Genomic DNA, 144,179 nt, shown 5'->3' with positions numbered 1-144,179 from the left:
ACCGTTGGACAATGATCAGATGGACAATTATTTAATTTTTGTATCTTTACAATGACACCACTGCACACATCATGTCCTCTAACAGAAAGCAAAGAAGAAGGATTTTAAGTGAAATATCGACAAAATCCTTCCACAGATCAAATCTAGTCTTATGAACTCGGGCAAGAAATTCTTTTTTTTTTTTTACAAAGTATTAGAGAAACCAATCCTCCATGTCCTATTAGTCTTAGTCTGTCTGCCTCTCCCTCCCGTTAATTCAAATATCTATTATTGAAACCACAGTAATTGATAAAAAATGAATCTCACTCTCTCTCTCCCTCTAATTAATAAATGCTTCATTGAAAAGAGCATGAATATAGAATAGACCTCTCCCTCTTTTTTTTTGTATGAATATTTATGAATTTTCAGCAACAGACGGTTACCATGGGAGACAACCCACTGAGCATGTGCTCATCCTCTCATCCCTCTATTCTGTCTTTCATCTCCTCTGTCCTCGGTCACCATCCCACCACTGATCTCTCCACATTGGCACGATCCGCCATTGGTCACACAGTCCTGTTTTCTCTCCTGTTGCTGCAGGAAAGTCGAATATTTTGGTTTTATAGAATGCTGTGATATGTTTTTATTTTATTTATTTTTTGGGTGGTGCTAAGGCTGGGGGGGGGGGGTACAAAATGTGTGAATAAAAACATGTGGATGTGACGCAGACCTGTTCCCTGAGCGGCAGCAGATATCATCTTATTCATGCAAACTGATGGGCAAGTTGGCGGCCGAATAATGCAATTCTAAGCCTCCGTTTATGTCTCAGTGTGCATCCCAGTTTGTGCGCAAGTGTAGTGTGTAATTGTGTTCGGCGGCGGCCTGTAAACCGTCTAATTGACCTTTCCACACTCCACAAAGGACAGCCCGTCTCCTTCCACCCGCCATTCCCTCTCTTCTACTCTTTCCTCCATCCTTCTTTCCCATTCTACCCTGATGCTTATCTTGTCTTCCAGTTATTCTCACCAGTTGTTACCCGTCATCGTCATTTATGTATTTACACTTTTGCCCAAATATCTTTGAAGGCTAGGCCTATAGCATTGCGTTTTAAAGCCGAAATTGCCTAAATTTGGAAATCTCAAATATGCGTTGCGGACAGTGCTTCTCTTTTTCCACGTTTCGTAATGGAAAATGTTATGTTGTCTTTAAATGCATCTTATCCTGAAAATGATAATGATGAAAAAGAAATCTTTCCAATTAGGACCCAATAAAAAAAAGAAAAACTGAGAGGGCTGCATGGTGACGCAGTTGGTAACACCATCCTGGGTTCTAATCCCTGCGTGGGTTCTCTCCCGGTACTCCAGCTTCCTCTCTCAGTCCAAAAATATGACCATTTTAAATGAATTGGTTTCTGAACATCCCTTCAGTCTGACTGTGTGCATTCATGATATTTGTCCTCTGTGTTTTCCTGTGATGGACTGGTGACTGGTTCAGGGTGTGCCCCTCCTTTTGCTCCATTACAGCTGGAAATAGGCAACATCCCCTCCATGACCTTGAAATGACAAGCATGTGTAGACCATGGATTTATAGATGGATGTTTGGCGCCCTGTGATGGGCTGGCAACCTGCCCAGGGTATACCCAGCTTCTTGCCCAATGACCGCCAAAGATAGGCTCTAGCTCCCCCGCAACACTGCAAAGATAAGCAGATATAGGTAATGGATGGATAGATGTTTGATGAGGATGTAAATACCTTGAATGCTTTTTTAAGCCTTCTAAAGTCGGCTATAGGCATATGATGAAATATTGCCTTTGGCATTACAGAGTATTAAGTTGTTGTGAAATATTAGTTGTTCTCTGGTGCTAAATCTGCTACCCGGAAGAAAGCCTTCATTGCGATGACGCCTCTCCCCGTGTGGGTGCTGCACATTTCATAACGTCGTCTAAGAGCAGCTGCAGCATGGTACCACCACGCTGCAGAAATTAGGCTTTCTGGAAGGCTGAGCAAAGTCTGGTATAGGCCCATCAAAGCAAATCAGTAAAGTTAGTGCTTAGGTATGCTTTAGGAACAGCTAATGGTCATGAAGCTCTCATTTCTTGGATGCATAATATTATAATCTGTGCAGATTTTGTTTACCCGCATGCCACTGATTGCAATAACCAAGGGCTGCATTCCGGTTTATTAAGGTTTTACATTAAAATGATTGCAAAGTGTTTCAGTATTTGTATGTTAATATGTGTTTGCTGCTGTCCTTTGTTTTGGAATTTTATCAGCTGTAACAACCACTGTTTTCCCTACATGCAGTTTTGTGTTTGTCTCCAGAATTGAATAACCAGCAGAATATATTGTGGGGATTTCTGCCAGATTTTGGAAAAGCATGAACTTTCAACTGAATTCACTAAAAGTGTGATTAAGGAATAGTTTCACTGTACTGTGGGGAATTTGTACCAAAGAAGAAGTATTTTACTTACTGAATTGGAAACTTAACCATATATTAATAATAACTGACTATTAACTTAGCATTAGCAATAACTGCCAGTAAGTCTTTACTAACTTTGCAGGTCCTGAAGCATGATAGCAATCCAACATCTCCACATAATCACCACCACTATGTCTGATCATCATTATCATGTTCCTTTTCTGAAATGCAGTCATATTTTGCGTACCATCAGTTCACAGAATATTTGCCTAAAAAATCTTGGATAGATGTCAAACAGGTTATTTTTGGCAGTAGTTTTCCCCATTTTTCCCCCAGTTTTTGTCCATTGTTGAGTCATGAACACTGATATCAGCTGATGAAAGCAAAAAACGCAGTTCTGTGGTTGTTGTTCTGGGGTCTTTTGTAAATTAAGGTGCATTCACATGTTCACGTAAATCTTTCAAGTTGATCGCCTGCCATTGGTCACTTGACATTTCACCCCTCTCTCTCTCTCTTTCTGTCTCGCAAACAATTTGCTCTGAGAATGAAGTAAATTTAAGCCCAGCTTGCTTCACCACATAATCAAATAGGAGGGTAAACATCTATCCACTTGCTGGTTCCTTCTGCCTGTTCAACTCATTGTGATGGCCATGAATTTTAATGAGCGAGTCATCGTGCTGTATATAATATGGAAAGCTGAAAAACTGTGTTGTGCCCCTGGGTCCACCAGATCTTCCAGCGACGCACCCTGTTTGGTGAGTACCACCTCCTGTAGCTGTAACTGGATGAAGGTCGCTTCCAGCGGTACTTCCGTCTGCCCAGAACCCAGCATGAGGACCTGCTGCTCATCGAGAGGGACGGATCACCCTCTAGGACACGAACTACAGGTGTCTTCAGTCAGTAAATCCCTCAATGCTCAATAGAAAAGTAACCTAATTGTACTGTCCAAATTTGCAACATATAAAAACAATACATAAGACGTCTGGGCCTCCCTAGTAAACCTGCTACTCCCGCCCGACCCGACCCCGGATAAGCGGAAGACAATGGATGGATAAAAACAATTTTGACATTGAAATAAATAGGAAAAGGAGGAACCTTAACGTGATGCAAAATGACAGAAAAGTTCTGATTGTTGAACTCAAGCAAAATGTCTAGACGCGTGTCCACTGTGCCTATTCGCTTTGCTCTAATCATGACGTTCCCATCACAGACTGAATTCATGAATTTAAAAAAGGAGCCGTTTGCATTTTAACATCAGGCTAGATTGGTATGGATACCTTTATATGTTTGAAAAGAAAATTATTATTTTCAATTGGTTAATTAAAATAAATAAAATCAGGTTATGTTTGTCTGATACTAAAATTACTTTAATGATCAGGAACGTTTAAAGGGGACATGTTGTGCTTTTTAACGCCTTCCTTTTGACATTTACTGTAAATCATTTAGTTGTGGTCCATGAAAAGTGAAACTGCAATGCTTTTGTCTGAACGGCTTGAATAGTAAGGCCCAATACAAAAAATAATAAGGATATCCATGCAGCATCTTGACAGACTACATTCACATTCTCTGCACACCTAGAGACTCACAAGAAGATGTATTTAGCACTAAAAAGTGAAAAAGTGGACAATATGTCTCCTTTAAGTGTGACAAAAAGCATTGACAGAATAAATCTACATGTGGTATTTATATGTTCACAGCACTGTATAAGTTAAACAGGGTGGGTTTTATAGACAGAGATTTGTAATTCTTACTCATCTCTTTCATAACATCATACTGTCTTTACTCGACATCCCTTCATTTTACTTGCATTTTCTCTATTTTCTGTGTGACAAAGAGGGTTTGAGCAAGACAGAGAGAATAACCATCCTGGCAAACAATTAGCTGGGTAGCAAATTGTACACACTTGACTCCTCAACTTGGTGCTTGTGTGTCATTAGGGTTGTGGAACGATCAGTATATCACTGCCTTTCTAAACTTTTCCTGCTGTTTTCATTTTCATTTTGAACATGAGGCTGGCCTTCAGCAGTTCAATTCAATTAAATTTAATTGAATTTACAAAGTCAAATTCAATCAAATCATACAGATTGGTCAAAACGTTTCCTATCTAAGGAAACTCAGCAGATTGCATCAAATCTTAACAAGCAGCATTCACTCCTGGAGAAGCGTAGAGCCACAGGAAGAGTCGTCTGCATTGTTGATGGCTTTGCAGCAATCCCTCATACTGAGCAAGCATCAAGCGACATCCATCCATCTATCCATTCATTTTCCAACACGCTTATCCCTACTGGGGTCTAAAGCTGTCAATGGGTGAGAGGTGGGGTACACCCTGGACAGGTCGGCAGTCTATCGCAGAGCAACAGCATGAAGCGACAGTGGAGAGGAAAACTCCCCTTTAACAGGGAGGAATATTTCCAGCAGAACCAGGCTCAGTATGAACAGTCATCTGCCTCTAACGACTGGGGGTTAGAGAAAGAGCAGAGACAAAAAAAGCACAGAAGCACACATTGATCCAGGAATCCTTTCTATGTTAGAGGGCAATGGCAGATGATCTGCCTCCCCTAGACGATGTCACAGCTAACAGAACACCAGACCAGGTGTACCTACTAAGAGAAAAAAGACAGAGAACAAAAACTTAAAAGTTGAAATAAGAACAAACAATGCAAATTGGAGAACAGTTGGAGAATTCACTCAGCAGAGTGAGAAAAATAGACCCTGATGTCCTCCAGTAGCCTAAGCCTATAGCAGCATAACTATAGAGATAGCTCAGGGTAACATGAGCCACTCTAACTATAAGCTTTGTCAAAAAGGAAAGTTTTAAGATTAGTCTTAAAAGTAGACAGGGTGTCTGCCTCAAGGACCAAAACTGGGAGTTGGTTCCACAGGAGAGGAGCCTGATAGCTAAAGGATCTGCCTCCCATTCTACTTTTAGAGACTCTAGGAACCACCAGCAGACCTGCAGTCTGAGAGCGAAGTGCTCTGTTAGGAACATACGGGGTAATCAGAGCTCTGATATATGGTGGAGTTTGATTATTAAGGGCTTTATACGTTAGAAGGAGAATTTTAAATTCTATTCTTGATTTAACAGAAAGCCAATGAAGGGAAGCTAAAATTGGAGAAATATAATCCCTATTGTTGATTTTCATCAGAATTCTTACTGCAGCATTTTGGATCAGCTGAAGGCTTTGAACTGCATTTTGTGGACTTCCTGATAGTAAAGAATTACAATAGTCCAGCTATGAAGTAACAAATGCATGGACTAGTTTTTCAGCAGCATTCCTGGACAAAATATTTATAATTTTGGCAATATTCCTGAGTTGAAAAAAGGAAAGCTTGGAAACCTTTTTAATCTGGGATTTAAATGATATAACTTGGTCAAAAATAACACCAAGGTTCTTTATTTTATTACCAGAGGACAATTTAATGCCATCCAGATTAAGTGGTTGATTAAGAAGTTTCTTTTTTGAGGACTCGGGTCCAAAGATTACAATTTCTGTCTTGTCAGAATTTAAAAGCAGGAAATTTAAAGTCATCCAGGTTTTGATGTCATTAAGACATGACTGCAGTCAAAGTAATTGATTGAATTCATCAGGATATATGGATAAATATAGCTGAGTGTCATCAGCATAACAGTGGAAATTAATCCCATGCTGTCTGATAATTTTGCCAATCAGAAGCCTATATATAGTAAATAGAATTGGTCCAAGGACTGAACCCTGTGGTACTCCACAGGTGACCCTAGAGTTTGAAGAAGATTCATTATAAACGTGAACAAACTGGAATCTGTCAGACAGACAGGTTCCTCAAACACCTAAAAGAACAGTTTTCACTATTCTCAAAAGCTATTATTTTGACTCATTCCTGTCATTTTTCCCCTTAACCATGTGCAAGTTCATTATAAATTGAATTTGAATATCTTGGAAAAACTTCAATAATTTATATCACTCATTTCAGAAAGTGAAACTCACACAGTATCTTATATGGATCAATTACACCTAGGGTGAAATATTTTAAGCCTTTACTTCTTGTAATTTTGATGATTACGCCTTAATTATCAAAATTCTAAATTCAGTTTCTAATATTGAGAAAATGTTACAGCATATTTTTAGAAAGTTGAGAGGAAGGAAAAAGTGTGGCAGGGAAAGAGGCTTCAGCAACAAGGAAAGCCGTAGACAGTAGAGCTGAATAACCTAAACAATTTAGGTTTGTAGTCGTTTTTTGTTTGTTTGTTTTTGAAGGGGGAGGGGTGCCTCTACTAGCTTTACACATCTGAATTCCCAATTGGATATAGGCCAAGACTTTGACTAGGCCATTCTAACACATAAATATGCCTTGATTTATACCATGACACTGTGGCTTTGGCTAAGTGTTTTGTTTTTAGTTGTTGTTGTTGTTGTTTTGGCTGTGTGTTTAGCATCATTGTCTTGCTGGAAGGTGAACCTTCACCCCAGTCTACTTCCTGACAGGCGTTCTAGTTTTGACATGTATTTAATCAGCTTCCTGTGCCTGCTTAAGAAAGCATGATCAAGGCAGCATGATGCTGCCACCAATCCTGTTGAACGGGCAGAGTGTGGTTTGGGTGTTTTGCAGTGTTTTTTTTCTGTCATATATAAAGCATGCAGGCTAACAGTTTGATTTTGCGTCTCATCTGATCAGAGCACCTTCTTCTACATAATTACAGTGTCCACTTTCAACCTAATCTGTCTAATTTGGTCAATACGATGCTGTTTGTTCACTAACATGGTCTAAATAAAATTTCTCAGACTTTCGTAGACCCACTGGATTAATGCCGTTATTAAGTGACACACCGATGGACTCTGATTAGGTGATTGTAGTACACTGGATTTTATTTAGGGGTATCAGAGCAAAGTTGGCTGTATAGCAATGGACAAATGCACCAGATTCTTATTTTGCCTTCTACTTGCCAATTATGCACTACATTGTGTTGGTCTATAACAAAATCCCGATAAAAATTCACTAAAGTTTGTATTTGTAACATGACAAAATCAAAACGTTCTGATTGGCTGCTTTTGCCTTTTTTTCTTTTGAACACAAGTTGTCTTCACCCTTTACCGTCATTCGCAAAAGAATTATCTTGAAAGTCTCCTGCAATTGGTTTTGTTTCCTGCCGGACATGAACGTAAACAATCGCTTGTGTTTTAAAGACGTCACCACAGTCCAGGACACACGCGGCACACCTGTGACACAGGTCACCGGGTTTCACTCTCACAGCTCCAACCTCAGTTCCAAACACACACACACACGCAAGCACACACCTGTCGCAGGTGAACACTGTTTGCTGCCACAGCCAGCGTTAAGCCGGCCCAGTTTCCATAGCGACAGAGAGTAGCCTTGTTGCCGTCTGCCAATCCCCAGGATGCACTCGTGTCTCCTCTGACAGGCTGAGGAGGTAAGGGCACATGCAGCGAGCAGGTAGAGAGCAGAAGCTGGGAGGGAAAAGACTACATCATTTTAGGCAGGAAGAAATGAAGAAGGAAATGCAAATAAGGAAGTAACATTAACGGATTGTGTCTGCTGAAGGTTAGAAAATGAACTCTCATCACTGCAGAACTCCTTACTCGTGTAGTTTCGTTCTGTATATCACAGCATGTTCTGCTCCAGTCTTTTCCCCCTCCTGTGATCCGCTCTGACCCACATGTTGGTTCAGCCCCTGTCCACGGGACAATACCCGCAATTTGTGTCTCACAGCACAATGACTCCCTTTTGCTTCCCTTATTTACCCAAAACGAGGCACCTTACATCTCCCTGTGTTGCTTGAGAAAAACGTTCTGCATCTCCTTTTGAAACAACATCTACGCCTTGTTAAATTATAGTGCTCCAAACTGATGTGGGCACATGCACACTTTGACCCAATCCATTTCTTTATATCTCTGGCTGTATGTGGAAGGTCGTTGTCCTGCAGGTAGGTCAGCATCCTCCCCGGTCTGAAAGACTTTTCCAGCCTCTTGCAAGTTCTTTAAACATGGAATTATCCCATATTTAACTCTATTCAACTTTGATGGTAAAGAACCCCACATTCACACACACACACACACACACACACACACACACACACACACACACACACACACACACACACACAGCACAGTGCTGCCCCTTTCATGTTTAACCATGAGGATGGTGTTTTTCAGGCGGATGTTTTCCACCAAACATAGCACTTTTCTTCGGCCCCGGTATGACGGATCTGGCTGCCTTATAAGGTTGCGGGCAGATTTGCTCTAAAAAGGGGGGGGGGGACATTAGACATCCCTCTTGTTGCACAATTGATTAAATGAAATAAATGGCATGACAGGCCACATCTGGTTCAGGCAGCAGACTGGACAGGCCAGGTTAAACACAACATGACAACTGGGAAACAGCAAAACTGGAACCAAGGAGACAACAGCAGTGGTAACAAACAAAACGGAAAGTAATACCTGACTATGATAACTGCAGGAAACAAGGTAGAAGGGGAAAAAAACACGGCACCATGAACCTAATGTGTTTCCTGCACGTACAACTGCTGTAAGCGCTTTGTTTGGGTTTGTAAAGTGCTTGTGTGATTACACCAGGATCCGTGCATCCATGCTGTGTGTGTGTGTGTCTGTAAATGTGCACAGAAAGCACGGACAAAGTTGTCTGGATTGAGTTTGAGGCACAAGCCGCAGGGGCCAGAGAAATCACCAGTTTCTTCGACCTGGACCCTGCATCTCTGCAGCTCCTCCCGAGTGTCCTTGGGCCTCCTGGCTGCTTCCTTGATAGACACTGTGTTCTGTCTGATTTTGGGGGATGAGTTTGAGATCAGTCTTGCGTGTTTTGTAACGTCATTTCACAGTTTTGTTAACTTGCAGTTAGTTGTAGGAGTTAAAACACATTGTTTTTGGTTGTGGCTGGACAGATTAATGTTGCTGACATTCTCAAGAATGTATAAGTTAAAAAAAAATAAAAACATTGCAGGTCAGATGATTTGCACATCTTACTGGAACTTGTGGGTGCTGGTAGAGAGTCTTCCTTGCCTGATTAAGAGATTAAGAGCACCACTTCTAAAAAAGTGCATTTTTTTTGAAAATTCTGTTTCTCTCATTACCTGTGCAGTCATCCTAGAAAACTCTGTGGACATCATCCACACAATGTATTGTCTGGAAAAAACAATCTGACAGAGTCAACCCCGTAGCTTTTCACCCAAACAGTCGCATCTTTTATCTTCTGGATACGAAACCACTCATGCGGCCGACTAAAGTTGGACATCTGTTTCTATTTTTGGAGATATAAATGTTTCAGAGCAGACAGAGGGTGATATATGTTGCAAAGGCTCCGGTTACGCTGCTGGGATAAATTTAGGCCCAGCTTTCCCCCCCGGCACCATTAAATAGAACGGAGTATATGGATGAGGATGGCTCTGAGATGAGCTGAATTTACTACAGTAAAGAAAACAGGTGGTCACTACTGTTCGTGTTCGTGTGTGTGTGTGTGTGTGTGTGTGTGTGTGTGTGTGTGTGTGTGTGTGTGTGTGTGTGTGTGTGTGTGTGTGTGTGTTGTGAGTTATTGAGATGGAGAGGCGAAGGTGACATGGATTTTCACTTCAAAGGTGGGCTGGAGCAGAGCACAGATTAAAGCACACCAGGAATCAAAGAGCTGCAGGCCGTAGGCAGCACACAGGTGTCTCCTGTATGCCCGTGTGTGTTTGTGCTCGCTCCCGCTTCTTCTTGTTGTGTTGTATAAGAGAGGCCCCACGTCTATTTTTACCTGCCAGCTCTCACGGGACCTCTCCGGGTTTTTGCAGCTCTCTTCGGTCCGTCTGTGCGGCTCAGGTCCGGCGGTGAGAAGGGGCTGCTGGCAGAGATGAAGGAGACAGAAGATGACTGCTACATTCAGTCTCATGCGCTCGCACATCAAGGCTGATTGACGTGAGCCAAAGCAAAGATGAAAGCAACATACAGAGTCATAAAGTGATAAAAGTGATGAGGTAATCCCCCACTGAGATATGGGGAGTCTGCAGTTATGGTTCAGCGGTTGGGGAGACTGACACACACCTCCTGTAGACTCGATCAGAAATGCTGTCTAACGTTGACGTCAGCTCAGCTTAAAGGTCCTCTCCCTCACCTCCTTGATGTAACCCAGAGGACAGGGGAGGAAACAACATCTCTGACAGAGCAAACGTAACGTCATGGCCCTTGGGTAACACTGAGGATTCATGGAACAGTGCCATAAAGATGCCACGGGACAGTGTAGCCACTGGCTCATACTTGAAGCTCAAGACATTTTCACATATGTTTTGGACAGATTTTATTCTTTAGTAAATGCAATCATCATTTGTAAGCTGAATTTCATATTCATTAGGAATGATGTGTTGCTTTTAAGATAAGTTATCCTACTAGTTCTGTTTAATTTTTCATTGCACATCTCTGGCAGGGATCCGACCTGTGTGTGGCTACTGAAATTGAAGTAAGCTTTCCAACAACTGCGGTTAGTTATATCTAATTCTTTATTTTGAAGTGCTGGGACACAGCCATGGATGGAGAACAGCATGGACTGAACTGCACAGAGAACAAAAGAGACTGGTAAAAACTCTAAATCCCAGGATGCACAGTATTGAACTATTTCCATGACAGATTTTATTGAAGGGGGAGTTTTACTGGAATCCCACCTCATCATGAGGTACAAAACGTCAGTGCAAAGCAACATTCGAAGATATAATGCATCTTCCTTGGATGCAGAATCAGTACGGTCTGTTGGCTGAGTAGCAATTTGTTTCTACTTAATAAATAAGGATCGTGATTTTAAAAAGGCATTTTATATTTTGTATTTATTTTTGTGTGATGTTAAATGTTGTTTGCTGTTGTGAAACATAAGTCCAATGAAAAGGAAAGCAGAAAAAAATATTTTTCTGTTGTCTTTCAGTGTTTATTATGAATCTTAGATGTCTGCATTTTTTCTATCCAAGAATTATAAAAAAATAAGTTCTGAAATTTGCAACGACAAGTCTCAGTAACAAGTCGGACTGACTTTGGTTAAAAATCAGCGGACATACCAATCACTCACACCAGTAGGAAATGTGTTAGTATTCTAATTTGCTAAACAATCAAAGTAACCATTATCCTGACTGGCTGTTAACCTCATGCTGCTCTCCATCTGGAGTTAAAACGTAGGGTTTCCCAGATCTATTGATATGCTACAGCTCATGACATAGTGTTCCGGAAATAAACATTTGCCACAAATGATGACTCCCCTCTAAAAGCTAATTCGACACATGTATGGCTGTCTACCATTGATTCAGAGAATAGAGGTAGCCACTTTGCAGTGCTGACATTTTGCTCGTGTTTTAACCTTGAAAGTGAAGTGTGTCAAAGCAGGATGATGGAGAGGGGGGAAATCGGGTGCACAATTGTGCACACACACTGTTTGAAGTATCCTCACCACCACCCCCGTTCCAGTGCAGAGGCCTGAGCATGCAGACAGCCACTAAAAAATCAAGCCTCCGTCCCATCGTGGGCCGCAGAGCTGAACCTCTCTGTCTCACCTCGCCACCGGCCATGGCTCTCCAGACACCCACTCACCACTCCACAGTGAGGGGAAGGAGGAGAGTGTTTGAACTTTCTCATTTACCGCCCTATCTCCTAAAATAGCATCACGTAATACTGGAACGGTGCTTCTCACTGCTTTGCAGCATCCCTCTCTTGCAAATGTGTCAGTTTTCCTCCAAACTGGCGCCGACACACGTGGCTAAACGCACATACAAGCAAAACACGTAAACTGGTACTCCATTGTTTGTTACCATGGCAACACCATCAGCAGCGTTCATGCTCTTTTGGCTACGGCGAGCATCGCGGTGGAGCTGGGTGCTATTTGAAGTGCGCTCTTGCACACAGAGCTCAGCACACACACACAGCAGCCACACAAACTAAAGCAAACATGACCAAACCCTGCGATGTTTTCACTGTGTTACTCTAACTCGTTCAAATATTCCTAACAGGCAAAAGAAGGACAGTGAGAGAGCTGAGGTGAAAAAAGAGCTTGATAAAGTGTGCCATCTAAAGGACAAACCACGTAAGTTCACCAAAAAACAAACTTTTTATTTTGTTACAACATCACATAGAACTGCTTGATCCTTGGTAAGGCTTTACGGTCGTTTGAAAAAATATCCCTCCCACTCGAGATTTTTCACATTTTATTACAGTGCAGCCACAAACTTGAATGTGTTTTATTTCCAGTGTATAGGCCAGACCAATGTAAAGTAGTGGAGTGACCAGGCTTTTTCAACGGTCGCACTCTGGAACCAGCTTCCTTCAATCTTCAGACCATTGCTGAACCGGGTTTTTTTAAAAGCAAATTAAAGATGCATTTTTTCAAAAAGGATTTAAATATTCTATTTAACTATTTTTTTGTTTGTTTGTTTGTTTTTTGTTTTGTTTTCTGTGATCTGAGTGTTTTATTTTTTATGTGCTTTGGTCTCATTATTTATCTCTTTATCTGGGGATTTACAACATAATGGTTGACTTTCCCTTTTTACCAAATAATTATAACTGCATACGTTATAACTAAACTCGTTTCTTACAACATAAAACTTAAACTATATCGTATTTAACATTCATAGACTCATGTACACAAGCCCAAGAAAGCAGATTTCAGCACCATGGTCAGTGACAAGCATGTAGTGACGGATACGACCACTAGAGGGAGAGCTTGTGCTTCAAAGTCTCTCGAGCGCTTTCTCGTCTTCCTGACTCCAACCCCTCGGCCAAGGCTTTCTATTGCTTACATACTATACTGTATTTCACCATATGCTGAATATTTTGTTTTTAAATCCCTCAGTACTCATCCAGATATATAACACTGTCTAATCAAGCGATTTGGTTATACTCCAACCAGAAAGATATTTTTCCAGGTCCAAGTGTAACTTGTTTGATAATTTATTGCTTTATCACCTTGTTTTCTTCATTTTAGCTGGTTTAACTGTTTTTTTTTTTTTTTTTTTTTTTTTTTTTTTGCTTTTTAGTGTTTATTGCATAATCACTAAAAACAGAGGAATTACATAATTATCAACACCTTACATTGGACCAGATTCTCACCACTATAAACACGGAGTCAGCCTCACAGTTTTTACAGATCAACACACACAGTGATTTGCGAAACACTAAATAATCTTATCTATGTTAGACACTGAAGTATATCATGATGTCTCTTCCTTTATTGTAGACACACCAATCAGGTTTGAGCACTACACAAAGGCAGCAGGTGAGTTCACCCGCTTTCAACCTAAATGGAAGAAGTCAGTGGAAGAAGAGTGAGCGTGAGAGGGAGAATCAGTCTCCACTGAGGTAAAGGAAGACCTGAAACGGGAGGAGAACGTCCTCCTGTTTCCAAATTTGTCAAACATCAGCTGTGCAAGGATGGGTCCCTCATTAAAGACAGTTCTTCCCACGCTGTCTTGCCAATGAGGATATTGTATTGCCTGTGATGATGAAATTCTCTGGCCAGATCCAGCTATAGGTGAAAAGATGTGTAGTATTTACTGTACACATTTGTTTTTGTTTTGTTCTTTTACTTTGCAGAACATTTACAGTACTGCAAAGTTGGGACATGTGTTAGCGTTATTGTCTATGTTGACTGATTTTGGTTATACAAAGATAAATAAATCATATTTTCAATAGTCTCCAGCATTTATCTTGTGTTGTGTTTGGTGATTTAACCATGTCATATATTTTCACTTTCTCTGTGTACTTTGCTTGCAGTAATCTAATCACTGAGAGGTAGAATTGTTTAAAAGTGTTTTAAATTAAATACAGCAGTGCGTAACTGGTTCACACGCTGTACTGGTCTGTTGTGAACAGAGAGCTGAGTCAAAAGCTTTGGGTCGTGAACGAAAGAACCAGATCCAGGATACAAGCGGCTGAAATGAGTTTTCTCCGTAGTGTGTCTGGGCTCTCCCTTAGAGATAGGGTGAGGAGCTCAGTCATCCGGGGAGGACTCAGAGTAGAGCCACTGCTCCTCCACGTCGAGAGGAGCCAGTTGAGGTGACTTGTGCATCTGGTCAGGATGCCTCCTGGACGCCTTCCTGGTGAGGTGTTCCGGGCACGTCCCACCGGGAGGAGGCCCAGGGGAAGACCCAGGACACGCTGGAGGGACTATGTCTCCCGGCTGGCCTGGGAATGCCTTGGGATTCCTCCTGAGGAGCTGGCCCAAGTGGCTGGGGAGAGGGACGTCTGGACCTCCCTACTGAAGCTGCTGCCCCCGCGACCCGACCCCGGATAAGCGGAAGATGGATGGATGGATATGACATTCATGAAGACATGGCGATGTCTTTTTCTCTCCTTGACTCCAAACAAAACCATCTACCCAAACCGGTGGTGCAAGGAAGCATTATTTTGAGAAGCAGCAGGGAGGCCCATGATAACTTTAGAGGAGCTGCTGAGATCCACAGCTAAAGAGGGAGAATCAGTTGAGAGGACAACCGCTAAAAAAAAAAATAAAAAAATCTATAGCTGGTAATCCTGTTTAGAAACACTTTTTATTATATTGGGTAAAATTGTCCTTCCATCTTAAAATTAATCAATACATTATGTATTCGGAAAAGGTTTAAAAATAAAAATAAAATCGATCTCTGTGGGAACTGCAGGCATGTAAAAACTCTAACCAATCACTGCACTTCGCACCGAAGAGCAGTGATTGGTTAGAGTTTTGTTTCTGCTCTCACTCCCCTCTGGCACATAACGCCAGTGTGCGTGCACGTTCCTTGTTAGACCTAAATCCAATTGGGAATCTGTGGCCCCAGAACAAAAATGCTCTACAATGATATTAACAGTGGAAAACAGCAAAAAGCTCTGTTTCTGGATGGCTACACCTGGTAGGGACACACTCCACAACACATGAAGCTGGAATGGAAGCAAAAGGTGATCCTACAAAGTATTGACAAAACTGGGTATTTCTTAAAAAAAAATTAAGCCATCTAGGTGTTTCCTACAATTTTTCAAACAGAAAATGCTCCTGAGGTATTAATACTTTAGCAGAAACCTGAATAAAACAACAGATCTTTTCAAGATTGCTGGGTTCCTACATATGTGTCATGTAAAACTGATATTATTATAAAGTATTATACCCAAAGGTTCACTGTGAATTGATTTCACATTTTCACCAGTGTTCAGGTGTCAAAAATGGAGCAAGGGCAAAGGCATTATGAAGGAAAAAGGAAGGACACGAAAGGTAAATGGACTGAATTTATAAAGAGCTTTTCCAGTCATACCGACCACTAAAGGACAAAGACAGGAAGGACATTTGGAAAAGTAGGATGGAGGAAGAGAGGAAGGACACAAGGACAAGGAGAATAGGAAAGAAGCAATGAAATTCAAACAACCAGACTGTGAATAAAGCCTGGAAATTATTTTTCATACCATTTTCTTTTCCCATACTTATCACGACTTGAAACAATACTTTTCCAGAGTACACAGAAACGTGGAAACTGAGACATGACATGATGTCAGGAAGAGATTTAACAAGTGGGTGGAGCAACGTTTAGATCTTGATGATTATGGTAGTAAAGAATTTTAGGATTTTAATGGATTTATGTTGTTGTGACAACTGCATTCACCAACTGGGGCTAATTTGAAGCAGTTGAGGTTGTAAGAGTGGAAACACTGGCAACAGAAACCCTGCCTGGTCAACACTAAGCATAGAACAGTGGGGATTAAACGACGTAGCCACATTTTAATTCAATCAACATTCTAGACTCACAGAAAGTGTCATATAAACTTTATTACACAGAGCAAAATAGGGAAATATACTGTACAGTACATTTAATATATACTCAAATACATAACATAAGCGCTGTTTTATGAAGGCCCATTTAAAGCAGGACTGATACAGAGCACCGGGGTGGTATATATTCACCTGAGGTTGGATTAAATGGACTGAAGCTGATACGTTTAACTTCATCTGAGTATGTAGGTGCAGCTTAAACAGTGGAACAACATACTGTTGGAGGTGCTCTGTCAGCTCAAACCAAACTTTACCTATCTGTCCTACAACCAAACACTGTGTACAGTGAAAAACAAACACCGTCCCCACAGTGACACATGGTGCTGGTAACTTCATTCTGCTGGAATGCTTTTCTTTGGCAGGGATATGGAAGCTGGCAGAGTTGAATGGAAGAAGGCTGAAGTTGGACACAGGGCAACCTGGAGGAGGAGCTGAGGGTGGAGGTTCACCTTCCAGGAGAACACGGAGCCGGATGTCCAATAAGAAAAAGGTTTAGATCAAAGCATGTCCGTGCAGTCCAATGGCCCAGTCAACCTCGGCCTAAACCCAATTACTTCAGTGAAAAAGCTTCAGTGAGCTTAAAGTGAAGCCACAAAGACCACTGAGGTGTCAGATTATGGCGGCCCAATTCCGCGGTCACTGTTTGCTGGACTGATCCTCCATACCGGCTTGCGTCATGAGCTCGGTTACGTTCTTCTCCAGCTCGTCAATGCGAGTTCCCATCTGATCAGGTGTACAAGTTAAAGAAATCCGCATACGGCTAATAAACACAAAAACCGAGGGTGCAAAATAAGAAAAACCACAGGACTGCTTCCTGTGGTTTTTCTTATTTTGCAGCCTCGGTTTTTGTATCAGCAGTTCACGTTGTACGGTGGTCCGTACAAAATGATATTTCATTGCCAAGACCTTCGTTAGCTTCATATATAAATAGGGCTGTCACCTTTCATTGAATGATTTGAGGACCTCGATTACTAGAACTCATCAAGAAAAATTGTCTCGAAGGTTTGTTAAATGATGTTTATCTATTCAGCGCACTGTTTTACGTCGGGTGGCTACCGCTAACGATAGCCTACCCTGCTGATGCAAAGATGCCAAGTGCGGGTATCAGGCAGTGGAGGGAGACGGCGACTGGCAAAAAGAAGCGCAGAGAAAGAGAGAAAGTTTTAAAGGTGCAGGGTCACTTTAAACTTAAAAGAAAACTGCGCAGGGAGCCGGCTCGCATCGACCGTGCTGCACTGCTGCTCACTGCTCAGCCCTCACCTTTGCTCTCTGCAGAACTTAGTTTTGATTGGTCAGCATGGCGGCCATGCCGTAGACATTATATAGGTAGACGCCTTCTACTTCTGGGAGTTTAGGATTACTTTTGTTGGACATACAGCTTCCTCTGTGCAAATACACTGAGCCGTGTGATAGACCCATCCAAGATGGCGGCAGCGCCGATACGTCCGCTACAATAGGCAGCGCCAGTCCTTGAGCTGTCTACGCATGCGGCCGATCACTTGAGGATTTAAATGAAAACAGAGAGAGGCGCAGGCGAGTGCAGCTTTGAGCAGAGTGGGAGTTTGTCTCGTTGTCCTGCAGTCTAAGTATGAGGGACACGTGAAAACAAACAACTTTAAGAGCCGGTTCCACTGCAGAGACACATCAGAACTGTCCGTTTAGAGGAGTCTGCTTCTGTTCTGTGGATTTTTGCGCTGTTTTTTTAACCTACGCAACAAAAACATTTGACTAAAATATTTAGGAAAACAATGTTTTTGTTTTTTTTTGTTTTTTTAGAGAAAGGCACTATTTATTATTAGGTGTAAATGAGCTTTTTACCTTTCTGATGAATGTGTAAGTATTTTTACTGTCTGTTTTTTGACCAAAAAGAAGAAGAGCGTAACTTGGCTCTTAAGTACACACCAGAAGGGTTCTATTTTATTTGAATAGAATTATGCTTTGAAACGTAAAGAAAAAAAATCTTGAATGCAGTATGCAAGCAAAACGTTAAGCATTCATTGGTTCGTGACCAGTTTCAGTCCAGAGGCAGCTCACACTATATTGACGTCAGGTCAACCAGAAAGGGCTGAGCTTTTAACAATGTTAGAACTTTTATTTTTTTCAATTAAATCAGCTATTGGCATTTTTCATGTATTTCTATTATAGTCAGGATATAGCCATTAACTTAATTTCAACCCAGAGGAAATGAAAAAAGAGAGAGATGGGTTACCATTGTAAATATGAATCCTTCTCAGTGCTTTAGACACATCTTACTCTTTACCTTCCTGTGAGATATAAAAGTGAAAAAAGACACTGCTAATTAACAAACTTAACAGTATATTTCCTTTGTCTTCATATTTCCCACTGCTCCTTTATAGGTTGTTAGTTCAGTAATAAAAGGCACCGGCCTTTAATTAGTGACAGGGATTTTAGCTTCAACACAAATTTTAAGTACAGTAGCTGATGCATCAGCCGCATTACTTTGCATAAATCACCGTAAAACAAAGTAGTTTATGTTCCGGCAGTTATTTCTTTATTGAAGCCAAGCTTCTTGCCAATAAAACTCAAAACTTTGACATTGGCCAGACCCCCCCCCTCTGCAAATATCCAACATCTTGTTCTGCTAGCGGCTCTTGTTTGGTGTCGTTTATTCGACAGGGTGACGGACGACTGAGGAAGCGAGCTCGGCAAACATACTGGCGAGTGTGGAGGTGAGCAGCGATGCCTTGATATAGTTCAGTCGCCAAGATATGCAGGAGCTCCTCTCAATGCCTCGCTGATTAGATTGTCTTTAATGACGACAAGTTGTTTCCCCTTCACCCACCCCACCACATCACATCCCTCTACCTCCACCAATAGCTGTTTTGCATGAGCAGGAAAGAAACAAGGAGGCATTTTCCTTACAGTTGCTGCACCATCTAAGAGGAAATTAACAGGTTATTATATTAGAACATGTACTGCCAACAACCATTGTTAGAACAAACATTTTCTCAACAACACATGCTTTAAAATAACATCCCCTGCTCATAATGGCAAAAAAAAAAAACCCAAAAAAACAGACTTCTGGGTTCCTTTTTGAGTGTGAGCGCCCTCTAGTGGCCGTGTGCTTTCCTTCAGGAAGCGTCCTTCAACAGTGACTGCTTCCATGTGGTTCAGTTAGTGAAAGCTAGAACAAAATCAACCTAGAGCTGCTGCATCACTCGAACCTTTGACAATGACAATGGAGGAGGGAAAAGGATATTTCTTGACTCCAGCTGTTCAGACATGGCCAGGAACCTCTCCTGAAGTCTCTGCATAGTCGTTTCCATCTGGAGAGACATTAGAAACAACGGCAGTCCTTTAAAATGCAGTAGCAATAAAACTTCTAAGTAAGGAGGGAGGGGGTTATCTCCTGGTGGACAAGCTTACCGCTTCTGTTAATTCTTGCGCAGCTTTACAGTCTGTTTTTGACATTTTTCTTTCTCTCTGTCTCTGAGCAGAACACACGCAGCTTCGGTACAACTGAGAAGTGTCCCAAAAGGGCGAACAGACGACTGTTTGGTTAGCGTGACGTTATAAACGAGTTTCCCTCCTCTGTCACGTTGGCAGTGACTCCCTTAACTTTGCTGCACGTCAGCTGAGGCGGCGAAAACCCGCACTTCCGCTTTTTGCCGTCGCCGCTTCAAAATAAAGGTCGCTCTCACATTAAAAGCGTTTCATTTCTTCAGCCGAACTCAGGTTTGACTTGAGCTCAAGATTAATTTGGTGATTGGGCTCAACTGACTGGCATTACAAGACAACGGGAAGCAGAAGTGCTATACACTCTACTGGCCGCTTTATTAGGCAAGGCAAGGCAAATTTATTTATATGGCACAATTCAGTACAGAGACAATGCAAAGTGCTTTACATGATTAAAATACAGGAATAAAAGCAAGAAGGGATAGAATGTAGAAACAAAAAAAGAACATTAAAAACAGTAAAACAGTTTAACTGAAACATTCAAAGGCAATTTTAAACAAATGTGTTTTTAATGTCGATTTAAAGGAACTCAGGCTTTCAGCATATTTACAGTTTTCTGGAAGTTTGTTCCAGATCAGTGGAGCATAGGAACTAAATGCTGCTTCTCCTTGTTTAGTTCTGGTTCTAGGTATGCAGAGTAGGCTGGAGCCAGAAGACCTTAGTGGTCTGGAGGGTTGATGCACTGATAACAAGTCTGTGATAGGTGCTAAGCCATTCAGGGATTTATAAACTAACAGAAGTATTTTAAAGTCTATTCTCTGAGATACAGGGAGCCAGTGTAAGGACTTTAGAACTGGGGTTATGTGCTCTACTTTCTTAGTCTTAGTGAGGACGCAGGCAGCAGCGTTCTGGATCAGCTGCAGCTGTCTGATCCACTTTTTAGGCAGGCCTGTGAAAACACCGTTACAGTAATCAATTCAACTAAAAATAAACACATGGATTAGTTGTTCCAGATCCTGCTGAGACATCAATCCTTTAATCCTAGAAATGTTCCTCAGGTGATAGAAAGCCGACCTTGTAATTGTCTTTAGGTGCTTTTGAAGGTTCAGGTCTGAGTCCATCACTACACCCAGGTTTTGGGCCTGATCAGTGGTTCCTAGCTAAAGTAGCTGAAGCTGTGTGCTAACTTTTAAACTTTCCTCTATTGGTCCAAATATTATTACTTCAGTTTTGTTTTTAGGTACACCAGTTCGAACCTTGCCTGCAGTGCTGAATTCCCACCATATTTGTGCGTTCACAAAAACCCAATTTGCTCCGCTCCCATCTCAGTGGTTTGGGCCTGAACCAAAAAAACGGTTCGGGCCAATCGCGTTGCAGTATTATGATTTATAGCAGGATATACGATCTGTGAAAGCGAGCTGACGAGCCCACAGCCGAACTAATATATAAACACGGCAGCGCTGGATGACGCACACATATGCTGCTGTCACATCTGTTTTGTCAGAATCCACAATTTCGTCAGAACAGCAAGAAGCGCCTTGACCAGCGTAACTTGTGTTTTTTTTTTCATGACGCCTGCTGTTTACAGTTTCATTTGATGCCGTGATTGGCTAAAACCAACTTTTGGTAGGCAGGCACTGCCCAATCAGCTCGGAAAGTTCTGTTGAACGTCTCTCCTTTCCAGGTTCTGTGAGAGCAGACCCAGACTGGTAATGTCCGGAACGTAGAGTGCTACACATTATCAATCAGGTTACACCGGTTTGAGTGCTTACACAAATATCAAATGAGCCAATCATGGACAGTTTTGTCAACATGACAGCAACTCAGTAGGCTGATCTGAGTATTACGGAAACTGGTGATCTGCTGGGATTTGAACACACAACCTCTCTCGGGTTTACAGAGAAAGATCCCACTTATTGGACGTAGCCCTGTCCAATAAGTGCCAGTTAGTAGAAAACAACTTGAACAAATGGGTCGATTCTGCCTTGTATCAATGGTTCAGGCTGGTGATAGTGGTGCAGAAGATAAGTTCTTAGTGCACCTTTGGTCTCTTAGTTCCAACTAAATGCAACAGTTTGTTTATTGTTGTGAATCACGTCCATGCCTTCATGACAACAGTGTACCCGTCCTCTGATGGCTACTTACAGCAGGAGAATGAACCATTTCAAAAAGTTGAAACCATCTCAAACCGGTATCTCGACCATAACAATGAGTTCCCTGTACGCCACTGGCCTCAACAGTGACAATATCTCAATCCAATGGAGCATCTTTGGGATGTGATGGAACAGGAGATCAGCTTCCTGGATGATCGGCCGGCATGTCACCAACGGAGTAATCCTGACTTTTCAACATGGACCAATAGAAGGTTTCTGACACCATGGGGAATCTATGCCAAAGCCTTTTAAGCGCTTTTGAAAGCAAAAGGGACCCAATTCGGTTTTTGGCATGCTGTGTCTGATAAAGAGGCCAGAGTGTGTAAAACACAGTAAGGCTGGAATAAAAAAGAAACGTCAAAAATGGTGGAACAGATGAGGAAAAAGTCTTCACTCTCATAGTATAGACAGAGGAAAGTTGGGATTTTAGGGACAAGTAGAAATAAATCAGGATTAAAAGTAGAAGGACAAATTTTGGTCACACAGGATTAAATAGCACACTTACATCTAGCTGTGATAGATGATGATAGATGAGGACTTTTTTCAGACTGATATATATCAATAATAAAGGCAGGCACCTAAACTAAGAGAGTTGTCTTATAATTCAGGAAGATCAGGGTTTAATGCTTTTTGTAGCTTTTAGAGGAAAAACATAGATCAAAAAACAAAACTCAAAGAAAAGAAGAACTGGCTTAAGTGAATTTGTGATGGTGATCTTTTATTTATTTATTTATTTATCTATAAACTCATTTCAAGACAATTTTACTGACTTTTAGTTCCCTCTTTGCAGTGAGCTCCTTGCAAGAACAGGAAGAGGGTTTTGTTGGGTGTGACTTCATTTGTAGACGTGAGATCCAACTTGAGGCAAATGCAGCTTGCAGCAGGGGCCTGGTCACAGAGAACAATGGTAAATGGCCTGTACTTGTATAGCGCTTTAACTAGTCCAACAATCCCAAAGCACTTTACACTACATTAACCCATAATCAACAGGTCCCACAAGGCCCGGAACATGACCGAGCTGGATCTGATGTGATTTAGAAGACCAAGTCTTGAATGACGACACAAAGAAGCGCAGGCAGACATGAATCTACTGTCTCATTATATCATCTGAATATGTGCTCCAGTAACTAAATAGCTGTGGCAGCCTTTAAAAAGTTTACTGTTAAAGCAAATGTTTAATCTTTGCTTCATCAAAACCTAGTAAAAAGAAAAGGAGGGGGAGTTAAACTTTTCAGAGCCTTAAAGTAAAACCGGTACTACAGCATTTCTGTCATGCTCAGTAAGACCCTTGTTCGGGCACAACTACCAACAACTGAGGAAGGTTCAAATGGTCCGTTGACAACTGGTAAGAAAATGTTTCTTTGGGAAAGAGATCCAGGAAGCCACCGAGGAAAAGAGGTAAATGTCAAGAGAGATTTGGCGCGATTGGGAACTAAAGTTCTTGAAGAGAAGAAGAATGAATCTTAATGTTGGTGGAGAGGATGAAGAGGGAGGTGAATATGTCCACAACGGCTGAGGTTGGCCACTGGTGTAGGTCAGTAATGATCCCTTTGTTTGTTTCCAGATGGAGGTGGTGACGACGGCGGAGTGTTGGAGGGTGGACAGACAGGTGAGGGGTGTGTTGGTGGAGTTTGGAGGATTCCCAACAGCGCGTCCAGGAGAGCAGGAAGAGGAGCAATGAGGAGATTTTTCAGAAAGAGTTCTTCAAGAACTCTGAAATCCTGAACAGAACCAGGGACTGGAGACAAGGTTATCTGAAAGGGAAGACTCAGGAAGACTATGCGAGAGGAGGAAGATAACGAGCAGAGATGGAACGCCTGATTACCACTCTGTGAGTAGGAACGATCTGGCATCTGCTGCAGGGGAATTGAAGGGACGATGATGTAAAAGCTAGCAAAGAATTATTGTTCTGTTAGTTCAGCACATAGACCTTTCCAGAAGTGGCGTTTGGAAATGTTTGTATATCTTGCCAAGGTTCTGCAAAGTTGATTGTGTGCTTCCTTTTGGGTCGTTCTGACTGTTGGAGAGAACCCTATTTTGATTCCTGGGAAATATATCTGTAGAGTGCCAGATAGATAACTAGTTGAGGCCAGGCACGGACTGGTCTATGATTTGTCAAAACCTTTTACATACACCATATTTCTTTCTAATCCCTCATATATGCCCCATGTTGGTATTCCAATCTTTGAGAGATCTCGATGTGAGACAATGTTTCTGTAGCGTAGGATTTTTTTCTTTGATCATACATTTTTCAGAAGGGATTTTTGTGGGACTCTAGCTCTTCTCCTACACACTGCCTCTGAGGAACCCGCTCCTCTTCAGCTCTCACTGTTGCCTTTTTGTCCCACCAAACACTGCAGCAACTATTTCACTAATAGTGTTTGGGAGTTTTTTTTATATACAAATTATTAAAAGGGAAAACAAAATGTTTTTATTACAATTATCGAATTTTATTTGCATGGTATCTATGTTTGATTTAAGGATGGGGTTTACAAACCTGACTGTTTCCCACTTAGAATCCCTACTTCTGTGGATCTGTGTCAGTTTTGCAACATGAAACCTAGACCTCCCCATTTTTGATTAAAAAGTGAACAACTAATTACATCATATCCTCCAATCAGTCGTGCAGAGAAAACATACGTTTTTTTGGTATTTATATTTGGTGACGTAAGCTGGAAAAGCCAAATCCCTGTTTCGCATCTATTGAACGTCTGCAAAGTTGGCAATACTTGGTTCATTTGGTATGTGATGGATTGGTACTTGATCTGAAAACTTTTAAAATCACTATCATTTAAAATAATATCAAAATTAGCTTTAAGAATGCAACCCAATAATGATTTACTTTTTAGTTCGATGTTAATGCTGTAAATTCTAAAAATGAAACAAATGATTTTAGCGCTTTTATTTTGAAGTTAAGGATTCTCCTATGTCCTGTTTCTTGTGGTTTGACTTTTCCTGGTTTGACTTTGACTTCCTCAATGATTTGTGTGCAGAAATGCACATGGGAAAGCATTCCATTAACCCTTTATGAACTTAACCATCCAGTCAGGTAGGTCAGGTCAGAGTGGCAGGTTGTTGTTGTTTTTTGTGCTTTTTTTTGATTCAGCAGAGCAGAAAATAACTGCTCCCCACTGACACTTGAATTTTATATAAGATTCTATCCTTTCTTGCTGTAACAGCTCAAATATGGTGAGCAGACTGCAAACAGGGTTACATAATTTTCATTAAACCCTGCAAAGCTTTATAATCCGGATTTTGCGTGTCTTTCATCTCCCTTGCTCGATGGGATGAATTTATAATGAGAAACTAAAATAGAAAGAGCAGCAGAAGTGTACTGCAGCACTGAGTCTGAATCAAAAGGACAAGTGTGGTAGGGGGTAGGAATAAAAAGTTAACTAAAATAACTCAGAAAGATAAAATATTTAAGTTGGAGAAAATTACTTCTACGCTCCCTGCTTTTAAATTAAATATTTGCTGTTTCTGCTGCAGGGCTGCGTAAAACATTTCAAGGGGCCCGGGATGGGTCTGTGGCCTACCTGAATATTTGCCTTTATTTGCAATAAAACATTAGCCTAATATTTATGTGCCCTAGGAATTATTGAACTGTGCTACAATTACCCTCCATGCAATAATCTGGTTACCAAGCAGATGTCTTTTCAGTTATCCATGGGGAAAACGTGCTTTATTTAACCACTAACTTTTTTTTAAACTCTTTAACCAAAGGATTTAGGCAGAAATTTGTTTACCAGAAAAGTTACACTCTACCTTAAATACCTTATCTCCATTAACTGAAATAACTTTAGTGAGAAGCTTCTTGTAGCAATCTAGCCTTTCTGATATGGGTCTGGGAAATGTTTGCCCCATTTCTGATTTTCGCCTGTGAGATCTTTGAACCCCCCCCCCCCCCTCACCCATCGTATTCATATTTGATCATTTTACAGATAGATTCACCGTTTCATCTGTTTCCTTTCATACATGGTAGAGTTCATAGAGAGTTCTAAAATTGTGAGCTCGCTAGGTCCTACTTTGGTAAACCCTCTCCAAACCATGACACTTCCCAGTTTTCTGCTTCATGTTGGTAGGAAGTTCCATTCCATGGAAAGTTTGGCTTGTACCAAACATCATCTCTGTTCTGACGTAAATAATAAAATTTTAGGCTCCTCTGCGCAAATATATATATATATATATATATATATATATATATATATATATATATATATATATATATATATATATATATATAACTGCTCTCACACTCACTCCTCATACTCCTGAGCAGGCGGGTGGCTCTCCATTTTTCAAGCTTAGGTCCTCTACCAGAGGCCTGGGAGCCAGAAGGTCCTTCTTAGGATCTTAGCTGTTCCTAGGATCATGCTCTTCTAGACTGAGATGTCTGATGTTTCTCCAGGAGCCACTTCTCCAGAGTGGGGGTTACTGCTCCGAGTGCTCCAATGACCACGGGCATTACTGTTGTCTTCACCTTCCAGGCTCTTTCTAGTTCTTCCCTATTAAGTAACCCAAAAAAGAGTCTTGAGGAACCCCACAATTAATTTCTACTCGCCCAAATGTATGATTAATATACATTAAGGAATGTATATTCATTTTTTTAGTCATTTTCTAAAAAAAAAATTCTATTACAATTTTTTTATTTTTTTATTCCCTGTCCATACTCCAGTCCAGTTGGTGGCGGTAATGTACCTTTACAGCTGGTGTGGAAACCGCCATGAACCTTAAGACTTGGGTAAGGTGAAATTTAAAGATAGGCAAATAATTATTATTGTGATTTGTTACAAAGTGGCGGCGTCTTATAATTATAAAATAGCTAAGTTGTTATTATTATACAAGTGATACATTATTATAAGTCATTATAATGGGATACAAATTCCCTTTTTTTCAGTCAAAGTGGCAAAAACGCGCTTCCATAGCTTTGGTGAGTGAACCATCTTGACTGAATTGAACATCTTTGAGTTTGTGACGCGTGACGTTTGAGGAAGTCCAGAAAGAAGACGTAACAACAGACTGACCGGTTGGGCTGCACAGCTACGAAATGCTCCTTATGTTAGTATCGTTGTCTCCTGTCATTTCTAAAATCGTTTTTTAGGGTTATTGGAGATTTGTCTGGATGACGGGAATGCTGCCGCGGCTCAGACAGATCTCCTGCTAGCGTCAACACAACAAACCAGCTGCTCTCCGTCTCATCCGCGGTCCTCAGACCATCGGTGATTGTTGTCTCGTGCCGCAACGTAACTTTCCGGTTTGTCAGCGATGATGTCGTGCCAGTAAAGGCTTCGCTGTTCGTACATCCCGTGGGAAGACCAAACAAAAAACACGGATGTTACTCCTCCCGCACCTTTTCAAAGGCACCATCCCCAGCGATCGCCCCCCTATAGGAGCTCTGCCGAGCGGCTGGCTTCACTCCCGGACAGCAGGTGAACATGGAGGATGAGGTCTTCGAGCACATTGTGTCCGTGTTCAGCACGCTGGTGTCTTGGATCGCCGCCGGTGCCATCATGTTCGGCGGGGTGGTGCCCTACATCCCGCAGTACAGAGACATCCGCCGGACTCAGAACGCGGAAGGATTCTCTGCCTACGTGTGCCTCGTCCTGCTGGTGGCCAACATCCTGAGGATACTCTTCAGGTACGCCCGAGTCCATCAGAGGGGGGAAATGGGGCTTTCTGGCTAACAAGCAACTTTGTGTGTGGGACAAAAACAAAAACAAAAACATAATAATTTTCAATTAAATGTTGTTTATATTACGCAAATTCACAAGACATCATCTCAAGGCACTTTACAAAGTCAAATTGAATCAAATCATACAGATTGGTCAACACGTTTCCGATCTAAGGAAACCCAGCAGATTGCATCAAGTCTTGACAAGCAGCATTCACTCCTCATGAAAAAGTTCAACTCTCCACTTCACCCTGAACAAACCATCCACACAGTTAAAAAAAAATGGTAGTAACATCATCATGCTTTGGCAGATAGGGAAGCTGGTCAGAGTTCATTTGAAGCATGACGGAGCTAAATACTGGAGAATCTTAGCCTATTAGATTACAAAGCTCTTAAGACCAGGACGAAGAGGACAAAATACCACCAGCCCCACAAAAACATAGTTTATTAAATAAATTAAAGCAAACATGTGTGCTCAAATGGCCCAGTCAAAGTCTAGAACTAAATTTCTTCATCATCATTGTTTGATCATGGTCATTTAATATCCTAAAACAATACACTGAACACTGTGGATGTAATGTCACAAAATGTAAAAAATAAATAAAAATAATCAACATTCTTTTCATTTAGATTCGGCCGATACTACGAGATGCCGCTGCTGTGGCAGAGCATCATCATGATCGCTACCATGTTCGTCATGCTGGATCTGTGCACCAACGTCCGGATGGCCACCGAACTCAACACCAAGAGACGATCCTTCATAGGTCAGAGACACTTGGATAACTCAAACACTGAGTGTTTGTCAGTGAGTGAGTGAGTGAGTGAGAGAGAGAGAGAGGCCGACCATGGTGCCTGTGACCCGACGAGAAGGCTTGTCAAATATGTCAGAAATCAGTATTCAGAGGAGACACATACCTTTATAACAGACCTCTATGCCAAGCATAAACTTAATAAAAAGTATGGTAAAGATCTTCAACTACCACAACGATCTGAAATGAATCAGTCTGCACTTCAGGCCCCATGTTGCCTTTAAAGGTGTTTGAAAGGTACTTGTGACAAATACCAAAAAAATAGTGCTGTGTGCTGAAGTAGGAGTGACTTGGTTATAGAATAACTACAGTTAATCTGTCTTCATCCTTATAAAGAGAGATAAAAGCCTTTACATCTTCCAGTTACTGAGTAAGTAGCGTGTTGCAACAGCAGATCCAAGGAGCCGCTTTGAATTGTTTGATAAGTCCTGTGTTTGAAGGCAGCCCTGCTCTTGATCTGCATCCCTCAGGTGACAGTGTTGCAGTAATTGTAAGCAGAGTGACTGTCCAGATACAGCAACTCCCACCCCACCCCCGCATGTGTGAGTGTCATAGAAACTCAGATGTGATGGGAAAACTTAACCAAAGCGGTCCAGTTTAGAATATTGTTTTAGATAACTCTTCACAGCGAGGATACAGAAATGTTCTAGGCTCATTGTAACTTTTTCAGAACTCTTGATAAAAGCAAATGCATGGAAACAATCAGATAGTAAAGGTAGCAGAAAAGGAAAAATATCAAGGATCTATCATTTTTGTTTTTATTTTTCAGCTTGTTGAAACAATGAGCTACCTTTATGTTTAAACATGCACTTTTTTTTATCATATTTTATCTAATAGGGTATGATCCCAAACAAAGTTCAAGTCCACAGAGACAGACTGGACATCCTGGTGATGTTTTCCTATAAACAGATGCTGGTGAGGCTACCTGCTCTTATGCTGTTTACCTCAAAAGATCTCTGGGTTTTGATGTCACACACAACTTAATGCTCCTCTTGCAAGATGGAAACCAGTAAGATTTGCCGGTTGCTGTGCGTAATGCAGTTCTGGGTTTTGTGTTGTAGATTTATAGTTAGAAATCTGACCTTTTTCCAGACGTATCACACTCTGACCAAGACTGCAAAGGCCTTCATCATGACATTTTTAACATGCATCCACAGTTAAATAAGGCTCTTAAAAGGGATGGCGTTATCTATGTGTGCATCCTTAAACACCAGTAGGTGTGCCGCAGGGTTCCGTTTTAGGACCAGCTCTGTTTTCAATTAATGGAAGCAGTGTCAGTGAGAATGTTACTGATGGCTGTATACATTTTTATGCTGATGACTGTGCAGTTTAGGGCCATGCAAAAACTGTTGCTGCTGTGGTTTGGTATCTGCAGACAACTTTTGACTTTATTCAGTGTGACTTGCTTCGCCTGAGACTGGTCCTAAATGCTGATAAGAGAACGGTCACGCTGTATGCTAACGAAGATAAAGTTCCACAAACTCTCTCTTCCACAAAAACGACGACAAGACAAGCGATAGTTTGTCGAGACTTACGAGTACCTTGGCCTAGAAATTAACAATAAGCTTTAATTTAAGTTGCATATTGAACATATTGTTAGAAAGTTAAAGATCAAAGTACAGTTTTTCTTTCGAAAAAAGATCTTGCCTTTCTTTCAGTGCAAGGAAGCATCTTGTCTCAATGACCTTCCTGCCTCCGTTAGGTTATATTGATTGTTATTTATAGGCACGCATCTGCCATCTGATCATTATTAATCCATACAGTCAAGCATTGGTTTATTTTCATTTAATATAGCTGTCCTTCGACTGTGGCTGCCTTATTTATCCTTTTACAGGTCACTTAGACAGTCTAGCAACAGACTTCACTCTCAGGACTTTATCTCCTTTAGTTCTCCATTAGTATGATGAGAACTAAAGAATTTTTTTACTCTGAGTTATTTCATAATTCATATCAGTTATAAAATGTTATATAGCATTCACATGCATCTACATGTATGGTTTATCAGAAGAGCTTCATAAATATGAAAATTGCATTTAGGTATGATTCACAATAGTAGGATTTTTATTTGGTGAACAAAAGAGTATTGTAGCTCAATGTAATGTCACAATGAAGGGCTTTTCAGTAGTCTTGGTCATTGTATATGTCTGCTAAAAGGTCAATTTTTTTTAGCTAACAGAAATGCTGCATTTGAACACTTCATTACTGCTAACCACGCATTTTACACATGTGGCAGGCATATTGGGGGTTTTTTTGGGTCCAAAGGTACGGAGAAGCCTCCAAATCTCCATATTCATCCAAGCTCAGTGTGCTTTCCTGTTGGCTTCTCCAAATTACAACCTGTAGGTTCCAATACAGCAACATGCAAATGATTCCCATTGTTCCACATGGGTCAGATGAGTCAGCACTTTACTGCTTTCCCTAAGCAAGTGAAATACCATACATTAACTAAAGTACTAACTTTTTAAGCTTTAGATAAATGTATTTTCAGAAAAAAACAAGGTATAAATTAAATAAAAAAAAATTTCATACAGAGTTTAGGGAAAAAAATGTAAATGTACTTTGAGAACCATTAGCTAAAGCTAGCAGCTAGCCTTCATTAGCCTAACACGTTTTTTTCTCTTTGTAGATTTATTTTTAAACTACATTGCTTTGTTTCAACCAATTTGGTTGTAGCACCAAAGAAATAGGATTTTTTCTCCTCTTTTTACATAATGATACTAGCTTCATAAGGGATAGGCTAAATGGTGTATGAGTAAAGATATTCTTAGAATATAATTTTTGCAGGAAATGTGGCTTGAAAATACATGATTACTTTGCTTATTTTAGGTTCTTTAAAAAAACGTCTTCATGTTAAAATGGTCAATATTACTTTTTTTGGTATCAACATTCAGGAGATTCTTTCCAATGTTTTTTTTTTTTTTTAATTACTATAAAGGAACAAAAATGTAATTTCAATTATAACTATTAAATTAAACCCACAGTTACTGGTTTCAAAATCTTATGCTTTATGTCTGAGAGTATAGACAAAAACAAATAGCTTTTTACTGTTTTAAGCAACATTTGTGGCCATATAAGTTTGTTTTGTAGTTTAGACTGGCAAAGTTCACCATCAATTCTCAATGACTTCTTTACCTGCTAGTAGCCTAGTTGTTTTCTGCTAATCCTGGTTGTTACGTGTAATGTTTGCCTGGGCGGGGCTGCATTCATTGTTAAGAATTTTTCTTTTAAACCTGTAACCTAGTTTATCAGGCTCTAAAATTACTTTTGCGGTTTTTTTTCTCTCTCGAGTTTGACCTCAAGTGGATAAAAACCAATTAAAAGTCCAAACCATCACCCTTACACTACCGGCTGGTTTAAAGTGTTAATGCTGATGGGCTGGCATTTCTACTATGGTCTCATCAGTCCAAAGGACAGTGTTCCAAATGTCTTGTTCATTCAGATGCAGCTTTGGAAACCTGTATTGTGTGTCTGCTAAATTCTTTTGTTTTGTCTTTAGAGAGAATAGGCTTTCTGCTGGCAAACCGTCCAACAAGTCCTATACTCATTTTCATCTACCATCTTGAACCTTAATATCTAAAATGCCTTTTGAGGCCTGCTGAGATGGAGCCCTTGGGAATTTGGTAGTTTCTCTGGGCATTGCTTAGGCTGACCGTGGGGGTGAATTCTCTGGGACGTCCATCCCTGGAGAGATTGGCTGCTGTCTTAAATGTTTTCCACTTGTAAATAAATCTTCTCGCTGGGAAATGGTGGACGTCAAATGATTTGGAAATAGCCTTATAATGTTTGGTGGGCAGAAACTGTTGCTTGTCTAAGTTTGTTGCGGAGGTCTTCTGCTTTATCAAACTGCCAAAACTCTTGCTTATATATATATATAGGTGGTCACAACTGATAAGCAATTAATAAAGCCCTGTAAGTAGCCACACATGGTGGCTTTACTTTATTGTATTTGACCAGAAATATTAAACAAATATTAAACCATTGAGAAAATTTCACCTTAATTGTAAAGATGATGCTAGTGTATAAATAGTTGTATCATCTGCGTAGAAATAGACTATGGCTTAATCTAGATGGTTTCAAACACTATTTCTATAAATGGATAAAAGAACTGTTCCCAAAATTCACACCGGTTTTCACCTCTAATCCCGCGATTGTTTAGAGACACAGGGTTCTCCTAGTTACATACTTAGAGAAAAAATTCAGCACAGCCTTACTAAAGCCATAATGTGGCAGACGTTGCAAGGCTTTCTTTCCTTCTTAAATCCAATGACAGCAGCAAAGGTTTATTCTGCGTTCACACCTTCCTTTCTCTTTGGGTCTCATCTTCTCTTTACAAATAATGAAAACCTGGAATGTATTGTGTGGCTTTAAACATGTTAGGTTAAGTTTCATTTGCTTTAGAACCTGGAAAAGAACAGAGCTGATTTAAATATGCCCTGATAGATAAAACCTTGAAAAGAAAAGAGGGAGTTCTTGCAGTTCCTCCTTAAAACATGCATGGGTTTCCAATGAAAGGCAAAGTAATGTTGCCTTACTTTCTCTAAAACATCACTACAATTAATGCTAAATGCTTTTTTCCCCCTTTCTTTTATTTCTTGAAGGCTCACAGGAAGGCTATGTTACACCTAATGTGCTTGAAAAGTCTAAACCCAAATTTGTGTACAGCACACTTAATATCTTAGCAAACTGCCATGTACTTATTCTCTGCCTCCTTCTGTGTCTGTGAGAAGTAATTAAGTGAATGAGGACAAAATAAGGAAAAGCTGGCCTGATTGCTTGGGCTGCACAGAATTAATAATACAACCAAAAGAATTTTGCATTCATTAAAATTCACTTAATACAACATTAAACCATATACATTATTACTTTTTTAATTTTAGACATGACATTGGGATTCGTATCGAAAAAATAAAACATGCGTTTGCTTCTGAGAAAGTTCCTGCAGTTTTTTGCCCCTTTGCAGCAGGTGTTCAGGTGATCAGTGAGGCACAGTAACCGGGTCAGACTCCAGCTCGTTACCGGGTCACTCACTAAGGGCTGGAGTGTATAGCTCATCCGCCGGGAAAACACTGCAGCTCCTCTGTTAGTGTTGGTGAAAGAGATGCAGAAAACCAAGCTGTTTCTTCTTCTTGTCCCTTTCTCTCTGTTTTGCCCGTAGCGACAGACAGTAAGGACGATGAGGTCAGAATCCCTAAGAGGCACTTTCTGGGTACGTACCGTGAAACATCAGTTGTAGTTCATCCATTCTCTCTCTCTCACGCACGCACGCACCCCACCCCCTCATTGTTTCGCATGCATGATGACAACCCAGCTAACAGCCGCTGGCCCCAGACTAACAACTGCTAACATCTTTTCGGTGAAGCATGAGCCTGTCTCACCTGCATGGAATTCCATCTCTGTCCAGCTTTGAGCCGTGGAACATGTTCACTGACATGTTTACCGACATGTTCACTGCATCGTTGCATGTTACAGTGCGGGTCCTCTCCTCGTTGCGGTGACTGATGAGCTGTACTTGAACGAGCTGTGTGGGTTTGGCACGTTCTGTTTATGTCCCTGTTTTGACGCATTGAGCTTAATCAGCACAGAACCACAATTTCACAGACCTGTTATGCTTTGTATTAACTCTTGGGCGCATGAACACTTGCAGCTTTTTATTTGCTGTGATCTGACCTTAGCTCTAACGTAAAAGCGGACAGCATCTGTTGTTTGCCGCATGTTTATCTTGTCATGATCCATTCAGTAAAATGTGATGCACGTTCTCTGTAAAAGCTGATTGTTTGTATTTTCCTAAGCCCTGTGCAACCAAAAAGAGTTGTCGCATGTCCTGCTCAGGTTCTGCCAGAAGCTCATAAATGGCTACAAAAGGGATGAGCCTTCTCTGCAACTATACATTTAGGCTTGTATGTACACTTTTGAACCTGTGTGGATTAGAGGGAGGGGGGGGGGGGAGATCCACAAAGTCAAAAATGTGCACCCGTTTCTTGCTTTTAAAAAGAATTGGAGTTATATGTTGTATGGCCATTGCACCTACAACAAACAGGCTGAATACATCATCATCTTCATCATCATCATCATCATCATCAAAGAGCCAAACTACATATGGCATTCATGACTGTAGGTAAATGCAGATCTCCTGAACCCTAAAACTAAGTCCTTCTTTTCTTTTTATTTATTCACTAATTGTCTTGTAACTTCATTGTAAACCCAAAGGCAAATTGAGGAAACTGGTGCATGTCAGGGAAAGCAAAGTGTTATGAGGCAGAAAATGCATCCCAGAAATGCGTAGGACGCATGCTGGGTTTTAAGAAAGCTACTGCTGGGAGCAGAAACTTGAGATGTTTGGCCTGAAGTGGCCCCCCCGGCCCTAAACCTTCGCTCTGTAGTGTGGTGGTTCCTCATTTCTGTAGAAGCACGAAGCATTTTAAAAGGTGTGACGGTAGTGCAGCGTCCGAGTTGTGATTCTGGATATGGACGCTAGATGGCAGTAGGAAACAATAAATAGATGGATTCAATACCCGGAGAAGATCGGGGTGCACAATATGTAAAACTGAGGTGGCTTGATATCAGAGGGATTTTTTTTTTTAAACTCCTTTCAAAGAATTTTCAACCTCAGAAATAATAATAATAAAAAAAGAGTGGAGCAGTATAACATGTTTTTTTTTTTCTGCACAATAATTCATTGACTTCAGGACCCAGGTTTGGCCTTGCTTGCTCAGTCTCCCTTCATGTCTAAGGCCAGAGGGATCAGCCCCTACGAAGAGCCATTGATTAGTTCGCTCTTCCAAGCATCATTAGAGCAACGGGACATTTTGTACTTAGAGAGCAGCTCTGCGCTTGCCCATCGATCCACTCTCACATGTCACGCAGAGAAATCAACCTTTAGAGACCTTGAATTGCTGAAGTAAAGTTCAAAACTAAGGCCTGCACCTCGTACGTCTTCTAGACGAGCCGGCTCTGAGCACCCCACAGTCGCGTTCGGGCAGCAGCGTGGTCTCCAAACGTCTCTTGTTTGTTCTCATAAGTTTCACTGTCACACTGGGCAGCTCCATCTAACAGCTGGACATTTGTACTTGGAGACAAAACAACCCAGCACGTTTCCAATGCGCCGTTGGATGGCCAAATAAGGCCATGCAACAGATACGGCCGGCTGGGAACGTTTTCTGCACAGATCACATCCTGCAGGTCAGAGAGCCCGCGGCGCCTCGGCTTTAATCAAACAAACGTCCCCTGTGCGCTGTGCTGGTGCGGCGTTGGGGCGAGGGGAAACCGTACGACAGCCGCTCGGTTCGCTTGGATCTAAATGGAAAAGCTGCCTGACCCAATCCCTTTTTTTATAAGGAGATTAAAAGATCTGATCATTCAGCGGTGTCAGAATCGGCTACACCGGTGATCAGTCACGTGCAGGTAAAAGGATTTGGAAGAAAAAGATGAGATGAAATATTTCTCGGGGAAGAAAAAAGACGTTATAAAATTGTCACGGGCAAACTTTCCAATTGTTCGAGAGGAGAAAAGTTGGGACCTTAAGGCAAAAAGTGATTGGATTTTTATTTTGTTTTTTTCAGGATCCCCAGCTGTATAAAAGATGAATTAGTGTCAGCAAGCGAACCATGAGGCAAGAAGACTGCATTGTGAAAACCTCAGTGGCTGTTTGTCTTCAGGCTCTGGATTGTTTGCCCATACTGTCCCACTGAGCTGCAACTCCATTCTCTCTAAACCACTTTCCTCTTGTCTTTCCTCTTTCTTTATGTCGCAGCTCAAACTTTAGCCTCGGTAAGACACCATTGGATTAGCTCACCCAGGTCGTGGGGATGGAAGTTATCTGTATTTTGTGGACTTTCAGTAAGTCAATTCAAAAGGCAAAACTGAAATTTTGATTAATTATACACATCGATACATTTCAGGTATCTTGATTATGTTGATGATTATAGCAATAAAAATCCAATATTCAATTTCTCTGATGATTACACTGTAAAAAGGGAAACAAAAGTGCACTTGAAATAAGACGGTGTATAAATATTCTTCTATTGGCAAATCATTTAAACTTACCTGCTTTAATTAAGAATAAATACACTCATTTCAAGAAAAAAACTTATTTAGTTCTCTTTTTGCAGTGTAGAATTTTACTAAAATACATGATTACTTCTACTAAACAGCTAGCAAAACATAAAAATAAAAACTTTCTAATAAGGAAATTTCTAATATGAGTTGTATCAAGCCACTTGATCCAACTCAGCTGGATCAATTGGCTGAATTACCTCCTCGGTATGCAGTCAGGTAAACCAGAGTCCTGCTAATGACCTGATTATTTGACTCAGGCGTGTTGAAGCAGAGATACGTAATATTTGAAGAATACCAGACCTCAAGGACTGGAGTTGAAGACCCCCGCTCTAGGGCAACTGTGTCATTGGGACCATTAACTCTCTTGGTCTGACCCCCCAACGTCAGTTTGCCATGAAGCTCTGGGCAACATAGCTTTCAGGATCATAGGGTACATAAACCCTTCCACCATGTTTAGGGGGTGATTAAGCAGAGGCGAATATTATGTTATGGAATAAACAATGAGAAAGAAGGGTGCTCACTAGACAGTTGTTCAGCCGACAGTTATTAACACCCTCTACAAGGAGGTAAAGCCACAAAATGTAATTGCTCGGGAAGCTTGCTGTTTAGAGTGCGCTATTAGAAAAACAATGAAAAGTTGAGTGAAATGTAAAGTTGTGGTGGAGAAAGATGAACAAGTAACACAATTAACCAAAGCCTTGAGGGGTTTGTGAAGCAAGGGCGATGTGAAACTTTGACAGACCCAAAAGCCTTGGACTAGAGGTAGAATCAGAGCTTCAGAAGCCGCCACCCACAGAAGTATCCTGGACAAGAGCTACAACTGGTGCATTTCTTGTGCTTACCCTCTCCTGAACCAGAGATAATGTCTCCACCATTCTGCATTTTACCTAACGAGATAAAGGACTGGACTCTTGCTCAGTGGTCCAAAACCGCCTTTTCAGATACAAGTAAAGTTTGCAATTCATTTGGAAATGAAGGTCACCAAATCTAGAGGAAGGATGGAGAGGCACAGAATTCAGTTTGCTTGGGGTCCGGTGTGAAGTTTCCACAGTCGGTGATGGTTTATGGGTAACCTATAGAGCTGTCTATCCACCTGGAACCCTTTAGAACACCTAATCTTTCCCTTTACTTACAAGATATGGCCCATATTCCCAAAACTGCCAATGCCTGTTACTGGCCATGGATCACCATGGTTGAATGGCCAACCAGCCAATCTGGCTTTTACCCCATAAAGGAGCTATGTAGTATTGTCAAGAGGAAGACAAGACCCCGGAGCCAATAATGCAGGCGAGCTGAGAGCACCTGTCAAAGAAGCCTGGGCTTCCTTTACACCTCACAAGGGCCACGGACTCCATGAGGAGCATAGATATGAGTCCCTAGCAAGTATTGCTTGCATATACTCTACTGTGAATAGATAAGCTCTCAGTCTTTGACCTTTTATGTGTAAATAATTTCATTGGCTTTAATGTAATGTTTTTATTTTCAGGGGGAACCTAATTTGAGTTTTCAACAGCTTCTAATCAATATTAACAAAGTTAAAAAGGTGCAATTAGTCTTAGAGAAAATCTTTTTACTGAATTAGTAGAATAAATACAGATTTTTAATAATATTCTAACTCCATGTTTTACTGGTTTTCCCTTACAATGCTTGGTCAGATCTTTCCCATTTACCATTGTGTTAACACACCTGAGATCAAATCAAAGAAGCAGTGGTAGTTACATTTGCTCAATATCATTTGGTTTCACACTCTGGTTTTGTTTTTTTTGTTTTTTAAACCTCAGAGAATCCTGTTGAATAATGATGTAAAGAAATGGCACTTAGATTTTTACAAGGATTCACCACAAAAAGTGTCAACCTAATGACATGACAGCAGAGCGGGACAAGAGTAGATGGGTTAATTTATTTTTCTGGTTCAAATATGCCTCTGCTGTAGTTTCAGCAGCCTTAGCAGCTGAGAATGGGTCACCCTACTCTGCGGGTGCAGTTATTCTGTCATTAAGGACAGCTGGGGACCTAAGTCCACCATAGACCCGAGGAATATAACACATGGGAGTTGCACTCATCGGAGCTGTTCTAGCAGTCTCTCATAATAATCTCCTGGCTCCTCTCGAGTTGAGTGACGGAAGGCCATTATTTCAACCACCCAGAGACCGTCTGAGAACAGTTCAGAAACCAGTAATTTGAATCCCAAACTCCGACCCGTTTTTCTTCCTATAGATGTCCCACAGCTGTGTGGGATGTAAAGCCCTGAAGCCAGCCAGACACGGGGAGTCCACTGTTCCGCTCCAGTCTCTTCCCCACAGAAGCCAGCCGTAGCTGGCAAGCAGCATTCGGGCTAAAGGGGAAAAGGAGTGCTGCTCTGGACACTCTGGTGCACAGCAAGAGAGGGTTTATGGCGAGTTGAACCGCTGTGATAAACATCACTTAGTGGTCAGTGGGAAATAATGACACTGTTTTACTCAAAAGCTTTCAGTGCAGCTTGTGCCCAGTTCCCAAAGCTGGTATGTTGTCCAATATCTCAAGGATTTCCTATGTCTCCTTTTTTTTTTTCTTACAGAGTGGGGTGCTTTTCAGAACCGCCAGCTAAAGTTACAGTATGGGACAAAATAACAGGCTCTTTCCAAGCACCGTAGTCACAGTTAGGAAGTAGAAAAGAAAGCCCTACAGATGAACTTGTGTGGTCTGCAATTAGTTCTCACATACATACAATTATCAGAAAGTGTTATAAAAATGATTTAAAGTTTTGGTTGACGGATATCCCTGCATAATTAAAAACTTCTGTCTGGTAGGAATGTAACGATGCATGAGGTGATAAACAATAGTGAGTTCACTTTAATGAGGTGGGATGAGGTTTTACAAATCTCAAACCATGCTTTATAGAATCTTTCATAGGTAATGTATATCCTGGTCTAAATATTGTGGCATTTCTGCCTGTCTAATACAAAGGTTGCTCTAGTGCCAAAAAGCATTGAAATTCTCTCATTTTGTGTTTTCACAAATAAAATGTACATTGTACGTTTGTACATTTCAATCTGTTTTAAGGATGTTCTGTTCAGTGTAGGACCATCCAGTTTGTGTTTCAAGTGCTAATTTAGCACTACTGGCAGTATTCTCACAGCTACTCCAAATTGTTTGTATTTTTCCTGACTCACTGTCAGTTGTTTTTTTTTTGTGTGCGTGCTACAGTATACATAAATGCTAAATCCAGAATTTTTATTTTAAGTGACACAGGCTTCCTTAAAACCAAAATGTGTCCCTGTTAACTGGCTGTCAAAAAAGGTAACTGAAGAACTATTTTCCTTTGTACTTCAGAATAAGAGTCTAAAAAAATAGATATAGGGTGTCATGCATAGAACATGGACATTCACATCTCTATTAGGTTAGACTTATTATGCCACAAAATTGCATAATGACAGCTATTGAATAATGCAAAGACTTACATTTTCAGAGAAATATTGTGGCGTTTTAAAAATAACCAGGCATTGGCAGGTTACCGGTGTCAAGGTATATGAAGCCTTTACAAAGTTACAGTGTCTACCTGCTAAGAATTTCTATCAAGCCGTTCCAACTGTTTAAAGTCCTTTTAGAGAGATGCCCAACAGAATAGCAGAATGAGTGGCGTTTTCTCTGGCTGTATGAAGCATAATAATACAGCTATGCCCCTCCTCCACATATTGCTGCCTGTCGCCAGTCAGCCGGTTGAAAAAAGGCTCGAAAATATTTCTGTCTGGTTGCAAAAAACACAAATTGTCATGGTGTGGAAACAAAAACAGTTTTTGCACCCCATTTTTTGTACTTCGCTGAATTGCTGACTCTCATCCAAACACGTTTTAAGCCATTTTTGTGGTAAAGTATTTATCGTATAGTAGCAGTTTGAAGTCAATGTTTTGACCGTTTCTGGCGAAATACATTCAAAAGTACTCATTCCTATTTTATGGCACAATATACTATGCTTTACTCCTGCTAGTGTTTAGTACAGTTGTTAGCTGTAGCTTTTAAAACATCCTCCAAACTATATGGCTAGCTTGTTAGCGATGTGTAAGGAATTTTTTTTTTTTATAGAACTGGTCACCTCAATTGACTGTATTATATTGAAATGTTACTAAGCTTTTACTAAATCTTAATTTAATTCTCTAGAACCAGTTTTGTGTTGTTTAGTTTACCGTTTTTATTCGAAGGAATTACTTACTGTTCAACTGCTGCTAGCGTACTCATTAGCAAGCTAGCAAAGGAAAACAATACGAACATCTCAATGTTTTTTTGCCCACTATAACGAATTGTACTCACATCAGTTATATGCCACAATATGGTTCCACTGGGCAGCCCTAGATGATGTATATCATTTACTCTTTTATTAGTTTGATTTCCAGAATGCCTTTAGCGTCCAGATTGGCACTAAACCCGACTCACTGATGGCCTCCCACTGTGTTGAAGCGTTATCAGACTGCACCAGCATGGCGATAAGCTGGCTTACGTTGCTGTTCTTTGGCTCCACAGCAAACATCAAGCATCTGTACCTTCAGGATAAACATTGGTTAACAGTAGATATTCAGCAGCTCATAGAGGATTTTGATGGCGTTTCAAACACTTACTGTCCCCAGTGTGCCTACTACAAAAACTGCCTTTTGTCTCCTGTGTTTGCCTTATGTTGCATTTTTGATTTACTGTTAAGATTTTGCCCTGTGAATAGCATGTGGCAGCTTGACAGAAGGCTGTGACCTGGTTTGGATGGCTCCTTGAGATTTATTCAGTTACATTTATGGGATTTGTTGAACTTGTCTTTCATAAAGGAACAATTGCATTGTCTCCGTTATGGAAAGCCACTTAAGCTTCCACGCATGCATGGCAGCCATGCGTAATCATTTAGAAATGCCATCTAAATGTCAGAACCACTCACCAATAATTCTCTAAATATTTCATCCAGTCATGTCCTCAAATGTCATAAACATTTGTGGGTTTTTTGCTTTATTTGATTTTCTTATGTTTTGATTAATAGGTGTGTTCTCTTGAAGCGCTTTATTTTAGTGGATAAGTTAGGCCAAAACAACAGCTGCTGTTCTGGTGTATTATTTATTGCATTTTATTGGTTGGATTTCTCTAGAGACGCATACAGTCAGCCCACATGGAATGGTTTCTGTATGTTTCTTTAACTGGATAAGGTAAATTTAATTTAAACTGTATTAAGCACTTCTTCTCTACCATGTTTGTGGGTCATACATATGCCTTAAAATACATCAGTGCAGCAGTGCTGTTCTGCTTACAGCTCTTAACCAGATTTTAAGGGTTAAGCTTATTGGCTCTTTTTTTTTTAATAAGGGTCGTCTTTGCAGTCCTCAGACCTGCTTTCATGTGAATAGAGTGCACATAAGAAGTGATGAATCAGACAACAGGTCATATAACGAGCCCCCTCAAAGCTTTTTACCCCCCTTCAAACTGTATATAAGACCTATAAGAAAAATTGTAGTATATTAAACACACATTAATGGGAACTTTATCCAAATGGAGACCATCAACGATTTGCGCCAGTGACACATTATATGTGTGTGTATAGATGTAGTTGCAGCTGAGTGAGAATATTTTTTGTGCATTTTACTAGTAAAGTGAGGACATCGATGTAAAGTTGGGGGGAGGGGGGAGGGTCTGAATATAAATAGAAGATTGTGGGAGTGGTGTGAAAATTCACAGCTCACATGTGAACTTGGGTAACAACCTAGCAGGAAAATGGGAAACAGGAAGGAGCATTCATCTGGTTCAATGGTGCTTGCTTTTACACTAATTTGTAGGATCAAATACTCCAACTGCAAAGCTTTACTACTATTCTTCCTTAGGAACATGCTACATGTGTCAGAATGTGTGCAACACACAGCAACGATATCTGATATTAATACATTTGGAGAGTGGGGTGAAACTTTGGAGAGAGTACGTGAGAACATGCAAAGAGTACGACAAATACTACAACAGCGGGGCAAGAAACATGGCGCTTATTAAGGAAGAAAGTAGTCAGGTTTAACAGCAACATTCTTTACTCAGACAATGACACTGTAATCTGTAGAAAAACAAAGCAGCGATGAAGAAATACAAACCCCCAAAACTCAGACAGTGACGAGCTCTAATGAGCAAACTGCAAACAGGTCCACGGTGGAAACGGAGACATCCCTCTCCAGAGAGAGCAAGCTCATTTCAGCCGCTTGTATCTGGGCTCTCGTCCTTTTGGTCATGATGCATGTCTCACGACCATAGGCAGGGCCTGGAACGTAGACCAACCAGGAAATCTAGCTCTTTCTTCACTACAACAGACCAGAACAGGGCTCACGTTATGATGGACGCGGCATCCATCTGTTGATCTCTGTCCCGTTTCTTATACTTCATCCTTCTTTGCTCTACTAAATATTACTTTTTCCCGCCTTTCTGCCTACCTTTCGCCTGTAGATAACTCACCTTTACAGATCAAGTAACAGCAATTATCATTTTAAAGTTTTCTTTCTAATGTCATAAAACCATGACAGCTCATTAATCAAAGATTTTTTTTTAACCTTGCTCAACGCTGCTGATACCATGCCATCAGCACCAAATGGACCTTTTCTAGAAAACCAGAGTTAGTTTGATCTCTCTCTCCCTCTCTGTTCTGACTCTGTGCCTGTTTTAGACTTTGACTGGACCTACTTCTGGTCATGGAGTCGCTTCATGGACTACGTTCAGTGTGTCGTGGCCTTCACTCTGGTGGCAGCCTACATCACCTACCTCCTCCTGGACTCGGCGCTGTTCGTGGAGACCCTAGGCTTCCTGGCGGTGTTCACCGAGGCGATGCTGGGAACGCCGCAGCTCTACTGCAACTATCAGAACAAGTCCACAGAAGGAATGAGGTAGGGAAGAAATCAATACACAACTCAGGTTTGATCCAGCAGATAAGAAATAAGAGCTTTGTGCCTGGACGTGGGAAAAAAAATGGGAAGGAGGGTTTTGCCAAACAACTAATTACATTGCCATGCGCAGTATTGTGCAGTATTGTGTGTTTGTGGCCGCTAGACAGAAATAAACGGAGGGCTAGAGACGTAGAAGATGGTATGTTGCAGACAGAGAGATGTGAAGATGGGGAATACAGCCTGTCTGTAAACCCCATAGGGATGTTTATTTTAAATAAAAGCTTTAAGAACCACTTTTCTTTACTAAATAAAAGCTGTACATACTGTGAGCTGTTGTTTTAGACTTGATTAACGCTGCAAGTGATGGAAACAGAAATCAAAATCCTTGCTTGCACCCATAAAGCTGGCTAAGAAATTCACCCCTGAAAGTATACCAGTAATTTGTGTTTTAAGTCAGAGAATAAACACAGCATTAAGCAAAATTGTGCCGCTTGACTCCTCGGCCATTTGATGTCAGTATAAGCACTTTTTGAATGAGGTTTACGCACGCTGCAAGTTACGAAAACTCAGAGGTGCAGGACCTCACACCAAGGCAGACCGTTTGGGGGGGTGGGGACACACCGTGATTGCATTAAGGCACGTGCATCCTTGCGCCCTGTTGAATGCGGGGAGTATAGACCTAGCTTAAAATGCATTGTTAGATTTAAGAAACTGAAAATGTTTTTTCTTCTCCCGTTTCTGTCATTGTTTTTACAATGAGCTGAAACTGGACATATGGCAATGTTTCAGTATATAGAGTAAATGTCCTTGAGCAAGAAAGAAATATATGGAGTGAGAGTCTTTCGGTGGTAAAACAGAGAGCCCATTCACATCTAAGAATCAGAATCAGAATCAAGTTTAATCGCCTAGTAGGTTTGCACTTACAAGGAATTTGACTTGGTGATGATGGTGCAGACAAAAAATAAGAATACAGTAAAATAAGAAGTAAAAAGGATATATACACGGAAGCTGTATACACTCAGCAGACTGTGCATCAATGTAACGCAGAAGCTTGTAAGTCCTGAACGGGGGAGAGAGACAGTGTCCAGATTCATGGGCGGCTCTTGGCCTTGTTTATAAGGCTGGTAGCGGATGGAGAAAAACTGTTCTTGTGGCGTGAGGTTTTGGTCCTGATGGACCGCAGCCTCCTGCCAGAGGGAGGCATAGTGATTCCTGGTGAAGGTATTTGTATCAGCATTTAGTTTGAGGCATGTCAGACTGTTGGATGGTGAGTTGCTGTTCTTGTTCAAAAGATGTACTTCATCAAAATCCCGACCCGCACACTGGGAACTCAGAGAAACGCTTGTGTTGTGTGGACTGAATCCTCCTCAGTCTTGCCTAATCTTTGGAGAGATGGAAGCATGGACGGACGAAGAGATGCTTCAGGTTTTAAAGCTGCCCTTTTGCTGAAGGTGTTCTGCTGATACTCAGTTCTTTTTAAAGCTTCCCTAAGGTGGTTAGTAGAGTACAGTCAGGCAACATGTGGGCAGCTTTGACTCCTCTTCTTTTGAAAATATTTATTTCTATAAACTTGTATATGAATTCTTAACGTGAAAGAAAGTTTCTTATAAGCTTGACGCCTAAACAAGTCTTTTTTTCTTCTTTTCTTTCCCAAAGCAATTCTCAATTCTCTGAAAGGGTGCAGTGGAAAAACTCTGACCTATATTTGTAACCCTTCGTAACCATTTCCAGACAGAGTCCTTTAGCTTCAAATCTTTCCTGTAGTTACTGTAGATCAGGGCATGATATGATGCTTTTTGAGATCTTCCAGCCTACTTCATATTGCAGGACAGGTTCTGTTTAAACATTTATGTTGAGTTTACAGTTATGTAACTGGGTTTGTTCTGCGATGAACCAAAGTTCTTTACAGAATTCAGATTTTAAAGGTACATATTTGCACTATTTGACATTTTTTAAATTTATATGGCAGTGACTCACTCTGGTTACATACCTTTTTCTGAAAAATTATCATGTCCTGCAGCTGTAGTATTTGTTATTTTTGTCTTTAAAGCTTTATTTGTTAGTAAATATAGCCATTCTGTATATATTTACCATTACAATATCGTGTGACCGAGGTTATTTATTTAGCAGCTGCATCAATGGTGACCATCTGGCTTTCTAATAGTTCTGCGGTGCTGCCAGTAGATGGCGCCACATCTGTTTATGTCAGCTCATTGCGACAGTTGCTGGAGTTCTATTTAGGCTCAAAAAGGGCCATCAAAACACTATCTGGACGGACACTTGCTGTGTTTAGCCTTATTTCATCATGATCAGCTGGATTTTGGTCTTTTTTGTATAGGCATATAAGGTGGCTAAATCCATTTAATGAAACTGCATGAGCAGGTTTTGAGAAATGAACATTTCCCTGAAACAAAGCTGAAATCCTTCTTTGTCTCGTTCTCATGAAGCCAATGTTGAGTTCTCGTGAGCTGACTGTCTCGTCCCAGACCTAAAGTATCTAAAGTACGACTATTCTTGACAGGTAGCAGATAGAGGAATATTTGACTGTCATCCCGTCTTTCTTCCAGTGTTCACACTTAATAGTCATTCTGATGCAACACTAAACATCAGCTCTATCTGTGATTAATGACTAACTCTTTCTCCTGATGAGGAAATGTTTTATTTATGAGTGCAACTTCCAACACTGGCAGCTCCTTGGGGTTTTCGCGCTGCCACTCCCACTGAGCGGTGCCTTGTAATTATCGTGTTGTCTTTTGTACGATCATTAACACAGACCCATGCATCTGAGTTTTGTGGAGGCCGGCGAGCTAGAAGTAGGCGAGGGAACCCTGAACACTATTTAGTTGGTATACATGTAAACTTGCCTTCTGCAATTCCACCTTGAAATTCATGCTGTTAATGGCCTCCTGTTAGACTAATGCTTCATTTAGGCTCATTAATGCATCCATTCTCAGGCTGTAATTAGCTGCTGTGAAGCAACACTGATTCATTTCTGATATTTGAGAGCATGTGGGCATATTTGTACGCTCTTCGATGAGGGCTCCTGGAGAGGTTTGAAACTTTGAAATTGAAGCACTTTTAAATCATCGTCAGTGAAAACTAATGGATCGTCAGTGGATTCAAAGAGAACTCTAATTGTGGTAATGTAATTAAACATGATCTCATGTAAATGTCGAAGTCATTAAATTTAAATTGGGGTTGATCAAAGAGATGGAGTTTGAACTCGTCTCTGGGGTCACGGACCTGATGAAAAGCTCCTTCCGCACGCCGTGCCTTGCCTTGTAGCAGCGCGCCCCACCCTTCCCCGCCTCTCTGCTGGTCGTCTTTCAGGATCAGGCGGGTAACTGAGCTCCGACAGGGCTGCCTGTCCCCTTAACCGGCCACAACAGCTCCCACGCTGGGCCTACCCACATCGTCTCTGTCCTCAGCCTGATTCTTATTCTTTGTCTAGCATCTACAATGCTCAGCTAAGCACTTAAATTCAATCATCTTGGTCGCAGGTCATCCTTGGGTTTTCTTACTCTGCAAGCTGTAGCTTCTCCTGTGTAAATGATGTCTCCAGAGAGCAGCCATCCCCACTGCATCAGTCAGAAAGATTCTCAACACACCTACAGATGTATGGAGATGGAACAGTGACGGGTCACTTTGATGGCAAATCTAACTGCATTTGGTTCAGCGCTATAATCAGAGATGTAACCCATTAAGTGCGTTTCTACAGCTGCAAAGATACAGCGCCGTGCAAAAGTATTTTTTTTTTCTTAAATGTCACATTCAGTAAGCATTCTATAAAAGAATGAGATGGGCAATATTCTTAGAGAAATGAGAACTCAGTTGATTGGTGGGTCACTGGCTATGCCATAGACATACACTGCTTACTGCACATTGCATTCCAGTCACACATTAGAGCACAGTTTGCTTTTTCTACTCGTAATCGCTTTTGAAACTCCAGTCTAACATAGTTGGACTGTAACAGCATTACCTTCAGGACTAATACGATTGCCTTACCAATCCCCCTTTACCACCATCCATAAACCCGATTGACTGCGTATCAGAAGCCTGGACGTGATTGAGCAAAGACAGCAAATTACTATTTGATTTGTTGAGCATTCCAACCCTGAAAAGTCAATCCGAAAAAACATCACTGCTATTAATTTTACCATTTAAGGACTATTTTAAATAAAACATTTTTTCTTATTACAGCAATCAGACAAAAGGATTATGTCCAATACATCGCTACATTGTAATTACTGAAGTCATTGTTTTGTTGAAATGGTATACATACCGTATTTTTTGGACTATAAGTCACTCCGGAGTATAAGTCGCACCAGTCAAAAAATTTTGTCCTAAAGAGGAAAAAAACATACATAAGTAGCACCTAGGTCGCAGGAGTGGTCAAACTATAAAAACAAAGTGCGACTTATAGTCCGAATAATACGGTACCTGGCCTGGCCAACCAGACCGACTTATGCTATGTGTATTCAATGCACATCTTATCACATCGTATCAGTCTGGGTGGGCTTAGACCCTCTCAGGTCTAAAACTTACCGGACCAATCACAGCATGGGGAGCGGAAGTTGTGTTGCCAGAATTACCCAAATGCAGCTGCACGTTTCTGTAACTATAACAGTCAAGGTTTCTTGATGACCTGAATGTGCTAGATGTATCTTTAAAACCTGTGTGTCACTTGGTGTTTGCGTCACATCAGTAGTCATCTGATTGGTTCTAACCTGTTTCCGCTGACCCTGTTAGTCCCGCCCTAGTCCCGCCCTTGAAATCGGGCTCTACGCGCTGCTTTCCAGACTGTTATGCTGTCTTTAAGGCATAAGTCAGTCTGGCTCTCCAGGCTTATATATCCTACACGTTTTTTTTAAATGTTATCTTTTCATCTGTGTTCTTGTTTGTTGTTTACAAAAGTTATGTTCATTTATATATCTTAAATATCAAAGAAATGTGTTAAAATAAATTAGGAGACACAAATGATGTGCAACTAAGAACAAAGTTACATGTTGAACACCTAACCCAGATATCCATTCATAGCACTAAGCCACACAAAAACATAAGCAATGGTAGCCTATCAATCTGATTTTGTTAGGGGAAGATTTGTAAGCATTTGTTTATTGAGGAGGAAGTCAGGTGAAAGGTGGTCTGAGAGTAATGGCTTGTAGACCTACTAGACACCATATTGAAGCATCTAAAAACACTGTGGTGCGCCCATTGTGTCGCCAAATTGGTGAGTGATCATGTGTGACAAAAAGTATTCCTAACACTAAGATATTTGCAGCATTCATAGAAAAATAATTTCTGCTCTGGTTCTGACAAGGATTTTAACTCCATCAGCAACCTCTTTGTAACCAGAATAGTCAACCTTTTATAGCGTAAACATCACTGGCAGTGAATGGAAGCAGCCAAAAGTCTCACTTTTCTACACATAATCAGTACATCTATTAAGTCTCTAGGGTTTATCACAGTAATGTAGCTGTCAAAATATGATTCTGGGCACAGGCTCTCACAAATTTAACTGTTAATACGCCCACAGGTTTCTCAACAAAGAAAAAATCCATTTTAAGTCAATGATACATATGCGATGAATGGAAAGGAAGTCAAGGTAATTATGTGCAATCTGTCAATAATTTAGCTCTCTCTGTCTCTCCCCACACACACACACACACACACACACACACACACACACACACACACACACACACACACACACACACACACACACACACACACACACACACACACACACACTTTTGCAGCTGATTATTGGCAGGAAAGATGCTGGAGGAAAGTTTGGCAGCAGTTACTGATTTAACATTGAAGACTTTAGCAGACTTCGCTTTGGGTCGTTGCTTCCCATGAAGTCAAGTTTCCATTCGTTTCAAAATCCTGTCGGAAAAACACGTTTTTAAAAATAGAAACTGTTTTGGGGTGGAACAATGTATTGTCTTTACCTAATCACTGCATAGAGGATCTTTGTGGAAGGTTAGGACCGCTTACTTTCTCTTTCAGCTACCAATATATGACCACATATCCATTTGACGTTTTTCTCTTAGAAAATCTATTTTTCTCTTAGAAAATCTATTTTTCTCCCAAGAAAAGAATCAATTTTCTCTTCACACAACCTCTACTATTGCTATGTCACATCCATATATGGTAGTACCTTTGTGTTTCAAAGAGACTTAAAGTTTTTCAATCAGAAATCTGCCTGTTTAAAATTACTTCTCTTCTCTTTTTTTATCTTTTATTCTTCCTTTTTTTTCTTTTTGTTTTTTCTTTTTTTCCCTTTTTTTCCTTTTTTTCTTTCTTTTTTTCTCTTCTCTTCAAGAAACAGTTGGAAAGCAGGTTATGTTTTTTTTTTCATATCTCCTGTATTTTTAGGTTTTCTTAATCTGCAATAGGATGATATTTACTCTTTAAGCATCCATGTGTTTGTATTTGCTTCCTTAATATATTATTATTTACTCCATCAACACATTTATTCAACCTTATTTTTGCACAAATTCAAAAAAAAATTCTAAAATCTTGTAAGACCCAGCCAGTTTGAGGCATGAAGTTGATTGCTTGTTATGCCGCGTTCCCTGCAGTTCTTTCCTTCCAGGCATCAGTTGCTGCAGCTACAGCAGCCACACAAGGCGTACTGTAGGACACTGTCATTTCCACTTCTGTTTGTTTGTGTCCTCTCCTCGCCGTGTGCACAACCTGTTGAGTCTGACAGGCTGTTGCTAGGTTACTTTAGCTCACAGCTCTGTTCCAAGAGTCAGGGTCCGTGTGTGTCTGTCTGTGTGAGAGGAACGCGGAAAACCTACAAAGTGAGGATGTTTCGCCTTCATATCACATTTTTAACGGTTAGAGATTTAGTTTGCAGATAAGATTAGGTTTGCTTTGTGTTCCACCAAACTCATTTAATGTAGATTAAGTTTAATGTAAAATTCTGTTTAAGTCAAGAGGTGAGTTTAACAGAAGTATTGAGCAGGATGAGCTTTCGGGGGGAAATGCAGATGCGATTTGCAGGGGCAAAACAAAAATGTGAAGCAAGCAAAAAGATAATCTGATTAAGTGGAGCCTTTTATTGGGGAATGGCATCCATATGTGGAAAATAAAGGGTGTAAATAATAAGTTATGTGAGTAAAACCAGAATAACTGTTATAAAGCCAGCTAGAGAAGATATTCCATTGGCTCGGTTGAGGCATCTAAATCAAGGTTCACTAACATGTAATCCCTCGATATAGGAATGGACAATAGGGCATTCATTGCAAAAACTTGCAGAAAAATATCATTAGCTACTTTAGAGAGTCTTATTTGACAAAATCGGCGTGCATCTACAGTTTTTAAACCATGACTTCTGCATGGTTTTTAGGACCTCGGGAACAAACTCTGTGGAAGAAGAGATTATTTCAGCTCAGCCCAATGTCAAGATGGAGGTTTTGTTCAAGGGCCTTGCTTTTGAGCAAGGGCCTTGCTCAAGAGTCAGGAAAGTGATTATTTGCGCGTCCGTGTATGCTAAAGTCAGACGTGGGAGGTTTTATATCACTACGCTTACTTCCTGCCAGGAGAACACATTTCGAGATTTGGATAACGTAGGAAGCTCTGTAGGAAGCTTTTCCACCTTCCTGGCAGGGAAGAGAGTTAGAATGGCTTACACCGGATGTCCCCAGTATGTGCACGGTGCGGTGCTTCGCCATAACATCTTGTCAGACAGGCGGCAGCAGAGCCATTTTTAATGATGAAATATGAATGCTGAATGCGGTGGGGTCCTGCAGTGTCCCTAGCGGACGGCGCTGAAGGCGTTCAGTATTTGATATTAGTTGCCGCAGGTTCTCTTTTCTCCTCACTGATGCCGTCTGACAACAGTTACCTCCATGTTACCTTAATGGGTCCTTAGAGGTTTGCAAAAGGGCCACTCATACATTGTGTATGCGTTGACAGCGCTGTTCTGGCCCGTCCAATTCTCCAGTAACCCCCAGGGTCATTTCCCCGGTCTCCTTTCGTTGTTTTGATTGTGCCAGTTTGTCTCTTACTCAGCATTTGGCAGGAAATGACTGTGGTAGGCCACAGCTCCAGCCTGTGCATTTCTAACTGTGCAATTCATTTTTAGTAGTTTAGTAGTCTAATTTCTGGCTTTTCTGGCCGTGTCGAACTAACTGGAGAAATTGGATAAAAAAAAAACGATCAAAACATGAGTTTAGAAATGTGGTGGAGTTGACTGAAAGTACCTGTAGTCATGATGACAACTCAGTTCCTGATAGTGATAGTGAAGTTAGATGTAAGTTCAGGTCAAAGTGATTCTTCTTATGAGTCGTAATCAAGTTTCTAGTCTTTTGTCCCTAGTGTAAGTCAGCTCATAAAGAGACTTTCCAGAGTGTATGTTCAAAGGAACGAGCGGGAATAGGTTTCTACTTGTTAGTGTCAAATCCTTAAATACATCTAAGTAGAAAGGCTTTTATTTTGCAAAGCTAGGAGTGTCTTTCTTATGATACTGATTTGGTTGTGAAAGAATACAATTTTGGAGGCAAGCTCAGCTTGTTTTGGAATCATTTATTACAGAAGTCTGTTTGAGAGACATCCATATCATCATTATTATTGAGATGCAGCCCTTAATAATCAAAGGTCCCTTTTTACATACGCAGTACTCCTTTCCTGTCACAGCTCTGATCTGTGGTCTACATTCTGGCTTATTTTCCCTATTTATGTGAGGAGAAAGATTGTGCCAGAGACTGGAGTCCCAGGCTTGAAGTCCATTTTTTAAAGTATTTTAATGTATGAACCCACTAAGCCTGTGCCCTTATCCCCTGTTAGTCAATTAAAAGAAGAACAAAAAAGAAAGGCTTTCCGACTGAGTTAGAAAACCAATTCAATGATCATACATTATTTAATTATGCAAAAATAATGTAAAAGGCAATATTAGAGACCAGTGGTGCCCCCTGGGTGTCTTTTCATACTGCGTCTTCGCTTACTACAATTAGCAACTTCTAAATTGCCAATTCACTGTTAGTTCCTAATGAGTTTCCTTAAGGCAGGGCCCTGACACCAGCTTTTTCTCATGATGAACCAGCAGCATTCAGAAGTTGCCATCGGTCTGCGAAGCGACTCAGAAGTAGATAGAAAACCAAGCGAGCCTATCTCAGCCGGTGTTAGAGTAAATATTTGTGAAGGCCGATGTTTGATGAGGGACATCAGGTCAGGTGGAAGGTGTTTGTATGGGTCTGTGCGTGCCTGCGTGTTGTCACGCCGCCGCTGCTGCTATAATTACCTGGTCCTGACACCACGAGACGGGCCAACCCGCCATAAATAAAACGCAACAACACGCTCACACGCGCACACAAACCCAAGGCAGCGATCTGGGACATCCAGCGAGCCAACTGCAGCCTTATAAGTCTTGTGGTCTTGAGCTGCATCCCAGTTTACTAGATAACAGTGCCAGAGCCTTATTTAGCCCGCAGGCTGCTTTCTCCAAACACAGCCATGTGCTACAGTAGCCGTAGCACATGGCTGCATCAGTATACCCCCCAACTCCCCCCCCCCCATGACCTGGTCTGCGGCAATGCCTTCAGAGCTCTGCGGCGTCGTGCTTCGGATCACGGCCACGGATCAGGACAGTGGGAGAATCTTCAGATCATCTGTCCAAGCCATCATCTCTCCATCTGCTCTGATCACTCACGGCTCTGCAATCTTCTTCATGTGACGGATGAAAGGGAAATTGGCCTCCATTCCTTCGGGGCGAACGTCCCCAGCTGGGGATGCAGCAACAAAGTTGAAGTCATGTGCGAGGAAAGGTTTCAGCTTGTAACGTGGCATGCAGCTCTTCCCCTAAACAAAGAAAACACGGCATTATAACAAACCGGGGGGGGGGGAAAATGCCTCCTCTCACATGATTAAAGGGTCAGGGAGACATATTTCTGTAAAATATGTCAATTTCTAAACGCTTGACTAAAAGCTACAAGACAAAGCACACCCTATGTTAATATTAGAATTCTATGCATTAGAATATGATGCAGAGCTCATTTTAAGGATGAAAGGATTTTAATTTAATATCTAATGGAGAAAACTCCCGTCAGATTCCTTATTGTCATTATTTTTAAAAAGTTAGATATGAATAAATACATCAAACAAAAGGTAAAATGGAGAAGCTGTTTGTGGACAAATCCTCCATTTATTTTTACTTACTTTTCTGATTAATGAAAGAGTATAAGTGCAGCAAAACATAACCAGAAAAAGAAACGTTAAGTCCATTATTGTTTGAAGGTCTGGTTGGTGTTGGTTTTAGAGGTCCTTGTATGCTGTTGCAAAGAACAACTAATGAAGGGGGTACAGACAATGGGCTGCAAGGGAATCTAAAACTAATTAATGATAAATGGAATGAATATAAAACGAGATGAAAACATTTCCTAGGTATGTTTGTGGGGAAACGAAGTCTGAAAAATTATTCAGTAGCAGGTGAAAAGCTTCCACATGATTTTATCAGTCTGGACCCACTTTCCTTCCCATAAGATCACTTCCATCGTTGCCTGCTAAAACTCCTGCTGTTCAGTTTACACACTATATAATATATGTTTCCTTTTTACAAAAAGAAATACTTTTCTATTTTATTCAAATTCACTGATATGCACATTTACTTGTATAAATGTGCATACTTCATAAATCATGATCTTCGTCATTGGTTAACAAGAAGAAAGCTGTTGATGAAATAAAGCAACAAAAGGTATATTTAGCAGTTTGTCACATCATGTAGGCGATACAGTGATCCAGTGGAAGAAGATGAGACCAAAATATTGTTTTTACTCATATGCAAAACACTACTTATACATAACATAAGTATGTAAATACAGCAGTCCTGACTGAGAAACACAGTGGTGGCACCGTCATGCTGTGGGAATGCTTTTCATCAGCAAGGACAGAGAAGCTGAAGAGATGAATGCAATTTTGGAAGAATATTTAAGCAAGGCAGCGTATACTGTAGGCCAGTGTCGCTTATCTCTGTGTCACACTGCTTCTAGCAATAATTGATACATGAATAAATATAGTAGTCAATTAAAAACTTCCTTTGAAGTTTGACGTTCAAGAGAAAAACTGATTGATCTGAAGCTCAGAAAGCTAACACTGCACCTCACCCTCGAAACACCATCCCACTGATGAAACTTGGTTTCAGCAGCATCATGCTGAAAGGATGTTATTGTTCCAGCAGAGACAAGTTAAGGCAGTTAAATATAGGATAATCCTGGAAGAAAATCATCCAGTCTGCAGAAGAAAATGAGACTGGAGTGAACTTTCACCTTCCAGCTGGACAAACTCCCTTAGGTATACACCCAGAGTCACAGTGGAACGGCCCAGAACAAAGCATATCTGTTTTTTTAAGAATGGCCCAGTCAAAGTCCTGACCTAAATCAGTCCAGTCTGTAGCAGGACTTACACTGACACTCTCTGTCCTAGTCTGTTATTTCTACAGCACACTGACTCGCAGGAACTGATTACATGCATGCCATTAAACATTAAACTATAAATGAAAAGTTTATTTAATTAAAAAGTCTTGGTTTAAAACTCCCTGAACTAAATCAGCCCCTGCTGGAAATTCTTATCCAGAGCAGGAGACAAATGAGTAGCGGGGGATGTTTGTCCAACCTTTCCAAAGTTACCTCCTAAGGAAGCATCCTAGGAATTGATCGAATGCGTCTCATCATTATTACCAGCAGATGTACACCACCACAACTAAAAGAGTAGGCACTGTGGAGCATCGTGGTGGGGGGGGAGTTTCACGGAGCTAACGAGCTCCTAACTGAGAGACGGGAGCATGAGGGAGGTGGTGTAGGCAGGCAGAAGGAAGGAAAGAAAGAAAAAGCAAACGGGATGGAAGAGGCGGGGTGAATGGAGGGGAGGGAAGAGAGACGTGCTGTAGAGAGGAGGCACATGATGACAGGCCAGGAAAAGAAACTGGGATAGATCAGCAGTGGGGAAAGGGCTGGAGAGAAATGAGTGAGTCTAAAGTAAATAGCAAGATGTTGGGGTTACAGTCAGTCCAACTGTGAAGACAGACGCTACACTGCCTCTCATCCCTCCTCCGGATATGTTAAGAAGCTTATAGAAAAGGAGGGGAATTTCCTGACATAAAGGCTTACCTTTTCTTTTATTATCACCTGCTGCTGGGATCAGAGCGTCTCTAAGACCTATTTTCTTTCTTTTAGACAATCAAAGGGGATCAGGGCAGTGAGGGAATAAACCCCCATCACTTTATATCCTGTTAGGTCAGTTGGTTTTTACCTTAGCACAGGATTTTAGGTGTTATTTGAGTGGCCATTCTTGAAAGACTAGTTTACTAAAATCTAGCACCTCAGCTAGCTTTGGAGTTAATGCTGAGATTTGGAGTTGCTGCAAGAAGTAGAGCCTATTTGACCGTTTTAGCGTTATATATTCACTCCTCATCCAGAGGGCATGTTTATAGGCAACATTATTCTTCGGTCTTTGGCCATCCATGCCACACATGGATGGCATCTACCTTTTCTACTTTGTATAAGTTAGTTGTTGTTTTTTTTTGGCACATGTCTGTCAGGATATTTTTCTGGGATGAACCCGGACACAGCACGCACACACAGAGTCAGTTCTTATGGGTGAGTTTATTGAAGAGTGTAGCAGGTGAATGACGTGGAACCAGAGTCTTACAGCTGACGAGGGTGTAGAGCACAGAAGCTGGCCGGCAGGAGGCGTGTAACGTAACTGTCCGGGAGGAACATCGGAGGCGTTGAGCTTGAGACCAGAACTTGAGCGGCGTGGACTTGAAAGCAGAACATCGGCGGCGTGGAACTGAGACCAGAACATCAGTGGCGTGGAACTGAGACCAGAACATCAGCGGCGTGGGCTTGAGACCAGAACCGCAGCGGCGTGGGCTTGAAAACAGAACATCAGCGGCGTGGAACTGAGACCAGAACATCACCGGCGTGGGCTTGAGACCAGAACCGCAGCGGCGTGGGCTTGAGAGCAGAACATCAGCGGCGTGGAACTGAGACCAGAACCGCAGCGGCGTGGGCTTGGGAGCTGAGCTGGAGCTGGGCAGTGACTGAAACAAAACACAGTTGGAAAGAAAAACCTCTGACAGGAACTGAACGGGAGTGAACGCTATGGACTGGCGACGGGAACAGAAAGAGGTGAGTCTTATAAAGCGGTGGAACCAGGTGGAAGCAATTGTGGGTTAATTGCAGCCTGTCAGGTGGAACCGATCAGGCTGCGCAGGAACGAGAGAGAAGGAGAGAGGCTCAGCATGCAGCCTTCAAGCTGCATCCTGACAGTACCTCCCCCCCAAGGCCGGACACCGGACGGCCCAGAATCTCCACGCTGGGTGGGTGGAGGGGGCCTAGGAAGGCGGGCAAGAGTCAAAACTGAGAGACCAAAGAGCCAGCAAACACCAAAGGGACCAGAGAACACAGGGAACCAAAGGGACCAGAGAACACAGGGAACCAAAGGGACCAGAGAACACAGGGAACCAAAGGGACCAGAGAACACAGGGAACCAAAGGGACCAGAGAACACAGGGAACCAAAGGGACCAGAGAACACAGGGAACCAAAGGAACCAGAGAACACGGGGAACCAAAGGGGCTAGAGAACACGGGGAACCAAAGGGGCTAGAGAACACGGGGAACCAAAGGGGCTAGAGAACACTGGGGGAACCAAGGAACTAGAGAACACTGATGTGCCAGAGCACAATTAGGGCGCGGCACATCAGGGAAAGGTACGAGCGCTTGACAGCGCCGGGGGAAAGAGCGAGCGCTTGACAGCGCCGGGGGAAAGAGCGAGCGCTTGACAGCGCCGGGGGAAAGAGCGAGCGCTTGACAGCGCCGGGGGAAAGAGCGAGCGCTTGACAGCGCCGGGGGAAAGAGCGAGCGCTTGACAGCGCCGGGGGAAAGAGCGGGCGCAACACAGCGCAAAAGGGTAGGAACGGGCGCACCACAGCGCCAAAGGGTAGGAACGGGCGCACCACAGCGCCAAAGGGTAGGAACGGGCGCACCACAGCGCCAAAGGAGAGGAACGGGCCAACGGCAGCGCTAAGGAAGGTAACAGGCGTATGAAACGCCAAGGGGGAAAGGACAGGCGGACTGACACGTCAGAGCTCAACAGCGCAAGAAAACACTGGAGCACAACTAACGTACAGAGACACCGGGGGAAAGGAACGGGCGTGCGAAAACGCCAAGGGCAAGGAACGGGCGTATGGGAACGCCAAGGGCAAGGAACGGGCGTATGGGAACGCCAAGGGCAAGGAACGGGCGTATGGGAACGCCAAGGGGGTAAGGACAGGCGTATGGGAACGCCAAGGGGGTAAGGACAGGCGGACTGACACGTCGGAGCTCAACAGCGCAAGGAAACGCTGGAGCACCACTAACGCACAGAGACGCCGGGGGTAAGGAACGGGCGTGCGAAAACGCCAAGAGCAAGGAACGGGCGTATGGGAACGCCAAGGGGAAGGTACGCCGGAGGGTGAGGGGAGCGCTGGGGCCCAAGGGACGAGATCGCCGGGGCGTGAGGGAACCGTCGGGGCGCAAGGGAAGTAACTCGCCGGGGCGTGAGGGAAATGCCGGGGCGCTAGGGTAGGGATCGCCAGGGCGTGTGGGAAACGCCGGGGCGCAAGGGAAGAGATCGCCGGGGCGTGTGGGAAACGCCGGGGCATAAGGGTAAGATTGCCGGGGCGTGAGGTAAACGCCGAGGCAGAACGGCCGCGCACAGCGCCAAGGGGAAAGTATAGGCGTACTGTTATGCTAGGGTTCAACAACGTACGGAAACGGTGGAACACAACTAGCATACAGAAAAGCCAGGGAAGAGGACGGGCGTGTGGAAACGCCAGAGAAAGGTACAGGCGGGCCATGACACTAGGGCTCTACAGCGTATAGAAACGCTGGAGCACAACTGGTGTATGGTACCCCTGGGGAAAGAACTGACGTATGGGAACGTCAGGGGAAGCAAGAACGAAGGCGTCCTAACACGCCAGAAAACACGAACGGAGGGCGTCCTAACACGCCAGAGAACACGAACAGAGGGCGTCCTAACACGCCAGGGAACCGAACGGAGGGCGTCCTAACACGCCAGGGAACCGAGGAAAACGTAAACGCCAGGAACCAGAGGGTGAGCTAGACAGCAACCGGCCAGGCGTGCCAGAGAGCTCTGGCAGTAACCTGCGGCGCCAGCAACGACACACAGACACTCAAGGGTAAAGCAACAAAACTTAACTTAACAAATACAGAACTAAGACTAGAGCGGCAGGGCCAGACAGAGACTACAGGGTCGAGACAGAGACTACAGGGTCGAGACAGAGACTACAGGGTCGAGACAGAGACTACAGGGTCGAGACAGGGACTACTGGGTCGAGACAGGGACTACAGTGTCTAAACCTGAAAAACTAGAAGACCCTGAAGGGAACAAAACACTAAAATAAAACTATAAGACAAGCAAAGAGGGAGATGAGGGCAAGTACAGCTAAACTAGAGAAAAAAAATAGATAACTAAAGCTAGAAATATGAGCGCAGGGAAATTCCAGAAGTCTAAGGTAAGAACTGAAAGCAAAACTCGGAGGATTTAAAGCTAACACTACGACCAAGCTGGAAAAACCAGGCTAAAAAAACCCTCAAAACCCCAAAAAATCCTAAGTAACCTAAACCAAGGTTAAACCCAAACAAAGATAGGCAGAAACCATTCCTCTAAAACTGTAAAAATATACAGGGCTAGAGAGGAAATTAAGCCGAACCAGAACACAACAAAACAAACCTAAAAAAACTCTAAGAAATCAAAAAAAGAACCCTGAAGTATTCTACAACTAAGGAACCTTACGTAACTCAAAACCGAAACCGAAACTAGAAGGCGCTGGGCAGCAACGTCTGTATGGGCAGCGTCAGAGGCGGGTCTCACGGAGAGCGTAACGTGGAACAGAGTCATTGGCCGGGCGTCGCAGCACGGCGACCCCGGCGAGACAACCAGAGACCGGGCGTCACAGCCCCTGCCAACTTCTGTGCATGGCTCTGTGCGTGCTCGGGTCCATCCCTTGGCCGGTCCATAATGTCAGGATATTTTTCTGGGATGAACCCGGACACAGCACGCACACACAGAGTCAGTTCTTATGGGTGAGTTTATTGAAGAGTGTAGCAGGTGAATGACGTGGAACCAGAGTCTTACAGCTGACGAGGGTGTAGAGCACAGAAGCTGGCCGGCAGGAGGCGTGTAACGTAACTGTCCGGGAGGAACATCGGAGGCGTTGAGCTTGAGACCAGAACTTGAGCGGCGTGGACTTGAAAGCAGAACATCGGCGGCGTGGAACTGAGACCAGAACATCAGTGGCGTGGAACTGAGACCAGAACATCAGCGGCGTGGGCTTGAGACCAGAACCGCAGCGGCGTGGGCTTGAAAACAGAACATCAGCGGCGTGGAACTGAGACCAGAACATCACCGGCGTGGGCTTGAGACCAGAACCGCAGCGGCGTGGGCTTGAGAGCAGAACATCAGCGGCGTGGAACTGAGACCAGAACCGCAGCGGCGTGGGCTTGGGAGCTGAGCTGGAGCTGGGCAGTGACTGAAACAAAACACAGTTGGAAAGAAAAACCTCTGACAGGAACTGAACGGGAGTGAACGCTATGGACCGGCGACGGGAACAGAAAGAGGTGAGTCTGATAAAGCGGTGGAACCAGGTGGAAGCAATTGTGGGTTAATTGCAGCCTGTCAGGTGGAACCGATCAGGCTGCGCAGGAACGAGAGAGAAGGAGAGAGGCTCAGCATGCAGCCTTCAAGCTGCATCCTGACAATGTCTCAAACAGCGTGAAGTCTGCTTCATCAGAGAAAATATCTTCACCCCTGTCCTTTCTGGTCTATCGTGGTCCATCCTGTAGAATGTCACTCTGTCCTTTGTTTTTCTGGACCATAAGTAGCTGCTTTGCTGAGCCATTTGACAACAAGCGGCCCTCTCAATGTTCTCTCCTCACTGAACGGGCAGCAACACTCATATCTACTTGCTGCTCTCCCTAAAAAAGCTGAATTAAGTCTGTATTTTCTGGCACATGCTAGGCTTTCTTTGAAAGCATTCTTTGAAGCAAAGAACCCGTCTTTGTAATTTAATAAGCACTCTCTTGATAAAATGTGACAATGGCCGTACATGTCTAATTGATGGTAACCATGGTTTAGGAAAGAGGAATTGTTTGAAGCACCAGACCTGTTCAAAATGACCACTCTGCTTCTCTAATTTAATCAGAAGGACGGAGTGGAAGCTCATTTATTACCTTTGTAGCTGAGTGTTTTCAAAACTGCCAGAGGGGAAGTGTTTATTAGCCAACTCTGTCAACACAAGGACAACCCATTTTACTTCAATATAAAGGTCTCAGACATTAATGCAACATGGTGTCAAGCGTAAAGCACTCACCTTTATTATGAGGGGCTTATTGAAGTGGCTAACGTTTCCCTTTGCAGACAAAGGTCCGGTGTTGACTGCAGCCAAATAGTACTTCCTGAGACAGATTTCACTTTGAAATACCTTGTTCTTTTGATATCTCAAGATCCTGTGTTATGTGATCACATTTCAGTCCTAAGAAGAAGGCTTCCTTTTTTGTTAGGAATGTAGGGAGGTTTAGCATTTATGGCGAGGTAAGCTAAGATGACTTTATTAATAACTTTAGGTAGATTTATCTTGCAGAAATAGAGCCCCGCATCCATTTAAAGTTATGTAAATAAAATCAACACATGCCTACATGCAAAAAAGAAGATAGAGCTTTAAAAAGTGTAAGATAATATGATTAAGGAAAAGTGGCTCCAGAATCTATGAACAAGGGGGGGAAAAGAGCCACAGTTCAATTAAGACCGATTTAATGCCACGAGAGAACTGTTCTGGTATCATTTGGTCTTTAGGCTAGTGACTTTATGTCTATGGCCAGACTTAAGGAGTATAAGCTCTTCAAACAGAGGTGTCAGGTGTGCAGCGAATCCACGCCCACCTGAGACTCCCCAGTCAGCTGGCTAAAGCGCTTCACCCCCTGGATTAGTGAGGTCCTCTACTTCCAGGCCAGGTTTCCCAATCATGACACTGAAGGAAAAGTTAAAACTGACCGGAAAAAAAAAAGATTCTGTAAAAGTTACGTAAACCACCTTGGACGCCGGCTTCCCTTCAGACACAGTTTGTAAAACTTAGTTTGGAATATGTGAATGTCCCGAGGTATGTGTCGATTACTTATGATTAACTCTGGATTATCGATTGCTTCTCTGAAATCAGCGGCCCTGTCCTTGGTTTTTGGCTGATATTCAAGCCAAATTGAAAGCAACCAATTGATTGAGCAAATGTCTGCTTGTTAAAAGGACTTATGTGAAATCAATATGTCTGCCAAACCCTTTGTCAATTTTCAAGCAGTGGCTCTAAAATTGCTGTAGTTAGTAATAATAATCATTCCTACGCTCACATGTGTCCAAACAGATGGTTTACCACCTAATAATACACCGAAGACTAACCTTAAATGTTCTTTATCTTTGTGGATACTAGATGGTATAGCATTTTCTGCATTCAACCCCTGCAGGATTTATTGATTTATTGATCTTTTCTTTGGGTTTGGTCAAAATAATCTCCATTTATGTTGCAGATTGTTTTTTAGGTAAGTTTTCAAATGTTGAAAGCGCAACAGGAGGTTAGGAGTGAGGTAATTGTTTAAACCTTCAGTCGGTATTGGTGCTGAGGTGGGATTTGTCGGGCACTTTCTGATTCAGCTCAGTAGGAGACATTGATCGAAGGATCCCGCGGTGCGCTTGCGCCCCAGTAATCACCCGCAGCAATTCGTAACATCAGGAAAAACACTACAAGCAGGTAAGAGAGGAGACAAAACGGCACAATCAGCCTCAGGGAGGCGCTGAGCTGGTATTCTGATGGCGGGCCTAAATTAGGTTTATAATCACTGGACACACGTTTTAGTCAGGAGTATATGTCACCTACGGTTTAATTACAGCTCTATCTGCCAAGGCTGCCCAGGATCTCTGGAGACTCGGGAGTCTGAGGCCGATATCTTCAGATCTGAGCAAATAAAGCTGGTTCACTGGGGATAAACTAAGCCATAAAATTCAGACGAGCTCTCTGCTCGGTTGATACAAAGAAGAGTCCAGCAAAGCTCATTGAAATAGTGCTGACCGACCAAAGCAACGGGCCTGGGCAAACAGATTTTAAATGTCTCAGCATGTGCTCATATTGTCGCAAGGCAGTTTGCTTTAGGCGCCACTTCTGAGGAGTCGTGTTTGGATGAGTGCGCCGCAGACAACGCTGGCTCAGTCCTTCCTTTGTCAGCGTGCATCCGTGCCTCAAACTGAAATGTGGTTTAAACTACTTTAAAGAAAGAGTGAGACACAAGTGAGCTCAGCAGAACTTTCAGTGAGTTGGTTCTGCAATATCGAGCTCAGCTTTATAGAAGGTGCAGTAAATGTGTCCTTTTTACCGTCGACACAATGCGGTGAAGCTTAGCTTAAATTTACTTTGTTCTATACAGGGTCTCTTCAACTCTATTTTTCTCAAAGATAATTATAAGAGGCGCTGTAAGTAGGCGTATATACACAAATAATCCTAATCCTCAGTATCTAGTGACTGTTCACAACTGAAGACCTGTTAAACATAAACCACTTTATTCCTAAAGACCTGCAATCGTGGTCTATTTTTTTTTTTTTTTTTATAAAACTAGGTCTTACAGTATTTGTCTGGGTTCGGTGCTACATAGCAGAACATCTAAAATAGTTCACTGGTTTTAATAGTTTACTGTATTGATCCATTTTCCTCATGATGCAGCACATATTTCCAGCATGTTGGATATCAACCTTTGAGCCAAATTCAATCCTTTCTTGTCTCCGGAAATCTAGACCCTTTGAAAGCGTATCTAGGGGAAAGCCATTATTAAAACAACATTTTGACAAAATCCCATTTGAAGGAGACAAAGCTAATCCTGTACGTCAACCTAAACACACCATCCTTAAGGCACAAAGCTGATAGTGGCAGCACCAAGCTGTGGGAATGCTTTTCTTTAGCTAGTCAAAGATGGTAGAACAATTTTTTTCTGGCTGTGGAAGACTTAAGATACCAAAGCTCAAGCTTGGGTTTGTTTTTGAATTTCCAACATTAAAGGACTGACGTCCCAACGAGATCTAAAGAAACTCATCCATGCGTTTATGTTTAGTTGCATTGATTACTGCAACGGTGTTTTCACAGGTCTGCCCAAAAAAATCTGTCAGACAACTGCAGCTGATCCAGATTGCTGCTGTTTGTGTTCTCTCTAAAACCAGGAAGATAGAGCACATCAGCCCAGTTCTAAAGTCCTTCCACTGGCTCCTTGTCGCTCAGAGAATAGACTTTGAAATACTCTTGTTAGTTTATAAATCACTGATTGACTTAGCACCAAAATGCATTAAAGACTGGTTGTTGCTGTATCAACCCTCTAGACCACTCAGATCTTCTGGTTCTGGTCTGCTCTGCATACCCAGAACCAGAACCAAACATGGAGAAGCTGCATTTAGTTTCCATGCTCCACAAATCTGGAACTTCCAGAAAACTGTAAATGAGCCAAAACACTGAGTTCTGTTAAATAAAGACTGAAAACCCACCTGCTTAGAGTTGCTTTCTGCCTATAATAACAAGAATGTTGACCAACTTATTTTATGTGTGTTGATGTTTTCACCTGACACAGTTTAATGTTTGTTTCTGGTTTCACCACCAGTGACTGTTTCAATGTGTTTATGATGTTTTTATGTTTTCATGATGTAAAGCACTTTGAACCTCCTTGCTGCTGAAATGTGTGATACAGATAAACATGACTTGACTTTGAATGGGAAAAAGAACAATGGTTCAGATTTCGGTCTGTAGACGGTGGAGATATACCAGAAAATACTTGCAGCTGTAGTTGGAATGAATTGGAGCTAAATGCAAATTCTATGCCACTTTTCAGCTTTTTTCATGTAAACATTTTCATCCTCTACCGACTACTGAGTATTGGTCAATATCTTAGAACATCCTTATATAATACTTGAATTTTGTAGTTGTAATCTCACAAAACTGAAAAAAGTTTGTATGGTGTGAGTACCTTTGCATGACACTGTGAACTAGGGTCTAACAGTACACAAAATATCGTTTTTCATTCGCTACAATTAAGAGAAACAAGTCAAAAATGGCCACTTTATAATTGACGGATGGATGAATTTTACAGCAATTAAACCACAAGAAAATCATCAATGTCGTTGTTCAGATTGTTTTATATGACTGGGCAGACATTTGAGAATAAAAAAGGTTTCAATCCATTTGTGGTTGCTTTGATATTTGGACAATCCATTGTACTTGTATTTGAATGCATCATAAAAGTGCAGCTATCAGGAAATCCCTTCCAGTCAAAGGGACTTGTCCAGACAGTACCAGTGTGTTATGCTGTAGTGTGTTTTGGACTGGCTGAATGCTGCAGGGCAGCTGGATTTAGGCTTTAGTGGATTTGTCTCCAGTACCGATTTGATCCTTTTTTGTTCTTTCTCCTCTGTAGCTGCCTAAGAAACCTGAATGTTCCCAAATAGGAGAGTTTAGTGTTAGCTGGGAGTCCTCCCTGTTTTGTTTTGGTGTCCCTTTTTAAAAGGTGCGCTACAGAACGTTGCATTGCACCCTTAGTTCTTCAGAAACATTTAGCATGTGTTCAGGTATAAAACAATGCTGTATTTGTTTGTATACGTGCGTACTGAGTCAACAGGGATGTGCTGGATATTCTGGTACGAATACATATGCCCATGATGCCCCTAGTATATAAATGTTTATATAGCATATTTTATACTATATTATGACATCTAGAGGATCCTAGCAACAGATTGACGCAAACAAACTGGACATTCTGAGTTTGTGACAGGATAGAAATCTAAGAGAGCTAAGACATATCATCACAGAAAAGTAACATTTCCCGTTTTACGCTACCTAACAATAAATAAGATTTGGTGTCCCATTGGAATCTAGTCATTGTTCTATACAGTTTTCTGCTCTCTTCTGGTTACACTTGTCTTTCCACTTCATTAGTTAAATTCACACTTCTTTCAAACTTCAGTTCCTTGAGTGAACCCCTGTCCCACCAAATCACACGATTGCTTCTGTTCTTCTGTAACATTAAAAGTAGCAATTTTGCTGTAAACGTGGAGCCTGTTACGTTCCGTTACTCTATGAAGATCTCAGTGTGGACTGAAAGCTGCTTTATGAGTTTTGCAGTCAGAAATGTGCCACAGGATGTGAAGCTAATAGCCAGCAAGAGCCCTGAGTAGAAGAATCATTATTTCAATTTCCCATGGTTTTTACTTGCTCCATTAGCTATTTATTTCATGGCTGTACTTTACTAACATTGCGCTGATCCCCTTGCCTGCTGTGATCAAGATTCATTCTCTGTGACTAAATTGAACTTGGAGGAACGTCATGGAAATGCAGGAAAAGAAACAGACCCGAGATGAGCTAAGGTTTTATTAAGGGGGAGGAGAGGATTGGAGGAGAAATTTTTACAATTTACAAAAGATTTTTTTTTCAAGTCAAAAAAAAATAAATATCTGAGGTTAAACTAGTTTAAAATGATTCACCATGCTTACTTCAAACATTGTTTTGTCATAATTCAATTGATTTCAATTCAAATTCAAAAATATTTTATTTATCCCAAAGGGAAATTAAACGTATAAGCAGGCATACACAGGCTCAAATGTATGGCCTCAATAGTCTTGTGACCAGGGCTGAAAGATGTAGCCACAGTAGAAAAGGGTTCCAGAAATCATCTGTGCATGTGGGACTGCACAGTGCCTGTAGGTAGGGGCACGGCCTCAATAACTCTGCAATAAGCTGGTGAATGGGAGTTATGAATAGTATAGTGTTTTTCCATAAAACTACTGTGCTAAAATATATATTTTGGCCAGAAGATAAAAAATACAAAATTAAACAAAATCAGATTTAAAAAGGAACGTTTTTAGCTGACCTTTAACGGAAACCACTTCGTCTTCTGATCTCAGATTCTGAGGAAGGGACGAGTTCCAGAGACTTGGAGACACAGAATAGAACGCTCTGTCTTCTTTAGTTTTCAATTTTGTATAAGGGCAATCAATAGGTCTTGAATCACTGGACCTCATAGCCCTAATTGGGGGTGAAGGGATATAATAGTTCAGAGATGTACACTGGTGTCTGTCCATGAAGAGCTCTCCAAGTCAACCTAAGATCTTGAATTGCACTCTATTCTAAACCTGGATTAAGTTGCATAAGTGGAGTCACATGACAAAATTCTGAAGAATACCTTGTCTGTACAAAATGCTGCAGTATTTTGTACAGACTGCAACCTGTTTAGGGAGGTTTTGGTAAGACATCTGTAAAGTGCATTGCAATATTCCAGAAGTGATGAAAAATAGTATGGATTAAAATTTCCATTTTAGGACAAGAGACAGTGCTCAGCAACGAAACTTACAAGCGATCTTCTCCTTTCCCCCAACTCTGTCCAACTCAGTATCTTCATCCTTTTGGACATCACTGCAGCTTTTGACTCCATCAGTCACTCCATCCTCTTATCCCACCTCAAGTCCAACCTGACCATCACAGGCTCTGCTCTGTCCTAGTTCCAGTGCTACCTCACAACCACTGCTCCTTCTCCATAGCCCCTCTATCTCAGGGTGTTCCACCAGGTGCAGTTCTTAGTCCTCTCCCCTTCATCCTATACATTAATCCCCTTGGTAATATCATCCATTGTCATGGCCTCCATTTCCACTGCTATGCCGATGACATACAGATTTACATTTACACCACATCCTTAAACCCAAATATTCACTCCACACTCATTGCTGCATAACTTGCATCAAAACTTGGATGAAGCACAATATTCTCAAATGAAACACTGACAAAACTGACATAGTCCTCACTTGTTCAAAAAACATGGTCCAATCCATTCAAACTTTTCCTCAATAGTTTTAATACCACTCTCACTCCATCCCCACTTATTTGCAATCTTGGTATTCTCCTTGACTTATTTTTTTTTATTTTGGAATCACATATCAAACAAACAACACAGACTGTAGTCTTCCATCAGAAAACCATAGCACGACTTCGCCCATCACTCACCTTCTCTATCGCTGAAACCCTAATCCAAGCCTTTGTCACATCTAGACTTGATTACTGCAATAGTATTCTATATGGTGTGCTGTCCAAAACTCTCAACAAATTACAATCCTTCCAAACCTCCACTGCCCGCCTCCTCAGTCACACTCACTCCCATGAACACATCACTTCTGTCCTGCAGAACCTCCACTGGCATTCAGCACATCCATTCTAAGATCTTTGTCATCATATTTAAAGTCCTTCATTATTTGGCCCATCCATACCTCACTGACTTACTCCACCAACACACTCCATCTTGCTTCTTCGATGCCAATCTTCTGTACCTCCCCTCTAGGACCAAGCTGTAAACCTGGGTTGACAGAACCTTTTTCATCGTCACCCCCACCCTCTGGAACTCGCTGCCCCTGCCGTTCCATCCCTGGTCTGGCCTCTCCAATGTCATGAAAGATCTCAAAACCTATCTGTTTGAAATTGCTTTTAATGTCCAATTCTGTCCTTTTTATGCATTTTCCTTTGGTATTTTGGTTTTTAATGTTGCACCTCCATAAAGCGTCTTTGAGTATTTTGAAAAGCGCTATACAAATAAAGTGTATTATATTTACTGTTGTTGTTATTGTTATACATTCCTGTTAACTCCTATGTAAAGTTTTCAGTTTGAAAGAATATTCACCAAATTTTGCAACTCTAGGATTAAGTTAGAACTAGGGTGATCTAAAAAACAAAAACAAATATGGACCAAGAAGGATGCTAGTTAGGAACAAAGCAGGAATTATTTCCAACACTAGGATGATGTCATATGCTCTGTGACAATGACTGCAGCCCTGCTTTCTTTACATTCCAGAAAAGCACTTGTCAAATATTATTTTTGACAGCATATGACCTGTCAAATGTGGGGCAGGACTGAAAAATGTGGCACAGTCCCGCACAAAGCAGGACATCTGGTTACCCTACTTATAACAGAAACTCAGGGGCTAATGCGTACGCTAATGCTAATGCTAACAATAAGCAAACCAATGTATGTTGTCGGGTTTTTTTTTTTTCCATTTCTGTGGGAAGACTCTTTATTTCATAGCCCCTGCCTTAAAAAGCTCTGCTTAATTTGCTAATTCAATGCTTTCTGCTGTAAACCTTTCGCATCACAGCAATGAAGTTCTTCCCTATTTAGAACAGAAGGTTACTGACAAAACAAGGAAAAAAACTGTTAGATTAAGGATTTCTGCTAAAAACATTTGCTATACCTGACCGCATCTTCTCTCTTTCCTTCAAGCATCAAGATGGTGCTGATGTGGACCAGCGGCGACACCTTCAAGACGGGCTACTTCCTGCTCACAGAGGCTCCCGTGCAGTTCTGGACATGCGGCCTGCTGCAGGTCTTTGTGGACGTCGCCATCTTGTTCCAGGTTTACTACTACAGCCGTTACCCGCAGAAACCAGTGTCCCACACAGTCTCCCACACCACCAGTGCCAAAGCTCTTTAAGAGCCACCACACATACTGAAGAACCCCCCCAAATGAGCAGCTTGAAGGAACGTATAAACATACAAGACTACCAAAGGACTTGAGAATGGAGCTGGCTGCTCAAACCCGTCCTCTGTTACATGTGAAGACAAACAGCCATGCATAAGGCTTCTACACCTTGGTGATTGCAGCAATACTCGAGGGACACGTGATGCATATAAAACCTATGTCTTTATTTGCAATTCTAGACTTCTTCCCAGCTTACTGAAATGCATGCATCATGTAATGCACACCCCTCAACAAATCAGTCCGTGCATGTGGAGGAATATGTTTTGCCAAAACACAAACACAGCATATGTAAACTATAGATATATTCACGTCGAGCTCAGAGGACTCTGGACCAGCTTTTGTCGTCCACATGGGCTGATGAATGTTGCATGGAACCGCTGCCTTAATATTTGCAATCAAACATGGCTCGCTGCAGTACCAGCAATCTAGTATTTGCTATGGATTACTCGTGCAAAAAGACGTAAAATTCCACGTTACTGAATGTACACACTGGCGTATTGTTGAATATGCTACTGCTTGTTCAAGATCAATGTTTTTTATATATATATATATATATATATATATATATATATATATATATATATATATATAAAAGAGGTAATCAGGCCTCTTAGTTATGTTACACTGGCCTAACAATGCATCATTTGGAAACATGAGTGGCCTTGAGGCAGATGCGACATGACAAAATCACGCTCTGTGTGTATATGTTTTCTATCAGCCACTGAAGACATTTTTTTCTATAATTTTTTATTATTGTTGGGCGACAGATTTCACGAAATGAAATCAGCCTGAGCTGATTGCAACATAGCTCTGCTTCTCCTGAAGTTCTCCATCTTCACCACACTGATGGGTTGCGAATTTAGAAGCTGGGCTGTGTATGAAAGCACAACACTAACACTTGGTTTTATCATTTGGGTTCATAATTATGTGTTCATTCTTAAAGAAAAAATGTGTCTGTTGTTAAAGAAAGTGCACAATGCAGTCATACAACGACCACTTAATGGAACTAATTAAGTGAGGTGAACAGATTTTCTGTATATCTAGACTTTGTATCTGATTCATTAGAGCGGACAGACTGACAAAAAAGGCTCAGGGCCTTCTTTGCTGGCTCCTGTGGTGTCGCCACTGTTCCTGCAAGAGGGGCCTCAAGGTGGGTCTAGACAAGTCTAGCGCAACATCAAATAAGCTGTCTAGCTAGTAAATTAGTATCCACTCTGTAGCTCTGTTAAGATAAAGTCACCTGCATTTGCTCAAATGTTACTGTAGAACCGGGCTACTCAAGTTCAGCTTTAAGAGGACCAAATAATATTTGTTTGAAGGCCACTGAATAATTGGTAAAATCAAGAGGGGGGGGGGGGGGGAAAGACCCAACGTGTTTTAATAGTAAAAAGGAATGAAACCATAAACCTTCAGTTGTCCTTATTCTCTCTGTTGCCAGCTTATTGTTAACATTTTAGGTTGTTAATCGCCTCCTAATGATGCTAACAGATTTAAAATGTAACATAAAAGACGACTAAAGTCTTAAGATTCATATCTATTAAGAGTATTCTTCAACAAATCCTGAAATTGAATTACAACCAACCAAGAACTGTCAAAATGTATTTTTAAAAAGATGGTTTCTGCAAACCTTTGCCTAACAACGTACAGACCTTAACACGACACTATTCACTCGCAAACATCCATTAAGAAGTTCCATCGCGACCACATATCCTCATGCAAAATGGACTATAAACATAGTAGAACTCAGTTGTTATATTTACAACAATTTGTTGTTGTTTTTTTTACAAGAAAGCTAATCTTATACTATGAGCTTTTTCAGTGCCATGTTTTACGCATTCAATTTCCACAATTGTAACCAGAGTAACAACAAAATATGCTAACTATCTGAGCAAGCCTGGGCAAGAATTACACTTTTGCTAAAATAGCATCACGTCGTTGCCATGTGAATGTTGACGGTGCCTCTTGCGCATTATTCCCTTTGCTGTCATTGATAAAAATGACATTGTCTTGATTTAGCTACACCGCCAGTCAAAGGACTCACCTTCTCATTCAGTGGTGTGTCTTTATTTTATTCCTACCTATGGGGACTCCTTCAAGACAGTTGGAAAACCATTTCAGGTCACTAACCTCATGAAGCTCATCATGAAGGCCAAGAGAGACCAAAGCAGTATATCCAGAAATCAGTACCAAGGCCAGTTCTCCTGCCGTGGGGTTACTGATACTGGCTAACATCTTTAACCCAAAAGTGTTCTGCGTTATGAGACTGACAGAGCTGTTTTAAAGCAAAAGATGACTGCAAATCCACCGTTTCCACCTAAAAGATGCTTTCATCAATGCCTGGCATTACCTCTTTGTCTTTGACTCAAAAATCCGTTTTCAGCTCCACTGGAAAACGGGTCACAAACTAAACGCAGCCTCCCGATAGGAATGTTTAAGTCCTGGAAACACTCAATAAAGTTCTCATTCAGCTTTGTCATGAAATCTGTCATCACATTTGGTATCTGTGCTCTCAGGGATGAGCTCATGAATGCATCCAACTGTGTGAAGTGCAGCATCTCTCAACGGCTGTGGACTTTCCCCACTAATTCACTTCCGGTTTGAGTGTGTTCAGATGTCCAAAAACGTCACTCAGACGGTGCTCGTCTGCAATAAACTCCTCATACAGCATGTGGATAAATACACATTTGCATTTTAAAAGGCAGACGTATGGACCAAACTTGAAAACAAATTGAAAGAACAGTCTGTTGGGAGATAAGTGACTATTCAAAAACCCTTATAGCTCTCCATCCTTGTATTTCCATACAGTATTTAGGGTTGAACAGGTAAATGAGCGTTGTTACTGTGATTCAATAGTACTTCTTAGCAATGTTAACATGGCATTGGTTATTTTAGGGTAACTTTGGAGAGATTCGGCTTCAATCCGTTTAAAATGTAGTGGTTTAAAGTAATTAAAGGAATTATTCATTACCAAAGCTTGAGTTGTTTTTAAGTACAGCTATTCCTACAAGAGATATGGTCATATTAAGTCAACTCTCAATATATTCTGTATAAACATGCTGTCATTGGATAGCACAGCGTGGCCAGTTTATTGTTTACTTCCAAATCTAAAAGCATCATTTAATATCCTCTTCCATGGCTCCACAAACCAGCATCTTGATCTGGGTCGGGTCATTGTTGGCCAGAGGAAAATAATTTCCTGTATGAACTAAATGGACCGAGCAGGGGGTCTCTGCAGTACCAACCCCCTTCGTAAATGGACAGTGCTTGTCTAAGTTTCTTGTCTTTTGTATTATTTTTTTTGTTCCTGGGTGGAGGGATAAAGCCAAACGGAGAGAAGCACAACTGTCAGCCCTTCAGTGAACCGAGCACCAGAAGAGAACCGATTCTGGCCTCTTTCGCAGTATAGAGAAACAGAACCTTCTCTTTATTTCCACACGGACCACACGGCAAAACGCTGCTGGGGATATTTTTAGAAGGTTCTTGAATAATAAAACAATAGAGACTCCTTGGGCAACTCTACGGCAGAAGCTGAAGCATACAATTGTATTTTTTTTTTTTTACAACTATTTAGCCTTTTCCGTATATTTTTGTTACATGTTTTTTGTATTATTTTCTAATGCCAATGTAAAACGGTGTACAGCTGTTATTTAACGAAGGTGGTTGTCTTTTGGGGTTTTTTCTGGATCACTTAGAGCTCAGAGTGCGACTCCTCTGACAGCTTCACTGCTTTTAATTTTATTTGTCTTTTCTCTAAAACCTAGAAACCATTGTTGTTGTTTTATGTACAAAAAATATCAGCACCTACTTGTTTCTTTTTATACGACTCCATTGCTGTTGTTTGATTTCTTTATGAAACTCCTGTCCTGTTCGATAACTCACGGAGACTCTGGGCTGTTTAATCAGTGTAATCTAATGTAGTGTGGCGTTACCACCCAATAAAGAAGGTTCTGGCGACCGCTGCGCCTCGACTCTTTGTTTTTCATTCATTCATGACGGAGATGCTTTTGCCAGACGTACGCAGCGGCTCTGGCAGACATCAGTTGTCAAAGGTGGAGAGGGCCCACCAGCCGTGGTCCTTCTTTGGGCTTTGGGCAGATGCCATCTGTAGCGGTGAGTGGCGCATAAATTAGAATGACCCTCTTCACCGGTGCAGACGGTGGACAATAACGCAAAAATAACACAGTGGAGTCGCCAAACATAAAGGGGCTTGGGAGGATGGGTTTGAAAGGATGTCCAAATAAAGAGCTGATTTTGATAGAACTTTCAGGGCCCCATTTACAGAGAGCATTGGATTCTTTATAGGAACACATATAAGCCTCTTAATTTCAGTTAGTTATTGACTACATTATCCTGTCAGTCATTTGATGTAAAAAAAAAAAAAGAAAAGAAAAATACAAAAAACGGTCTATGGCTGACATTAATAGGGAAGAGAAACTAAATAATATATTATATAATAATCTTCAGAGCCAGTTGATCTCTTTGTGCCTCATCCAGGTCAGTGTGCCCCTTCATCATCATACTCATTACTATTTTCCATTTTCTCTCTTCCAGTTATACCCATCCACTGTACTTAAATCATTACCTATCAGTTAATTTTCTTTGTATGGTAGGTATTTTCATGGGTCATGGAAATAGTCATAAAAAGGGTCAGATCTCACAGAGAAGTTATTTAGTTATAAATTATTTTCTTGCATTGCACCCTGTTTTCGTTCATCGTGGTTCTGTTTCCCCCTCGGTTCAGTCGACTCTCCTGAAATGTGACGGATTCATCGTGGAGTAATTGTAAGCCATCTCCAACTGGTTTTTATTCACTGGAGTCATGAAAATCACAATTCCTTACAGTGGAGTGCGAGCAGAAGACGGAAATGACCTTAAATTATCAGCTTTCGAGGCAGAAGGTATGAACTGATACATGGTTGGTACGAAGCAGCAGCCCAGCAGCTCCTCTTCATTCCTGAAACAGTCCGTAACAAAACTGGGCTGCATTGCTTTGCAGAGAGGCGCAGATGATAGCACTGTTACCCTGCAGCTAGAAGGCCCTGCATGCAGGTCCCAGCTGAGGCCTTTCTGTGTGGAGTCTGCATGTTTACCCCCATTCATGTTAACATTCTCTCAGGGAACTTATTTCACCAACACAAAAACATTTATTTTAGATTTATTGGACCTCAAAACTTCCCTCAGGTGTGAATGTGTGTATTTTGTTCTGTGTGTCTCTGTTGCCCTCTGATGGACTGATCGCCCGTCAGTGCACCCCACGTCTCAGCCATTTACAGCGATGGAGCTATACCAGCACACGCTCAACTCAGCAAAGATTAAGAAGTTATTTAAAACAAATGAATGCATTAGTTGTACCAGAGAAGAACATGGCACAATAAAATGTTTTAAGGCTTTTTAAGCAATTTTAGGCTCCACCTGGGCTGGGTTCTAAGAGATCATTTAGAGCGGGTCTATGCAGGCAACCAAGCAGGTCAGATAGTCTGAGCTTTACATCTCCTTCACTTTGACAAGTCTTCACATATCTGGACCCAGAACCTCTGAACAGGTGTACATGACCATAACGCATGAATATAACTGTCAGGATTATTGCCTGTGCACTGCGGACAGATATTAGATTGTGCAAATCCATCTTGAATAATCTTTGACCTGCATAGTGTACTCTGTGGGGGAGTTTGTATTGTATTAGTTGTAAATTCGGGTTTCTAGTCATTTTAAAAGTTCATAAACATATCTGAGCCCGGATATTTTGTTCAAAGCTGACTGATAAATCCTCTTTCCATTTCATAATAGGGAGAGATATTGAATCATCTAGTTTAGATAGTGTCCTGTATAATTTAGACAGTATTTTATTTTTATTTTATTTATTTTTTGGAGGGGGGGGGGGGGGTAGATCAAGGAACTCTTATACATTTATTGGAATTTGTAAACCATTATTAATGAGCGTAATTTTTTATTATAGATTTAATTTGTTGATATTCTAAGAATTTGTTTTTATTAATATAAATATATTTAATCTATCCAATGTGATAAGCTCAGTCCCTTCAAATATATGTTCCAGGGATTCGATACCTTTTTGTCTTCCAGTAAGGAAAGTTTATCATATATTTTGTAGGATGTCAGGATTATTCCAGATGGGTGGACGACTGCACGGGATAAGGGATGACTCTGTCATTTTAAGGAACTCCCACCATGCTGTCATAGTGGAGCTAATGTTAATATTTTTAAAGCATGCATACTGTTTTATGTTTGAGCTAATAAACGGCAAATCAGAAATCTTGATATCGTCACATACTTTCTGTTCTGTGTCTACCCAGGGCTCTTCTAAGGGATTATGTCGTAACCATTTTGAGATGTATTGTAGCCTATTTGCTAAGCAGTAGTGATGAAAGTTAGGCAGATCTAGTTCTTTTATCTTTAGTCTTCTGTAGGCATTTAAAAAAATCTGCACCGACTTGTGTTGGTCTATCACATAAAATTGCAATCTGATATACTGAAATTTTTGGGAAAAGGTGCATGGGATAGGAATGCCTTTGCAAGGCAATGTGTACAAAGTTTAGTTTGGTCTGGGGGGGGGGGGGAAATGCTTTCTGACAACTTCGAGCACGGAGCACATGTCTGTGCAGCCTGATGTAATGGAAAACTTACCTCTGCTGCATCAGTATTCAAATAACAGGGTGGGTTATTACGTCTATGCTGCTGTACGATCAAATTCACTCCCAGCAACTTTGCATATGAAATGCTGTGACTGCCGGGTCGCTTTATGAGACAGTGATTCGCTGGTAGCCGAGAGGCATCGCTGCCCCGATGAACTCCTCCTCCGAAACCCAACTGTGTTGAGACATTGAGGTTTTCATTTGTCAGCTTGAACAACACCAGAAATGACAGGGCAGCGCCGTACGTCTCGTTCTCGATGACCTGTGTGGACAGCCGTGCAATAAGCCCATCACTGTTATTCATCGTAAAATACGGCTGAGCAACGTCTCCTCCAAGAGATAGGATTTATTCATTATTAATGAGGTTTATAAAACAAAAAAAAGGAAGCAGTGCCAATTTCAGAAGCTCATAATGGAGAAGTACAGCACATAATCTTCTGACAGTTTGAGTGCATGCTTGTGTATAATACATTGGTAAATCAAAGGCCTCTTCACACAGGAATGTCTTTATTATATTCTTCATTACATTTTCCAACAGGAGAAAGCCTGTTCCTCGGGCTATGGATTTATGATGCAAACTGCAAATTCATTTCAGTTTAATGTTTGTTCCAGCACCTTCGCATCCAAGCTTGAAACGTTTCATGTTGTACAGAACAGTTTCTGGAGGGTAATGTGTTCAAGTGTGTTTGTGCCGCAATTAATCCAGAGGAAAAAAATGATATGCTGTATTTGGAATTATGTGATGAAAAAAAAAATCACTGGATGCTGGGAATTATTTGGAATTACTGAGATGGTTTTAGAGACCAAAACGCTTCTAGCCTGTTTCTAAATTGACAGGCTGTATAATGAAATATAGCCTGTAGACGTCTTTCATTGCAAGGCTCTTATAATTAAGATGGCTTGTTTGACTGATCTCATTTATGTTTCATCTGAACAGTATCCTACATACGGTAATTTGTTTATGAAATTGACAGTGGTGCTTGTAATTAAGTAAAACATAAAAAGAACACAGATTAAGAGAAGTCATGATAACAGCCAACAAAGTTTTTAACCTAACTAGAGCTATAGATGTAGTTTTCTGGTGTTTCGATTCTCAGTTGACCAGGAAACAGCTTCCCCAGTTGGCCGGACAAAGTTTCTGCAAGGTGAGTGGTTTAAAAGAAAGGTCAAATTTCTGTAGGTTCTGTGTGGAGAGTATGAGTAGTCAGTATCTCACCTGGAGTAAAGCTTTTACCATAATCACCTAAATTGAATGAAACTAGTATAGGTTGTCTATAGCGAAGGTACAGTGAAATGTAATGTTATGTATAGATGGAACCTCATCAGCACCATATAAATTAAATGACTGATAATTATCTTGTTTGAAATAGCATAGCCAAAATGTCGTTAATAATCTGATTAATAGTAATAATAATTACAATTTGTCATTCGTCAAACTGCCTGTCACTGGAGGGTAATTATTACCATCTGAATCAGATCAAGTGTCCAATGAAGTAATTCAACTATAGTAAAAAAATAAAAAAATAAATAAAATGTGTGCTTTTTCTCACTTTTTCTCGCTGACTTCTCCTACTGTTCTCCAATTTGCATTTTTTGTTGTTATTTCAACTTGTAACTTTTTGTTCTCTGTCATTTTCTTACTTCATAGTAGGTACACCTGGTCTGTCGTTGTTAGCTATGACATCATCCAGGGGAGACAGCTCATCCGCTATTATCATCTAATATAGAACAGATTACTGGATCAATGTGTGCCTCTGTACTTTTTGTCTGTCTTGTTGTGTCTCTGCTCTGTCTTCTGTAACCCCCAGTGGGTCGAGGCAGATGACCGTTCATACTGAGCCTGATTCTGCTGGAGGTTTTTCCTTCTCGTTAAAGGGGAGTTTTCCTCTCCACTGTCGCTTCATGCATGCTCAGTATGAGGGATTGCTGCAAAGCCATCAACAATGCAGACGACTGTCCACTGTGACTCTACGCTCTTTCAGGAGGAGTGAATGCTGCTCGTCAAGACTTGATGCAATCTGCTGGATTTCCTTAGATAGTAAACATCAGACCAATCTGTCTGATTTGATTGAATTTGACTTTGTAAAGTGCCTTGAGATGATGTGTTGTGAATTAGCGCTGTATAAATAAAATTGAATTGAACTGAAATGTAATTGCTGTTCTCTTTCTTATTATATGTGCTGTCATTTACTCGGCTATTTGCTTTGAAGATTGGCAACACAGCTAATTGATGTTAGCTTAAACCGTGTCAGTAACGGGATTTTCAGAAACATGAAATGGGCACAGGTTGGGTTAAAAGGGACAGAAATGTGCTGGATAGGTTAAATACCAGACAGCTGGAGGGCAAAAAAGAAACAGTAAAATAAAATGTCATCATTAGGTTTATTTTTAACTTTGTTTTAGGCCTAATTTTGAAAGCACCCAAAGAAAAAAAGGTTGCTAGTCACTGGAAGGCAAAAATTACTTAGTGTAAGTTTTTACCCAAATATTAGTTTAATTTGAGATGTACTAAATGATTCTTCAGGTCAATATACAGCATTTTGCACATATCAATGCTCTATGTGGGCTGCCCGTCTCAAAAACTCGCCTATGTAACTTGAGAGGGTGGAATCCATCACTGTGACTTGGGTCACATTCTGGGTTACGACAGTCTGAGCTCAGACTCCTGTAACAACAAAACAAAACAGATATGACACTTACCTGATCTGAAATATTTTTGGTTCTCTGAAGTAGGATTTAATCTAGAGGGATGAATGTGGCCTTGTCTTTACAAGCAACTCCATGACTTCTCAATCTGCCGGTCCAAAGTGGTCTACTATCAGATTCCAAAACACGGAGGGAGGCTGCAGTGCAGGGGCACTACACCTGGAAGTTACAGGTATATCCCCCTTACTGGCTAAAAGTTACATGGTGCCACTTTAAATTCTGAAACAGAATTGTGCTTAGTGAAGTTTAGGTACACAGAAACATGACTTCAAGCTGAGTTTTACAATTTGACAGTTTATTGTGAAGGCCAGAATTTGCTGATATTGTATTTCTTTAATGGGAAAAATTACTTACCTAAAATGTTACAGATGGTGAAAAACACAAGGGGAAAAAAGCCTACTTGACTGCAGTGCTTTGCAAAAATATATGTGTGTACACCTTTAACTTTTCCTCATTTTGTCAGATTATGACCACAAATTCCAGTGTATATTAATGGGATTTTACGTGATATACCAACACAAACAGGCTGGGAAGAAAAATGTAAAATGATTTTCAATTTGCTTTACAATGGAAAATCTTAAAAGTGGGGCATAGATTGTATTCACCCCACTGAAGTAAATAGTGTCTTTCACCTTTAAAAGTCTAAAATCATTACCCATTCTGTTTCTCAGCTTTCTCCTAGACTGGTCTGCTGCTTGGGCTTTGATGTTGTTTGCTCTCGCAAGCAACCATCAATGGGCCTTCCTTCATGGAACAGCTGGACTTAAACTGAGATCAAACCATACAGAAATGGACTTGTTTGCTAAATAGGTAGGTAGGTAGGTAGGTAGGTAGGGCATATTAGAATGATTTTTATTTATGTATTATGTTCCTTCCACTTGTAAATAATGCACAATTTTCTGTTGGTCAATCACATAAAAGCCAAATGAAATGAATTGAAATTTGTGTTTTGTAATGTAACAAGAGCAGGACATACTTAAAGGGGTGTAAATATATTTTTGCAAGACACTCTAACTTGAGGGTTGCATTTTTTTATTATTGTCTTAATAAAACACCCTCAGGCACTTATAAAGCATGCTGAATAACATAGACCTTTCAAACATGACCTGATGAGAACACTGTAGTGGATGTGCACTGATTTATGTACTTATGTACACACAATTGACGTGACGCCAACTATAAGATCGCTCTGCCCAAGCGGAAGTGTACTCCAGGCTGCTCTAACCCTCGACAAACAGACATTGTAATGGCGGTGATAGTGAAGTTCACAGTGTTAAAAGAGGCCTTTTTGCCTTATCTACTAACGTTAAGGCAAAAAGACGAGGGGGAAACACTCCCAACAAAAGGTGAATCATGTCAGATGAATTATTTCAAGGTAACCACGGACAAATCGATGTTAAAGCCCAAGTTAAAATAGCAAACTAAAGGCAGGTTCACATGGCAAGATTTTAGAGTAGTCAGACGATTTTCAAAGCCTGCGAGACACCACACGTAACAAAAAAATAATAATAATAGTAGCTATAACAGGTTTGCTCGTACAGAGTGTGACGTCTGGTCAGACGCCAAGCTCAACACACCACACATGAACAGATTTCACTCAGGATCATTCAGATGTCAGACGGGAAATCTAACGAAACCTCTCACGATTAACTGTGGCCATAGTTTGTGGACTGATTTTAACAGAGAAAAAAAAACACAACAAAAACAAACGCCGTTAGTTAAAGGAGTGGCGACAGCACAAACACTGTTTTCTCAGGCAACCAGAAGCTGCGACGTACAGATATCCAAAACACACAAAACACCGCAGAACAAGAGTTAAGCATGCCCTTTTAATTTAACCGTTAACCATACCTTTATGAGCAAACTTTGAGTTATTTTCATACCGACAAACATGCGGTAGTTTCCTGTCAATCACTGTGTTCAGCGGTTCATGAGGTCGGTCAGCCTCATATCCATTTTTTTACATTTTATTAGACTCCTTTTAGGTCTCGGGAAAGGAATAAACACCCTCTGACCATTCGGGATAACGCATGTCTGAATTGTATTTTACTTACTAACAACTTTTAATCATTTTTACAGATGTTTTTAATTATTTTTTTAAAGAAAATCACTCTGACCGCAATGCGTTCGTAATGTAACGTCCTGGGAGCAGCTTCTGCAGGTGAGGGGACAAATTGCGATCCCTAATTGGTCAGTTACTGACGAGCCTCCAGGATTGATTGACAGGCGGCGTCACGTCAATTGAGTTGACATCTGTCTGTCTTGGCTGCAGCTTATTTAAAGGGAATAGGAAACTGGCGTATTAACAATTGTCAGCATACTGTTCAGCCATCCAATTATAGTTTAATTAAATAATCCACAGACAACTAAAATCCTTTAAGAAAAATACTTTTTGGATGCAATTTGTAATTTTTGTTTTGTTTAGGCTCAGTTATTAAAACCATACGTTTAACAAATTGGTTTAAGAGAACACCAGAAAGAACATTTCAATGTAAAGCTGAAACCAGATATTTACATACACCATATAGAAAGGGGGACATGTATTCTTCTACCTGACAGTAAATCAAAGTAAATAAATATTTCTATGATGATTGTTTAGAGAATTTTCTTCTTCAAAACATCTCAGTACTAGCTTCTCTTATTCAGTTGACTTGGGTCAACCGTTTTTGGTATCCTTCTTAAGCATCTCACAGTAGTTTGCAGGGATTTCAACCCATTCCTCCTGACAGAACTGATCTAACTGAGTCTGGTTTGTAGGCCAGCATGCTCAAACAGGAGTAGGGTTAGGGTTCTTTTCAGATTACATCAGGGTTTTGTGGTGGCCACTAAAACAAAACTACTGCCGACAGGCTTTGGACCTTTGAACACTTTGACCAATTTCAGCCCAAGCCTTAACTTCATGCTTGATTTCTTGGGAATCAATTCAACATACAGGTCTTTCCTCGTGATTTGACCCATTTTATGAAGTGCACCAGTCCCTCTTGCAGCAAAACAGCCACATGAAACCATGCTGCCTCGCCCATACTTCACAAACAGGATGGTGTTTCATGTCTCGAAAGCTTCCTCCTTTGTTTCCCTCCAAATGTATCTATCCCCATTGTAGCCAGACACCTCAGCTTTAGTGAACATGTCTCCAAATATTTGAATATTTGTCCCTGAATCCCTGTAGACCAAAATCTTTTTTCTTATGCTATTTTTGTTGTTGGCTTCCTCCTTCCTAACTGGCTGGTATCTTGGAAAGGCGTTTCGCTTTTGTTGATACTCGCATTTCTCAACAAAACCCCTTCATCTCTGGAACATATTGATCCGTAGGTGTGTCTCCGGTATACTCAAACAGCTGACAAAGTCCATGGCACCATCATACAATACTGTTCAAAGGCATGGGAATATTAATGTATGAAAACTCCTGAAGACTTGGTGATCAGTAAACATTTTGGTAATCCTTACTGGCCTAAAACAGCAAATGTTTGTCTGATTTAACGTTAGAAACTGTTTTTATTTATATATATATATATATATATATATATATATATATATATATATATATATATATATAAAAAACACAGTAAATGTACATATCTGGTTTCTGCTGTATATATCCTTAATGAATGCATTTTTGATCAATTAGCGAGCATCTTTATTTCAGAATAAAACACAGTGTGCATTTCAGGCCAGGCTCTGAAGAACAGGATGTGATGCTGTGGTGTTAGATTTCCTTTTCACAAGCTTCCCGGTGTTCAGTCTAATGTTTCTAAAGGTGTTTAATAAGGAATGTTGTGCTCTTTCTCAACTTCTGAAGTATGACCTCTGCAAGGAACAGAAAAGATCTCTGCTGCTTCTTTGTAAAACTGGCAACCCTCGGATACACTCTGACGCACGGGCGTGTCACGCAATCAAAACAAGAAGCTCCAGAGAAGAAAATCTCCTCTTCCCTCGCTGTTCTGCAGCTCGTCTTCTTTGAATTCTCAGCATGGGCATCCCAGCACTCCCGGAACGTCACTTGACCTCGGCCTGGCACGGACGCCTGAGGTCCGTGCCAGGAGTGTGCATGGACGCTCTGATCTCCGCAGCCCTCTGCGCAGCCATGGACTTCCTCCTCTGCACCGCCGCCGCCGTAGCCTCCGCCATGCCGTGGTAGCTGTCCGTCTCCTGGGAGTCCTCGCTGTTCTGCGACTTGGTGCTGTCCTGCGAGTCCGGCTTCTGCCTCAGCGCTCGGTTCTGCTCCTCCTTCAGCTCCACGTACGAGCGGGAGAAGGTGTGAAAGATGGAGGTGACGGGGAAGGCCATCAGCAGGATGCCGCTCAGGATGCTGCTGAGGGCCACCACCTGACCCGGGATGCTCCTGGGCACCATGTCGCCGTAGCCAACCGTCGTCATGGAGATGACGGCCCACCAGTAGCTTCCGGGGATGCTGGTGAATTCCTGCTTGGCGCCCAGCTCGCTCTCGGCGAGGAACACCAGCGGCGAGAAGAGAGCCATGGCCACGCAGAGGAAGAGCAGCAGCAGGCCGAACTCCCGCGTGCACCTCTTCACCGTCAGGCCGAGCGTCTGCAGGCCCAGGGAGTGGCGGGCCAGCCTCATCACGTAGAAGATGCGCAGGGCCCGGAGAACTCGGAGGACCAAACCCACCTTCTCCAGGTAGTTGTTCCCTGAGCCCGCAGGCTTGCCTTCCACAGACATGGAGTCCACGATGAGGGTGATGTAGTAAGGGAGGATGGCCACCACGTCGATGACGTTCAGCGGCGTACGCAGGAACATGCACTTGCTCTGGGTCTGAATGAAGCGCAGCAGAAACTCCAGGGAGAACCAGGCGACGCAGACCGTCTCCAGAACAAAGATGTTGTAGCACCTCTGGGAGCACACGCCCTGCAGCCGGAGAGAACAGACACGGAGATAGACTTTTAGCGTCCGGGTGAGATAAATAAACACGCGGCGCCTTGCAAAAGTGATCGTAGCGTTTCATTTCTTTTTTTCACTATATGTCGGGGAATTGAATGTGATTAATGCGTTAATGGTAAAGTGGAAGAAAACTTGTTAAAAAATGTAATGCTCAAAAAGCTGAAATGTGTGGTGTGCATTTATATGCAGCTGTGTTGGATTCCATCAGCAGGACTTTTGGGGCATGTCTCTACTAGCTTTACCCTGTTTTCACACGTTCTTTGCAAAAATGGCTCCTGCTCTTTCAGACTGAATGAGGAATGTTGGTGAAAATCAGTTTTCAAATCTAAAAAAAGAGCTTCTCAATTTAATTAAGCCCTGGGCTTTAACTAGACCATTCTAAACCATGAATATGCATTGATTCAAACCGTATAACATGGCATAATTGTATTACAGTCATATTCAATAGATTAGAATATCAGAGAAAAATTCATTTCTTTCATTAACTCAGTTCACTAAGGGAAGCACATTATATAGATTAACACAGACTGATGATGTTTTAAAGCGTTTATTGCTGTTAATAATTTTTTATTCCACCCCCAGGGTTTCTTGGTCTTCATGATCCTGACAGGATTTGATCTAGGGGAATCAAAGTAGATCAGAATTTTCATTAGAAAGAATTAGAAACCATGTTATATTCCTTCCAATTAAGCAGTGCTTTTTGGCTCTAACATCAGACAAAGGAGAAAATGTCTGCATGTTTCTTTAGTTAGGCAATGTATGTTAGGTGCTTTATGTCCTTGCTCATGACAAGTGGTGTTCATGCTTTTGATTTGGTTCTCGAACTCATTCAGACAAAGATCAGATATCGCAACAAAGAGCGGGAGCCTGTTCTCTCACACAACAAAACACAACACAGAAGGTGCTGAAAGATTCATGAAATGTAAAGCAAAGGCTTTGATTGCCAAGTCTTGAAACCCTGACTGACTCGCACATCGAACCTGGGTGATCAAGAGGTGAGAGCTTTGAAAGGTGTAAGATGTGCAAATGTAGGAAATGAACTGTCAAATGAGGCCAAGCCGCACTTCCCTTTCACTTCTCCAATGCTCTCTTTGTCTGTGGCGACTAAAACGGCTTTTTAATAAATACTGGAGTTTATGATCATAAGGGATTTATTGTGATTTGCGTAAAGGTCACGTTGAAGTTGAAGAAAACGGATAAAATGTCTCACTTTTGTCCCATTGGTTAATCATATAAAAGGTCAAACCTGTTTCATATGGTCTTTTGATACTGATGGATTGTACTAAGATTTGTGAAGGCTACACATCCATCCATCCATCCATTATATATACCCTCTGACCCATGCAGGGTCATGGGGGGCTGGTACCTCCCTCCAGGGATCATTGGGCGAGAGCCGGGGTACACCCTGAGCAGCTCACCACTCCATCACAGGGCAACACAGAGACACACAGGACAAACAACCATGTGCACACAATTTAGAGAAACCAATTAACCCAAAAGTCATGTTTTTTGAACTGTGGGAGGAAGCCGGAGTACCCGAGAGGACCCATGCATGCAAGCAAGCTCTATGCAGAAAGACCCCAGGACAGGGATTCAAACCCAGAACCTTCACTGCTGCGAGGCAACTGTGCCACCAACTGCAACAATTCAAATGGCTATGGTTCTGCAATCTCACAGTTCTGCAGACTGACGCAGCCAATGTGCCTCTACCAGCGTCCTCCACAATAAAACCAAACCAAAAATATCAAAGTTTAATTTTAATGCACTTATCCAGTAGCGTGGGAAACCAGTGTCAACAAATGATTTTTACAACATCTCTGATGCCACACGTATTGGTTAATCAACAATGTGTAGAAAGCAAATGTCATTGTTGTTGTTGTTTTTTCATTTAAGTTATGACTTGTTTTTCTTAAGGTACTGACTCTTGCTCACTCTTCAAAGTGGAAATCACAAGAGAACGTGCCCCGATGAAGCAAGACAGATCTACATACCCCAAGAAATGGCTGCACTTAAACCTGCTTGTATCTGCAGAGAGGGCAGCAATTAAAATATTTGAAACAGCTAAAGCTACAGCAAATTAGACTTAGAGAATTGCAGCAGGGGAGTGGGAGGGTTGTCTTGGCTGCTATCCACATATCAACTAGTTGCTTGGGAGGCATACAAGAAAAAAAAGGGTTTTTGTCCTACCATCACAAACATAAAGATGTTTAGATTTTTAACTGTAACCATTTGCAATGGACAGATGAGACTGAGATTGAGCTTTCTGACAACAAGCTAACGGGTTTGGAATAAAACAAATGATGTATATACGTATATTTATAATGTATAAAAGTACAGTGGAGGATGGTGATGCTGCGGGCCTGTTTCTCTACCAATGGCCCTTGTAGTGCCCTTTTTAGTGTGCATACAATCAGAATGTCTGAAATATCAGGATATTTTAAACTAATATGGGGGGAACTCTGACAGGAAACTGAAAATGGGTTGTCATTGGGTCCTCCAACTGGATAATCATCTAAGACATATGAGCAAATCAGTGATTTATTAAATAGTTCATCAGCCACAAAATCAACCTTGTTATATGGCTATTTCCTAGACTAAAATGCTCTAGGAAACCTGTGGGATGAGCTTAAAGGGGACATATAATGCTAAATCAATTTTTTTAGGCTTTAAATACATTTTGTTGTGTACTTGGAGTCTCTAGTAATGTAGAAAAGTGGAATTTATTTATTCCAGGTGGTGCGTAGATTTATATTCAGTATGGGTTATATTTTTCAAGTTTTTCCAAGTATTTTTTTTTCCGTTTTCACTGTTTCCTATTACGCAAAACAATTTCGTAAATCCGTCATTTTTAGTTCATTTTCTTGCAGTATTTTGTAGTGCAAGCTGTAGGATGCCAAAGTTAGAAGTGGATCAGTGAAAATCACCGGTTGTTGGGTGTATTAACCCTCACAATTCATTACACTGTCCCCCAGCATACTAGGAAAATGGCCTAATGGGGTGGAGGGGAATACTCTGTAACCTGGAGGATGGGGTGTGAAGTGCCTCCTTTAGATTTAAAGAGACCAAAACGTGTTGCTCTCAGACACACGTCAGAACAGAGGCAAAGAGCGGCTGTGGGGCAACAATGATGAGGAATTCAGACCAAAGCATTGCTGTTCTACTTCATACAGACCACAACTAAATGATTTCAATGTGAAGAGGAAGGCATTAAATCACATGGTACGCCCCCTGGGCGGATGCAAGTACCCGGTGCACTCAGAGAAGGATGCAAGTACCCAGTTTGATCCCCAGCGCCTGCACTCTGGGTCCCGGAGCAAGACCCTTAACCCCCGAACGCTTCCTGGGCGCCGCACATGGCAGCCCACTGCTCCCCAAGCGTGATGGGTTAAAAGCAGAGAACAAATTTTGTTGTAATGTATGTTTCAATGACAATAAAGATGATATTACTTTAACATAACAGAGTGCAAGACAAAACACAGGACTCTGGACAATCTTCAGAGGTTCTTTCAGTCAGATTTCTCTCTTTATGTGTATGCTCCAATGAAATGCTGGACTGTTGGGAGAAGGGGGTTCTATAAAGTACTGACAGCCGGACGGAACTGGATAAATCTGGACTGCTGCATTCACGTGTGTGTGTGTGTGTGTGTGCATATGTGCAAATCTCTTAGCAAACAATTTCTGTTTGCACCTGCTCAGTCAACCTTGTGTTGAGTTTTCACAAGCAGGTCCTCAGTTCTGTACATGGCATGTGTTTTTATGGGGTGAGGGAGGGGGGGGGTGGTTGCCCCCAGAGACCTAAAACTTGCTAAACCCATTAAGGAGCATGTAAATGACTGTCGGCAAAGCCAGAGCCGCAAGTCACTTACACAGCGGTGGCAACTGCAATAAACACCTAAAGTGAAAGTTCGCGCCAGAAGTGAGATGAAGTAGTAATTGGGTTGAGTTTAGGGAAATGGGGGGAGTAGCAGGTATAATAAAACCTGGCACAGGCTAATTTGTCCAACGGTGAATATTCTGTCTAAACTGAACACATGGTTTCAGTGTTTGGGTGGATCAGAGCTGGAAGAACTCCGTCCAACAGAAGAAGGTCGTTTCAAGCACACCCCTCACTTCAGTGAGTGCTCGTTATTTAATCTGAGGAACGCTGCCTAATGTTGGTTCTGACACAAGATGTAGGCAAACACAATATCCTGTGACACTTTCATTCAGTGTGGATACATTAGCATCACGGTCTCGCTTTTCTATGAAACGTTAATGGCCTCTCAAGCCAAGCTGTCTTCTGCAATCTTGGAAATGCATATTTAATTGAAGTCTGCAACACATTAAGTTTTCAGAACTGAATTGTGGCTGTATCAAGCTGAGTGCAGAATAATGACAGTAAACGGCAACAACTTGGTGCAAGTTTCTTTAGACTTTGCTATCAACATCATCCATAGGTGTCAAATGAAGGAGCCCTGTGTAAATAGAGCGTCCTTCCTTCTGTATACCCATTCCTCCTGATCTGGGACGTTGAGGCTGCTGAAGCCAATACCAGCAGTCAGCGGGTGAGAGGTGATGTACACCCTGGAGAGGTCACCAGTCCATCACCAAGGCAAGAGACGAACAGACCCAACAATATGTGGGCATCCGTCATAAGGGCAATCTGGAGGCAGCAATTAACCTAACGGGCAAACAGAATCCCTGGAGGAAACCCGCTCATGCTCAGATCCAGCATGCAAACGCTGCACAGAAAGGCCCCAGCTGAGATCTGAACCCAGAACCCTGGTCCTGTGAGGCAACAATCCCAGTACAGCCTTCACAGAGAACAGCATTTTGAAGTTTACATCCAAAGTACATTAAGTCAGGTCTGTCTGCTGAAATGAATGAATGTTAGAAAAGTCAATAAGCTTCCACCATTTAAACCACGCGGCTCTGTGGCTGGCAGAGGAACCTTACCGGTAAGTGTTTCCAAAGACACATAATAATTTTTTCTCTTTCTCTATTATTAAATCAAAGTAAAATTTCTTGTTTTAGTTCAGTTAGGACTCCCACAATTATTTATATTTGCTAAATTCCAGGATGAAGAGACAGAGGTTGTTTGAAGTAATCATTTTAAATGTTCTTAGGTGGCGACAGCCCATACAGGGACAAGAAGTACATGAGTTCACTTTTAGAACATCACCACTTAAAACAAAAAAAAATACATTCTGAACACCACTGAGCCAAAATGGCTGCCCCTTTCTACCTATTTCGATAATTTTTATTGGTCTATGCTTTCTTGCGAGCCAATCACATTCGCAGTGTGTCCCACCTACTTATGCACATGCAGCTCTTGCCTACCCGCTGTGGTGCTGATGCGGACGGTACAGACGTGCAGCAAATTAAATTCCGGTCATAAAAAGATACAGCATGTGCAGCCGAACTCAACGGCAGCTTCTAAAAACCAACGCATAAACCGTGTTTATTTCTGCGCATTGTGCAGCATTGCCACGCAACTTACTAAGTGCTTTACCAAACAACTAAAGGAAAAACGCACTGACTAGAGGCAGACCACCAGACTCATGATATTGAGTATTCGCGTTACAGGGTATGCTGGAAATCCTGACAGCATAAACACAAGCTGGTGTGGTAGTGATCACAAAGCTGCAGTTGCTGCCAGAACAAAATCAAAGAAGATCATTCTTTCAGATCCAGTGCAAGGTCCCTGGTGAGACGATGTGGACCAGGCTCCCCACAAGTTGAATACTGTTTCCGTTGCGAGCATTAACATTTTAATTTGAAATGCTACCCAAAGAGGATGTGTTTTACTTTGCCGCCGTATCTCACATCCTGTCTCACTCATGACTGTCCCGTCAAATTGATGCGTAGGTCCGACAAAATTAGACCCTTGGTGTGGGTCAGACAATCAGACACTGCAAAAATGGATCTAAAAATAAGTAAATGTTCTTAAAGTTAGTGTATTTGTCCTTGATTTGAGCAGGTAAATAAGATTATCTGCCAATTGAATGACTATTTTGACCCCTAAAATAAGATAATTAGACATCCTGCACTTGAAATAAGATGATGGAGATGAATTGTTCCTTCTTTAAGAGCAAAAATCTTATTCCATTGGCAAATCATCTGATTTACGTGCTCAAATCATGGACAAATACATTAATTTTAAAGAACATTTTACTTATTTTTAGTTCCGTTTTTGCAGTGGAGACGCAGTCGCGGGACATCGCAAGAGGTCTGCACAGCTCCATTCCCTTCAATGTATTTCTACGGATGTCATACGACCCAATTTTCTGTCGGATCAGATGCCAAATCGGATCCAGTGTGTTTTGGCCCTTAAGGACAAGAAAAGGGGGATTGATCCAAACTGGATCACAGCAATTGTTGCCGACTCAGCGGAGGAAGACCTGGAGAGAGAGGATTTTATTCCACACCAACCAGTAAGTTTAAACCTTTATGTACAGCTGACAGTGAGGTCCTCATCTTACCTGCATGAAGTGCCCCCTTTTACCTGTTTGGGACTTTTAGTTTGCTTTGGAAAACACCTTGACATAGCAACAGAAAAACCTCTCCAGTATAGTTTTTTTTTTTCAGTTACAATCGTCAAATTTAAACTTGTAGTAGATTAAAGTTGTAGCTTTAACCTCACTTGGGATTCTTTAGCCCTCCATGTACAGTTAATAAAATGGTAAATGGCTTGTACTTCTATAGCACTTTATCAAGTCCAAAAACCCCAAAGTGCTTTATACTATAGTCAAACGTTCACACATTCACACCCTGACGGTGGTGAGCTATGTCAGTAGCCACAGCTGCCCTGGGGCAGACTGACAGTAGCGAGGCTGCCATATTTCAACGTCACCGGGCCCTCTGACCACCGCCAGCAGGCGATGCGGGTGAAGTGTTACATCGACGACAGAGAGGGTCAGAACAGGGGACTGAACCGCCAACGCACCAGATACAGGATGACCACTCTAACTCTTCCGCCGCCGTCACCCCAAAACAAAACAAAAGTTCAGATGAAGAACAAAATGTGTCATTTTTGTCTGTTCCGGTGTCAACAACTATAGTTACAAGTAAGTGTTGCCATTGAGGAGACATCAAGCTTTTGCATGCACTCCAAAGAATTGAAGAACTGCTTGTAATATATTTTACGGCTGCTTATAGGTGTTTCTGGGGAGGAGGTGACGTTTCCATGAACCACGAGTCCTTTGTCCTTATACAACCTGGGAAAGCACAGAGGATGACGCCATCGCTTTGTGACGTCCTGACGGGTATTAGATGTGTGTGTAACTATACACATAGTACAACTAAACATGTTGTCTTCTGCAAAAACAGGAAACATTGTCAGAATTGATATGTAGAAAAATTGGGAGTAAATAAAAGGCACTTAAACTGCGAGAGGAACAATGGCACGGTTTAGATCAAAGCATGTTTATGTGCAAAACTCATTTGAAAGTATCGCAAGTATTAAGTTTGTGTTGGTCTATTACATTAAAACCCGGTAAAATATATTGATGTTTTCGGTTGTAATATTACAAATCGTAGATAAAAAAAAAAACAGAACAGTATGACTACTTTTATAAGGCTCTGTATACCACAGTGATCAGCGCTCACATGTCGGAGGCGCAAGTATCCTTTTAATGCACAGTGCAGACAAAAGAATGCGTGACTTTTACTGAGGTGCACATAAATGTCCCTGAAAACCGCCGCACTGTGGAGTGTTATAAACACAGGTTGCAGAGACCAGCCAAGGAACAGGCTTTTAAACGTCTGAGCTGGTGATGAAACATCGCCACGGTGGCTGAAAGGTTGCGTGAGAGCTGAAGAACTCTGGCAAACATACAGAAATATTTCTCCCCAGATATAAACCTCAAAGTAGGACCAGAAGAGGTAGACGTGCAAACCACGAAAAACAGATTAGATAGAGATCCGACGAGGTTAGCTCTAATGCGAGTCGTCAACAGATCTACTGACTTCAATGTTACTGTTGCCCCCTGAGAGAGACTTTATTTGGATGCTTGACTGGAAATCAAAAGGATCCAACTGTGATTCTTTTCTCGGGCACCATGACAAAACATCCCAAAAGGCAGAGTAGCCTATTTTATTCCCCGTTAGTCAGCATCACCACAGAGGGCGTCTACTGGCCTAAATCCACAACTAAATTAAAACTACCAGTCCTCTACCTGCTTAATATTCCCTGAACAGCTGCTATCAGGCGGCAGGCTTCCCTCTCTCGTGTATAAATGTGAAATAACACAGTTACTATGATGTTAACAGCAAATCATTTGCTTTATTTTGAGAGAATGTTCTGCCAAATTGGATCAGAAATCTCAAAACAAAAACAGTCTTTGTTCATTTTCTCTTTTTCTGAACAGCATTTGGACACTTTACAAACTCTAAAATCTCTAACTATAGATAAATACACTCACACAGACACAAAAAAAGAGCTACGCACCCAGAAGGAAAGGTGTGATTTGTATGTAATTTGGTGCAAACATGCAGACCACCGATGGCATGTGGATGAATTGAATTGGAGGGAGCCACGTCTAGAGCAGGTACAGCAGATGTGGTACAGTCCTGATTGGGTCGGGAGTTTTTCAGGAGCATCCAAGGGTCAATAAAAGCAGAGAGTAGAGATCACAGTGCCTAGACGATACCTCAAAAACTGCGCTGATCACATTTATTAGCATCCCTCATAAAGTTGTTTATTTAAGGGGGGAGGGGGGGAGATCCCCTGTTAAGAAATAATTGCCACTAACAATTAATGGGTATTAGTACCCATGCGTTCAATACAGTTCCCTACGACCAACAGGACAGCATCTTTTGTTTTATGTTGCTGTCATTAAACATGAACTTATTTGAAGAAGTTTTACACACCTTTACCAGGAATTGGCAATAACTTATCCACTTATCGTCTATTATCTATTTTCAGGTTCCAGCATCCGGCCAGTATAACATCGGCACTTCTCGCATATCAGCCAATTGCATTATACGACCCCCAGTAATACAAAACCCACTATAGTGCTGCTGTTAATGCAACTGCCTGTAACACTAACCCCACCCAATTATGATGCCATCGCTCACTGTACGTTCTTCGGTGCCGGCGACAGATGGGCCAGCTGCTTGAAAAGTGAACCATTTGCACTGCACTGAAAAAAGGATCCCATCCTCACGTTTTTCTTCTATGTTGTGGTTTTTGGCGCACCTCAAATGTACCAACTCAAACAAATGGCAGTAACATACAGAGGTAGCATGTGTTCAAAAAAGTTGTTTGTAAGCAATGCTTTATTTTAACTAATAATGGATAAAATGCTAGCCAAAATTTACCTGCCAGTTACGAAAAATCAATTATTTGCCTGCAGGATTTGCCATAACTGATGAAAACCTGAATTCTGCTCTCTAGCAGAAAATCACAAAGGAGAATCTAAGTTTGCGACGATAAGCTCAAATACACCTGGACTAGGCAAGGCAAGGCAAATTTATTTATATAGCACAATTCAGTACAGAGACAATGCAAAGTGCTTTACATTATTAAAATATAGGAAAATAAAACAGAATAAAAGCAAGTATAGTGTAGAAACAAAAAAGAACATTTGAAAACAGTAAAACATTTTAACTTGAACATTCAAAGGCAATTCTAAACAAATGTGTTTTTAATCTCGATTTAAAGGAAATCAGGCTTTCTGCACCAAATGATCCAAAGCTGACGAGCATGTCCACCTCCGAATAACCACACAAAATAAAAAGACTTTGGAGTGGCCTAGTTAAAGTCCGCACCTATATCAAATTTAGATGCTTGTCGAATGATATTGAAAACCCTCCAATGTGGCTGAATTAAAACGATCTGTTTTAGACATTTAAGTGCGAGAAACAAACGAAGGCTGAAGAAATCTACCCGGAGAGCAAATGCTTTATCGCAGCACCGCACATACGCAATGCCGGTCTGCACGCGTACCGGGGGCTGTGCAGTATATCACAGATTCCTTATTGGGATGGAAATATCACAAATAACTGCTCGGATTGCAATAAATGCGAGATAATATGTAAATGATGTGCTATTCTCTATCTGGGGTCTGTGACTGCAATAAAGACAAGGCAGGCCAACATTAATGCTGTGGTTTGCTTATTTATTATCACATTTTCACAGCGACATTCACCAACAATATCATATACTGGATGTTCAACCAGTATGGGTGAACATGTGCACCTTTTCCTCAGCGTCTCCAAATGTAGGACAATAAGCCCTTTAGATAACTTGTTGAACAATTAGATTGGCACCAATAGTTTCACAGCCCGGTGTACAGCTGAAGCCAAATAATTCAGATTTAAGCAAAGATCCGCCCTCTATAACCACATGCTGCCATTTTCACATCCAAAATATGCGAGCCTGAAGGCAAAATATAGTCCGAGTTCTGAACGAACTCCCTGGTCTCCACACGCCGAGCAGTACGTTTCACACCTCCTCCGTTGCTGGGCCTCCCCCCGGGGGGTGGGGGGGGATCTGTCTGTTTGTAACACAAATGCAGCTCGCAGCATTCCCCCCTTTCTCTGGCTTTGACCAGAGCATTTGTTTTTTTTTTTGCTCTCTGTCAGGAGCGTCGCGGCTGAGCGCCTTTCCCCACTCCTGCTCCTGCGCTCTCCACGCAGAGCTGCCTCCACAGTGTGCTCAGGCAGGCACCACAGAGGATCAAATTAGAAGCACATCATTATCTGTCTGAGTGATCAGGGGGGGACTCTGACCCTGTCACAGCTGAAGACAACCATGTAAAACAAACAATCCAGACAGGAACGCCTCCCTCTGTGATTCAGCAAGCGGCGAGCCGTTTGTGGCTTCGGCACACCTTCGCCTTTAATGGCTCTTTATATTTATTCACCCCGTTGAGCTTTGCTGGATGTTTGTTCAGGCCCCTGGTTTGCGTTTTCACCTTTCCAGGAACTGTCTTAGAAGCTTTTTTTTTTTTTTTTTTTTACAAATAATAGAATCATGCCAGAGTGATTTTATGGCTACACACACACACAGTTAATAATTTTTGGCTACTTTATTTCTTTTTTAATTATGATCATGACCAACGCTCCAGGGTGAAAGCATTTTATACCTGGATGACAAATATTAGCAACCTTGTGCTTCGCTCATTACATCACCTGCAGAGATCGCCCACACCCTTGCCAAGAGGGACAGACACCAGCCTCTCCTCTTGGTTTAAATGAATTTTAGATTACGAGTACTGTGAACTGCACAGCAGAAAGTCCGGACACCACTCCACTAGAACTCTTGGCTGCAGCAGCTTTTGCAAAATGGAATATTGTAGCACAGAGCTATTGTTTCTTTTTCTTTCTTTTTTTTTTTTTTTTTGCAGCACTGCAGAAAAATTGGGTGTTCTAGAAACGCTCTAGAAATGCAAGATACACATTTTTTTTTCACATGTAGATCTTTCTCTTTTGAGGAATATTCTGCTCTATAAAACTCATTATCAACTTGGATTCATTTGGGATTTGTTGTTGTTCACCATTTCATTGTTGATTCACACGTGTAAATAACTAAACAACTAAATAAAAAAAAAATCTTTTGCTTCTTTTTTTTGGTTTATAGCTAATGCAAATAATAATCATGTTCCATAGCCAATGGACGGTCCGACCCCTGTTAGTTCTTTTAACCCTAAGAACTGGTTTAACTTGAGACTTCCCAGTTTAAAGTCTGGTCTCTTCTCAAACACGACATATTTATTCCTTTATAAACGTAGTCCTGGATGCTTACAGACCGATTCCAGTCTGTGGTAGTATGAGCGCAAAATGAATATTTCAGTTTGTACTGACAGTCGGACCAACTGCACTTCCAGCGTGTTCTGGCAGGAGGCCCATCCACCATGAGGACGTGTCACCACGTAACGAGCATCAGCGCTAATTTAACCTGCTAAATCTCCCCGACGCGGAAGCCATCTGTATGCTATGACACCGTCGCTTGTGTCGATTCTTTTTTTAACCTCATCCCTATTCCTCCACAAACACCGTTCATCGTGTCACAGCGGGCTCGGTCTCAGCTTATTGCAGGTAACCGGGCTGGCACAGGAGGCGCAGTCTGAGAAGCAGGGTGATACAGAGACACCAGCTCAGGAGAGAAGCCAGCAGGCAGAGGTACATTTATTCCACTTATTACAAGACGGCCAGCGTTTCCCCCCGGCGGTTAGCCTTCTAACCTGCTGTATGTTTAATATTTTCCCAAGCTGACTAAATATTAATGGGTCGCTTGTCATTTCCTCACTCCTCCCCACAAATCACCATCTCATATGCTTTGGTTTGGCTCATTTCTTCAATTATTCCGATTTTTCAATTAGTGAGCCAACTGTTCAGATTGAAACCAAATCTAGCAATAACAGAATTTAGATTTTAAAATGTAAAGACAATAACCAAGTCCACCATCACGGGTGAATACGTTTATGGATTCCCTGAAACACTGGTGCTTTACTCATCTTCCAGATGTAATTCATCCTCTTATTTAACATTTTTGCATCTGTCCTAGCAAAAAAATAAATAAAAAATCAACAACCTTAATTTAAATTATATTCATTTCTTCATTACACCCGCAATCATGACGCTTGTCATGGCAGTTTTGGTCTAAGCCCGTCTTCTTTATTAAGACCTATTAGACATTTAAACAGCAAAATGCATACAGTGGTTCACAAAGCTTTACTTCTTAATTAGTTTTTAAACTGTTCTGTTACAGCCTAAGTCCGAACCACATAAAAACTCTTAAAATTCGACACGCAATAGAATAATTTACAAAATAAGAGCAGTTTGACATTTTTGCAACTTCATTTAATAAAAACACAAATAAATCCACCTGTATGTAAACACCTTTTGACAGCCAATCGTTTTGTCTCTACGGTATAAGTTCACCTGTGTTTGGGTGTTTTCTACAGTTCTTCTCTTCAGATCCTCTAAAGCTCAGTCAGGCTGGGAGGCTGGTGTTGGAAGCTTTGGGCTTCACCTCCAGGCTCAAGCTTTTTTTTGTCTGCACCTGGCTGCTGACCATTCCCTGAGTTCCTGTTCCAGAAAAACTTCCCCATGGCATGATGCTGGTGCCACCATGCTTCACAGCAGGGATGGTGGTTGCCAGGTGACCAGAAGCAGCTGTTTTTTTTTTCCTGATGTGACGCTTCGAGTTGAGACAAAAACTCCTATTCTGGTTTAATCATACAAGATCATTTTTATTCATCTGCCAACCATCTTATCTGGATGTTCGATGCTGCCAAAAATCTTTTTTGTATTTTCCTGTTCATATGTGCACCGTCAGGTGTAAGACCTTGTTTACAGGTACATCTGGAGAGGTTAGAATATTCTGAGAGAGTTTTTAAAACATTCCACTTATTTCAGAAAGTGAAACTCATATCATGTATATATTTACATTGAAATATTTCCATTACTTCTTGGAATTTTGATTATTGTGACGCACAGTTAATGAAAATTCAGTGTTTCAATAAAAATACATGTTTCAAACAGAAATGTCTGGCTCGTGAAAAATATGTTCATTTCTATGCACTCAATACTTGGTTGGGCCTCCTTTTGGATGAAAGACTGCATCAGTGCAGCATAGCATGGAGCCTGTGGTTCTGCTGAAATGTGATGGAAGCCCATGTTCCTTTGTTAGCTGTCTATAGGTCATCTGCATTGTTGCGTCTGGTGTCTCTCATCTTCCTTTTGCCAACACTCCATAGATGATTTTCTGGTGGGGTTCAGGTCAGGACATTTTCTAAGCCCGTCAACCACAGGAACACCGTGGTCGTTTGTTAAAAAAAATTAAATCAGCATTTCCATAAAGATTATTAGCAGCAGGAAGCATGAAGTGCTCTAGAATTTCCTGATAGACGTCTGCGTTGACCCTGGACCTCAGAAAACCCAGTGGACCAACAGCAGCAGATGACATGGCTCAGGAAACCATCACTGACTGTGTAAACGTCACACTGGACTCCAAGCAACATGGATCCCGTGCCTCTCCACTCTTCCTCCAGACTCTGGGAGCTTGATTTCCAAAGGAAATGCAGAATTTCCTTTTATCTGAAAACAGCAGGTTGGAGAGCACCGGTCCAGCTCTTTTTCTCCTCAGCCCAGGTAACATGTGTAGGATCCCTCTGTTAGTAGTGGCTTTGGATTCCCCTAAATTCTTAAATGGATTTCACTCAAACCTCTAAAGGCTGTCCTTAATTCCTGTTGTTGGTTCAGCTTTTCCTGCACACGTTTTCCTTCCACTCAACTTTCTATGAGTATGCTTGGATACAGTACTCTGACCAACCAGCTTGGTAAACAATGACTGTCTGTGGCTTACCCGCCCTGTGGGAGATGGCAATGACTGTCCTCTGAACATCTGACCAGTCCGCAGTCTTAACTCTGATTGTGTCCTCTCCTGACCCAGACTGAGGCCTCTTTGAGGCCCAGGACGTGTTTTGTTGCAGGTGTTTTGAGTTCATTACCTGAGTAGGGTGTGACACCATGAGTTTCCAATATTTCATTCTGAGGGAAGAATTAATTCAATCCATTATGGGATATGATTGTAATGTAACAAAATGTGGAAATGTGTAGCAGTGAAATAATCTTCCACATGCACTGTGTGGACGTGACGCTAACAGCTGGCAGTAAGTCTATGCACTCTCACACGTCAATGTGCTCCTTCTTATTTACATCTAATAGAGGTTTAGCTAAATGGCTGGCCATCTCCTTCAATCTGCAGCAGTAAGTGGACTGAGTCTGCACACTGCATGCACTTTGACTGCTATTTATATGTTTCTCTGCTGCCGGGACTAACCTAATTCCCCATGGGGGTTGTTACAGTTACATCTAACCTAACCTGATGGAGGATGCCTATCAAATGCATGCTTTCACTCCTTTATGCCTAGGGTTAAAGTACACCACCAACACGAATGGGCTAAAAGCACATGAAATTAAGTAATTCAATAAGAAGCAGTCTAAGTTCTAGTTTATTGTTATTTTAATTATTTTTAACTTTTCTTTAGTCCTTAATTACATTTTATAGCCTTTGGTTATAGGCATTGGGCTCTGGAGTGGATGAAACCCCACTAAGGGTAACCCTAATAGACATTTAACTGATGGCACTCCAGCTCAGGCATTGGCTGGATCTATAAACTCTGCATCAGACGTATGTGGACCAGGAAATTCTGGTGAGAAAAGGGCAACTGGAGCAAGATCAGATGGTTTCCAAACTGCTGCTTGGTCATGATGCCAATATACAGAAGACACAGGACCTATGGAAGCTTCGATGTTTAGCACAGGAAAGTGTGCTGAGGACGAGAGAGCGTCATAAGCAGCTTCCAGGAAAAAACAGTAGAGATCCTGGAGTATGGCCACCAGAAACCCAGTGTGCAAGAGGGAGACTGAGAAGAACCATCATGAAATGACAAGCCCGATCCAAGGTTGTCAGGATACTACAATTTTAAATATGGTCCAGATGTGTCTTTTTACAGGGCATAGAGTTGTCTTTATTAGGGCCAAACCGATAAATAGGAAATTCAGCATCCATTTATAAAAAGACACAAGTGTTGTTTTATTGTACACAAGATAACTGAAGATATTTATTGATTTTAGTTCAGCTTTGAACTGCATGCAAAAGCACACATTGGTCATATTAATAACATCATTCATTGAGAAATCTTTGACAGATCAACCAGAGAGAGAACGATACAGTGATCACCTCTGATATGGTCATTGTAAACACGGGAGCACTCCAGGGAAGTTTGACTTCCTCCTTTTTTGCTCCCGTTATATAAATGAGATGCAACTTATGAGTTCAATCTGGATCTGTAAAGGCATGCAGATGACGTGGTGTCGGGGGTCTTATGCAGTCAAATGACTTTGTCAAACACTGATTATTTTGATCACATTGATAAACGCATTGAATGTTGTAAGTAGGGGTAGGCGATATGGACTTTAGATTTTATCACAATACATTGTGGTACTAGTGTGATAACGAGAAAAGTGATAATAAAAGACTATTACCAGCTTCTTGTAGTCTTTTTAGGTCATGACAATTATAGCCCCATAAATAAAAAGACTGTCCTTAAAAAACACATTTAATAAGGCAACTTGTGTCCTAATGAAACATATTTAGAATTTTGTTTTGATATATGTTACATAAGGAAACTATATTTTCTTTCACTAAACTGCACACAGTAACGACAATTAATCATGTTTTTGTGTTTATTGATGCTCGGAAGAAACCAATAGTTGAGAAAATAGCTAAAATAACAGTCCTGACAACGCTGGCAGTTTTGGTGGTTTTCAGACATTACTAATTGGGTTTTATCGTTGTCAAGATAAACCCAAATTTTTATCATGATAAGAATTGTTTGACGATTACATTAAAATGACACAAAGGCCCAGCCCAGTGACTTGTTTCTTAATGAAAATAAGGCTAAAGAACTAGTGGTAGGTCAATAATGTCAGCATTTTTCCCAAGTCTTCATAACTGACCATCCTGTTGAAGTGGTAAATTATTTCAAATATCTTGGAATGATAGTTTTCAGCCAATGTATATGACATTTTTTAAAGCTATGCAGCACATGTATTTCATTAAGAAATTGTATATGTAAAAAATGAATTTAGACACTGTCTATAAAATTGTTTTAAGGTCACAACCACGCAACGTTAGAGCTCGTGGGGCATCCGCACAGGAGCGGGGACAATACAATTACAACCCTTTTGATAGGCGCACCCTCGCGCCCTGTTCACTGCGTTGAGTATGAGCCTAGCTTAGAAGGAGGAAGATGAGATAATAGAGAAATCCCAAGGGATATAAGAGCAAATGGAGAGCAGAAAGTCAAGACCTCCAAGTGCAGCACCATTGGACACCCATGGTGTCCAACTGAATTTTCCCACAGTGCCAACACTATCAACAACACAAGGGAGCTTAAAGTCCTCAGTGATGAGACTTAAAAATAATAATTAAAAAAACATTTGAGGCACAGCTGACCAATGATTTCTTCTCTTTTATTCAAGGTCTGGCGAATGTCTCATCTGGAAGAGTGGTGTCCTGGTCCTGAGCCATACCACATCATCCAACACAGACACAGAGAGATCTCATGTTAATGAAAAGACCTTGCTTGCTTAGTAAACAAATTGTGAGTAGTATTTCAGCTGATACTATGGATGTCAGATGAAGTCCGTGGTCTGGGACACAGACCAGATATTATACCCCGCTGGAATAATCAGTCAATGACCAGACGGCAAAGTGCTTCCTTTGTGACCGCACTGGCAAATAGCAGATAAGACCACTTTAAATGTAAGTGTTTATGTAACATACATAAAATGGGGATGCCTCTTTAAGGAAACAGACGTTAAGGGAGCTAGGTAGTCTATCTAGCCAATAGGAAGTTAAGTTTCCAGTGTCTATCCACCAATGAGAATGCAGACTGCCCCTGTAGGTCCCGCCCTGCTTTCCCATGTATGTAGCAATATAGGGTGAGCGAGAGAGATCGGACACGAGGACGAGACTGCTGAGCTGTGCAGCGTCAGAGTCTGTGTTAAGACTGTTATAGTATTACACACAAATGAAAAACGAAGCTTTTTGCAATTGGAATTGCTGTTCATTATCCAAGTTCTAATTTGGAATTAGTTGAGGTGAGTTAAAAGGCTAAACTTTATTTTTTCTGCCGAGCATTAGAGCTACTTTGTTAGCCTTGCTAGCGCTTATGGCTAGTAGTTTCATATAAGTTCATTCCGCTCTCTGTTCAGCTGAAGTGTCCCACCTGTCTGGACTCGAGGCCATCATATTGTTGTCCCAAACTGATTGAGATTGAGTGAGATTGAGATCGGTGAGCATATTCTGTGCTTTTCATTAAGGTTTTGTTCTGTTTTTCCACATTATTGTTGAATGATAGCCTTTATTTGAGCTATTTAATGATTCAAATGTAAACTTTTACTGAGTTTGGGTAAAATTCAATGTTTTATTATTGTGCTTGAAAAAATGTTACAATTAGAACAAAATGTGAATTGAAAATGCAGTGAAATACTGCATTTTGGTAAAAAACAACAACAACTGTATATTGCAAGTTGAGTAACATAATAAATTGATGTCAGATATGTCTATGGAAACACGAATTAAGGATTAAAGTTAACACAGCTTGATAAAGATTCTATTATTGTGCTGGTCCTGTCTGTCGACAGGTCAGGTTTTTTTTTCCGCTGGATCGTTCCTGAGGTGGATTCCTCAAGAGACTGATGGCGAGCCTTCCCACCTGGACTTAGAAAAGGAACTGGCTTCCTCCTTTTGCATTTGGAGTTCTGCTGCACCCTGCGGTGTGGTAGGCCTGTGTCACTCAAATCTTCACGCAGAGTTTGTTATGCACGAGACTACTTACTGACTTTTTTCCATTTTTTTCGTTTCATTCTGGGACTTTGGACATAAATTTTATTTTGGACGTAGTAACAAACTACTGTGTAGGACACTCTCCTCACGTGACTGATGTTGAGTCCAATCTGAATGTGAACTGAATTCGAATAATCTGTGATCCATTAAGGTTCAGAATTTAGATTAACAGGGTGCACCCAAAATAGATAAAACCAGAGAAGTAGAACTTGGCCAAGTGTTCATATTATTTTATGTATTTTATTGTGTTGAATTTATTTTCATAATTGTTTGTCTTGTACAACTGTTTGTTAATTTGATGGTTTATCTCACTAAAGCAATCGTTTGTTAAACCATCCAACTGCATCCGTTGTCATTTAAACACCCTCACTGTGCTCCGATAGCCGAACCTATTGGCCCATTTATCTAAAATACATAGGACTCTTCTCTACTGTGTTACATAGGATCTTATGGCGAGCCAGCCAGGAGCATGAGTGTGTGTGTTTAAATGTCAGACATCTTACAAGTATTGTTAGATCGTGCCAAGTACTTCTAAAAAAAAAAAAAAAAAAAAAAAAAAATGGATGTGGTACTCCGGGAGTCCATCCAAATTCCCCATTCTGTGGTTGTTAGTGGTTTAACAGGGTCAGAGACAGATGAGGAAGTGTCAACCTTTCTCCAGAAGTATGGTTCCATTAACCGTTACATTCGCTTAGATGATCCTAAATCAGATTACCATAAAGACATGATTATTGAGTTTGCACATGAAACTGCCATGCAGACATTGGAGCCATTGTTGCCTCTTCAGCTTCCAAGCACGACTCAAGCAGGCATTGTGTATGAGTTGAAGGCTTTAGGAAGTGTTTACACCATAGATGCCAGAAGCAAAGCTACTAAAATGTACATGGAACAGCTCTCTGAAATTGCCAGGCTGAGTGGAAATTCATTAGGAGAAATGTTGAAGGAGGAACTTAAAAATCTGGTTTCATCTGCAGAAAGTGCCTTTGCACAATCACCTCAGACTGATACAGAATCCTCAGCTCCACAGAGTCCAACCCCACAAAAAGACTCAACCAGCCAAAGAGATATCCCATCTTCTGAAACCCCTCAGTCAGTAATGCCTACTAACTCCACGATTTTGACACCAGCAAATGATCAAAGTAAGCCTCTCACCCCTTCCATTTTGAGTAAAAACCTGATCGATCTCAACCCCCCACAGACTTTTGCTGCCTCATCTGAATCCTCTGCTACGCCCCTAATCGATGTCAATCCACCTGCAGTTCAGCGAGTGGTGGTTGAGCATGTGGTGCGCAGCAATGATAACTCACCCCAGTTCACCTCACCCAGTAGACTCAGAGCTTTTTCTGGCAAGAGTCCACGTCCGAGCCATGAAGCAGATTATGATACATGGCGTGCAAGTGTTGAGATTCTTATCAGAGATCCATCTGTGCCAGACTTGCATTGCACACATCGTATATTGGACAGTCTTCTTCCTCCTGCTTCTGAAATGATCAAACATTTGAGCCCACAGTCTAGTCCCTCAACTTATCTTAAATTGCTTGACTCCGCTTACGGGACAGTTGAAGACGGTGACGAGCTTTATGCTAGGTTCATGAGCACGTTCCAGAATGATGGAGAGTTACCTTCTGTTTTCCTGCAGAGACTGCACACTGCCTTAAGCAAAACAATGAGACGTGGTGGTGTTTCCGCTCCTGAGTTTGACCAACAGCTTTTAAAGCAGTTCTGCAGAGGCTGTTGGGAGAACGCTTTAATAGCTGATTTTCAGTTAGAACAAAAGAAAGAAAACCCTCCTACTTTTGCAGAATTGTTGCTCCTTCTTAGAACAGAAGAAGATAAACAGGCTGCAAAAATGTCTCGCATGCGACAGCATTTCAGCCATGCTAAGTCTGGCCATGGCAAGCAGCGTGCCATGTCACAAGTGCATCTTGCACATGACACAAATGAATTGATAAATAAGACTGATCTTGAGGTGCTCAAGCAACAAATTGCTGACCTCAGCATTCAGGTGAAGAGCATTGTGTCAGAGAGTCAAAAGCCAAAACAACCTAAGCAACAAAAAGCAAAGTCTGTTCCTCTATGCGTCACACATGAAGCCCATGTTGTGAAAGCAAAAACAAGCCGTGAGCATTCTACCACACTTAAAGCAAATGGCAGACCGCGTCCCTGGTACTGTTTCCAGTGTGGAGAGGATGGCCATGTTGTTTCAGTCTGTGATAAAGCACCGAATCCTTCCCTTGTAGCAGCTAAGAAAAAACAGCTGAGAGAAAAGCAGGCTGCTTGGGAAGCCTTTAATGCTCCTCAAAGTGAGACACATTTAAACTAGTCTCTGCTTCCATAGAGGGACATATGGGAGCGAAGTTACAAAACTGCAGTCCCAAAACCATGAAATCTGTTATCAAGTGTGTTGAGGTAGAAGGGTTAAAATTGCCACATGGCCTTGTGGGAACTAAAACCACAGCTCAAGTATGTATCGCAGGGAAAGACACAAACTGTCTTCTGGACACAGGTTCACAAGTCACAACTGTGCCCCAGTCCTTTTATGAAGAACACCTTTCTGATCTTACCATTCATTCTTTAAATGATTTGCTTCAAGTGGAGAGTGCTAATGACCAGTTTGTTCCCTATTTAGGATATGTTGAGCTTACCATCACTTTTTCCAAAGAGTTTGTTGGGTCTGATATTGAAATTAACACTCTGGCCTTGGTTATTCCTCACCTTCGCTCTGCAGCTCATGAACAGGTGCTTATAGGAACAAACACACTTGACGTTCTTTATGCTGATTACCAGAAACATTCATCTTTTGAGCCTTTGATCAATGGATATAAGGCTGTTCTCAAAATACTTGAGATACGACAAAGGGAGCTTAACCACAGCAGCCTTGGGTGTGCAAAACTAATGGGCAATTCACCTAAAGTTGTTCCTGCAAGGCAAACCGCTGTTGTTGAAGCTTTTGTTCATGTTGATCGTTTGAACATGAAGAGAGATGTCATTCTTGAGCAACCATCAGCTTCTTCTCTACCGAATGGCTTACTCGTTTCAGCGATTGCGGTAACTTTACCAAGCAAACGCTCTTGTCATCTTCCTGTCGTACTAAGAAATGACACCTATCATGACATAGTCATTCCCCCCAACAGTATTGTGGCAGACGTTAATGCTATAGTACAGGTGTTACACAAAGAACATACCGTCAATGAACCAGACTGTTCTCAATCTCAAGCGAAGTCTTTCCCAGAACTGAGCTTTGATTTTGGAGATTCACCTCTATCCACTGAATGGAAAGAGCGAATAACAAAAATGTTAAACACCATGCCAAATGTTTTCTCTCAAAATGACCTGGATTTTGGCCATACTGATAAAGTGAAACACAGAATCAAGCTCAGTGATGAGACGCCTTTTAAGCAAAGAGCACGTCCGATACACCCCAACGATGTGGATGCTGTAAGACAACATCTACAGGAACTCCTAGATTCTGGAGTTATACGGGAATCTGAGTCCCCATTTGCTTCCCCAATCGTTGTGGTTCGCAAAAAGAATGGTTCTGTTCGTCTGTGTGTGGATTACAGAAAGCTGAATATGCAGACTATTAAGGACGCCTACGCTCTTCCAAAACTGGAAGATGCTTTCACTGCACTTTCTGGCTCTAAGTGGTTCTCCGTTCTAGACCTCAAGTCAGGCTACTATCAGGTCGAAATGGAAGAAGCAGACAAGCATAAGACTGCATTTGTGTGTCCAGTTGGATTCTGGGAATTCAACAGAATGCCCCAAGGAATAACAAACGCGCCTTCAACCTTCCAAAGACTGATGGAAAAGTGTGTTGGCGATATGAACCTAAAAGAAGTTCTAGTGTTCATTGACGACCTGATCATTTTCTCATCGTCCCTGGAAGAACACGAACAGCGCTTGAAGCGTGTTCTTGAACGATTGATGACATATGGGTTGAAACTGGCACCAGAGAAGTGCAAATTCTTTCAAACCTCAGTGAAATACCTTGGTCACGTTGTTTCTGAGAGAGGAGTTGAAACCGACCCTGAGAAAGTTGCGGCCTTGAAGACCTGGCCGATCCCCACAAATCTCAAAGAGCTTCAATCCTTTTTAGGATTTGCTGGATACTACCGACGGTTCATTCAGGGGTACTCGACTATTGTAAAACCACTGAATGAGCTAACTTCCGGTTATCCACCACTCAGAAAGCTGAACAAGAAACCAAAGATAAATCTAAGTTCAGAGTATCGCAACCCAAAGGAGTCCTTTGGTGAGCGGTGGACATCCCAATGTCAGAAAGCCTTTGATGACATAATAAGGAAGCTAACATCAGCTCCAGTATTGGGATTCGCAGACCCCCAGCTTCCGTATGTTTTACATACAGATGCCAGCACTGTTGGCCTTGGGGCTGCACTATATCAGGTTCAAGATGGTCAATCTCGAGTCATAGCTTTTGCGAGTCGAGGACTTTCAAAGAGTGAGAGGAAGTACCCGGCTCATAAGCTTGAATTCTTGGCCCTTAAATGGGCAGTCACAGAAAAATTCTCTGATTACCTATATGGAACAGATTTCACAGTGGTGACTGACAGCAATCCACTTACATATATTTTAACATCCGCAAAGCTTGATGCGACAGGTTACAGGTGGTTGTCTAGTCTTTCTACTTACTCATTCAGTCTTCAGTACAGAGCGGGAAAGCAAAATCTAGATGCCGACGCACTTTCTCGCCGACCTCACGATCCAGTAAAGGATGATTATGCATCCAAAAAAGAAAGTGAGAGAATCCGGCAGTTCACACTGTACCACCTGAGCAATTCTGACAGTCCAGAAACTATTCCCCAGGAGGTGATCAAGGCTATTTGTGAACGTCATATGGTCACTTCATCTGTAGCTGGTGTTCAAGCCACCACTCCTGGGTTGACATTAGTTGAATCCCTCACTCACCAGTCCGCAGCCATTCCCGACTGCTTCCAGCAGGAGCAAGTGGATGGGTCCCCTCTTGTCCATTCATTCTCAGAAGAAGAGTTGAGGCAAAAACAAACATTAGATCCTGCTATCAATGCAGTTATTGTACTCTTAGAGACTGGTGAAACTCCATGTCCCAGTCTCAGGTTGGAGCTACCAGAACTACCTTTGTTACTCAGAGAGTTGTCACGGTTGGAGATGCAGAATGGAGTGCTTTACCGTAAACGACAAGATGGTCCAAACATCTCATATCAGCTTGTGCTTCCTGAGGACCTAAGAGCTACAGCTCTTAGGAGTCTTCATGATGATATGGGCCACCTTGGAGTTGAAAGAACAGTAGATTTGGCAAGAACCAGATTTTACTGGCCGAAAATGTACATGACCATAGAAAAAATGGTTAAAGCCTGTGAGAGATGTGTTCGTCGAAAAACACATCCAGAAAAAGCTGCTCCGCTGATGAACATTAAAACCTGCCGACCTCTCGAACTGGTATGCATTGACTTTTTGTCAATAGAGCCAGATCGCTCCAACACGAAAGACATTCTAGTAATAACTGATCATTTTACAAAATATGCATTGGCCATACCAACTCCAAACCAGCGAGCACAGACTGTGGCGAAGTGCCTCTGGGAAAACTTCATTGTCCATTATGGTTTTCCTGAAAAGCTCCTTAGTGATCAGGGGGCTGATTTCGAATCAAAGACCATAAAAGAACTTTGTGAACTCATTGGCATCAGGAAAGTGCGCACTTCCCCTTACCATCCTAGGGGAAATCCAGTTGAAAGATTCAACCGCACTCTCCTTCAAATGCTTGGAACACTTGACAAGTCAGATAAACTCCACTGGAAAGACTTTGTCAAACCTCTGGTACATGCGTATAATTGTACAAAGAGTGATGTGACTGGGTTCTCTCCTTACGAGTTGATGTTCGGGAGACAGCCCAGATTACCCATTGACTTGATTTTCAGATTGCCCACAACGGCTTCTAAGCAGACTCATTCCCAGTACGTCGGCAATTTGAAATCTCGGTTGGAAGAAAGTTACCGTATTGCTACTAGCAATGCAGGAAAGAATGCAAGTCGCAATAAAGCTAGATTTGACCGGCGAGTGATTGAATCAACTTTGCAGACGGGAGACAGAGTTCTAGTGCGAAATGTGAAGCTGCGTGGAAAACATAAATTGGCAGACAAATGGGAGGAGGATGTTTATATTGTCCTCAAGCAAACTGGAGAGATGCCAGTTTACACAGTTAAACCAGAAGGTAAAGAAGGACCAGTGCGGACTCTGCACCGAGACCTGCTTCTGCCCTGTGGATTCCTATCAGCAGCTGCAGAACCTGCAACAATCAAACCTCGTCCAAACAAGAGACCCAGAACAAGACAATGTCCAGTCGTTGAGAGTGAGGAGGAGATCATCTCAGATTTGGATGATGTACCTGATTGGGCATTTCTCCCTCGTATTACAGATGGACCTGATATATCTGTTGTGGTGCCTGAAACTCACAAGTTGAGTGAGCCTCCTTGTGCAGTTCGGCAATCAGCAGAAACGGAGGAGTCTGTAGTTTCCCTCTCACCTGATGCTCCAGCAACTCAGTCCCTTGTAGGAGATAAAAGTACTGGAGATATTCAGGGTGCATCAAGTGTCGACTTACCTGAACATGACAACTTACCTGAACATGACAACTTACCTGAACATGACAACCTACCTGAACATGACAACCTACCTGAACATGACAACCTACCTGAACAAGACAGCTTATCCGAAGCAAACGTTTTACCTGAACTGAACCAAGTGAACCGATCCCCTCAGTGTTTGGATTTGCAGCAATCTGAGGAAACTCCTCCAGATAATGAGATGAACTCAGATGCAGCATGTGATGATGGGTTTTGTGAAGCAAATGAACCTGTTACTGGCCAGCCTGAACCCTTAAAGTTTCAGACTGATGGACCTCAAGATGCTGAAACATTTCTTCGTCGCTCTCAGAGAGTGCACACGAAGCCTAAAAGATTAGACTATGTAAAACTAGGAAATCCTCTGATAATGGTAGTGAATTCTCTTTTCCATGGTCTAAGTGAGGCATTGACTAGTTCCCTAAATGGTCTTGAAAATGTATCCATTAATTCCGTCAGGCATGTTTGAGCTGTGTGACTCAGTGTCGCATTGCAGATGCCCAGGGACGGGCATACCCTTCAGAGGGGAGGGTGTAACATACATAAAATGGGGATGCCTCTTTAAGGAAACAGACGTTAAGGGAGCTAGGTAGTCTATCTAGCCAATAGGAAGTTAAGTTTCCAGTGTCTATCCACCAATGAGAATGCAGACTGCCCCTGTAGGTCCCGCCCTGCTTTCCCATGTATGTAGCAATATAGGGTGAGCGAGAGAGATCGGACACGAGGACGAGACTGCTGAGCTGTGCAGCGTCAGAGTCTGTGTTAAGACTGTTATAGTATTACACACAAATGAAAAACGAAGCTTTTTGCAATTGGAATTGCTGTTCATTATCCAAGTTCTAATTTGGAATTAGTTGAGGTGAGTTAAAAGGCTAAACTTTATTTTTTCTGCCGAGCATTAGAGCTACTTTGTTAGCCTTGCTAGCGCTTATGGCTAGTAGTTTCATATAAGTTCATTCCGCTCTCTGTTCAGCTGAAGTGTCCCACCTGTCTGGACTCGAGGCCATCATATTGTTGTCCCAAACTGATTGAGATTGAGTGAGATTGAGATCGGTGAGCATATTCTGTGCTTTTCATTAAGGTTTTGTTCTGTTTTTCCACATTATTGTTGAATGATAGCCTTTATTTGAGCTATTTAATGATTCAAATGTAAACTTTTACTGAGTTTGGGTAAAATTCAATGTTTTATTATTGTGCTTGAAAAAATGTTACAATTAGAACAAAATGTGAATTGAAAATGCAGTGAAATACTGCATTTTGGTAAAAAACAACAACAACTGTATATTGCAAGTTGAGTAACATAATAAATTGATGTCAGATATGTCTATGGAAACACGAATTAAGGATTAAAGTTAACACAGCTTGATAAAGATTCTATTATTGTGCTGGTCCTGTCTGTCGACAGGTCAGGTTTTTTTTTTCCGCTGGATCGTTCCTGAGGTGGATTCCTCAAGAGACTGATGGCGAGCCTTCCCACCTGGACTTAGAAAAGGAACTGGCTTCCTCCTTTTGCATTTGGAGTTCTGCTGCACCCTGCGGTGTGGTAGGCCTGTGTCACTCAAATCTTCACGCAGAGTTTGTTATGCACGAGACTACTTACTGACTTTTTTCCATTTTTTTCGTTTCATTCTGGGACTTTGGACATAAATTTTATTTTGGACGTAGTAACAAACTACTGTGTAGGACACTCTCCTCACGTGACTGATGTTGAGTCCAATCTGAATGTGAACTGAATTCGAATAATCTGTGATCCATTAAGGTTCAGAATTTAGATTAACAGGGTGCACCCAAAATAGATAAAACCAGAGAAGTAGAACTTGGCCAAGTGTTCATATTATTTTATGTATTTTATTGTGTTGAATTTATTTTCATAATTGTTTGTCTTGTACAACTGTTTGTTAATTTGATGGTTTATCTCACTAAAGCAATCGTTTGTTAAACCATCCAACTGCATCCGTTGTCATTTAAACACCCTCACTGTGCTCCGATAGCCGAACCTATTGGCCCATTTATCTAAAATACATAGGACTCTTCTCTACTGTGTTACATTTACAGAAGCAAAAGCTTCTATGGTAACGGCAGAAGCATTTTGACAATACTTAACAAAGTCGATGGCTTCTCTGGCACAAGCTTAAAGAGACTGTTCAGCTGGGCATGCTCGATGCTCCGCAGGGAAGAGCAATTAAAGAGACACACAGCTGGAGCGTCCCTGTTGCAGAAAGGAACCAAAGAAGATAACTATATTTTTCCCTTCCTTCTGTTGGGTGTAGTCTAATCCTGAATTTAAATGATAACACCCCAGTTGGGTAAAGATATGGATTGCTTTTAGGCTACAAACAGCAAGAGATGCATCTTTAGCCAGAGGGTAGGCAGTCATTCCATTGTGGTGGAAAGATAAGATTCATTGGGCACAGTGGGTGAAAATAGTAGAGAGTCCTAGATCTGATCAAAATGCTCTTTTCAACGACAATGGTAAAAAAAAAAATAATACAGGGAACTTACCAGATTCTAGCATGATTCCTGACAACAAAGAATTTCATATTCCTCTAAAGACACACGCTGATCACGCATAATATAATGACCACCAATCTAACTGTGTTTGCCAAAGCAAACCTGGGTGCATAGACAGTCAGGTATGTGGTCCAGTGCAGCTGTGGTGTGCTTGTTCTACCTTTCTCCAGCAGGGCGCGACAGGCAGACTCCGGCAGCAGGTGTTTCCCATCTACACCAGCTTCCAAGGAGGCGTCAGAGCACTGGCTCACCTGAGTAGTACCTGACCTAGCCTTGTTCCCTGTCGCCCCTGGTTCCCGTCCTGCTCATGTTTCCTGTCTCTCTGTGGTCACCTGGTTGAACTACAGTCCACTGACAGCTCTGAATCCCTTGAGCCTTCCTGGAGCTCCGGTCGACCTGAGGCTTCCCTTCCCATTGCCATCCTGCTGAACACCTGGCCTGTCCACCCTCCACTGAAGAACTATCTACTAGCCCCAAACCATACCTGTCACTGACCACCACAGCCTGACTACTCTCCCCGGTCCTACACAACTCCATCATCCATAAGTCAGCCTCTCCTCTCCTGTATTCAACATCTCTCTCTTTCTCTCTTTCAAAGACCGGGACCAGTGCCTTCCCCTGTCGGCACTAGTCTACTCCTCTCCATAACCCTTCTGTAGCATACTCCTACAATTGACATCCTTAACCGTAACTTGCCTCCGAGTTTCTTGCTTCCGGGTCACTATGGAAACCAAATCATGACAGAGACTTGACCAGACCACTAGGTGTGCTGCAGTATCAGGTACCAACATGTTTGCAACAGATCCTCTAAGTCCTGTAAGCTGTGAGTTGGAGCATCAATTGATTGGGGTGGTTTGTTTGGAGAATTCATAGATGCTAAACTTGATTGAGGGCTGTGGAATCTGGAAGCCAAGCCAACACTTCCTCAACCTTTTCCTGACTCACTTTTGACCTGTGGCAGGGCCTACTATCTCGCTGCGTTTACATCAAATGGTATATGAGGTTCAACAATGCTTAGCTAGGTGGTACCTGTCAAAGTGAGATCCACATGGATTGCATGACTCAAGATTTCCCTGCAGAACATTGCCCAAAGCATGACACTGCCTCCATCAGCCTGGTGATTTACCATGATGCGTCTTGGTGCCATGTGATCCACAGGTAAGAGACGCGCGCGCACACCTGGTCGCCCATGTGATGTTAAAGAACATGTGATCAATCAGATTGGGCCACCTTCCTCCATTGCTTAGTGGTTCAGTTCTGATGCCCAGCACCCGTTGTTGGTGTTTTTGGTGACAAACAGGGCTCTGCAGTTATCCAACTCCACAGACAGCAAACTCCACGCACTGCTAATTCTGTAATTCTGACATCTTTCTAATCGAACCAGTATTTGTGGGATCGAACCAGTTGTCAGGGGTCATAATATTGTGCCTGATTTGTGTATAGTTGAGCTGCACCTGAGAATGATGTTCTAAAGCTAAGGGTGGAATGATTTGCTGGGGAAAGTTATAAAAATTATTTGCCAACCGCGCTGTGATGGATTGTACATTTCTCCAATCCTGAACAGCAGTATGTCGACTTCACTGTCAGCAGGAATGAGTAATGCCCTCCTCCCTTTTCCAGCTTTGACTAAAGCTAAATTATCTGTTTTCCTGCAGCGGTTCCACGCATTCCCATTCCGTGCGTCCTGACTGTGAGCTCTGCCTCGGCGCTCCCATGTGATGATATGTGGCCCCAGTAAGGGCTGCACTTTAAAGTGCCACGGATTTACATCACAATGGAGAGTGTAAGGCTGAGGCAGGAGCGGTGTCACCGAGAGGTAAAATTTACAGCCAGGACTCTCGCTGGAGATAAACTGCAGAAGAACACAGTTTTCAAAGATGCTTGTTCTGCACATCTGAGAAGAAAAACAGGAAGAAATCCAAGACAATGCTTGCAGCTACCGCTGTCCTGATTCAATCCCAACCATCTATACTCATCATACACTGCAAAAAGGGAAGTAAAAGTAGGTTAACGTTTTCTTGAAATGAGGGCATTTGTCCTAGATTAAAGCACGCAAGTTTAAATGATCTGCCAATGGAATAAGATCTTTGCACTTAAAATAGGAACAACTCATCTCCATTTTATTTCAAGTGCAGTTTATCTAATCATCTTATTTTAAGGGTCAGAATACTCATTCAATTGGCAGATAATCTTATTTACCAGCTCAAATCAAGGACATATACACTCATTTCAAGAAAATGTTACCTACTTTTAGTTCCCTTTTTGCAGTGAATGACAAATCAATTTATGAGAGTGCACTCAGTTTGGGGTGAACATCAGTGTTAATTTGGATTGTTTTAGGCAAAAAATGCTACATTTTACTTACAAAACAAGCTTGATGGCTTTCTAAAAGATTACATTTTATTGTTAATGGGCGGGAGAAAGAGCAGGCGAATCGAAGAAGGTGCTGTTTAGCAAATTCACTTTTAATTTAGACAGCGGTGGGCCGTCAGGGCCTGCAAGGCCTTCTCTGCTGGCCTAAAAAAATCTGAATCACAGACTGATATTAATTATATTTTGTCCATGAATACATATTAAATAATTCCAAATGGTCTGTCTGCTTCCTTTCATTGTTGGCCCCCTAGTTGTGCTGCTTCCAGACGTGTATTTGCTTATTTAAGCATTTAACCAATCACATTTCAGCCACTAGTTGTTGCCAGGGTCAAAGAAATCCTTCACAATCAGTTCTGCGGGCCCTGTAGCATAAAATAAATGTCGACTCAACTGTTGCTTCAACCAGTCAGATTTTGAGTTGGCGACACCAAGGCCCTCTAGCAGGCGTACGGATACGTCAGCGTATTCACACGCTTTGATTGGATAGTCAAAGAGTGTACTAGCCAGAGCTAGCAAACTGCACCTGTAGCGAGCTGCACAAGCATTTATATTGTTGTTTTTGATTTAATAGCTGTTTTGTCAACCCACAATGGGTGAAGGAAGAAAAGAAATGGATTTGGTTGGAGATTTACTGTCAAAGCCCTTTTCTAGAAAATCAGGACATTGTTAAGCAAGGTCGGGCAACTCCGAAGCTAGCAAGCCTGTCACAACGGGGAAAAGGATTTGTCCGCCACTTTCAGTCCACTAACTACGAGTGGTACTCCTGGCTCACAGGCTCTTAGGAACGCTGCAAATTGTATTGCTGGGAGTGCTTGTTATTTGCCACTGATCGACGTGGTGTTTGGAGCCACACTGGATTTGTAAATTTGACTTGCCTAACCAAGGCACCAACGAGGCGTCAAAGCACCGCCGGACACTTACAAGCAACGGTGCTTTCCAAAACTTTTGGGGAAACCAGAGTGGATCCACAGCTGAGCGAGCAAGTGCGCGGGGAAACGGAGCTCCACAACGAAAAGGTGAAGAGAAATAGGGAAATCTTAAAAAGACTGATAGACTGTGTCATTTTTTTGGGGCAAGCAGGAACTTTCATTTCGGGGGCACGATGAAAGCGTTGGATCCAAAAACTATGTGGAGCTTCTTTCTCTCACTGCTGAAAGCAACACGGATTTACATTACCACCTGTCCACTAATAAAGTGTTTAGTGGTACGTCGGGCAAAATACAAAACGACCTGATCACTGCTATTGCTGGAGTGATGGGGGAAGAGATCAGAAGGGAAGTTAATAAAGCACCTATTGTCTCTGCTATGGTGGATGAGACGACAGACACACGTGTCAAGGAGCGGTTTGTCAGATTTGAGGATGTTACCATGGGAAGCGAGCCGATGACATTGCAGGTTTTATCATCCGATTTTTGGTGGAAAATGAATGTCTGGGTAAAGTTGTGGCACAGTGTTTTGACGGCGCAGCGGTCATGTCTTCTGGATTAAATGAGGTGCAGGCTAAAGTTAAGGAGAGAGCACCTTTGGCTTTATTCATACACTGCTAGGCACATCGGCTCAATTTAGTGTTGACTCAAGGGGCCTCAAAGCTTAAAGAATGCAAGATCTTTTTCGCCCACCTCAATGGCCTTGCTGCATTTTTTTCTAGATCTCCTCGGAGCACGCAACTACTGGACGAAATCTGCCAGCGACGTCTGCCTCGTATGGCACCATCACGGTGGCAGTACACATCCAGAGTGGTCAATACAGTCTTTGAGAAGAGAGATGCTCTAAAGGAACTGTTTCATCACATTCTGGAGCATCATAACGAGTATGATGAGGCCTCTGTGCGCTGTGCTGATGGATTTAAAGCACGTCTGGATGATTTTGAGTTTTGTTTTTTGCTTCACACATTTAATGGCATTTTTGAGTACTCAGATGTGCTCTTTTCAATACTACAGAACAAAAAACTGGATGTGCAGTTGTGTCTGACAAGGGTAAAGGAGTTTTGTGACACCGTCGAGCGAGAGAGGAGCCGATACCGGGGAAATCTACGAGGATATTGAACGCACCGCGGCCGCTCCGAGCGCACGAAGAGGTTCCAGCGCAAGATCCTCGCGCGCACTACCGCCAACTCCACAGCAGGATTCTGGACAATATTATTTACCAGACACAGACCAAATTTCAAGACCACGAAAAGCTGATCTTCATCACCCTCCTCGACCCCCAGAAGTTTCGGGAATACCAGAAAAATTTTCCGCATGCAGCCTTTTCCAGCTTAGCACAAAGTACAAATAATCTGAATTTTTGGTGAGTAAAATCTTGCTATATTTCTAAATAATATTGAAATTTTATCAGGTTATTTTCTATGATATTTTTTTTTATGTGTGTCGCAGCTGTACCTGCAGTAGAAGTTTTATAGCCATAAAATAGTTATTGAGGGTTGGATTGATTCAGACGTAGCACTACCAAAAGCCTAGGTGTGAAATGCACGGCCCGCCACTGAATTTAGACCATCATACTGGTAAGCAGCCTAAATAACAGCAAAGATATACCATAGAGTCTACCTTACATGATTGATGTTTGTTTTTTTACCTTAGGCGCAGAACCCCAACCTCGTAATCCACTGCGATGACAAACGTATTCTAAATGCGCAACCTTTCGATCAAGATGTACTTTTGTTTTTCTGATGACCAAGCATAACAATATGTGATTCAGTTGAGTGTATTTGGATTTTTTTTTTTTTATTCGGCTATTTTAAATTACAGGTAAAGAGAGTAAAACAAACGCTAGGTAGGTAGGTTACAAAAGACATGTTAAAAGAACCAGAACGAGTTCATGTTGGAGCTTTGAACTTGGTTTATGATGTGTAGCTGGTGAATTATGAGCATTCATTTATTCATGCAGCCCTGGCTGACATGAGTTTAGAACTAGTTCTTGGTAAAAGAAGTGGCACAACACTCGCACAGAATCAGACAAAAAGTTGTCCTGCCTAAATTGCTGCAGGGACAAAATAGGCATTGGTATCAAGTAAAATACAGACCACAAAGTCCTAAACATTATTTGTGAGTAAGTAAAATGGGTCAGAATCCCAACATTAATGTAGGACATCTAATACTGACAACTGAATGTAGTGAGCTATTTGGCTAAACTTTAAATCCACAGTTTTTTAGGCATATGTACAGCTTTAACTTTAATAAAATGCTGGACAGGGTCTTGATGTCAACACAGGGCTGGACAATATAGAAAAAAAGGATATTGATAAAATAGAAATCATATTGATCGATATCAATAATTATTCAAAAATTCAAAAGATATATTTTAAGTGCAGCCCTGGCCATATTATGCTTAATTACTTATTTTTAGATAAAATCACTGAATTCAAACTCAACCCTTTATTCAACTAGCGTTTTAACAAAACTGCAAGTTTTAAAAAAAGAAAAAAGAATGTGTGCTCTCTAAACTCTTTGAAGGGGGCGGAGCTTGGTGACGGACCGTTCCTGGGTCTGCATTTGTGATTGGAGGAAGTAATAACTGTACTATGAACCTACCTGATAGGCTAGAATGCAAAAGGAAGGAAAACTGTTCTTCTATTGAACTTTTTATTGACCTTATCTTTTTTCTATTGCACCATACGTCTATCAATCAATATATATTGATACTGAATTATTGTCTGGTCCTATGTCAACATACAGTTTAGCATGTGCTAAAAGTAATCTAAGTTATAGATATAGCTGTGGATTTAGAATAGTGGTCAATGGAGGAAAGGAAAATCCCTTATTTTAGCTCATCAACAAAATATTTATTAATGTTATGTGCAATGGTTATTTTCAGTTATTTTTATCAACTTAATAACTAGGGACAACAAGATAAACCTTTTTACTTGGAGCCTTGCCACAAAATTTCACTCAAATGTACATTGTTAGTGTGCAGCTGAATGACAATAATGTCTGTCTAAGTTGGAGAGCATGTTTAATATAGACACGGCGATGTAAACAAGCCTTTTTGTCCTTGGATAAAAAGCCATGCAGCACCGAAGAAGCTGTTGGAAAGAAGAAAATACAAGAGAACTCCAAGGAATGTTTTAACAGAAAAAAGTTTCCAATGTTTTCCATGATCTGTCCCTGGATGTCTCTGAATAATCTGCCTCAGACCAGGAAAGGAGCGAGCTCTTTCCTTCATGCCTGATGGAGTGTTTTGGCAGATTTAGAGATTTAAAATGTAAAAAGTGAAAACCAAGCAGCATATATCAAACTGTAATGACGCAAGCGCTTGTACAACAGACAATATCAGTTCAGACGATGTTCCGCTTTGTTTAACAGTCATTGAGAAGTGCCAGCTGGCTAATTAAAAAAAGCAATAATTAAACGTGCCTAATATAAGTTGTTGTAAAGGATTAAAGTCCAAGTTTACTGTTTCTGTCCACAAAGACAGGTGCCGAAAATATTCTTCTTTTGGTTTGTTTGTTTTTGTTCAAAGAAAAGTGGACAGAAGTTGTACATGATAGCTCTCGTTTCATTCAGTTGCCATTTATCTCCAGCTGGTCAGCCATTTCTTAATACTGCAGGTCTATCTGTCTTGTGGCGCCCTGGAGGATTTCTGAGGATGAAGTTAAATCTAGAGTAACTGTGATTTATCTTGGAGCTTCAGTGAGGATTTTTTTTTTCATCAGTGGTTCCAGGCAGGTGGTCAAACATGGACCAAGGAAAGCTTTGCGTCAACGAGAAATGAAGACAGAGACCCAGATAACCGACTGAAATGGTCTGAAATACCACTAGCCAATTTGTTCAAAATTGTCTCAGTTGTTCTCAGAGTGTAAGGATCAAACGGCAAGCAGAGAACATCTATCTATGAGATGATCACTAAACAACCCTACCTGGAAACAGATAAAACACAGAAGTGATCCAAAAGTGCAACTATCTGTGACTTGTCATGTAAAGCGTCTTCTCTGAATAAATACTCAAATCACAATCCAAGGATTTGAAAAAAATAAAAAAATAAAAGGTTGCAGTGGAGTTCTGTCTTCCTGTTTCCAATCTTTGAAATTGGGTGTGTAGGAGTTTTTGATTTTGGAATTTCAATCAAGGACAATCTCTGGTCTAGTCAGTGGCCTCGTTAGCACCAATTAATTATAGAAACAAAAGATCAACCCTAATGAGGTTGAACTTCTTTCTGAGCATTTTGTTAGAGTATGATAAAATTAAGATCAGGTTTACACCCCACAAACAAACAGAAGTAAATCTTATGCCCTCATTAGTATTTAGTGTCTTCTTGCTGACCACACAAGCATGCAGTAGATTTCCTTTTGAAAACATTATTTTTGTTCCAGTTCATTAGAGTCATTATTGTAGGGGCGCTGGGGAAGAAGTAAATGGCTGGCTTTCAATGCTAACACATTCAATGAGTCTTTGTCATACATACATTAAGTGGGTGGCCATGGCTGAAAGAGAGATGATGATTAGCAAAAACAATGCAAATTCTTGGTCCGAATTCTTGGAAAATGCTTTGTGAGCGAATGCATCCTCGCCTGTTCCTGCGAATAGAAAGGAAGCAGGACCAAACTAGCCTCGTGAGACCATCCTGATCTCGCGAGCTTTCAAGGTTTCACTCGCAGATCAGTCTGGCTACTCTCCGTTGAAGAAAATTTGGAGCCGTTCACCAAACGAACGTCCAATCAGCGTTGGCTTTGAGGCGGGTTGAGGTGTGACGCAACGAGAAGCGCGTCAGTTCAGTCTAAAGAACATGGCGGCTTCAGCCGATGAAACTAGCGTTAGCGTGGCTATCGAGCAAGTTTTATCGGAATTACAGAGTATTTATTTGCTGAGCTAACGAGCCTTTACCTGCAGCAGCAAGAGTAGCTTGGCTTGTGGTTGTGTTTTCGTCGTCGCTCGTAACAGAGCGACGACGAATCTGATTGGTTTATTTGGCCTGTCTATCACCAACATAGGCCAATCAGCTAACCAGTATTTTCGCCCCTTCCCAAAATTACTTCAACGGAAGGTTTCCAGATGGATATGCGGAGCAAATCTATCTGGCGGAGTCAGGTTAGGACCAAACACCCAGGGATGGCGAATGCACAGGTCAGTCAGACAAATGTTTTCTATACAAAAAGCTACATTTTTCGTTGTCATTTCTGGCAATACTGTGGCAACTGTCCGTTTCTTTAAATGAAAAGAATGTGTTTAAACCAACAAGCGTGATTGGGTATCAAAACTATCAGTAGTTTTGCTCATCGGAAGAGAACAAAACAGGAGCTGCAGCAGACGACAGGCAGGCAGGGAATGAAATACAAAGTTCATCGGCAGCTTGAATTGACTGCTCAGGGTGTGTTCCAAAATCATTAGGGTCGGTCTGCTTGAAATATTTGGCAGAGTGTGAGAACGATCAAGAGTGAAGCAGCAGCACAGCTCGAGTTGACCGCCTGAACTAGCTCGCACCTGTGGCCTGGTTTGGGATGTGGAAATCAGTTTGAACATGTTAGGTTTGTTTTTATGTGCTTAGTACATTCTTCCTCTTAACTCCTCTTCTACTGCCACTCCTCTGTAGTACTTTTGTTTTCTTTTTCAACAGCGATATCTGAAGATAGAATTTACCATTGCTCCCAAAAGGCAGCTATGTTTGCTTTTTTGGTTAAAACAAAGCTATGGTTGGTAATCCTGTTCAGAAACACTATTTATTATACTGGGTAAAATGGTCCTTCCATCCTGAAAGTAGTAAAAGCATTGTATATTCAGAAAAAGGAGGTTAAAAAAAATCGATCTCCATGGGAGCTGCAGGCCTGTAAAAACTCTGACAAATCCCTGCTCTTTGGTGCGAAGAGCAGGGATTTGTCAGTTTTTGGTCCTGCTCTCACTCACCCCCCTCTGTCCCTCAAGTTCTGGGGGTATCACATTGGTTGGTTGTTCCACATGCCAATCATTCTGGCGGCAGTGTGCGCGCTCGTTCCTAGTTAACTTCCACTTACTGGCTGCACATGCGCACTTCTAGTGTTTATATATCTGGTTAGCTTAGTGGTTAGCTTCGGTGTTAGCCGTTCATTGTAGCTCCGCGGCTCTCACTGTATACTTTGAACATGGCTGAACATGGATTAGGGAGATTTTTTTTTCATGGGAACCCCCTGAGGAGCGGAAGAGCAAGGTAAGACGTTCTGACGTGTGCGCAGCTATTCAAAAAGGGACTTGGGGAAACTTCCAGAAAAATCCCCAACCCTAGCTTTAAAGGAGCATAGTGTAAATTCCTGGATATTTGCAGATGTCTGCCTCCTCTCGTGGCAAGTTGAAATGACACCAGTGTTGTGCACATGCATGGGAGAAGAGAAAACGAGTCTGCCGCTGCGACTGCACACGTCTTTTGTTTAGAGGCGTAATGTCTTCTGACACACACACACACACCCAGAGGATTCGGCCCAAATCACTCTCTCATGAACTGACTAATCCAGCCTGTAATGGATAAAGCAGTAAATAGAGGATCACTCATTTTACACGTCGAGCAATTGTAAGGCCATGTATGGAAAATAAAATAAAAAATATTTAATGTCAAAACTTGCACTATGCACCTTTATTGGTTTAAATGACAATTAGTTGCTGCATTTACAGCCCTTGCAAACCTAGTGGAGACCAGAAGGAAACAACCCACCCTAACAACAAAAGCAGCAGAAGGACAAAAAATAAAATAAAAGCTGATGGGGCCTGCTTTCCTCTGTGTGTTCTCAATCAACATGTTGAGATGGATCTTCAGCTGGAAAGTTTGCAGCCTGCTAGTAAAATGGAAGGGATGCTGTGCGAGTCAAAACTCAGCAGGAGAAAAGTTACGGTCTGGAAAATGTCTACAATCAAAACTAATCTTGTGCTGCAGCAGTGGCGGGTCATTTAACAGAGGAAAGAGAAGAGTCCACTGGATGTTCTGTAATTCAGGGAGATCAGGGACAGGTAACACCAGGTATCACAAACTCACCTTTTGATCGGGTGTTCAAATAAAATGTCTGCAGTCAGCTTAGTCCTGTTGAGCCAAATATATGCAAGTAGGATTATTTAGAACAGAAACAACATTTAGATTGGCTCTGTAGTCTGCATCAGTTGCTTAGATCACTTGGTTTTGTGCTATACAAAAAATAAAAATTAAGTGCTTATTGTGGCTTTAGTCTAAGAAATATTGTAAATTCACCCAATTTTAAATTCAGTTATTATGCAACTTCTTAGGCCTGTCTAGGTAAGATGGGGATGGAAAACCTTCAATAGATATAGCTCAACCTCATTATAGACTCTAAAGTTTGTGGTTTTAATATTGTCATGTGTTTCTAACAGCTTCAAATAAATAAAAAGACCACTATGTCATCATTCTATAAACTCTTGCATTTTTGGTTTGATTTCCACATAAGGTTTTCTTTTTCCTCCTAATGACCCGCTGCAGAAGATATTGAGTTCTGGCCAATCTTTGGGTGGTTAATTGGCTCTGGATTAAAAGAAATTCCAGCTCTCTCTGAGTTTGAAATATGGATTCTCTGATTTAAATAATGCAATCTTTGGATTGATGCAGCCACTTACTGACAGATGATGTTTGGCTGCAGACCGAGTCGGAAACATGTTCATCCCGTTCTGTGCTTTGCTTTTATTCCCTCCGTTGTCCTCATTGATTTTTTCATTTTCAAAGCTTACATTCTTCGTACAGATGCAGCCCGATCCTGTCCCCGCTTGCTGATGAAGACATAACTTTGACAAAGGGAGAAACTGCAGAGCTCTTCTGTGATTATACTCTGGTCTAGTGATGCCAATCAAAAGATGAATTAGTGTGGTGCAGGCACACTCTGCCACTGGCTCTCCAAGGCTTTCTGAAGCCTCCTGGGCAGAGGCAGACAGGAAAAAGTCTCAGGAGTAAGACACTGCAAGCTTTAATATGTCTTTTTAGCTGTTCTTGTCATGGACAATCACAACATGTGCGCTTCGTTGGAACAAAAGCCCCAAGTTGCAATCTCTCTCTCTCTCTGCAAGATGAAAGCCAAACTGAGCAATATGTCGATGTACCCTGCGTCGACTTTAAGGCCTAATTAAAGAGCACGTTCTGTTAGATGGGAGCATTTTGAAATCTGAGCCCAGCGGACTCCGTCCTTTGGGTGTTATCAGCTGAGCATTATTTCTGGGGGGTTTTCCCCAATTACTTTTAGGCATTCTGACACGGACACTTAGCATACCGCCATGTGTTGTTAAAAACACACAGCAGAAACTACGGTAACTGGATTTTAGGTTTAGCACAAACAGAAAAAAACAAAATGCCAGTATGGGGGGGCAGAGTGCTGTCACGCGGTAAGCTGCAGTCTGACACAAAGAGAGCACGGTGGAGATGCACAGTATACTATATATACTACCATATCTCAAGGAGGTGCACTGTGAGAGGAGAATAATATAAACTCCATATCTATGGGTGTGCGCTTTAAGCACTTTAGAAATGAAGCCGTTCTTGAGTTGTCTCTTTGTGTTGCTTATTACAAAAGATTGTCTTGCAAGTACTGCTGTTTGTCTTCCTGTGACAGGATGAGAGGCATAGGACAAACAGTTTGTCCAAATCTGAATGACATGATCGGAATAAGTGTTTTAAATGGCTTAACGATCGCTATAAACCACCTGTTTCATTCACAATACAATTTCATTCTAGTTGAGCTTTATTTCGATCACAATATTCCGATCGGCGTGTTTACATGATGCTTTTTTTTTTATTCCGAACGCCCCTTTATTCTGATTACTTATGTCCATGTAAACATAGCTTGTGAAAAGCACTGCTGACCAAACAGAACTGGGTCCTGTCTAACATTTCCCCAAGAACATCTGGATGACCCCCAAGACTTTGGGGAAATATTTTGAGGACCAATGAGAAAAAAAAAATGGGACATGCTGGAACTTGTGTCATTCTGGTGTAAAACTGGCAGAGAATTTCAGAAAACGAACATTATACCCGTACTGAAACATGGTGGTAGCAGTAGAAGTAGGATGATGGTCGGCCTGGTCTATTTGCCGTAATTGAAGGGAGCATGATTTCTTCTCCCCTTCAGAAATTTCCAGGGGAATGAAGTTTGTGACTGTGAGCATATTTAGCTTCTGCAGCTGGAACGTCTTGTTCATGAGTGGATCTTTTTTTACATGATGTACTCAATATAAGCCCATCTCACCCTGGCATCATTTAATGGCGCTCTATTCAGGAGACGACAAAGATAAAAGATGTGTTTTTAGAACACAAACTTTTGGTATTTTATGTTGAAACCACAACATTTTCCCTCCAAAATACAAGGTTGAGTGTCTGAGCTGGTGCAAACACATAGAGGCAATCTTTGCAGTCTCTGTGGGAACTGGATAATGATAATGTTTGCCTCTCCTCTCGTTTTAAACTTGGCTTTATGCCTTCTTCTTCTCCTTAAATGCAATAAAAACTCGTGGTTTAACAAACAAAAAAAGCTATTGAGTTTGTTTTGCCGGTTTAGAGGTTGTTTAGAGTTGTTTTTCAGGAGCTGGGCTTAGCTTCTTGGTTCCAGAAAAAGATACTCAATGTTTCAGCAAACCAAGATACAACTTCATGCTCCCACCTTTGTGGGAACAGTTTGGAGACGGCCCCTTCCTCTTCCAACAGGACTGTCCACCAGTGCACAGAGCAAGATCCATAAAGATGTGGGCTGCATCTGAAACATTCAAATTATATCTCCTAGCTCCTGTTCCGTGACCTTTCATGAGGTCAACAAAAAGGACTCATGAGAAGGAAATTCGGCCTGCTGTAAGGATTTAGGACAGCCTTTAAGGCATACGTTATTACAAAACGGAAACGCACATGGATGATGCTGAAATTCAGGCAGCCTTCCAAAAAAATATAAAACTACTTAGTGTGCGCTCTCTTCTTTCCAGACATTTTGTTAGTTTCCTTGATGTGGACTGTGTTTATATGTCATGTAATCCAAAGAATTGTGGGATTCCTTATAGCTCTTTAGCGTCGGTAATGGACATTGCGATCATCCTATGCTAAAGGAGCTATAATAGGAAGCACACAGTGTCCCTCTCCTACCTCCTTCTTTACTCACTGCACTATTCAGACAGCACTTATCATGGTGGAGGCACTTCTGCTTTGGCTGAAGAGTCCGTACTCATTATATCTTTCGGATGCAGCGATGAATGAGAGAATTTCGTCTGGATGACCTTGACTGGCCCGCACAGAGTCCTAACCTCAACCTGATAGAACACCTTTGGGAGGAATTAGAGCCGAGACTGAGAGCCGGACCTTCTCGTCCTACATCAGTGTCTGACCTGAAAGATGTGCTTCTGGAAGAAAGGTCAAAAAGTCCCATAAACATACTCCAAAACCTTGTGGACTGCCTTCCCAAAGGATTTGAAGCTGTTGTAGCAGCAAAGGCTGGACCAATGTCCTGTTGAACCCTATGGATTACGAATGGGAGGTGACTTAAGTTCATGTGCGAATCATAGCAGGTGACCGAATACTTTTGCCAATACAGTGTACCTCATGTTGTAGCTGTGAGCTCAGTTTTCAATGTTTACGAGGTGAACTGTGAACATGAAATGACTCATTTGAACGTGGATGAACTGAATTTAGATCTAGTGAACTGGCTCTGTACTGAGCGAATATGTGCAGGATTTACATAGACAAACTTCTAACAATGTTTCAATATTTAAAACAGAAAACTATCCTGGGAGGATCTTTGGGAAGGTTTTTGTAAACAAGCTTTTGCGTGGCTACAACGTTCATAATCACAGGGTTACGTAACAATAATGAGCCCACTCCGTATTCATTTTCATTTGTGAAAGCAGGTCAAGTGAAATGCGCTGCATGTGGAACATATCAGAAGCATTTTTGCAAAGACGCCACTGAAAAGCAAACGCACTTGTTTAAAGCTGTGTGAAAACTGTGTTATCATACCGACGTTTGATGTCCTTTTGTCTCACGCACGGAAAAACAAAAACTTTGCGTCGCTGCAGAAGACAGACTGGCGAAACAGGAGGAAGTGTCGCACAATAATCTGGTATTCAGCTGAAGGGGCCTGCTTTCCCTTCGCCTTCGCCTTGGTTTATTTCACGATGATTTACAATAAAGCCCAGAAAGTCTCCGCATGTGGGCTGCTGCATCAACATATTCTGAATCCTGACTGTAGCTGCTGTACTGCATACACAACCCTGAGGCACTGAGGAATCCTGAGAATGGCTTCCCTTCCCCTCTGTGAGCTGTTTAAAACCCATCATGGTGTTTTGTTTGAAAATCTGTTTGCTTTTAAGGCTCCAAAGACACAACTGAGGCCATCTAAAAAAAAAAAAAAAAAAAAAAGGCAATACTGGTTTTTATTTTCTTCCACACAAAAATAATGTGAGTAACCCATAAATGGGTCAACAATTTTATAATTACAGTCTAATTTTGTACTTCACAGAAATTGGCAAATAAATATCTCATTTCTATTTAATAACTCTCAGGTTGTGCTTGTACGCCCAGGACTCACAGAAGAAAGCTATTCTGGTTATTTTCTGCCAATTGTATGCGCAGGAAGTGTAAAAGAAGCCAAAAGTTTTGGTGACTTAAAACCAGGGACCACAGCTCAGAGGAAAACTTCAGGGACATACAGAGCCTCACACAGGTTGTCAGACTTTGAACTTTCTCCTAGATTGTCACATTACAACCACAACATATTTAAAATATAGGTTTAGCCAACACAAAACAGAGAATATTGAAGTGAAATGGAAAAGGAGACAGGCTTATGTCATTCTTTATAGATATTTGTAACTGTGAACATGAAATAACTAATTTGAACATGGATGAATTGATGAACTGCCACAGAAGAAACCCAGTATCACTTTTCTTCCACTTCCTGGTTATTTTAACGACTCCCCATTACTAAGGGGGTGAACCTGTTTCGGTTCAATTTGCATGTTATCTAAGCCATTACAAGGCCTTTGTTGGGCAATACTATAAAGTTTGCTACTCCACACTACTCCAGACATTTTGAATTGAGAAAGCTTTCAAACTTCGGAAAATAGTCCAGTTGTTGTTTTTTTACTTTTTTGGAAGTTATTTTGGATGGTACTGTATAGATTCATCTCGTTTCTGGCATTTGTGGTCTTACCAGACACAGTTGGCATTTGGAGTGATGTGGGTAGGCAGTGACGACAAAACAGCTCTTAAAGTGGATCATTTTGACCACAGACTGTATGCATGACGCAGATCTAAAGCGGTACCCATGAAAGTTTTCATCCTTCTTGAGCTGTAAGGAGTAAAAAGATCTGCACCGATTATAAAGGCATGGCTGAGGAAGAAGAAGGCACACGTTCTGGCAGGTGTGAACACAACTAAAGCCAAAGGTTTTCAATCGCCTCGGACCCCTGGTACCTCGGGGCCCTTCACTATGTTTTGTTGTGGCCCCTCGTTTATTTGAGGCCCAGTCTGCTGTAGACTATGTGAAGAATTACAACAACAAACTCCTTGGATTTTATCAGATTGGGGCATGGTGTGGTGCTTCTTGTCAGCATTTAGCCTACTTCATGTTGTCATACAGGTTCTATTTGAGTGAAAATCTTTTTCGCATTTTAGAAGGTTGTTGTTTTGGAAGCAGAAAAGCATCTCCAGACCATCACACCACGACCACTACCATTAACTGAAAGAGCACTAAATACTAAAATTTGTTTTATGATCTGAAACATTTTTGTGTGATGAAAAAGCAGAAACTGAATAAATTTCTGCTTTAGAGAGACAAGAGAAAAACTGGATGCGGAGGGAAACTCACCCTCTCCTCCTCCTCTCTGAGGTCGGGCATGGTGCTGACGCACAACGTTACAGCAGTGATGGCGACGAACAGCACGGACAGGCAAGCGAAGATTTTGCCGGGCAGGCCCGAGTGCGGGTTCTCCACCATGTCCCTCAGCCTCCGCATGCAGCCCCCTGAGAGGGTCTCCTCCGGTACCGGCGGAGGCGGCTGGCTCTCCTCGCAGGACTGTGGGGAGGTGAGCTCGGCCTCCTCCTCCTCCAGCCTCTGCTGCTCCTTGTACTCCTCCTGCCTTAGACGCAGCTTCCTGAGGCAGCACCACTCGAGGTTATCGTCCTCCAGGCCCCAGTACAGCAGCTCCTCCTGGAAGGACAGGGCACACATCTCCCTCAGTAGTCTCAGCTTCCCGGCCGCCAGGAAAGTCACGATGATGCGGAAAGCAGACGGGTTCCGGTCGAAGAAGTACTCGTTGCGGCTGCCGTCGTAGTCGTCGCACACGTCCATGATCTCGGCTTCGTTGCTGCAGCTGCGCAGCTTGCCCAGTCGCGTGAGCGGGAACTCGTCCAGCGTGGACCAGGGGATGTGATACTTGATCCCCCCGACGTTGATTATGGCTGCCTGGTCAGGTAGGCCTGTCTGCTCTCCGTCCTGCGGGTTGGACTGAGGCTGCAGCAGAACCTGGGCTCTCTTGTAGAACAAACCCTTTTTGGACGTGACCTCCTGTGGATTTTCCACACGTTTGAAGCGGAAGGGCGTGAACTGGCGCTCAGCGTTGCCTGCCAGGAAGGCCACCTCCTGGTACATCCCTGCGAACCCGGCTGGGGGACCCTGTCCTGCACAATGCGTTGACAATCTGAAGCCACTGAGAGCTTGTCACCCATTCAGCAGCAAAAGTTGTCTCTGTGGAATGGAAGAAGCAAAAAAAAAAAAACATTTTAGATACATAGCAACGTTTGTTTAACGCAAACCAATTACTTTAAATTAAATTGAACTTCCATTAAAATCCTTCAAAATGTTTGCTATTGCTAATCTGTAAAACATTAACCATAACTGAGGACCCCTTAATGAAAAGAATGTAATGGAGCTGATTGTTACTGGGAAGGTGCGTTGTGCCCACTCTGTGCTTAATATTTAAATAAAGAACATTAGTGGTCCAAGAACAGAACCCTGGGGAACTCCACCAAAGAGAAGGGCGTCGCCCTCTGACTCCAAATGTGTCATTTTTGATACAAATATTTCTGAGACCCCTGCCTCTTTAACTAAGTCAGTATTTTTATGAACATACAATTCACAACATACAAAGGAACATATTTTACACACCCTATATAAAAATGCAGAAAACATGGGGAAAATGTATGTTTTGGTCTAACGTATCGTAACGTAACGTAAGATACAAAGAAAAGTTGAAAGCCTTATTGTTTTCAAGCAATCAAAAAGATTTTCTCTTTTTTAACGTTTTTAAGTTTCCTAACAATTACCTGCATCAGGCTTTAAAGAGTTAAAAAGACATACAGTCACAGTCAAGAGATTCTAATATGCGTTCCGATGAAGGTCATTTTTCAGACTAAAAATACCTTTTGAAACCAACATCCTCTAAGCAAGTATTAAACATTAAGCCCACATCTATTGTACAATTTGTATTGATCTGATGTAATACTCAAATCTTAAATGTCATCTTTTCATCAGCTGTAAGCTCAAAAATCATCATAATTAATGGAAAAGTTCAAAACCATCAGTCTAGGTTTAATTAATGTATATATCTATATGCTTAACTTAGTGAAATGCATTACTGCCACAGAAGAACTTTTCAATAGAATTCCAATTTATTGAATATTAATGTAGATAAAGTAAGGATAACACCAAAGGAATAAAGCTTCTTTCAGACCAGTAAGATCTGAATTCCTCTGTTTAAGAGCTTAGAATATCCCACAATGCTTCAGTCGGGCAATCAGAATATTCTGGTCCACTATATAAAAAGCAACTGAGGGCAAAAACTAGAAGAATGACTGAATATGTAGCTGAAACAGATTCTTCTTTTGCTTTAGGTATAGTTTCTGTATCAAGAAGAACTTTATTGCAACCCGACTGAAAGAAGATTGATAGACTCAGTATCATTATGTTAATCAAAAAGAGGCTGGACCATTACCACTCTTTCCGATATTTAAATCTTAAAATACAGTCATGCTGAAAACAAAATACATCCCTGCTCGATCGTGGGTTTTTAGTATTAGGAGGTAATAAAAAATTGTTTTATCAGGTTCTCAAGTTATTTAAATCTGACCTGGAATGTACATAAACCCATTAACACATTGTTGCTGCCTGTCAGTCTGGAAACGGTTATTAGACCGTTACGTCTCGGTTTCATGTTCATCATTCTCTGGTGAGAAAGACGTTTCACAAGTGGAAAACTCTTCTAACTTTCCTAGAAGCAGAAGTCCAAGTAAATTCATTCCAAGGTCAGACCATGCATTGGTCAGAGGACTAACAAAATATTCCCGGTCCCTGCAGTTACCACCCTTAAATGTTAAAGTTTATCGATGAAAAGTGGGCAGATGAGACCAAAGTCATAATCTACAGCACCATGTCAGGTAGAACCTCAACCTGCAATGTCTGCACAAACATCCTTCACCGTCTGTGGGGGTGAAGATTGCTGCAACAGGACCTGGCCACTTTGCAGTCATTAAGCTCCTCATGAGCACATAAGAAACTTAGAAGTGAAATGTCAGGCAGTGAGACGGCTGAGGCCTCATTGAGCCTGGGTTACGTAAGGAAGGAGCGGCTAAGGGTGATTCTACAAGCTGCTGATTTATGGGTGGCACTTAGTGTTTCTCTCTCAGCTTTCTTTATTAAACAATGACATGGTGGCTTTTGTTGTGCATTTTCTACGTACGACTCAACTAACTTAGAAAGCTTTTAATAAAGCTGGTGGAACAAACTCAGAGTGATGAGCAGATGATTTGTGTTTAATTATACTGATGCAGGCTGAATTATTTTGAATATAGGAACCTGAAAAGCATGTTTTCTGCACTTTAATTGCAACGACACCTCAAAGTAAAGCATGCAGATGGCATGCTGCGCTTTGAACTCACTCAATTTAATTAAACGTGTCGCCTTTCTGTTCGCTGCGTCGCCAGTCTTCTCTGCTACGTTCTGTTAAAACATACTGCAGGACACGTGCTTCATCGATTCGACCTCGCCGCCGCACACCAAGGCAAATATGAAAACAAAAGAGTCTCAGCTGTTGTGTATAACAAATAAGGCTCGCCCACTGTAGGCTCCATGTTTAATCTTGTGCAGCAGGGGTTTATCCATTTTTTATAATTACACTGGAGCACAATCTATTATTCAATGTAGACTTTTTTTCCCCAAGATTAACAACAACCTGTGTCTATGCAGAAATGCGGGGTGGATGTAGGGATTTTACAGCGTATAATACAATGCGAGTAGCTTATAGTGACAAGTAGATCTGAAATGCCCTCATGGTGCCATTTCTGATCCTGCTCTTAGCTGGTCTGGAAAAGGGGATGGGAATTTAGTGTTAGTGTTGTGAAAAGGATTTAAGGCCCAAGAGCAACAAAATACAAAAAAAATTGAGATATAAAAGAATTTATGGCACTAAATCCCAGAGTAACAAACCACACAAACCAGAGTAACCCTTCTTTGTAAAAATTACTTTTCCTCATGTATATTTGAGGTAATTCCGCAGCAATTTATTTTCATGAAAACATATGTTCTTTGTCTTTCTGAGCGGAAAATTACCTTTGATTTGGCGAAACGTTTGCAAAACAAGCTGGATGTTCCTATGATCATCGGCTTTTACACGGCTTTGATGGAAACTTTGATTCCACAGACTCCCCGCTGCTCTCGCTAGAATCAGACCGGTGGCATCTATCATTGATTAAATGCTGCGGCATCCACATCTGATCTTTTGGGAAGATATATATATATATATATATATATATAGATATATATATATATATATATATATATATATATATATATATATATATATATATATATATATATATATATATATATATATATATATATATATATATATATATTACTTTTACACGTCTAAGCTGAACCCAGAGTAGAGCCGTAAAAAGGCTGGTGATGAATGGCGTGCACCTCAGGCAGCGGAGGGGATGTAAAGAAGCTCCACACATCATCACAACAAACGAAGACAGCTCACCCCTGCCCCCGAGTTTACTCTTGTATCGGGAGGCCAGTCATTTGGAAACGGTTGATTTTCTCCAGGGCCGGCGTTTAGAGAGCGCTACCTTTACAGCTAGTCTGCTAAAGGGCTTGTGACAGGAGCACTTTACTGAGCGTGACACTGAGCCCTGGGGTGGCTTCAGAGGGACAGTGGGAATAAATTACAACTACATGGGAGGCACTTAAAACGCAGAGAAATGAAAAGTCATGCTGGGTTTGTTACATCATGGAAATATTGCATCCGTTTCCAAATACTCTACAGTGGTTGTCGGAAAGCCTCTCTTAGATTCATGATTTATCTACAGTTAGATGCAAAATCCTTTACACCCCTGGTAGAATTAGGTTTCATTTTTTTTAAATCCATCAAGAAGCTTGTTTTTATGAGGGGTTGAAGCTGTTTTATTATCTTGAACGATAAAGAATGTTAAAAATGAACAGCAATTTGAAAAAACATCAGTTTTTATTTACATCCTAAAAAAGCTTACATTTCTGCTGCTATTTGAGGATTTCTCTTTAGTGATGCGCTTAAAATCTTTGAAGTTGGAAGGCCTCCTTGCCATGACCCTAATCTTTGCTCGACAGACTCTGGCTGGTTTGCTTCAAAACATATATTAATATTAGGGCTGGGCAAGTTAACGCGTTAATTTCGCGTTAACTTGATTCACGCGAAAAACTTGATTTTCGCGTGAAAATCAGCCGGCAGTTGCTTCAGCAAAGTATTAGTTTAAAGGCTCTGCATACTTTTGCAACACGCTGATGGCAGCTTTCAAAATTCTTTCTAGTTGTTTATCATTTCTACAGTAAATGAACAGATTTGTTTGCTTTCAGATGAACTGTACTGTATTTACAGTTTTTATTGGTTGCTTTGACGCAGCAGTCAACTAAAAACCCACATTTTTCAAAACAGTTAACGCATAGGCCTAAACAGTGGCACCAATGGTCAAAATTAAACATTTTGTTTGCAAAAGGCTCCAACTCTGCCAAAACATTTAACATCTGATCCAAAAGCAGATTTTGCCCTCAAACAACACAACTTGCACACAAATGTTTGAGCCCTTCCAATCATTCGTTACACAAGGGGCAACAAAATTCAAAACACCACACTCAATGTGAATCAGTGCAGCATTGCTGGTCATTGTAGCTAAAGACTCTACGCAGCTTACATGCCAGTGTCATTTGTAATCAAATTTGCCTTTTTGCAAAAAATGGATCCAGAAGCAAATATGTTGTGATGCAAATTTTATTGATTCTTCATTCCTTTTTTCCAGATAAACAAATGAAATATTCCAAAACATGAAAGATTCCAACAGAAAATACTAGGGCTGTTTGTTCCTTCTAGTCTATTCTGTCCTGACGAAGAGGCCACATGGCCTCATCTACGTCACACTCAATATTTTCCCTTGCAATGCACATAGGGAAAAATCTTCTTGCATTCCTGATCCATCCTTGACATGCCTCTGCATCTATATCTTGTGCAGCAGCAGTCATTGCATTGAGCAAGGGCATCTGCTCATAGGGGCAGTGATCATACACTTTCCATCTCCATGCACTGAAGAATTCCTCTATAGGAATAGATAGAGATGTATATACTGTATAGCAGCAATACCTCCTGGCCCGTCGAAAAACTCTTACAATGGATGCAGCCGTGTTTCTATTTAGAAAAGGTTGGACTCTTTGTCCTGCCCCTCTAAGTGAAAGGCCATGATTTACCACATGATCAATCATAGTTGCCCAAATTTCATCTGTAACTTCAGCCCTTCCAGCTACCCTGCCACCTCACACATGGATTCCTCTTCCTCATAATATTCTTCCCCTGACCCATCTACCTCTTACTCTGACTCTCATCTGCCTTAGACCATCCATGTTTGCACAGAACAACACACAACATGACACCTTTTACGTAAAGCCTGCAAACTGATTGCAAATTGAAAAATTGTGTAAAGAAGTGTCAAACAGGTGCTTCAGTGATTTGATTCTGATCAGGAAGTTTCTAAGAGCTTGGAACATATAGTTTCTGTTTTGCTACCACAGCTAAAGCAATGGAGTTTGGACTGCATGAATGACATCTGCGTTAACTGTTTTGCAAAAGGGTGGGGAAAATGTGTCAAACCAATGAAAATGGGTTAACTCATTTGCAGGAGGTGTCTTTTGCTCTGCTGAGATGGTGATGAAGAAAATTGAGAGGTTGCCAGTTTCTTCAAACAGGTCAAAGCAATCTATAAAAACTGTAACATCCCAGAGTTTTCAAATGATTTATCTTACATCAGAAAATCCCCGCGTGTGTCTTATTATGTACAGATGGCTTTCGGGTTAAGACATTTCTACAAGACAAACACGGGTCGCGTAGCTGCTCGCTGTTCCTCGTGATCGCCGTCGACTTGTGTTTGGGAGTTAGGTTTGCGTGGAAATGTGTGACAAATGGAGCTGAGTAGCATAACAAACCCAAAGTGATATTTTCCTCCGCTTCATTAAAGTTGATTGTGTACCTGAAGATTGAGGAGCCCTTTAACTGCTGCGTTATTCTTTGTTTGCCACCAGATGCTCATGCAAACACAGGATTTACATGACTCTTTGCATAAATCAGCAATCTACAAACCACTGATGCCTTCCCACATCCACTTCATCATCATCTTTGCAAGAAACCTGAAGCACTCGTACAATGAGGGCTTAAATGCCGCTGAACTACTACCTTTCTGACTGGTCTCTTCTCTTCAGGCCATTTCTTTTAGTTATACTTCGCTCCAGATATATTAGGACATTTAAGTCCCCGGCCGGCACAACGGTGAAGACTGAGTGGACAGAAATCTGTTTTGTAGTCTAGAAAGAATGAATATACGTCAGCTGTAGTGTTATATGCATTAACAGAGAGTGTTTCATAAAATAATGACGCGTGTGCTGTTTAATATGTACAGCTTTTCCGTGTAGGGACGCGATTGAGGCCTCCTATTTAATGAGTCACGGGCGCTGATGATTATGTTCAGAAAGTAGCTTTATTATTGATTCAATGTCCAATGTTCCCAGCTGGAAATGGAAAAGCAACACAGCCTGCTTTCTCTGGTATGAATTATAAATGTGCTAAATGGGTTGACAGTCTTTAACCCAAAGCCCGTTATTAATGTACTCTGAAAGCTCAACAATGCAGCAGCGCCTCTGTTCGGCGTGGGCCCTCGGAGTTGCTGAACAGACCTTAGACCTGGAACACATCCAGTCGTGTGTCCGAGCGGCACCAGGCCCACCGGAGCCGCTCGCAGCCGAGTTTGAAGCGTCTTCTTGACGGAGGCATAGTGGCGTGGGCACCTTTTTGTAGGAGAGCGGAGCCAACGGACCATAGACATTCTATACGTAGTCGCATCATTGGGTGGGTTCTGCCTATGCTGCGATGCGTCAGAGCGTCCGCCATCTTAAATGTGGCAAATCTGCAGTTACTCAGTCACTTAAACAGTATCAGAGGGACATTTGATCTCTGAATATACTTTGTATTTGTAGTATTTTTGTTTTTGTAAAATTACAAGCTTATTTTCGTATCCCTTTAGCTTCATTCTCCTGAATTTATTCTCCAAAAGAATAAAAATATTTAAAATAATCTAACCTGGCCCTATTACTCCAGGAGTGAAATAATTCTGCAAACTATTCTGGAAATGTTCCCCCTTAATTCTCATAATATGACATTTTTCTCATAACATTATCACTTTTGTGTGTTTTTTTTGTTTGTTTTTTACTTCATTGACCTAAATTCTGAATTTTATCTTTTTATTTTTTGAAATAATGAAGACCACAATGTTTAGATTTAACAAATTGATCCTTATATTCATAACACATACACACACAAATATATATATATATATATATATATATATAGATATATAGATATATATATATATATATATAGAGATATATATATATATATATATATATATATATATATATATATATATATATATATATATATATATATATATATATATATATATATATATATATATATATATATATATGGCAGATACAAGTAGTGAAATTGACCAGAATACATTTCCTATGCAGCACAGGAATGAGGCATCTTTTCTGGTTCACGTTCACAATAACAGAACTCAACTTTTTTTCTGCCACATACAATATGGCGGCGACGTTGACATGCGAACCTGCGCCCTATGACGCGTCTACGTATATGATGTCTGTGCTACGGACGGCGTGGATTTTCAGTAACATGTTTGGATGCTTCCACAGAGGAGCTGTCAGAGCCAAAAAGCACCAGGGAAGTTTCACAGGCCAGGTTTCAAGGCTCATGGACAGAAGTGCCTTCTTTTACTGCAACACCCCCAACACCCCTGCCTTTTACCTCCTAGTCCTGGGAAAAGTCAGTCAAGTCTGCAAATAGCCACCGTTCAACCCTATCGGGCAAGCGCTAAGACGGCTTTAAGACAAATATTGCAAAATATTGCAGAACTAAACAAGCTGACACAAAAATGGAAACATTGCACAGTAACGTAAAAGCAGCACCCTCTTCCCCAGTTTATACAGTTTATCTTCAAAACAAAGTTCATTTTGGGGCGAGTTACACTTTAATAACTTCGGACTCGACTCATGATCTCACTTGGACCTGAGGTGTTTGACTTTGAACGTTCGTGATATCTCACACCAAAAATAAAGTGTGCTAGAACACAACCATGTCAGACGCACAATCCATTCTACTGTGCAGCTCTGGCGATTTGCCAATATTTCCTCCTCTTGTCTCTGCAACACGCACAATGAATCCACCGTGCTATTTTCCTGCTTTTCTTCCGTTTCCTCCGATGGTGGAGACGAGCTGTCATGTACCACTATCAAAGAGGTGTGCACAAGGGTGGAACGAGAAAAAAAGAGAGCTGTGTGTGGTATCACCCAGGCTACTGGGCAATGTAACTCTGTAGAATTATGTCAAGGCACTTTCAGGAACATTTTTTTAATCTGGACGCAAGTCTCAGGACCAATTCCTCATTGCTAGACTGGAGACAGTGACTTGAGAGCTGCCAGTGGTTGTATCAACATGGGTACGGGATGCCAGAGCTGCCACAAATGTTTTCATTTAGATGAATGAAATGAATTTGTCATCAGAGATTCGTCTGCATTTTACAAAACGTCACTTTCTTGAGTCAGTTAAAGTTCCCTCCCAACTTTGCAGCCAGTTTACAGTGACTTGTTATAATCCACAGGTTTTACACAACAGAGAAAAAATATATATTAGTCATTTAATTTATTTACACAGACGATGAGGTGTTCATAAGGGATGAATTTGGGTTTGGAAAACATTCCATACAGTGTGCAGGCATGAAACCCAAACACACTTATGACATTTACACTCACACAAAGAGATCATTCAAACTAATAAAACAACTAATGCCTAGTTAATATTAGCTTCAAGAAGCTTTAATGTCATTATGTGATACCACAATGACATTTTTGGTGAGGCTGACACCGGCTCAGAGAGCACGTAGTTACACATAAGACGCAGACACAACATGATCAATAAGTTGATTGTACTTTTCTTCTAAGTTGGGTTTATTTTTCACTCATTAATTTGATCATGGAGCCTGTCGGAGGTTCTGACTCAGATGTAAACCCTAAAAAGTTTAAAGATAAGCTTTTAAATCAGATGCTTAGTGCTGCAATCTACTAATCTTGTAACAGTAAAAAATTAATTTTTTTGAATTTATTATTGTTTTTGTTTTTTTTCAACTTCAGCTCCTCTTGTCTTGTTCTGGCAAAGCAAATATAATTTTAGTACTTTGTGATTAGATTACATATTTGGTTAAATATATAGTTTAAGACTCAGTCTTTCCACTTGAGACTGACTTGAGACTTACTACTGGCTTGTAAAACAGTTTTTTTGAAATATACATGTTAAATTAAAGGTGCAACGAGAATTTGTGTGGTGACTAGCCCTAACCAGTCCTAATCTGATATTTTCCAATTACTAAACTCATCACTAATCTCCCTTCCTCTGCTGTATTAAACTAAAAACACTCTTCACTGGGGAAATTGTTGTTGTGTATAAAAGAACCCGAAACCTTGCAATGTACAGTGTCAGTGAGGAGCTTCAAACTGAAGTCAAAGGGAGCACAAAGACATAAGAATAGGAATGATTTTTTTCTACATTTTTGTGGTTAATTTATGCAAGATTTACAGCAGCCAATAGGAAGGCTGAAAGATGTACAGCAAAGGTTACTGTTCTATCAACCACCATTATGCAACATGATGGTGGTTTTTGGAGACCCCAGAATAAAGGTGCTGGTTGGCATTTTCCAGAGAACACAGAGTAATGCTAGCTGTGCTAACAATGCATGTCACTGATGTGAGTCTTTAAAGTCAAAACATTTTTAGCTGACGCTAAAATTAGCATCTGCAAGTCAAAGCTTTACAAAAAACATTATCTTTGAATGAATGGATCTTTAGTATTTGTGTCTCGTTTACTTGCCCTGAAACTAACAACGTGCTCATTCATTCGGATATCAAAACACTTAAATTGCTTTACTGCGAGTGAATGGTTTTGGTATTTTGATGATCGCTTTTACTTTTTAAGTTCCTCATGGTCACTCTGTGTGTTAAGTACAAATAGAAAACGGCAAAATTCAAATGCTATGTGATAAATTAGAAAATCTGGCATCCAAAGTGCACAAATGCAACTTCTGAAGGTGTAAGAAACTTTCGAACAGCACTACATCCATGCAGTCTGGTGTTTGGTTTTTCAGATTTATGCTGACATAAAAGATAAAATTGTCCTGCCGTTGCTGCAAATAAACCCAGTGTGTATAAAAAATGCACAAGGCTGGTTATTGCATATAACCTGCATGCTCAGGTTTTTAACAACAGCATGATCCTGCTGAGTCATGCATAAGTGTGATGCTTCATGTTTTGAGCTGCTTTAAATGCATTTTGCATTGCGCCTCCTCGCCATGTGCTGTATTATCCCTGCTTTATTTTTGCCATTAGCTCATCAAACATACTGGATCTCTGTTTCTGGTAACACCTCTTAATGCATTAACGGCAGCTAATTTGAATGGAAATGCACAACGTTAAACCTCTTCTTCAGCCCTAGGCTTCTGGGAAATCACTCGTTGTGAGTGGTTTCCCACTCATCTCTAATCTTTTTATTGACTGGTGAGAGTTTCAGAGTTTTTGTAAATGTGAAGTGCGTTATAAATGAAATCAATTCATCTTTTTATTTTCCAGTGCCTTAATGCCACTATTTAAATGTCTCACTTTATGCCAGCTCCTTTGTGATGTTTTTTTTTTTTTTTTCTATATCTGAGTTTTTCTGTGCAGGCATGTTTAGATCCACAGCTCCCTATCTGTTCTGCTGATGATTATCCCACCCACCCACTCTATCTTCTTCAATCCTTTATTGTTTCACGTTGTTTCTAAAGATGCACCGATCATAGTCATTTTTGACCAATTTCTGATTTCCGATTTTTGTAACCCTCTATCGTGCCAATACCAATTATAAGCAATACCCATTTTCTTTCAGAGCTATAAATAAAAGCATACAGAATGCATTATAGCATAGGGGAAGTCACACTCTGTGTGTGTAAAAGAACAGAAAAACCGAGCATTAACAGCTATACATTACTGATATTAAAAAGGGGAAAAAATCATTACAAAGGAACACTTTAGGCATTATTGAATATCACAGTTATCATTACCAACTATAAATAGCATTCTTCACATATATTTCCTACAGAATGTAGATCCTAGCCTTAATGCTGATAATTCTCCACAACAGCCATGGATTCAAATGTCTAAAAGATAAAAACATTAATTTTGTGGTAACACTTTAACCCATTATATTTTGCAGCGTGAAGCCTTTAAATGGCATCTTACACCTTTTTTAGTTTCCTCTGACCTCTTTTTTAAAGCCCCTCAGTAATACTGAAAATAGCTAACCCAGAGTGGTCCTTCCTCAGTAGAGGTACGGTCAACACCAACAAGGTGAATGAAGCGAGTCACTTACATGTTGTCCCCATTTCAGGAGCGAATTAATGGTTTCGCTTTTCGAGCGATGCCAACAGAGCGAATAGAACGAAGCAAAACTGTGACTAGAGTGTCGTGAAAGTTTGCTAGAGTTCAACGATCTCAACTTTTCTGTCAATTCGCACGCGGTTAAGAGTGCTCCTGGTCCATTTGTTTAAATGTGAAAATGTTTTCTGTGTCCTACATATTAAGGCAGTACAATTAGGCAAGATTTCTATTGAGCAATGTTGGATTTGCTGACAGAATACATCTGTAGTCTGTGTCCCAGAGGGTTAGTCGTCCCGCGACGTGGGGCAGCAGCTCCTCATACTGTGTCCCAGAAAGACAGAAGTACGCAGCTACAGGTGGTGGTACTCGCCAAACGGATTGGGTGGGCTCAGGGGCGTCAATGCCGTCGTTTGGCTTTCTACATCACATGCAGCACTGTGATTCGCTCCTTAAAATCCATCTCCACCACAGTGAGTTGGACAGGCAGAAGCGACCGGCAAGCAAATAGACGCCCCTCCTATTTAATGACGCGGTGGAGCGAGTTGGGGGGGGGGGGGTGGCTGCGTTGTGAGCTTGGATTGTTTGCGAGAGAGGCGAAATATCAGGCGTCCAACAGTAGCTGATCAACAGCCGATCAATTTGTCTTGGTTGCGTTCGGTGTGAACGTACCTTAACAGTGTCCACACTAAGGAGTGCTGTTATTGTGCCATTCATTCACTGATGGATACAAAATCTGATGTTTGAATTTCCAAGCTGCTAGTCCCTATTCAGAGCCGGTCAAGTTTAAAATCGACGGATTCCGGTCGCAAGCCGATTTATCGGTGCATTTCCCCTTCTTTCTTCGCGCTGTTCCTCTGTCTGAATGAGACAGTTACCCAGAGCCGCTGCAAGAGAAACACGTGGCTCCTCTGTCCTCAGATGACTTTCACTGTGATGCGACACTGTTCAGACACAATGTTTAGGGATAAACTAAGCAAGCTTCCTAAACTTTATAATTTAACAGTTCTGCTGAGCACACCATAAACATTTTATAAATCTGTTTCCACAAAAACAATCAGCCGACTCCCTCGAGCAAAGACCTCTTAACTTCAAACTGTCTCTGTCTCGCGCTTCAACATCATTAGTGCTCTTCAAAAAGTTTCATGAGCTCTGTGACAGTCCCTAATTGAAAATTAAACCTGCACTGCGAGTCTGACACTGAGTGTCAATCAGCCGGTTTAGAGAGTAGAGACGGAGCCAGACAGAAGGAGATAATGGACTGAGTAAAATGCCTGTTTGAAAAAGTGTCAGATTTGAGGAGGGGGGGGGGGTACCTTATGGTGCTGTGTGAGAGGGTTGTTATATACAATCAACTGCTGGGTTGTTTCTTTAACCTAAATGCTGAAGTCGGGCCGTTGTAATGAGACATTAGGCCAAAATGTGGGATGCAGTTTGTTGGGAGCCGCGTCATTCTTTGTCATTTTAAATTAAACGACCTAATCGGATTTCACTCTTCTACGGGACAAAGCTGTGTATAGTGAAGCTGATGTCCGCAGGCTGTACTTGACTTGACTACAGGTTCGTTCACTTAAGTAACTTTGAGCTTTTTATGTGCAAAAATGTTAGAGGGAGAGAGTGCCAGCTCACTGTTGCTAACTCCAGAGTCAGGGAAGTATAGCCAACCTATTGGCTGTCCTAAAAAAGCCAAATGATATCACATCATTTGCAATATATATGGAGCTGTAAAATAATGTAGACCCACAGATATTGCAAAAGAGTAGAAAACACCTTATATATGTTTAAAACTGCAATTTAACTTTTTTTTTAATAACTGGGCTCTGCTGTTAACTAAACCCAGGGCAGGATTTTTCCTTATCTGACCCACCACTTGGGGTTTTCTAGATTTAGTGTTTTGTAGAATATAGCGCTTAATGCAAAACAAAAAGAGGAGGAACCATGCAAGTCATTTGGTTTTTGACCCAAGCACCGAATGGACAGATGCACACCCAAACAGAGAGGATGACTGTTTTAGTAGGAGGTGCAAAGATTGGCACCTTTGGGAACTTTGTCAGGAGATCACAGTGAAAGCAATAAGTGCTTTACTGCTCACAGCGGAGGCAATAAGAAAGTTTGCCACCTTCATACATTCGGATGAGCCACGTCAGCCTCAATCATCTCTTTCCCCTCATGTTCTGCGATCCCCAACTCTTCGGATCTTGGTTCAAACCAGCACCGTTCTCAGTATCCAGGACTCACCGGGTGTGATGTGGGGCTTGAGTCCATCTGCTCCAGCTTGTTCGCACGATCGCGCCCCTCGCCACGCAGCATGCCTTTAAGTTTCCCACGCAGATGGTGCGGGACATGGTGGCAGGATTTCACGCTGAGCTCCCAGGACTTCCTGGTCTTCGCGCTTTCACCAGAGGACGCGTCTGGAAAACACCGAGCATCTGTCCGCGGCACACTACCAAACAAGGCGCAGCTGGAAGTCGGCATCAGCGACCGTCCGCCGGCCTGTCGGTCCCTCTCTCCGTCCGAGGCGACGTGGCGGACGCTGCACAGGAGCGACGGTGCGCGTGAGAGAGACGGGCTCCGAGCAGGTGGGAGGCTGCCGCCCCGATCCTCAGCGATGGAGCGCTCAGGTGCGTCCGGAGCTGCGCGCTCCGCGGTGCGCTGCGCTGCGCTGCGCTCTGACAAACACCGACTGTTCTCAGAGCCGTCTCAGCGCGTCAGAGGGAGGGTCTGTCATCTCATGCCGCTCTGTGCTGCACACTCATCTGAGTGCTTTAATTCTGACAGCAATTTATTGGCCAGCAGCGGCTGATGGATGTCTTCCTCAGCACGCAGGGTCAAGCAAAAGTATTCAATCCCCTTCAACTTTTCCACCCCGTGTCACGTCACAACAGAAAACTTGAGCGTATTTTGTTCGCCCCCCTTTGCTGCTGTTTGCAGCTGGGATTCTTTTGGGATGCGTCTCTACCAGCTTTGTCCGTTTTGTACTTTTTCCAGATGACGCATTTTCAGTCAGATTGGATGGAGATGTAGCTCTGGACTTTGACTTGGCCACTCTACCGCATGAATATGCTTTGATCCATTGCTTTGCGTGGCACCTCCCACTCACACGGTGAGACTGGGAGGTGAACCCTGTAGAGCAGTTTGCATCCTTTTAGCAAGTTGTCATCCCTTGATTGCACCGATGCTTTTGCTTAACTCATAATTCAGACTACTTCCCCTGATCCTGCAGAAGAAGCCAACGCCATTGGTCCCCATGGGGATGCGTTGGAGGTCAGAGGAATTAGTAGATTCGGGTTTCCAACAGACAGGGAATTTTCAGTGTAGGCCAAAACTTTAAGGTTTTTTTTTTTTCCACATCTGACCAGATCACCTTCTTCACGTGTTTGCTGCGTGCCATACATGGGTATTTACAGATGTCAAACTGTTTTTCTTTCAACAATGGTTTTCTTACTGCCTCTCTCTTCCTTAAAGTCCTGATTTGTAGAGAGTGTATGATTAACAGTTGTCCTGTCAGCACATTCTCACATCTGAGCTGTGGATCGCTACAGCTCCTCCAGAGTTACCATGGCCCTATTGGCAGCTTCCTAGATAAATACTTACCTTGCTCATCCTGTCCTTTTAGGTCTTGGTCGGTTTGTAGCTGTGTGCTCATTTCTTTTAACTGAGGATGGGTTTAAATGCTCATGACATTGTTTTTTTTAATAACCTACGTTGCTCCAAATGTCTACTCAACTTTTGTTCCTGATCGTCTGCTGTGTCCCTTTATATTCATGATGCCATCTGTTGACTAATGTTCTCCAACAAACCTCTGAGGCCTTCACCGAACAGCTGGATCTATACTGAAATTAAATTACACATAAGTGGAATCTATTCACTAATCAGTTGACTTCTGAGGCATCATTAAATTAAGGGTATCGGATTAAAGGGAGCTGAATCCACATGCACGCTACACTTCATGTGCTGCTTTGTTCTGGACTATCACATCAATTCCAAAAAAAAAAATGTTTTTTTGTTGTAGCATTACAAAATATCAAGAAAGTTAAGGAGCAGTATTGTTACTGAGATGTCCAAGACCTCCTCTTGAACATCTCACAGGCTTCCTCCATTTGTTTTTCAATCTCATCTGGCCTGTGAAAACATCTGAGATGTTGACTTTAAATTTGCGTCTTAACTGCTACTTTGTTGTATCACCATTTTACTAAATTCTGAATCATTTTACTTATTGTAACCTTTTTAACGATTTAATAGAGGACTTTATTTTTAAGCCACGAATTTACTTATTGTTTATTTTTGAACCACGTGACTGCTTTTCCTTTTATTCTGCGCCCGACACTTTGGTCCTGTGGGTGTTTAATGTGCTCTATAAACAAAGATGGTTTGGTAGGCTGCCTCCGGTCAGAGCACATAAAGAGTGGATATGCAACAAATGAATCTCCTGGGCACCCCTCTCATCATCTTTGCTCTGTCCAACCCATACCCGCTGCTTTTTAAAACCTTGCAAAGCCTTTGTAGAATGACCAGCAGAGTGCGTTGTCCCATGTGGGCACTGTGGTCGAATTTCCCATCAGGACACAGACACACCCAGGCTCCCATCACAGGTGTGGTTTTGTCGGAAAAGCCGTCATCCACCAGCTTGGAGACAGACAGCCACTATTTGGGATTCATCAACTGAGACAATAACCCTAGGGCACTGATGGGTGCTAAAATAAAACCAGGGATGACGGCAGCAGAAGCATCCATTGGCAGCATGCTTGCCTTGTTAAATGCCTGCTAATGGCTCCAGGTTAAAGCTACTGATGTGCTGACATCATAAGGACTTCAATCAGGTTGTTTTCCCCAGCTAACTGCATGAATCAGGAACAGAAAGAGGTTGTTTTCAGGGACCAGATTTCCATCATACAACAAAAGAGGACCAAACTGAGGAGGATGAACTCCTTTATTCTTCAAAATCCTTCAATAAGTCGTACTCCTAGATTTACTGTACTTTTTTTGCACCACTAATCATATTTTTATTGTGATTTTATGTCATAGACCAAAAAAGTAGGGCATAACTTTAAAATGGCAAGATTAAACAGGGTTTTTATTGTGTTAGAAAAAGTTGGTTCGCATACATAATCGCCCCCCTTTACTCTGATGCCCCCTAAAGAAAACCCAAATCAAACCGATCGCCCTCCAAAATCAACTAATTAGTCAATCCACCATACTATAATGTCAGTATAAATCCAGTTGTTTTGTGTAGACCTCAAGGTGTACATTAGAGGACATTAGTGAACAACACCGTCATTAAGCTCCAGGAACACGGTAATTGTGGCAACATGCTATGAGGACATGTTTCTTGAGCAGAGACAGCTGTTGCTTTTGCATCTGTTTATGTAACATTTAGCTCCTCTTCAGAATTATGCGCTACTTCGTGTTGATCTATGACGTACAATCCCCCTAAAATACCAAA

The 144,179-nt window shown here is 41.6% G+C and overlaps 4 protein-coding genes across 6 annotated transcripts; 3 read left to right on the top strand and 1 right to left on the bottom strand.

Moving 5' to 3' along the window:
* Positions 1-26,460: 26,460 nt before the first annotated feature.
* On the top strand, positions 26,461-72,672 carry slc66a2 (solute carrier family 66 member 2). Of its 2 annotated transcripts, XM_036144840.1 has the most exons (5): positions 26,461-27,354; positions 28,018-28,151; positions 33,352-33,402; positions 42,898-43,114; positions 68,455-72,672. In XM_036144840.1, the coding sequence occupies exons 1-5, from the start codon at positions 27,152-27,154 to the stop codon at positions 68,663-68,665; spliced, it is 816 nt and encodes a 271-aa protein (XP_036000733.1). In that variant the 5' UTR covers positions 26,461-27,151; the 3' UTR covers positions 68,666-72,672. The 2 variants fall into 2 exon arrangements, with proteins under 2 accessions (XP_036000733.1, XP_036000734.1); XM_036144841.1 differs by lacking the exon at positions 33,352-33,402 and having other exon boundaries at positions 26,463-27,354; positions 68,455-68,665.
* An 8,944-nt stretch (positions 72,673-81,616) lies between these two features.
* kcng2 (potassium voltage-gated channel, subfamily G, member 2) lies at positions 81,617-142,761 on the bottom strand. Its single transcript, XM_012875774.3, has 3 exons — positions 140,975-142,761; positions 126,551-127,429; positions 81,617-82,935 (listed from the first exon to the last, which is right to left on the bottom strand). The coding sequence occupies exons 2-3, from the start codon at positions 127,331-127,333 to the stop codon at positions 82,066-82,068; spliced, it is 1,653 nt and encodes a 550-aa protein (XP_012731228.2). The 5' UTR covers positions 127,334-127,429; positions 140,975-142,761; the 3' UTR covers positions 81,617-82,065.
* On the top strand, positions 100,247-103,911 carry LOC110366739. Of its 2 annotated transcripts, XM_036144838.1 has the most exons (3): positions 100,247-100,566; positions 100,681-100,760; positions 101,113-103,911. In XM_036144838.1, exon 3 carries the CDS (start codon positions 101,874-101,876, stop codon positions 103,635-103,637), a length of 1,764 nt encoding a protein of 587 aa, XP_036000731.1. In that variant the 5' UTR covers positions 100,247-100,566; positions 100,681-100,760; positions 101,113-101,873; the 3' UTR covers positions 103,638-103,911. The 2 variants fall into 2 exon arrangements, with proteins under 2 accessions (XP_036000731.1, XP_036000732.1); XM_036144839.1 differs by having other exon boundaries at positions 100,247-100,760.
* Positions 106,058-109,975, top strand: LOC118565154. Its single transcript, XM_036144837.1, has 3 exons — positions 106,058-108,790; positions 108,905-108,984; positions 109,337-109,975. Exon 1 carries the CDS (start codon positions 106,169-106,171, stop codon positions 108,398-108,400), a length of 2,232 nt encoding a protein of 743 aa, XP_036000730.1. The 5' UTR covers positions 106,058-106,168; the 3' UTR covers positions 108,401-108,790; positions 108,905-108,984; positions 109,337-109,975.
* Positions 142,762-144,179: the final 1,418 nt, after the last annotated feature.

This window comes from Fundulus heteroclitus, chromosome 13, assembly GCF_011125445.2.
Source record: "Fundulus heteroclitus isolate FHET01 chromosome 13, MU-UCD_Fhet_4.1, whole genome shotgun sequence".
Lineage (NCBI taxonomy): Eukaryota > Metazoa > Chordata > Actinopteri > Cyprinodontiformes > Fundulidae > Fundulus > Fundulus heteroclitus.
This window is presented reverse-complemented; position numbering and strand designations above follow the sequence as displayed.

Bases quoted from the DNA above. Each gene is read 5' to 3' on its own strand.
- slc66a2 (XM_036144840.1), top strand. From the start codon at position 27,152: ATGGAGGATGAGGTCTTCGAGCACATTGTGTCCGTGTTCAGCACGCTG. The intron at 27,355-28,017 runs GTACGCCCGAGT...CTTTTCATTTAG, and splicing joins ATCCTGAGGATACTCTTCAG to ATTCGGCCGATACTACGAGA. The intron at 28,152-33,351 runs GTCAGAGACACT...TTTTGCCCGTAG, and splicing joins CAAGAGACGATCCTTCATAG to CGACAGACAGTAAGGACGAT.
- LOC110366739 (XM_036144838.1), top strand. From the start codon at position 101,874: ATGGATGTGGTACTCCGGGAGTCCATCCAAATTCCCCATTCTGTGGTT.
- LOC118565154 (XM_036144837.1), top strand. From the start codon at position 106,169: ATGGTCACTTCATCTGTAGCTGGTGTTCAAGCCACCACTCCTGGGTTG.
- kcng2 (XM_012875774.3), bottom strand. From the start codon at position 127,333: ATGTACCAGGAGGTGGCCTTCCTGGCAGGCAACGCTGAGCGCCAGTTC. The intron at 82,936-126,550 runs GTGAGTTTCCCT...CTCCGGCTGCAG, and splicing joins TCAGAGAGGAGGAGGAGAGG to GGCGTGTGCTCCCAGAGGTG.